Below are 144,179 nucleotides of genomic sequence, written 5' to 3'. Positions count from 1 at the left end.
AGATCCCTTCTGGGGACCAATTTGACAAGGGCAATGACAGTCAACTGTTTATTTCCTTTTATGTATTAATTTGATTCTTTCTATGTTGTGTCTTTCTTTCTTCTGCTTTTCAAAATCTATTGTTTGATTTTCTCTAAGGATAACTATGTAATGAGTTCATGCAAATATCGTTTTAAAATTACTACATTTTTGGTGAACAAATACAGAACCAGAAACTCAGGGGAAAAAATCTATTGTATATTCTTTTTTGATGTGGGTATGAAACTTTTTGTTCTTTTAACATCTGAAATATTATAGGTGCTATTTACAATTCTGTACTTAACAATTCCACTTCTGCAAAATAATTCTTTAAGAGTCATTTACAATTCTTCCTATAAACAAAATCATGACATTTAATTATCAGAAGTCTATCTGATGAAGCATGGCTTAACTCAGTACCCACTCCTGAGGGTGTTTAGGCTTGAACGTTGGATTTATTGTGGCATGGTTCCCTGATCACTATCAACAGGAACGTACGCAATTTTACTTTAAAATGTTTTCAAATGACTTTAAAAATCTGGTTATATTTAAAGAGAAATATGGGATCGTTCATAAAAGAAACGAACACTGTCAGGTTATAAGGTGCTGGACAGATGAAAACAATATCCACCGCAACTGATAAAAATCATAGCATGGGAGGATTTTTGGCCTGAGGATTTAACCAAGATGATTATATAACGTGAGGAAGAAGAAATAAAAAAGACTAGAAACAACAAGAAGATATTTTGAAAACTGCCTCAACTTGTATACTTCATACTTGCTTGAGACAAGTAAACTTCATTCTCCTGTGGTTCCCAGAAATACGTCACACTATGAGAAAATGTGCAAGGAAGTTTAACTTGCTCAAAATTCAATTTTAAAAAATTATTTATATTTGTTACACGGTGGGGAGCACAATATATATTTCTTGAATGAAATGGTTTTTTTTTAGGGAATGAAGTTACTGCTGGTGCTATTTTTTCCCATATTTCTACCAGCACCAGGCAAATCACTTTAGTGGGACTAGGGCTGAGCACTCTTGTGCTGGAGGCCTCTCGACACAGGATGAGATCGTCAGCAGAAGGAGTTACAGCAGGCTGTCCTTCTAGGTGCTTTGTCTTGTCGCTCACCACCTTGAGAATTCACTGTGAAGAGATCTGAAACTTCCATAAACCCCAAGTTTACCCTAATTTCATTGTTAAAGTTGAACAGGGTGGAGGGTGTTCTCTGGGACCTGGATAAACTGGTTACAGACATGATTACTATTGGGTTCCTGTGGGCTTGGCTAAGCCACTCTCAAATCTTTGGGTGCAAAATAGCCTTGGTCTCAGAGATACAGATGGCTCCAGGGCTCCCTCAGGTCAGGAAATAACAGGGGAGTTTGGGGTGTGACAACTGTGGGTTAAGGGAATATTTCTTATGTCAAGGAGTTTTTTTTAAGGCAATTGTATGACTTCTCTTTATAAAAGGAAGGAAGACAAGAGAATTACACATATCTCACAAGGACTGGCTGATGATAATTTCATATATTTTAGAAATGCTTCAGAAAGTGTCTGATTTCTGTATAGATTACATAATGTTCACAGAAATCGAATTATAATGATGTACACCTGAAATTTATATAATGTTATAAACCACTGTTACCAAAAAAAAAGTGTCTAAGATGGAAGATGTCCAGCTGCAAGATTTTTTTGTTATTGTTATTAATAGCTAATATTTTAATGAATAAAAGAATTTTAAAAATGGGCTTTAAAAGGAAAACATACCTCTATTATAATGTTTTATAAAAGAGGGATGGAAGTATAATACCTGGATTAGGCCCTTGGCTTTGCAAATGATCGGAAAAATAGTGAAAATAATATTATCCTGAAGAATAATGGGTTTTATACAAAAAAAAATTACTGGGGAAATAACAGTAGCACAGAACTTCCATATTTCATCCATAAAACCCTTTTGTTCTGTGCAAACAGCTGGACTTTCATTCGTTTGCAGATCTTGACTAGAAAGTGTTTATTATGCAATTAATTAAGGATGACAGGGTTTCTAAAAATTCAACTGAGGTGTCTTAGATTTCGTTATGACATACAACTATCTACTGGGGCTTTGGGGGGAAAAAAAAAGGAGGAGGATTGGCAATAGATGTTAGCTCAGAGCCGGTCTTCCTCAGCAAAAAGAGGAGGATTAGCATGGATGTTAGCTCAGGACTGATCTTCCTCACAAAAAAAAAAAAAAGATTTCATTAACTAAGGCAAATAGTTATTGAATGTTCATCATGTGCTGGGAGTTTGTTAGCTGCGGAGGACTCACAGACAAATATGATATTGTCTTTGCTTGAGAGCAGCACTCCACTGACTGCAGAGCTCGTCAAAGAATACACGGTGCCTGGAAGACCTATGTGAACAAAGTGCCTATGAAACAAAATCTTTGGTTTTTCTATAATAAACATTTAATTTTAAATTCTAAAAGAGAAATCAATACTCCTTTACAAAAACAGTATTTTCCCTCCATAGACAAAACATTCCTATTCTGGAATTATGGTAGGTCTGGAAGAAGAGGTCTTGGTGATAGGGACCTAGAAAATCCATGTTTTGGGAGGGGCAGCATAGCAAGTAGGCATGTGCAACTTCCAGATGTCTTGGCGGGCCTAGCAGTCCTCAAATATTTTGAGAGCTATGAGGCGAAGGAGATTAGTCTTCCTCTGTTGTTCAGAGGTCAGAATTACGAAGTTAGGAGTGAACATCTCTATATGATGGTTTTTCCAGATAAGTGTTAGAGTTTCCAACATTGGTACTGGCTTTCTCCTTGTCCCAGGAGTTCATGCAGAAGCTGAGTACCCATATTTCAGGGTAGAAAGATAGGTTTCCAAACAAGGAAAGTCGCGTTTGATGGGCTGTCAGATACCTTCCTCCCCGAATAGTTTTTCATTCCAGATCTTTGGATCAGGATGAGGGTTGTGTGTCATGAGCTGAAGTGCTACTGAGGAGAAGCTACTGGGAGAAGTTACTCAGTTGTCAACTATCTATGGCAGTAGGTATTGTTAATTTGGTTTTCACAGATACTCTATTTCCCTAGATACCTTACAAAATTAGATAAATCAAAGCAATGAAATAATGACATTGTGTATTAAAAGAAGCCTTTAAAACACTTTTATCACAGACCAAAAAGGTTAAAATTCATACCTTGTTTCTAATTAAAGAGTAGGGAGAAGGTTTCTTAGAAAATGGGATGACCAGGTAGTAATACATTCTCTTATGAATGAAAATCAAATCACCACAGTGATCAGATCATAAACATCTCAGGATGTCCTGGGGAGGTTTGATAAAATGAATTATTATAGCCTAATTGACATCACATATGGAGAGATAATATGAAAATTTTGTAATCAGATGTTTCAAAAAATTTTAAAGGAGTTACAAATAAAGTGTTTTTCAGATACAAAATGAATTTTTGAATCTAGATAAGTCAGAATGTATATACTTTGTGCAAAATTAAATGTTCATTTTTGTGGTGTGAGATCAGCAATATTGCACCCTTAGTAAATATAACTAATAGAACTGAAGAATGAGAACAGTCCTAAATGAGATATTTTCCCCTCAGATACAATGTAATCAGATTCCCCCATGTGTGTGTGTTATTGCACTTGCCAGCCCACTCCACAGCCCACAGTGGGTTCTCAGAGAAAGAAAGTTAATATTAAATGAAAACATTTGCTCTTTCTATACTTAAGACTTTCATTTAGTCTCTTGGGAAAGTATAAATTTTTTCTAGATCTCCTGATAGGCTGATCTACCAATCTATGCTCAACCTACTTCAATTCTTTTAATCATTTGGTTTGGAGGTGCGTTGTTGACAAAAAGGTAGGTATTTTATGCCAAGTGCACTTTCCTTTCCTATAACTAAAGAATAAAACAAAATTAACAGTGCCTGGGAAGTGAGTCTATCTGAAAACCAAACAGCCCTGTTACTTCTGTGGCTCTTGAGAATCAAAAACCCAATTTGATGGATGGGCATCTTAGTCCTTTGTTCTTAGTGACTCAGGGATCACTCTGGCATTTTGGAGCTGGAGGGAATCATGGAGATCATACAGACCAGTGGTTCCCCAAACTGGCTCTGTTTCTGAAAATTTCTTTTCAAAATTCCTATTACTGAGCTCAGTTCGGATCTAGCAGAGTAGAGTTCCTGGGCTTGGGACTGGCAGTCGCCCCTGGTGATTCTGGTTTGGGGACCAGTGAACCGGTCTTACATCTTCACAGGGGTCTAGAGAGACTTATATGTCATGAGTAAATTTAGATTTAGTTGAATTAAATGACTTGTCTGTGGGTTGGTTAGTGACAGAACCCATAAGTCCTTGATTCTAGTTTTTTCTTTTTTTTGTGAGGAAGATCAGCCCTGAGCTAACATCCATGCTAATCCTCCTCTTTTTGCTGAGGAAGACCTGCTCTGAGCTAACATCTATTGCCAATCCTCCTCCTTTACTTTCCCCAAAGCCCCAGTAGATAGTATGTCATAGTTGCACATCCTTCCAGCTGCTGTACGTGGGACGCGGCCTCAGCATGGCCGTAGAAGCGGTGCGTCGGTGCACGCCCAGGATCTGAACCCGGGCCGCCAGCAGTGGAGCGCGCGCACTTAACTGCTAAGCCATGGCGCGGGCCCTGATTCCAGTTTTATTTTCACACCACCACCTGCTGCTATGGCCAGCATCATTAGAAAGCACATAGTTTGTATCCATTTGTGCATAAGAATTGCCCAGAGGTACCCCACCTCCCCGACCTTTGGGCTTTCTAACTATACACCTTTCTCCAATCATATCCCTCAACATTTTAAGTATCTCCTTGACAGAGTTCCCTGAACTTGGTCTTCTCTTTGGCTGTTTAACTCAGTCTTCTCTTAGGGCTTCCAAAGGCCATTCATCTGTTTTCTCTCATTTTTCTGCCAAGACTGTCAATCATGGTAGGGCTGGCCATTACACTGTCTCACCACCTTCCATCTGCTCCTGTCTTCTAGTCTGGTGAGGGTTAGGTCCCCTGTATTCATCTTCCCAGTGGTTTCTCTTTTCCCTTGTTATTTCCATGTCTTGATATGTTTGCTTTGAGCTTTGAGATATTTCTTCCACTTGATTTGCAATCTGCTAACTTCATTCTCCATAGGGACCTTCTTCTCCTTCAATTCATCTACTGACCATTTTAGTCCTCAAAGGTTTAGTCCTCATATATATATGTTTCCTATAAGGAATTGGCTCATGTGATTATGGAGGCTGAGAAGTCCAAGATCTGCAGCTGGCAAGCTGGAGACCCAGGCGAGCAGATGGAATACTTCCAGTCTGAGTGTGAAGGTCTGGTCACCAGGAGAGCCGATGTGTAAGTTCCAGTTCAAGACTGAAGACAGGAGAAGACTGATGTCCCAGCTTGAAAGTAGTCAGGCAGAGAGAAAGAATTCTTTTCTGTTTAGCCTTTTATCCTATTCAGGCCTTCAATGGATTGGATGAGGCCCAGGCACATTGGGGAGGGCCATCTGCTTTACTCAGTCTACCAATTCAAATGTTAATCTCATCCAGAAACACCCTCATAGGCACATCCTGAAAGAATGTTTAACCAAATATCTGGGTAGCCCACGGCCCAGTCCAGTTAACCATAAAATTAACCATTCCAGTTAAACATAAAATTAACCAATTAACCACCCCTTGCAACTTGGCATCCCATCACATCTCCTTAATCCAGACTCAGTCTCCAAACAAAGACAATAAAAGATCATAATTCCACCGAACATGATACAACTATACTGCGTACCCCTGGAAACACACTAGCTGCTTTCTCAGAAGAGGTAGCCCTGCCTGTCACTTCACTAAAGATGAAAATAGAATTTTTGAACACAGAATTAGATTCTTTCACCATAGTGTAGTGCCAGTGAAGATATGCTGTTAGTGTTCACTGTAAATACGGTGATTATATAGTTTGCTCCGTCAACATGCCTTCCGTCAAATACAGGATGTCACGCTTTAGCTGTTCTGTAACGTATCCCAATTAATTACCGACTTTTACAATCCCCTGACCACTATGATTCCTTCTGCCGTTGTGGAGACCCCGCCAACTGACTGCGACAGCCTTGGGAGAGTGTGCGTGCAGCAGCAGGGTGGCCTCTGCTCCGCGAGCGGGGCGTCGTGAGGAGCAGCATCAGTGGCAGTTCTGGTGGAATCTCGGGCCCGCGGCTCTTGGCCCGCAGAGTCGGTGAGAGTACTGCAGGGACTGGATCCCTGCTCAATGAGAGTGCCACTCAGAAAGGGGGGCCCCGGACCCTGGGTCCACCTCAGGCCCGCGTTGCTCCGTTAGTCCTTCTGACACGTTTGCAACCAATGTCCTGTTACAATTCCGCTTTAACATTTTTGTTACTAATCGCTTCATTTGAAATAACTGTAAAACTTTCTCTTTCCCTGGCCAGAAACTGAAATATTCAGATAATGAAACCTCTAGAAAAAGAGTCTTGTTTATAATGAGGATGACTGTGTGAGGAAAAACAGAAGAATCTTCGCAAGTTCATTAAACAGAGCTGTGGGTCTTTAAAGCCAGGCTCAATAGAAATCCCCCTAGGAGCTGGTTCTTTTCTCTGTGGTCCAGTTTAAGGTAAACTCACCTGGTAGAGGCAGGTGTACTGTTTTTAGGGTCTGATTTCTTCATGTTGCATCTCTTCTTTCTGTCGCCTTTCCCCGTTTGGTAACCACCCTGTCTCTCACGGAAGCCGTTCAGGGCGAGATCTCTGGCTAGCTGACAGCTTGCACCCCAACAAAAGAGTGAAATAGCAGCACACTACGTCAGTCATTTACACTCATGATGTGACTGACTAACATAGCATGACTTTCAGTGCATGGTTATCTCCACCAGATATTTCCTTTCTAAGCATTTAATCCCTAATTTGGAATTAAAGCCTTTTCCCATTAAAGGCGTTTCAGTCATCAGTAAGATATTTTCATGGTGCACATTCCAGTGGATGCTGTGGTGCTATAATACTAGCAGAGCCAGCTCTGAGGTTAACCCTGATGAGCTATCAGTAACGTAACTGCTTTTGTGTGGGTGCCCCCCGACGCCCCAGAGAAGACTGGGAGACCTGAAAGGTGAGAATGGTGCCCTTTCTTTAATCATTCATTCATTGATTCATTTACTCATGGGAAACAAATATTTATTGATTATCATGTATAGCAGGTACCGTGCTAGGCCCTTTGGAGACAATCGTGATTAAAACTAAACAAATGACACAGTGTATCAGTCAGGAACGCAGCTGATCTGCCACTATGGAGCTGTGGGAGCTTTAGCAAATGAGCTCGAGCCTCGGTTTCCCCACCTACAGTGTGGGGAGCATTATGGCACCTACTGCATGAGGTGCCTGGTTCTCAACAAACCCTCCAACTGCTGGGGCAGAGCATTTTATATCTCTTTATCCCCTGCCTTGTCTCAACACAGAACCGCCTAGTAAGCCCTGAACTGAACACAGTTCCTTCCTTTCTCTCTCTTGGATTCGGAGTGTCTAGATGCTTCTTTGTATTTTTCAGATACAGAGATTTCTGAGCTTCTGGATGCATTTTGTATTTCTCATATATTTGAGATTTTATGCCAACCTATTTACTATTTTTCTAACATAAAGATCCTTGTCCTCATATTTTAGACCTCATTCCTATGCCTTCTGTGTTATTTCTACCTCTGAAAATGAAGTTTCTCACAAAGCTGTGTTGAACACATTCTCTTTACTAATAAAGATATTCCTGTATAAAAATCAGTTTGCCAAGATAATAAGGTACTGGTTAATAATCAGAGAATTTTCCTAAAAAAGTCATTTTTGACATGTTCCAATATAAAAGAAAGGCTAAAACAGCAATTATATCTGGTATAAACTCAAATTTCTGCCTTATCATGCAATTTAGCACATTCTTGGATTTAATATGGGATTGCCAAGTAGGATCTGGGAAAATATTGGTGGCAGTTGTATATTCAAAGCTTCCCAAAAGAGCCTTAAAATAGTAAAAGAGTGGACTAAAGTTAGACTGCTACTGGGAATATCTATATAACACTACTCATTTTCTAAATTAAAATAAATGTTCCTTCTATAATATAGGCCATGGTTATGGATTTTTATAGATATTTGACTTCACTTTAATTTGCCAAAATATACTCTATTACTCCATATTGGGATCTGTGTTTTCAGGCTGTTGTAGTGAGAGCGTCCCTGAAAGCAGAGTCTGAGAGAAAGCAGAGTCTGTGTTCAGGGGGTTTATGTGGGAAGTGAGGTGGGAAAGGAGGGAAGGCCCAGGCGATCATCTTCCCTGAGTCAGCTCCGCTGTGATGCTTGAGGTGCCCCCAGGGCCTTCTGGCAACACGTAGGATGCTTATCGGAATTTCTGCTCAAGGGAGGAATGGAGAAATATTTGTCCACCCCAGCCCCCACGGGGGTGGGGGTGGGGGGCTGCCCATGGGGTGTTGACTCCCCTGCAGGTTCCTCCTGAGCATGTGTGGGGCTGACACCACCCCAGACACGGGGTGCATGCTGGAGGAGAGGTGCTGTTAGATGGGAGGGGGCAGAGCCTCAGAGGACCTATCCCCGTGGCTGTGCTGTACTCAGAGGAGGCGGTGCTGTACCAGAGTCCAACATGGGCTACCAGCAGTTAGCTGAGAAAAAAATTTAGATCCAATAGGACAAAAATTATTCATAAGGAAAATGATCCCATTTGAAGATTGTGTGCTTTCCTTGACTGCTAATATCTATATTTCCACACTTGATATAAATACAACTTATCTGAGTTGGAGAGATCATTGAGTTACTTAATTAAAGATAATAAATCTGATGTCTTAACACTAGGTAGGGTGATTAATTCTGTGTTCCTGAATCTAGACTCATTTGAAACACACCCCTGGGACACTTTATTCTTGCATTTAGAAATTATGAACTCAATGAACCTAATATTTTTCTGATAATGGGTATATAATACATTAAGCCTTGCTTGCTTTAAGCAGATGTTCTTCTTAATTGCAATTAGGATGGGGAAAATGTCCTTTGTTACGGTCCATCTTTATTTTCAGGATTCCTTACAGTTTAGCTTAATAATTATAGGGTCATTGAAGCAATATGAATACAAAATCCTCACAAATTTGAACAGAATAATTATAAAAATGAAAAGAGGAGTGAAAATTGGAATGAAAGGATATGGTAAGAAAGGAAAATGAGCGTTTCTCAAGGTACATATAAAGGGTAGATTTGGAGGAAAGGAGCCAGGAAGAACCTTTGCATCGACACATCAGGAAAGATACTTGGTGTTGCTTTGACTTTTATGCCATTCAAAGCCCTCAATGGCTTCCTGTTGTTTTTAAGAACAAGCTCAAAGCAAGTCATTCAAGGACCTCCACGAGCCCACCCCAGTCTACCTTTTCAAACCCTTTTCCCAGAACTCACTCTCAGGAACGCTCTCCAATGCACCTGATCTGAGCACTCTGCGAGTATTAACTCCTCTAATCTGCATGAATGTCTGTGAGGCACTGAGCGCACAGGTAGGTGATCTCCCAGACCATCAGCTGGGAGGCCGTGGAGCCGGGACTCAAACCCAGTCTGGCTCCTGTGTCCCGGCTCCACGCCACCACGTCCCCAGCTGCCTGACTGCGCTCCGAGCTTGCCTTGGAAGTATGCACTACAGCGTTGCTTTCCCTCACGCAGAATGTGTTCCTTCCTCCTTTCTACCTTCAAATCCCACTGTCCTTTATGGCTGAAACCAAGCTCTGCTCTCCTCCAGAAAGCCTCCCACGGCTGTCCTGGTCCCAGTCATCTCTTCTTCCTCGGGTTTCTAGAGCACGTTTAGTGGGCAGAGTTCATTTAGCACCTGTCACCTACTGCCTTCATGGAAAATTATCTGTATGTTTGCACATGTGCACATTTCTCCCTAATCTAGACATACGCTCATTGTACGTAGCTTCCACCTGTGGCAGAGCTGAAGATCAGGAGACCAGAACCCCAGAGCGGACCCCAGAGGGACTTTGGTGTGGTCACCTCTTTGGTCTCCTGTAGCACCTACTGCCACCTATGCTTTGTGCGTAGTTAGTGCTCAGTATTCATTGACTTGCATTAAAGTTGAAGACTGTGATGATTCGGGGTGCCATGGTTCTATTTCTATTATTTATTAAAATGGAAGTTTAATATACATTCCATATTCAAAATAAAAGCAGATTGGCAATTTTAATACCAGCTATGACAGGTAATTTAAAAGTGCTAGGAACTGCAGTGTGGTGTGGAAATGTTCCCCCGTTCTTTTACCTGTAGAAATGGCACTCTCGCAGCAGGTGACCAGTGGCCACCATAATAGTATTAATTATAAGTATGTGGGCATAAGTATAAAAAAAACACATATAGATTCTCACACATGAACTTCCAGTGATTTTTCAGAGGGGAAAGTGGAGAGAGTTGAAATAATCAAAGATGGCATCTCGTGCCCATTTCCTGCCTGGTACTCTTGGTCCAGAAGCCAAAAATGCGTCTGTCCAGAACCTGGCACATTGGTGGGTCCAGTTTGCTTCTCTTTGCTCTTGGCATCAGCATTTCCAGGGTAAGGGAAGGCAGGTGACATTGGGTAGGTGGCAGCAGATTTTGGAGGACGATTTCCTCACATGGAATTATGGTCTGAATCTCAGCCTCTTCTTGTGTTTATGAAGCTTAAATGTATTTTTTGAGCCCCATCTGTTGAGAAGAACAACAGAATTAATAGCGCCAGATTCTTCCCTGCCTGAGAGAGACCACAGCACATGTTCCATACCCTTTGCCTCTGACTTGCATTCCCTTTCTCCTTCGCTGGAAAGCCTCCTGGGCAGACCTGCTCAGGCACCTGTCAGACCCAGCCAACCACAGGACCCTGTGGAGGGGCCACAGTCAACTACCATTTTGCTAAGAAACGGCTCTCCCTGTGGTCATCTGCAGCCCTCACTAATACGTGGTACAGACTCCTTTCCTCAGCTGATCTTTGATTATATCCCTTTTCATCTACCTCTGAATAGTTTCTTGAAAATTATATCATCTCTTAGAAAAAATAAACACCCCTGAACACAGAGTCTGAGCTTCCTAACTTTTTCCACACTCTCTCCTACGGAGAGAACAACCTTGCAGGTATGTGAGATGGAACATACTTTATTCCCAACTCTAAATTTCAAGTACCATCAATGGAGTACGAGAATTGTTTACTAGCTTTCCACACATTTGTTAACTTGTAGGAAATTAAGTTATCTTGAAAGCTTTTTTTAATTTTTGGTCAGGATGCTTTTTTTTGGTGAAGTGCTGACCTTTGGAAAGAGTGATGCTCAGCCATCCTGACAAAAGGGGCAACCAGGAGGGCATTTTCCACTTGTTCCCACTAGGTGTGTATGAGGGGGGGAGCTGGGAATTTATTCCATGACTTCCCTTTGTTATTTACAATTATAATTCTTTATTCTATGTAAAATTTAACTCTATATAAAGAAAATGTCCAGGTGATTATAGGCATACCTATTAAAAAACGGAGACTAATCCCGTAATCCAGGGCTTTCCACACTTTACTGTTGATGAGACTCACCTGGGATCTTGTTACAATGTGGATGTGGCGTCGGTGGGTCCAATGTGCAGCCTGCGAGTCTGCATTTCTAACATATTCCAGATGATGCTGAGGCTGCTGGCCCCTGGCTCTACGCCTTGAGTGGTAAGGAAAAGCCACACGTAAGCCACCCTAATTCTTTACTTTTTAAAGAACTTCATCTTTATGGCAGCATTTGTGCTTTTTCAGCCCATCCAGGGTGAGCTTTGCAGAGGTGATAACAGTCCGCCTTCCCCGGGGTCAGTGTGAGCCCCAGTGACACAAGCCCTCGCTGCTCAAAGTATGACCTGCGAACCAGCGGCAGCAGCAGAGCCACATGGGAGCTTGACAGAGATGCAGAGTTTCCACCCACCCAGCTCGGGGGACGCATCTGCATTTTAACAAGATGCCGGGAGACTGTGCACGTTCAAGTTTGGGAAGCACGGATCTGACCTAGACGGAGTAACTGGGGCAGAGTAAGTGCTCAACAGATACTCGCCATTACCCTTTGAGTTCTTCAAACCATATGAGTTGTTTATGTTTTTGTCCATTTTGCAGATGAGAAGACTGTCACCGTAACAGGGTGAGGACTCTAATCTAGATCTTTTGATTCCAAAGCCTGTGCCTAATACTACCCAGTCTTTTCCCTAAACATGAGTGCATTTCTTGAATAGTGAAGGCCTAGGGGTCTCTCACCTCATCTTCATCCCTCAGGTGCTCAGGCACCTCATGAAAACCCAACATGCTCCAAACAGGGTTCCCTTCCTGAACTCTGTCTCCCTCTTCCCCAGTCAGAGCACCACCTGTTCCTTGTCCAGTAGGGTTCAGTGGAAGGCCGACTGTGTCCTATGTTAACCTCCCCAGACGTATTTGCTTTATGCAGGGTTTTTTGAATGTAATCTTTTTGCTCGAAAGAAGTAGTCCTGTGGGGGACTTTGTAGGATTGGAGAGGGTATATTTTAGGACATGGCTGTGGAATGTGAGTGTGTGTGTGTGTGTGTGTGTGTGGTGGCAGCTGGGGAGATCTCTCCTGGCATCCCTGAATCCCTGAACTCTTGGCAGACACCTGCTCCATTCACATGAAAGGCTGGCCTTGGGTGACACTCAGGAAGTCCAGATGTTTGGAGAGAAGAAGTTTCTATCAAAATCAAGTCACCAGTGAAAGTGGGCAGGCCTGGAGAAGCAAGAGGGTCAGGAGGTCAGGACTGTGGCTCTAGGTCTGACCACCAGTCTCCAGGGCACTGGGGCCAGAGGCGCAGGTGAGCAGTTACAGCGTGAAGACCACTGCCTCACCCTGATTCTGCCGTTTTCTAATTTAAGTTGGGCTTTTGTTTCTGATTTTCTTTCAAGTTTGTAGAAACAGACGAATAGGCTGTAGGCTTACAGGGACAGATTTAACCATGTCTCTTGATCTTAATTGCTTTACGTCTAAACGTGAGGTGCTTTTCACTGTGCTCCCGTTTCGCACCTCACGGGCGCTGATTGATTAGGTTTCTTTTTGCATTTTCGCTAATAGGATTGAATGGGCTTGCTGATTCTCATTAGGGCTGTTTTGACTTGATAGCTTCATTTAAAATGGGTTTTTTCTAATTTAAAATTTCTGTTTATTTTATGGTTTGTCTCTTGGATCAAGACCACTTCCCAGATCACGAATTCAGAACTCTGGAGGAAAGCAGGTTAGGTCTCCAACTCTTTCCATTCCTCTGTTTGTTTGTGTTGTGACTTATATTTTGATTTCTCTACTTAGAGTTTCTAAGTGTGTCTTGGTATCGGGGATAGCCTAACGTTGTAGAGGAAGATAACATTTTGCAGGTGCATTTGGACAGGTGTGAAGTATGAAAAATAGTTTGCTACCTCCATCTTAGATCAACTTGGAACGATATTTATTTAGGACTAAAATATAATAGAGAAAGCCTGCTACTGGTGAATGTGAGAGACTCAGGCAAATCTGGTAGTTCAGATCAAGCTGTTCTGGCTCCAATGACTTTTTGTGAACAGGGATTTACTAGGCCACCATAATGACGAACTGGAGAGAGCCATTTCCTGTTTGGAGTGCATTCAAATTCTGCATCAAGGGACTCAAAGGTTGAACTTTCTTCCCCTGACATCTCTCCTGCCCCAGCCCCACCAGCACCTGTTCTCCTACATACATACATAGACATACTCATATACTGCTTTGCCTTTCTACAAATTGTTTTATAGATAGTTTGAATTTGGAAATCTATGGCAATTACTTTAATGGCACAGCACATTGCACCTATCATATAGTGAAACATGAAAGTCATGGTCTGTTACGTGGCACCAACATCACACAGTATACACATTTACTGTGTGTGTATGTGTATGTGTTTATTTGTGGTGGGGTGACTTCAATGCATAAACTCAGATGAGCAAGAAATGTAACTTTATACTACTCTCTAACTCAATCTTTTGATTTTGAGCTTCTGGTCTGCTGGGGGTGGGCAGAAAAGTCTTGCCATCAGCTCTTCCTGGAGTTCTCTCCGCACTCTCTGTCTTCCTGGTGTTGTTCCACAACTCCAAGATTGTACTCAGTTTCAAGGTGTTGAGGCGGTAGAGGGAGGATGATCACTGGTCCCCGTATTGCCACTGTAGGATTCAGAGTCCTGGTGCCCCTGGCTTCTTTAGATCTGACTTACCCTTGCTGTGCCATTCTTAGGGCATAGAAATCTCCCCTGGTGTGTCTGTGGTCGTGTCTTCCTAGATATACAATACAGCTCATATCTCTGGGGTCTGTCTTCCCTGGCGTGTCTGTGGTCCTGTCTTTCTAGAGATACAACACAGCTCATATCTCTGGGGTCTGTCTTCCCTGGTGTGTCTGTGGTCCTGTCTTCCTAGATATACAATACAGCTCATATCTCTGGGGTCTGTCTCCCCTGGTGTGTCTGTGGTCCTGTCTTCCTAGAGATACAATACAGCTCATATCTCTGGGGTCTGTCTTCCCTGGCGTGTCTGTGGTCCAGTCTTTCTAGAGATACAACACAGCTCATATCTCTGGGGTCTGTCTTCCCTGGTGTGTCTGTGGTCCTGTCTTCCTAGAGATACAACACAACTCCTATCTCTGGGGTCTGTCTTGCCTGGTGTGTCTGTGGTCCTCTCTTCCTAGGTATACAATACAGCTCATATCTCTGGGGTCTGTCTTCCCTGGCATGTCTGTGGTCCTGTCTTTCTAGAGATACAACACAGCTCATATCTCTGGGGTCTGTCTTCCCTGGTGTGTCTGTGGTCCTGTCTTCCTAGATATACACCACAGCTCATATCTCTGGAGTCTGGCCATCTCTTTTTGTCCAGGAGCACCCCACTCTCTGTTTTCTTTTTTCCTCCTTCTAACCTTGAGAAATTCTCTCCTGGTCTTAGACAAATCCATCTTTCTTCATATATATGCCTCTCAGTCCTCTCCTCTTAGGCTTTTGGGAACTAAAGCTGGGATTTCTGCTGGACAGCCCATTCAGGCCCACCCCCCAGGCACTGAACATGCACCTGAATGGGAGGGTCAGGGAGCTCGGGGAAAGAGGTGGGTACAGAGGATTCTGGAATAGAGGGTTAACGTGTCACGTACTACCTCTGTACAATACTAGGGTCTAGTCATGTGTTTCATTCTGCAAGAACTATTCCAGAACCCTGCTGATGGCCCTTCCTTCAAGCTGTGGAGTCTGCAAGCAAGGAGGAACCAAGTGTTCATCCACTCTTTGTCACTTATCAAATAGGCTCTTTGGTAGAAGAGACACAAATTGTGAGCTGTGGAGTGAAATCACTTTTCTATTATAAGTTTCTAAGGACAATTAATTTTAGGTGGCTGGCAAATATACTGTGAAAAGAAGTGTTAAGTAGCTATGTGAAGACAATTTTTTTTCTCCTAATGAGGCACTTAAAATCTTACCTCTTAAGTATGCTCCTTGATTAATGTGAATTCTATCTGCAGCATGACAAATATTTTTCAAAAACAAAGAATTTTCATGGAGGGAAATCAAATCAGAAGTAAATGGGTGGGTGTGAAATCCTTTCATTGCTACAATAATAGGATAATTTATGTACTATCTCGAGCATCCAAATCTTTTAATGGCTTTTTTGAAATATAAAAGACTGAAAAAAATCAGTTATGCCTGTTCCCTCCTTCACTGAGTGTTTATTTGAAAAACTCCTTTTTCAGTTAATGTTCTCTTGAAAAATAATAGCAGCCCTGTCTGGAATGGAGAGAATTGAATTCTTAGTGGTTTTCTTTTCAGAAATTCTATGGTAGTTTTGAGGGCAATGTTTTCCCAGTGATAAAGTTAATCCCTGTTTCTTCTAGTATTCTGGTAATAGTTTATGAAAGTATGTCCCACTTCAGAGTTTTAGCACTTCTTCACATCTGATGCTCAGACTTGCACCAGATTTCATTTTCCCTCTTAATGAACCAGGCCCACCTCCCCTCTGCTCTGCATCCATGGCGGCCTTGCAGAGCAGAGCTTCTCAGACAACCTGTGGTGGAGGACGAGTGTCTACATCTGAACTCTCGATTCCTGCACTGATTTTCTCACAGATGAGCGCTGGTGCTCGGCCCACACTTGGGGGTTCTGCGGTCCTGTCCACTATCTCTGCCCCCCATGCCATCCTGGACACCTTCCTAAAATACTTCTTTCCGAAATGAAACCCCTACTCACCATCCCGGAGCCCCAGACCCTGCGACATCTGACAAGACTCGTCCTGTGTCCTGGCAGGCCCCTCAGCCTCCTCTTCCCGGACAGCAATTCTCAGCACCCAGACAGATGGAAAATTATTCCACTACACTCCGCCACATTCATTTCCGGGTGGCCTCATTTCCGGGTGGCCTATCACATACCGGACCACAAACACTGCTCTCTAATTGCCTTATTTTTTTCAAATGGATTGCTTATTTTATTTAATGAGTAACTAATGAATTTGGTGGGCAAGAAACATGGGGTGTTTCCAATCAAGGGACAAGGGGGCAAGGGGCAAGTCACCATGTTACGAGGGACGGGGTGGTGGTGTAAGGAGGGATGGGAGGGACAGGAGTTCTTAACCTTGGGTCTTTAGGACTGCCTGGGTGAGAGTCTGGGGAGAGTTTACCCCTGATTTGAAGAGGTGTGTGTGTGTGTGTGTGTGTGCACGCACCTGCACGTGTGCGGAGCATTTATGGAGAAGAGGACTACAACTTGTGTATGATCTTTTTTTTTTTTTTTTTTGCTGAGGAAGATTTGCCCTGAGATAACATGTGCTGTCAATCTTCCTCTTTTTGTATGTGAGCTGCCACCGCATCATGTCCACTTACAGACGAGTGGCATATGTCCATGCCCGGGAATTGAACCTGAGCCACCAAAGCGGAGCACACTGAACTTAACACTAGGCCACCGGGGCTGGCCAGTGTATTATCTTTTTTTAATTGTGTTTTTTATTGAGATAATTGTAGACACATCTCGCTGTAAGCAATAATACAAAGAGACCCCATATCCACTTTATGCAGCTTCCTCCTTGGTCACATCTTGCAGAGCTACACTCCAGTGTCACAACCAGGATATCGACTCCAGTGTCACAACCAGGCTATTGATCGACACTGATTCTAACCACTGGTCTTATGCAGATTTCCAGAGTCTTATGTGTGCTCATGTTTACGTGTATATTTAGTTCTGTGCAAGTGTGTCAAGTGTGTAGGTTTGTGTACCCACGATCACAGCCAGAATACAGGCCAGTCCCATCGCCACAAGGACCTGTCCTCTTGCCCTTTTATCACCACACTGATTCCATTCCTCCAGCCCTACCCTGCTCCTAAGCCCTGGCAGCTGCTGATCTGCCCTCCATTTCTAAATTTTGTCATTTCAAAAATGTCACATAAATGGATGTGCACAGTATGTAACCTTTTGGGATTGGCTTTTTCTTTTTTCCTATGAGGAAGATTCAGACTGAGCTAACATCTGTGCCACTCTTCCTCTATTTTGTATGTGGGTCACTGCCACAGCATGGCCGCCGAGGAGTGGTGTAGGTCTATGCCGGGGAACTGAACCCGGGCCCGCCAAAGCAGAGCATGCTGAACTTAACACTAGGCCACAGGGCCAGCCCTGGGATTGGCTTTTTTCACTCAGCATAAGTCTCTGGAGAGTTATCCTAGTTGTTGTGTATATCAATAGTTCCTCTTTATTGCTATGTAGTATTCCCTGGTACAGATGAATCAGTGTTTGTTTAATCGTTCACCCATTGAAGGATATCTGGGCTGATTCCAGTTCTCGGCTACTAAAAATAAAGCTGCTATGAGAATTCATGTGCAAGTTTTTGTGTGAACATAAGTTTTTATTTCTCTGGGATAATGCCCAAGAGTGCAAGTGCTGGGTCATATGGTAGTTGTATGTTTGTTCAATCTTTTAAACTCATTATTTAAAGTTGTTTTCCTACACTACATAATTGTGTTATGACACAAAGTCCACTTGCGGGAGCACTTATGGCTCTGATATTAATCCCTGAATAAAACCTTCTTACTTTTCTTAGTCTTTATGCCTCTTTCAAAATAACATTAAAACTTATATCTCATTTTATACTTACAGCAGGTCTGTAAGCTCAGTGGCATTTTGCAGGAAGCCGAGACACAGAGACATTAAGTAACTTGGGTCATATAGAGAATTAACAGCATAGTCTGAAGAAAATCCCAAAACCCCTAAAGTAGAATTTTTAAAACTATATGTGGTGACACATTAATGGGTCATGAAATCAACTAGGTCAGTTACAACCAGAATGTTTTTTATAAAAAAAGATACTAGACTAGAATACAAAATATCATAATGTATTGCACATGGTAAGAGTATGTATTATGTAATACATATGTATGTCTGTGTGTGCATGTATATATATGCATATATATGTATATAAAATTGGGTGATGGTTAAAAATGCTAGAAAACTCTATCCTTACATCTTGGCTCTTCCCATTAAAACCTCCATGTAATTACCTTGTATTTTCCCTGTTCCTAACAAGGACTCACAATACTCCAACTAGAATAGAGGTTTGATTAATAATTCTTGGTTAATATTGGTATAAAGTAAGTTTGAACAGAGATCTTCTTTTACCTGATAGGAATTTGTCAAAATGTTACTTGTCACTTTATGGAACTTTATTTTCTTTACCACTTGAGACAGACCTCATACACAACCCCTCCCAGATTACAGGAAAAAAAGGAACACTCCCTTTGATATCATTTGGTAAAATTAGCTTAATTTTGATAACAAAACATTGCAAGGACAGTACAAGAAATTAGAAGGTAGAGGACCTCCCTCAGGTCACACATTTGGAAACAGCTGGAGCCAAGACCCAACTCCAGATTTTCTGACGCCCAATAATAATGTGCTTTCCTTGGGTGTGTTCAAAGCAGCACATGGTGGTTAGGTTTATTTTGTTATACCAGACTGTATACGCTGGGGCTTTCATACAGAGACTGTTTAACTAAGAAGACTAGGGAAGATAGACCCACTGTCTGCACATACTGGAAGGGCTGTCGTGCTAGGAAAGGGAGAGATGTTTCTATCTGACAACTCAAGGCAGAATTAGGATCAAAGTTTGGGAGTTAGAAGGAGGGAAACTTGTTCTCCCCAAGGAAAGCATTTCTAAGTAAACTTGCTCAGGACTGAAAGAACTGCCTAACGTGCTCTTGAACTATCCAAATGAAGAAGTGTTCATTCACCTATCAGAGAACCATCCATTCTAACTGCTGGAGACAGAATTCTTTGATTGGACCAAATGTTCTTCAAAGTCTTTTCCAAATCCAAGTTCTAGGAATCTAGCGCTAAATGACTTTCTCCCCTGTTAATCATTTATCTCTGAAAATTCTGCCCACATACCATATTTCCTTGCAATCTGTTTAGAATTAAAGAAATTTTTTCTAATAAAAACCTTAACTGCCATGATTTTATCTCAAGTAGACATAATTTATCCCAAACTGAGCTTAACGAATATGCATTTTTTTCTCATAGTATTTTGAATTGGGTCATAAATTAACTCATATTGTGGAATGGAGCAGAATGGGATGGAATGTGAAATTCAATGTTATCAATGTGAAATAGAGACCCGCCTGATCATAATCCTCAAGAAGTAGGTAGGGGCATATTACTCAATTGGAAATTCTAACAGAGAGGGGAAAAGTGATTTGCTCAGGGTCACAGAGCTAATAAGTGATCACACAGCTAATATATGGTTGTATAGCTAATGAGTCCTGGACCTGTTAATGTTTTTTGGTGACTCCTTGAATAAATATTAAGGTTTCCATGGGAGAATATGCATGAAGAGAAATTTTTGACTTCTAACAAGGGCATTTTTGAGAGGTTATGAGTCCAACTTGAGTGAGTTATTTATTACTTATACAATAAAACTTACTCTCCTACTTTGCTTACTGATATATTGTTAAAAAAAAAAATAGAAGGTGCTCCCCACTTCCGTGGTGTTTCTTTTTCTCAGGAACAAAAAGGAGGTTGCTTTATAGATAGACACATCCATTCTGAAAGCAAAACATTCTAAATCATAAGATTTTACCTTATGTTCTTACATTTCAAACCCCTTTACAAAAGATATTGAAGTTCATGTCAAGTGCTGTCAGGAAGAAAGGTGAGCGTAGCTAAGATGTTGAAGTAATTCGATCCCTACCTTTTCACACTGTATTGTCAACTAGGCAGCAATGCTGGTGTTTCTTGCGCTCTCATATGAGTTCCACTTTACTTTGTATTTGAGATCAAATTCCGGTCTGCTGCACCAGAGAAAAGAGTGGATGTCGGCTCTGACCTCTGATGGATGTTATTCATAACATCTCTGGGCCTAGACTAATAATGGGAGGTTTGGTTAGTTTTGGATTTAGAAAATTCTAGAGATTTGATTTGAAAAGGCATGGAATGGAGAGACTAGGGAGTTGGTAATGTGAGAGTGAGAGAGATGCTGCACTTGAAGGTGATGATCTGACAGAGAGACGGTTGTCCAGGTTAGGGTGAGAACTGTATTTTCTGCCCTTGGACTTCTCATCTCCGCTGCTTGCTGAATGGCCCCTTGCACATTTAAACATGTGCACAAGTGAAGAGGAAGATGGCATGGAGGAGAGGCCAACCTGAAAATCAAGCCTCTGCTGCTGCAGTTTGAGCCTGTCTTCCTAGGAAACTACGCTGAAAGCATAGCAGGTCTGGGCCTCTGCAGACTCCTTCCAAACCTACAGAGCATGCAGAGGAATTTCCAGAAACTGTTCCTTGGGGCTTAAGTCTGTGAGAGGTTTAAGAAATCCCATATGTTGCCAGCAACCCCAAGAAGCTACTTAGACAGACTCCAATTGACATAATATCTTGAGAACTAAGTTTAAGAGATCAACGCTGAGGGGGCTGGCGGAAGCCTTTCGCTCCTAGGTTTGCAGCAAGTGTGTACACTAGGACCACAAAGAGGAGAGCGAGTTCTGTTGTTTGGGTGGAGAGTAGCTTAGCTCCTCTCTCTCCTTACCCCTCCAGGCAAAGCCTGAGCATCAATTTCCACATCCTTCTCTTTAGTGGACAAATTTTGGTGTTTAAAGACAGAGCAAAAGTAGATGCTTATGTTAAAAGATTTGTCTTTACCCAGAAATTTTATACAATTTCTAAAAGTTCCATTTAATTTTTAAACATTCTTGATCATTTTATAGTCTCTTCTTTACTCTATTCTATTCATTTATATAAATTGAATTATTTTTTAAAAATTGCAGATTCACATGCAGTTGTAGGAAATAATACAGAGAGATCACCAGCTTCCTCCAATGATAACACCTTGCAAAACCATAGTACAACCTCACAATAGGATATTGACACTGATCCCGTGACAATACAGAGCGTTTCTAACACCACAAAGATTGCTCGTGTCGCCCTTTATAGCTACGCCCACTTCCTTCCCACCTCGTCTCCTCCCTGGCCGCTGGAAGACACTACTCTGTCCTCCATGTCTGCAATTTTTGTCATTTTCAAGAATTTTATATAAATGGAATCATACGTCATGTAACCTTTGGGGTTGGCTTTTTCACTCTAATTCTCCGGGAATTCATCCAGGTTTTTTCGTGTATCAACAGTTCACTCCTTTCTGTGGCTGAGTGGGACTCCATGATACAGATGCTCCATAGTTTGTTTAAGCATCACCTGTGGAAGGACATCTGGACTGACTCCAGGTTTTGGCCATCATGAATAAATCTGCTGTGAACATTCATGGGCAAGCTTTGTATGAACTAAGTGGTGTCTTCTCTTTCTGTCACTCTTAGTATAGGTTTGTCAATTTTATTGATTTTTTCCAAGCTCTTTGATTCATTTACTTTCTCTATTGCATCTCTGTTTTCAATGTCAGTGATTTCTGCTTTTACCTTTGTTATTTCCTTCCTTCTGCTTGATTCGGGTTTATTTTGCTTTCTTTTTTTTCTAGGTGCTGCAGGCGGAAGCTTAAATGATTGATTTGAGGCTTTTGTTCTTTTCAATATTTTTCACTTAGTGCTATAAATTTCTCTTTCAGAACCACTTTAGCAATTCCCCACAAATCTTGATATGTTGTATTTTTATTCGATGAATTAAAAAAAATCCCTTGAGACTTCTTTTACCCATGGGTTATTTAAAAATGTGTTGTTTAGTTTCCAAGTGGAAATTTTCTTAGAGATTTTATTATTTTTCTCTTATTGATTTCCAGATTGATTCCATTGTGGTTGAAGAACACACTCTGTATGATTTCAATTATTTTGAATTTGTTGAGTTTTTTTTATGGACGAGGATATGGTTTATATTAACATATGTTCTGTGGGCACTTGAAAATATTGTGTATTCTGCTGTTGGTGGGTGGAGTGTTCTATAAATGTTGATTAGATTGTGTTGTAGGATGATGTTGAATTTTCTATATCCTTCTGATTTTTGGTCTAGTTATTCTATTAATTGTTGAGAGGGATGCTGAGGTCTCCTGCTATAATTGCAGATTATCTATGTCTCCTTTAGTTGATCAGGTTTTCTCCACATATTTTTCCATTTTTTTTTATTTGGTGCATACACATTTAAGATTTTTATGTCTTCTTGGTTGATTGAACTCTTTTATCATTATATCATTTCCCGCTCTGTCTCTGGTAATTTTCTTTACTCTGATGTCTTCTTTATCTGATACTAATAAAGCTACTTCTGCTTTCCTTGATTAAGGTTTGTATGATATATATTTTCCCATTTATTTTTTTTACTTTCAACCTGCCTACACTGTTATATTTGAAGTACATTTCATGTAGACTGCACATAGTTGAGTCGTGTTTTTAAATCCACTCTGCCAATTTCTGTCTTAATTGGTCTATTTAGATCATTTATATTTAATATAACGATTGATATGTTAGGATTTGTCATTTTATTGTTTTTTTCTATTTGTTTTCTCTGTTTTTCATTTCTCTGCATTATTTCCCCCTCTTTCCTGTGGGTTATTTGAACATAATTTAGAATTCCATTCAGATTTATCCAGTGTTTTTGAATATCTCTCTGTATAGCCTTTTTAGTACTTGCTCTAGGTACTATATTTTATATATAAAATTGTCACAGTCTACTGGTATCATCATTTTACTAGTTCAAGTGAAAGACAGAAATCTAACCTCCATTTACATCCCTTTACCCTCCCCAATTTATAATAAAATTGTCTTATGTATTTCTCTACATACATTTAGAATCACACCAGAAAGTGTTATAATTTTTGCTTCAACTGTCAAACGTAATTTGAAAACTTAAGAGGTGATGGAAAGTTTGTTGTTTTTTCCATATTTTTGTTTACTATATTCTTTTCTCCTTCCTGATATTTCAAGCTTCCTTCTTTTATCATTTCTTTTCTGTTTAGAGAATTTCTTTAGCTTTTCTTATAGGGTGGGTCTGCTGGTGACAAATCCTCTTAGTTTTCCTTTGTTTGAGAGTGTCTTGATTTCTTCTTCATTACCAAAGATATTTTATATTCCCTGGGTATAGGATCTGGGTTGACAGTGCCTCTCTTTCACTATTAGAAAAATGCTGTTCCACTTTCTTTTGGCCTCCGTGATTTCTGATGAGAAATCTGCTGTCATTCTAATGGTTTCTCCTCTGTAGGTAGATGTGATTTTTCTCTGGCTGCTTTCAAAATGTTTTCTCTGTTTTTAGTTTTTAGAAGTTTAATTTTGATGTGCCTTGGCATGGAATTCTTTTGGTTTATCCCCTTCAATCTGTAGGTTTATGTCTCCTGCCGTTTTCACCCATTATTTCTTTGTGTACTTTTTCAGCATCACCCTTTTTCTTCTCTTATTCCAAGACTCAGATGACGTGAATGGTAGATTTATTGTTAACTCCCACAGGTCTGTGAGGCGCTGTTCATCATTTTTGCAGTCTATTTTTTCCCCTTTTGTTTAGATTGGGTAATTTCTATTGTTCTATTTCCCAGTTCACTGACTTTTTTCCTTTGCTCCTTTCATTCTGCTGTTGATCCCAACCACTGAGCTTTTTATTATTCTATTTTAAAATTCCCAGTTGGCTCTTCTTTATATCTTCTATTTCTTTGCTAGACTTTCTTTTACTTTGCTGAGGCATTCTATTTTTTTCATTTGTTCAAAGGGTGTTTGCATTTGCTCATTGAAACATCTTTATGATGGCTGCTTTAAAATCTTTTCCAGATAATTCTAACATCTCTGTCATCTCAGTGTTGGCATCTATCAACTGTTTTTTCATTTTCCATTTTCAGTTTGAGATCCTGGGTCTTGGTATGATGAGTAATTTTCAATTGAAATCTGGACATTTTAGTATTATAAGACTTTGGATCCTATTTAAACATTCTATTTGAGTAGGGGAAGGGAGGAATGCTGCCTTGTTAGTGACAGGTGGAAGTAGAAGTCTGGGTTCTCCACTCAGCTTCCTTTGACACTATATGGGGCTTCTCATTACTGCTGGGAGTGAGTGGGAGTTCCGGCTTGCCACATGATCTTCGCTGACACAATAGTGGTGGTGGCCTCATTACCACTGGACAATGGTGACAATCTTGACTCTCCATTAGGCCTTTTCTGACACTGCCCCAGTGGGGAGTCAGAATGGCATTTGTTACTGCTGAGAGTGGACTGAAGTCTAGGATCCCCACAGGGTTTCCACTGATACCATAGGTGGGGAAATTGTCACTGGCTAGCTGGGATGAAAGTCCTGGCTCCCTACATAGCCGTCCCTGACACTACCTCAGTGGGGTGTTTGGGTGTCTCCTAACAGCAGTGGAAAGGTAGAAGTCTAGGCTCCCCACTTGGCCTTTGCTGGTGTGGGGGCCACTTAATTTTCCTAGAGTGTTTAGAGAGAAGTTATTGTATAAAAGTTTTTGTCTTTCTAGGCTGTTCCTTTACTGTCTTTTTGCTAGAGAGACCAGACCACCCGATACCCATTGATGCCTCTGGGTTGCCAGATTCTTTAGCTCCAAATCTGGGATAAATGAGGCAAAAAGAAAACCCGGGGGGGGTTACCACCTATCATTCCTTAGATCCTGAGTTTCCTAGACAGTCTACCTTCTTCTCTCCACTTTTCACAGTCTTCTTATGTTTGTATTACATAATGGTCAGGGTTTTAGTTGTAATTAATGGAAAGAATAGGGGAAACTATGTCAATTCCATTTTCCTGGAAGCAGAAGGCCATTCTTTTATGTTTTCTAAAAAATATTACTTACATAATTGTTTAATAATTTTATCTTATAAATATTGTATTTAAAATTCTTGGAGGCCTAAATCTTTTTTCCCTGATGACTTTAACTCATGGGCATTTGTTTCCTTATGTTTGGTGATCCTCATTTGAGCTCTAGGACTGAAGATGTTTTTCTCTTTGGAAGATTTTCTTTTGCTTCTGCTAAGGTGCCAAGATATGCTACTTGGGATCACTTTAGCATCTTCACCCAGTCCATAGTGTAATTCAGTTTAATTTAGTTTCAGGTTCAGCTTGTCCTCATTGCCTCTGTCTCAAGGCTTAGTCTCCTGATTGCAGTACTGATATAGGCATTTTTCCTTATGTTCATTTTATATACAAACATATATAAAACCCCGCCTTCCTTTCTGGCGTGTATCTAAGTGTGTGTGTGGACATGTGCGTATGGATCAGTGCTCAAGTTTAGTTTATGGGTTCTTTTTAGAGGTTGGGAACTCCCTTGAGGGTTTCCTTCCTTTCTATGAGCTTGGAAATTCCATAAAATTATGTTTTATGGAATCCAGCACTTTTGTAGAAAAAGAATTGTCCTGCCAGAAGCTGAAACAATTTCTTTTTTTCTCCCTTTTCCAAACACTAAAAAACAACCTTACTCAAATTAATTCTTGAAAGTCAATTGAGAACACCTCACAATATTAGAGCGGCTTTTCTCCAACTATATTCTGTGGAAATTTAATATCACGTGACATATGGTAATAGGTTTTCCTCAAAAAAATGTTTCTTGGTAAACAAATGTGGGGAAATCACATACACCATATCTACTACTGCTCCTAGGAATACACAGTGCATATTATCATGTTAAAGTTTCTGAGAATTTGTGCAGTAAATAAAGCTTCTAAATTGTGATTAACTCTGCATTCCCAAACTTTTTTGAATGTGGAACCCCACATCTTATTCATTTATTTATTTACTTTTAGGAGTATCTAGTCACATCTCACGGGCACTAGGGTTCTGTGGAACTCTAGCTTGGTTAATGCTGAATTAAAGTCTGCTAAGAAGCAGTCCATTTGGAATTAGAGGACGTGGTTCCGGTCCTGGCTTTGTCAACTGTAGGTCACTGGATGAGCGCATGACCTGTTTGAAGCTCCTTTATAAAGAGGTTGAAGGAAATGATTCCTAGAATGTTTTCCAGGTCTACCATTCTCTTCTCTCAGTCAGTAGAGTCAGCAGTGCTTCCTTGCATGTTGTAAGGATGAGTGCCTTGGAATAGTATCAGAAAGGTGTGTTCACTGCTTCCCAGGCTTACACGGCTCCTTGCCTCCCCAGCCCTCCCCACTCATGCTCCTCACTGCAGAGAACCTGCCTTTCTTGGAATTTCCAGAGCCACCACCCCTTTGAACTCGGGTTGAATATTTCTATCAGAGCTTGGTTTTGTTTTTCCAGTCACTATCACAGGCCAATGATGTAACTGAAGTGAGAAGAACCCACCAGTCTCTGGGCCTTCTCTGCCTCTGTTCATAAGACAGACAGACCGACCTGGAGCAACGGGGATTCATTTAGTTCTTGTTCTATTTTCCTGGATTTATTGGCTTGAAGTGAAAAGAGCACTGAATCTGGAGCCAGAAGACTGGGTTTGAGGGCCGGCTGAACAATCTCAAGTCCCCATTCTAGCCTATCTGAGACTCAGTTTCCTCTCTCTACAACAGTGGTGATGCTAGCTGCCCCGTCACTACAGAGCTCCAGTGTGGATCCAGGGTGATAATAAATAGGAAATTGCCCCGTGTACTGCAAAAGCTTTGTGAATGAAAGGTGTTGTGGAGGCCGAATAAGGAGTTTTGAAATTGAGGTTACTTGCAGTTCACAGAGCAGTAGGTTGAAACAATAACTAGAGGCGCCCACGCTGAGGCTATTTACAAAAAAAAATTTTCAGGAGATAACAAAGTTTAAATATTTGATCCCACACCTTGTCTCTGCCTTCTCTCTCTTGTTCTCTTTTTACATAGGAAGGGAAAACATAGGAAGTTAATTAAAAAAAAAAAACAGTCATGGGGCTTTCCAGGTAAAGATTAAAGAAAAGATGGGACCGATTTAGGTCAAGACATATTCATAAACCAAAGTTTATTTTCAGTCAAAAATCCTCTTAGTTTTATTTAACTCAGAAAAATGAGAGCTGATGACCTAGAAGTGAAGTGAAAATTTGTATATCCTCCTACTTAGTCTCATAAGTCATTCAGTTCTAAATCCTCTGCGGATTCATATAATCCTTTGCCAATGAATTAATGAATAATATTCTTTAAAGTGGGTTCCTTTGAGAATGGATTTTTGTGTATATAGCTTATTAAATCTTTGTTAATGTCTATGATTTTTCCATATTAATGAAAGTGCAAAATTTATGCCCTTAAAATGTGGAGGAAAAGTTACAAGATTATTGTTTCAATATTGAACGCTCTTTCTTGCAAAATGTCCGTGCTACAATATTCTTTCTTATGAAAATAATGAGTGATACAAATCGACTCCATTAAGCTGTTAGGAATATGACTTGGTGGCCAAAGCAGCCTTTGAAACCCTCATAATTGTCACTGCTTTATAACATTCTCTCCATTTTGAGAAATAGGACCAAAGCAAAATAAAATACCCTAACAGGACTGAGCCACAGCCTGGAGCAGTTCACATCGATGTGATCTAAAATGACAGGTGAAAGTCTGATGGATGGGGCTACAGTCTGCACACGAGCAGACTGTGCGTGTGCGATGCACTCAGTGTCACTGTGGCACAGGCTATACAGCATCAGGACGAGGATGGGCGTGTCCTCTTCCCATCCCACGGCCCATTTCTGCCCTGGGCTCCCAGGTATTTTGGCTTAATATTCCAGATTCTTTGAGGATGCAGCTTCAGTGCCAAAAGTTTGATCTGGAAGAGTCATGGTAGAAAATAGCTAAGAAACATCTTCCCTCTGCCTCAAATGTCCCATTTCCTCCCTTTGCCTGCCTAATTCTCAGTTAACTTTCTTGGTCTTGGCTTAGGTGTCGCCTACAATGGAAAGCATTTCTAGACTCTGTGGCCTGACTCAGGGCCCCTTTTCTGTGCTCCGAGGGTGCCCTGTCACCCTACATAGTTCTTATATGAGGCTGTTCAATTTCCCTACTTGTCCTTCCCAACTCCCACCCAAACACACCTGCACTGTGCAGTAGAACTGTCTGCAGAGATGGAAATGCTCTGATCTGTGCTGTCCAATGTGGTAGCCACAGTCACATGTGGCTATCAAGCACTCAAATATGACTAGTGTAACTGAGAAACTGAATTTTAAATTTTATTTAATTATTCATATTTATTTAAATTATTTAAATTTAGTTTATTATAAAGTATATATAAATTATGAAGTACTTTATTTAAATTGTTTATTAAAATTATTTAAATTTAAATTCAAATAGCCACATGGTGGCTTTTGGCTGCCATATTGGACAGCACAGCAATAGACTGTAAGGTTCTCGAGAGTAGGGACTGCGTCTTCTTTACTTTGATATTTCTAGCACCAGAAGACAGACTCCAGCACTTTCTACGCCCTCAAGGAGTACTTGCTGACATCGGAATGAATGTCAGTGTCCTGTCCTTGTTTTTCTATCATCACATTGTGGGTGATAGCGGAGACTCAGAAGACTGACATTGGAAGTTATTAACATTTATGCCAAGGGCGCTTAATCTCTCTGTGTCTCAATTTCCTCATCTTTAAAATGAGGTGTCAACAGTACCTACCTCTTAGGGTTGTAATGAGCATTAAATGAATTAATACATTTATTAACTCATTAATGTAATAAATGCATTTATTAGGGCTGAGTGCAATGGTTGGCAGATAGTAAGTTCTATATATACCAGCTATTAGTCTATCAATTTTTCAGTGTTGTCTTTTACTGAGAGAATGAATGAGAGAGAGAGAGAAAAAGAAGAAAATGAGGGAAAAAATAGTACTTTGGTAGAAAGTATTGAATTTTGTGAAGATCATTTGAACTAAACATTTCAGGGTTCTTTATGCATACATTATTTTATCTGAGATTTTTAACCATCAAAAGGGCTCCTGTTCTAATGTGTCCCATATGGGACAGACTACGGTGCATGGTTGAGACAGCACAATAAACAATGGCAATAAAATGGAGCAATTTTAGAATATAGATGGAGTGACAGTTTTTAAGACAACAACCTTACTATCATTTATAATATAAATTAAATTTAAAGCAATGGTAGCAAAATATGTCTTATAAAGAATGTCAGTAAGGATGCTGTCAGGAATGACTTTATCCAAGAGTAGTCTTCCATTGCTGTCACTCTGAGCCAGCATGGTTGATAACCAGCCTGGATGTCTCCTATGCAATGACAAAATAAATCACATTTTTCTTTCCTGGTTCGACATCTTTTTCAATACACGGTTGATGACTGAAATTAAAAAATGTCTTAACCTGAAAATGATTTCCTTCTTTAAATTCAGATTGTTATTTTGATTTATTGATATGTCTATGTCCATTCAGGTGAGGGGAATCAGATGGTGGCTCTTGGCTTTGGATAACTCAGGCCATGCCCTCCCCATTTTGGGTGAAACTTAGAGTATTACTCTCCATTCTTTAGAATAAGAACTCTAAATCTCTGAGAGATGCCATTCATAGTAACAAAGCCAAATGGTTCATAGTAAGTAACAGAACTGGAAGTAGAGCCTGGGTTAAGTGATTCCTAGTTTAGTGAGTTTCCAATGAGTGTTGAGTTTAGAAGACACTGGAAGAAAAGAAAGAAGGGACAGAGAGAAGAATGTATGGCAGGATCTCCTTATTTCAGTGGAATTTAGCCTTTTATTAATCACAGTGAAAATCTGGTATGAGCTACTGACCCTCTCCCCAGAAGAATGCACATAAAATTTTTTTGCTGACAGTTTTGGATAACAAAAGTCCCTGAAATTCACTGATGGACCCCTATTTAAAAATGCTTAGTGTGGAAAGAGTCTAGTTTCACTTTAAGGAGTTATAAATAATACCTCAAAATTTCTGCACACATAGTAATTGATGTTCTGAAACATCTGTTGGAAAAAGGCACACTCTCATGGGATGAGAATAGATTCTGAATAGGTTTTATCATTCTCTATTATTGAAAACAATAATTGTAGATTGTGTAGCTAAATCCTACTTTCATATTTGATGTGGTCATAATGACAGTCTATGAAGTTAGTGTAAAGTCTTTTTTCTTTAATAAGGAAACATTATAACATGTTCCTTCCAACCAATAACCTTGGAAGTCAGGTAATGTTACCAGTTATTACCAAGGTGTATATATTTCAAAGGCATTTGCTTCCTGGGAAGTAAAATATTCTAATTTCAAGAAATAAAAGTAGAAGATATATTAGTTATTTGGTGCTTTCAAGTTTATAAAATTGTACTAGAAAAAAAACAAGACAAGAGAATATTTGAGATGCTTTTAATAATGCTGGTATTTTAAGAATTTAAATAAGTTGCTAAAAAGAATAAAGAAATTGTGTTAGGTAACCAGAGATCTCTTTAAACATGGACATTAACGTTAAACATGCAATATATTAACCGCAAGTTGCTGGTGGGGACAGTATAAAAATTTAAAGAGACATTATGAAGGTTTTATTTCTGGTTTACGACCTCGTTTTTATTTCTCATTGGGAAAATGTGAAACCACTTCTCATAACAGTAATTTTAAATTGTGTAACTGAAGAATGAAACAGTCATAGGGAAATCATAGTGAAGAAATATGTGTCTTCAATACCTTTTTAGAAAATACAGTAAGCTATGTATTTATTTATTTCATAAATAAACGTATTTATTTATTTATTTATTTATTTATTTATTTATTTCATTTCCTCCAAAACATAGGAAATAGCTCCAGGACAATTTGGATACAATTTATCTCATCTGTCGTTGGAGGTGATTTCTGTTCATTTTAACAGTACTGTTAGGGTCTTAACGAAGAATTTCATTTTCATAATAGACTCAGACTATCTTTCCTTGAAGGACAAGCCATTTTCAAGCTGAGGGGGACAGACTGAACATTCATGGACCTTCTCTCCCAAGTACATCCTGCAGCAGTATAGTGCAGCAACACTGTTGCCCTTCCTTAGAAACAAAATCAGTAACCGGACTTGTCTATTATCTCTAAACAAGGCCACACTCTGGCTACCTCTGATCATGGTCTAATTCTCTTTCTACATCCTGATTTGATCCTAAGCAAACAACCTCATAAAACAGATGGACTCTCATGTGAAAATATCTGGTAGGGCTTTAATTGTAGTGGTTTTATTTTTGCAAAAGAATAAGAGGAAGCCACATTTTGTTACACTGTTTGTCTCAGAGCCTAATACAGTCAGTGCAATTACCAGCTCAATTCAGCACCTGTTTGTTGAGCACTTTTTATACGACAGGCTGTGTGCTGGTGAGGGGGATACCAAGATGATTAAGACTCAACGTCTTCCCTCAGGAACCTTACAGATGAGGGGCAGGAACTGATTCATTAGGACATGATTTCGATACAATACAGTCAATGCTTTGAGAGGTATGTGCACAGATTATAACGAATACAAGAAGGCACCGAGTGCAGCCTGAAGGGACAGGACTGCTTGTCAGTCAAAGACAAGGATGCAGTGGGGTGTGTGAGGGTGTCAGAAGCATAAGGGCCAGCGTGGGCCTAAGCATGGGCTAGAAACAGTACAGTATGATGGGAGCTGCAGGAATAAGGAAGAGCTATGTGGCTAGAGAGAGGAGCAGCATCCATATCCCATTCCAAAGAGGACTCATGTGCCATGCCAAGTAGGGAGCCTGGACTTTATTCCATGTCATTATCTGTTCATAAGAAAGAAACATGAAGGAGAGCTCTGAGGCAGGATTAGGGATTTGGAGGTCATCAACATGTAGGTAGAAACTATAAATGGATGCGACCCGTCACGGAGGGTCTGAAAAGAGCAGACTGAAGAGAGAACCATGGAGAACTCTAACACTTAAGACAGTCCTTGGAGAAAGACGAGAAGGAAAGCCTGGGAAGTAAGAGGACAACAGGACAGCATCATGTCATAGAGGCTGTGAAGAGCACCAGAAAATCCAGTGAGATCAAAGCCAGAAACTGTATCCAACCATTAGGAGACAATAGTGGGTTAGTTTAAAACTCTGGGGGTTAGAGGTAGCAAGAGCTACGGTGCCGGAAGTTGAGAATTGAACGGGAGTGAAGTGTAGTCAACTCTCACAAGAGACTTGGATGAGCAGGAATGCAGAAGGCTGCACCCGGGAGCTTTTGGTTTTCTCTGAAGGAGAGTCCCGAGCATATTTAAGGCAATTTAGAATTTGTGTTCATATCGTTGAATACTTTACAAGAACAACCAGAAGAAGGTGGCCTAGAGATGTTAAATCTGAAAAATTATTCTAAGCCAAGCCTCCTTTATAAAAGTTCAGAAAACCTAATTCTACGTAAAAATGAGCAACAGAAAAGGATAGACTTCAAATCACATTGAAATTTATTATTGGATAAAAAGAAAGAATCAGGAGTAGAATCTCTACGGATAATGAAGGCAACCTCTGATCATGGTCTAATTCTCTTTCTGTCAGTGTCTGTGAGAATATGTCAGACATATTCTCACAAAAATGAAAACTATAAGTTAATATTTCAAAATAAGCTAAAACATAAAAGATAGGAAAGATAAATCAGAATGAAGAAAACTCAGTAATAAAGTGGTAGAACTCAAGTAAGAATTAGAACATAAAAGAAAAAATCATTTCAGAAATTAAGACTAACGAAGGATAACACAGGAGCAAATAGAACAAGTAATGCCTCATAATAAATGGAAGAGGAAAAGGAGGAAAAATTTAAAGATAAAAAAATAAATAAATAAAGATGCCAGGGGCTGGGAGGGCACTTGGGAGTTATTGTTTGATGGAGACAGAGTTTCAGTTTTGCAAGATGAAAAGAGTTCTGGAGAGGGATGGTGGTGATGGCTGCACAGCAACGCGAATGTACATAATGCTACTGAACGGTACACTGAAAAATGGTTAAGATGGTAAGTTTTATGTTATGTCTGTTTTACCACAATAAAAAAAATTGAAAGGAAAAAAAAGAAATGAAGAGATGAAAAGTATCAGCAAGAGTGATACATTCAGAAGATCCAACATGTGTATATATATATACACATATATATGTGTATATATGTAATATTATACATACATACATATATTTATACTCCAAGAATAAAAAAATCACAAAAAGTTAGAAGTACTTAATCATAATTTTATAATTCAAGAAAATATTCATTAAATAAAAAATATTTGAAATTATATCTGGAAGGAGCACACTATATACCTGAGAAAACTGACCCAGAACAAATATCCAAACAGTAGACCAAGTGACTATGAGGGAAAGGAAAGGAGATTGTCATTAGGCTTTTCAATAACAGCGCCTTCTCCCGAAGAAAACAAAGTAACATACTTAAGATGCTGAAGGAAAGAAACTGTGAGCCAAGGATTTCATAGTCAACCAAACTGACTTTTATGTATAAAGGCAGCAAACTGCTGTCGACACTGGAGAACTTGGGGAGTATTGTTTCCATGAGCCTTTCCTTAAGAATGGCTCTGTGCTCTGACAGTATAGATATAGTGCGCTTCTTAACAATGAGGAGAGAATGGGAATAGCATATGAAAAGCATTTACAACAGGTTTTCAGTAATTATACTCATAGTAGTTTTGATATTGTTATTCTGAGAATATTTTATGTGACATGGGAAAAACATTCATTCATCCCCTTGTCCTTGAGATCCAGGATTCTTGCCGTGGACATAAGGAGATTTAGATGAAAGAGATGAGAGTTTGAGCACGTGCAATTTGGACTGGAAGTATCAGTGTGAACATGAGGCACTTTGTCTTTAAAGAAATCCAAGTGCATATCTATGTCTACAGTTGTATATATTATGTAACTATATGTTTGTCATATAAGCAATTATTTACATATTGTATTGTACATACAATTATACGGAACTATTATGGATATAATGGACCAAGCCAGGAAAGAGGTATATATCCCATAGGGAATAATGACAGACACGGTCACCTCTATCACTGGATAGTATTGGTGGCCCTTCCTTCTAAGTTTCTGAGTTCCCTCCTTGTTCCCTCAGCCCTGGGGATTTGAGCTGCTTTCTGAAGTTGCCACCTTTGTACACTTTAGAGTTCTCTTCTACACCTTTAGTAGTTAACCATCTTCACCTAGTTACCATGTTTACCTAGTTAACAATTCTTTATATTAAATTTTCCCGGCTCAAATGACTGGTGTGTTTTCTGTCCGCTGGCTGGACACTGGCTGATGCGGACAGTGTACGTGAGACTGCGGGACAGACTCGGACACCGGCGTGCACTGATGTGAACTGCCGAAGGCCGCTGAGGATGCTAATGATGTCCTTAAAACACTGTGTCAGCAAGTTCAATGTGGCTGACTTATGTAGGAGAGGGAAAGCCAGGAGGTAAGACAGGCCTACGAGAGATAAAAAGAGTGGTTCAGAGTGTTGCCAGAGGAGATGAAAAGGAGAGGAGAGCTGAGAAACGTTAAGGAAAGAATTAAGAGGATTTAGGGCTGCTGAGAGAGAAGCAAAGGAGATGCTGATAATTTCAAGCCATAGAATTTCAACATAGCGGAAACGTTGATAATTTTAAGCCAAAGATACTGATAAGGACATCTGGAGAAGAAGCTGGTGTTGGGAGGAAGGTGGAGATTTGGGTCTTAGACATTTTGGGTTTTAAATGAAAATGAGGTATTGGGGTGAAAATGCCTGAGAGATGTTTGAGTGTGAGGGTCTGGAGCCCTGGGAGAGGCCGTCGACACAGCCTCGTGGTAAGTCAGGACTAATTCTTCCTTCACTCCTTGGAGGCACCTTCGGTCGGGGTCTGCTGTGTGCTGGGCGTTGGGACTTAGAGTTGGCTCAGCGCATACATGGTCTCTGCCTCAGGGCGCACGCAGTGGAGTGGGATGTGTCATAACTGGAAGACATCCTGCACGTCGTCCTCTCTAACATCCTCAGCTGACACGGAGGTCCTGAGGGCCTAACTGGCTGCCCAAAGTTTCTCGCATTTAGTAGCACGGTTAGAAATTGCATTCAGACTTTCTAAAATGCTTTCATTTTACCACACCAGGCTGCCTCTCCAGACACATTAGGCCCTTAATGCCCTCCTTCCTACTCCCCCTAATTGAGATGAAACCACAGCTCTCAATTGAGATGACTGCTGCATCCGGGGAGGAGCTTCTCTTTCCATGGGAATTTAACTTTTAACAGACATCAAAACCGTACTCCACAGGATGGCGCTGGGGGGTGGAACTTCAGAAGCCAGCCAGGTCCTGACAGGCCTGAAGCTGTACCTCACAAGAAAGTGTCTACCTTCTCCAGGGTTGAGCCCTGTCTGCCTTCATTGGCATTCTCTTGGGTTTAAACCGAATAAAAGCGAATTTGTCAAATGGAGAAGTGCCCCAGTACATCAGGATAAATTCCAACTCAAACTCTCCTTTCACTCGTGAAAAGCTACAATTTTGCTGACAAGGAAATGAGACACCAGTGTGTTTGTGATTATCCGGCCAACTAAAGGTTTTCTTATTTTATCAGATGTTGAAAAAGTAATGAAAGGGAATAGAAAATACATTGGTGTGCTTGGAGGTAGACAGTCCAAATCCTCTTTCTTCGGTTGCATAAGAACACAGTATTGGAATGAGACAGCCTGGTCCAGATCTTGGTCCCACCCACTAGCTTTGTGACCTTGGGAAAGTCACCCCACCTCTCTGTGCCTTAGTCCCCTCAGCAGTGAAACATGGATGTATAACATTGAGTACTTCTTGTGGTTGTTGTGAATATATCTATAGTGCTTAGAATGGTCTCTGGTCCCTAGTAAACGCTATGTGAGTGTTCGTGTGATTACTATTGCACAGTTGATTGTATCCCACATGCAGACTCATCGATGAGGCCCGATTTGCTCTTCTGGGCCATGGGTGAGGGGTTGCAGAGGAGATGGCCCTCCTCTCAAGGAATTTCACTTTATCTGGACGGACAAGGCTTATGTCTAGCAGGAGATCACCACCAGGGAGCAGAGGTAAAAATTTCACCTGCTCAGTCAAGTCAGTGTTTGCTGGGAGTGTGGGAGGTGGGTGGGCGTTAATGGTTGGGATGACCTAGGACTAGTCAGTCAGGAAGCAGGTATATGTACACAGGGGGCAGGTAAAGAGTGCAGAGAGAGTGAGCAGTGAGGAAGGGGCTTGGGCTATGCACCAAAAGCGCTTTGAGAAAGAAAAGAGAAGGCCCGTGGGGAAGGTGGGAAATGTATGAGCAATGGAAGGGAACTAAAAAGACCAGTCCCTAAATCTCTCTGGACACGATGCCATGCATCTGGGAAGAATAACCGAGTTCTCAGGCCTAGGTAGTAAGTGAAGTGATGGTACCACTTACCAAAATAGCCAGACCAGGAGGCAGAAGCTGGCTTTTGAGACAACAACACATGTTACTGCTTCCCAGGTTTGGTGTTGGGAGGGCTGGATGAGACACCACGTGTAAATCACTTAGCACAGTGCCTGGCACAGTCAGCGCTCTGTCTGTGCTAGCTACATCACCTCTGTGCTCTGGAGCGGACGCTGCAGTAATTCAAGTGGGATGCTAAGAAATGATGGTCATGCGGCATGCAGAAATGTGCATATTTTCTAGCTTTTGTTTCCACACTTGGGTCTTTTTTCCTGAAATAAACAGAATATATGTTTATAGCTGCAGGATTTAACTTGAATTTTCACCATGATTTTATCTGTGGCTGGAAAAACTGGGATAATAGACCATAAGCGAGGACTTTCAAGTGGCCTTAGGGAGGCAAATTAGCCAGCATTCTGTCACTTTTTCCTGATTACAGGTCTCCCTTAGAGTCATTTTTTTCCACCTCAAATACAGGAAAAGGAAAATCTTGACAGCCTTTGGTTCAGAAACAGTTGATGGTATTGTTATTAACAAGCACATTCATTATGTGCTATAAATCTTGCTGGAGTGCTGTTGTCATTTAGAGAGCCAGGTGGGGGAACCACCGTGGAGGCCTGGTTGCATTAGAATCCTGAGTATACAGTGCAATGAGTTTAATTTGAGAAAAATAAATTTAATAATTTGTTGACTTTTGTCTCCTTTCTAGACTCACTCTTTTGCATTTTACTTAAAAAAACATTTACTGAAGTGCTGCATGAGCATTGAAAGCAAGCATTGTAACTCAAGCTTCACACCGCTGACTGCAAAACTAGAAGCTGTGGTGGGGAAGATGAGCTGTAAAGGGGCAGGCAATTAATGCTATTTGTTTTAAGAAGTTTTCATTGAGAGCTGATTTCCTTTTTAGAAACAGTACATCAGCTGTGTGTTTGTCTTTTTTTCGCTGTCAAACTGAGATCGTAGGCTCAAGAATACTAGAGCCAAGGGATGGCTTGCAGTGGTCTAGTGCAACCCCACACTTTATAGATGAGGACATTGGGGGGTTATAAGGCCTGTTCAAGGTCACAGCAGAGCCCAGAATCAGGACCAGAACCTGGATCCTGCTACCTGCTTGCTTGCTATCTCCCCCCTGCCTCCCTCTCTGATGCCACTGAATGCTCGTTACTGGTAACCAGGTGAGGATGCTTTAAAGCGTTAAAGGATTTCAGAATTGGAAAGGGCCTTTGAGAGTATCAGCCTCAGCCCTGTGAAGATCTGGGACTTGCTGAAGGTCAGGGATAAGGGTGAGAGAGGAGAGCCTGGACCCCGCTCCCCTGACCCAAATCCTGGACCGTTTGCATTTCTTTAAACCACTCCAGATCCAGAGGACTGATGATTTGGAGAGTCCCTGTCAAAGTAACTGTGACAGGGCCCATCTTCCCTGAGAACTGTGTGCTTTGTGCACACACGCCACTCCTCCCGGCCCAGAGGTCTCCGGTGCAGACAAGAGGGCCCGTGGCAGACGGTCCACAGCTCTTCTAGCCCAAACATACGGCACCGGATACAGTGCATGACTGAATTCCCTAGATTCCTTCCTTAAACCTTTTGCTGCAACCAGTCCAGTTGTTTCTCTTTCAAACAATCCGTGACAGTTCCTGCCTCTGCACCTTTGCAAAGCCGTTCTCTTTTCCTAGAACATGCTTTTGCCTCCTCTCATTTTATTCAGTTATGCTCTCTCTGGAATGTGAGTGCCAGGGGAGCACAGACCGTCTCTTTTGTTCACTGCTGGAGTCCTCCACTTGGAACAGAGGCTGGCACATAGTAGGCCCTCAGTAAATATTTGCTAAAAGATGAATCCAAATGATGACAGGTGCTGCCTGGTTCCCATCTTCTGAAGCCTTATTAAACCACACGAGGGTCGTTGGTCCTTACCTGGGGGCTCAATCCCATCTTAGACTCTGCTCAGTTCTGACCCAGACAGAAGAGTCATCAGGGCTTTTGCCAGGAAAAGATAGAACTTGGCACCGAGTCAGTTTTGCTCCTTGGGCTGTCTGGGGTCTTGGCTCTGGACCTTGGTTCTCCCTTGTTGTGGCCTCCAGAGTGCATCCTCCTCTGGTGACGAGGCCAGCACCCTCCTCACCAAGCAACTGTTTGGTGCACCTCATTTAACTTTGTGTTAGAAAGGTCATGCCATGCTTCTGGATATCAAATTCTGCTTGCCAGGCTGACTGTCCTTCTGGTAGCTGCCACTAATTCTGTCCCCACAGTGCCTGCCCTACCGCTACCCCTACCTCCTCATCTGCAAAATGGGGGAGGAAGGCAGGCCACAACAGTATTTTGTCTTGTACGGTTGTGATGAGGACTGGATTAGAAGTAAATGTAGACAGTAGGTTTGTAGCCCAGAGTTACTGGGTTCCCTTGCCTGCCTCAGCTCTCCAAACTGCTTTGTCCCATGAGCTCCCAGAACACTTATTCTCCACACCAGTCACTTTGGATTTAAAGGTACTATATTGCAACTGTAATTTCCATTTTTAGATCCATACTTTCCACCTCCAGCCTTATCGTCAGTTCCTTTAGGTGAAAATCTGTGTCTGGTACGACCTTGTGTCTCCCAAGCCTAGCCCAGTGCCCTGCATATACTAGATACACAGTAAATGCTTATTTTTGTTGCTAGTATGAATAACGACCTCATTTATTCTAGAAATCAAACAAACTCTGATGAGTTTGCTCACCTGGAGTGCATTTCCCTTGTTGATAGTGCATTGGCAAGGACAAATGCCAAGGCAGACAAAAACGCTGATTAACCATCCTAGGGATTATGCAGGTGGCAGCTGTCCTGGGATGATGTTCCTTGTTAATGACCTTCTTAGACTCACTCGCAGCAGTGGTGAGAAATAACAATGGTCATGCTAAAAATCTGCTTTCTGATTAGCTCAGGAAAAATGATGGCATCTGGGACTCTGCCAGTTGGAAACTAAGGAACTCTCTCCACAGTATTTCAGAATACCGCCTCATTTGTAATGGCGGGCTCTTTTCCTCACTGGATGGTTTCACATTTGGGCATTTAATAGATTGATAATTTTCCTGAAAACATACACTTTGACTTTACCTACAGTCGACCAGTAATAGAATGAAAGCTGCTACAAGTGTCATCAATAAGTTCAATAATGTCACATCAACTTTCTTGGAGAAAGGAATTTAACAGAATCTACAGTTTGATACCCTGGAGTGGTTTTTTAGAAAAAGGCTATTTGGGCTCTGAGTTGAAAAGCAACTGGCATTTGTGCTCCGACACTGTAACCTATCTGCAGTGAAAGGACTGTAAAAGAGGAGGTAATTAAACCAGTGGAGCTATTATGGGATGCTCGGGGATTTAGATTGGAGGCCGCAGGTAGAGGCTGTGAGTAGGCCCGGGACTTGGAGGGAGGAGAGCTGGGGTCCAACCCTCCACCTTCCTAAACTGCGAAGGTGGCATTTTCTCTTTCTTCTATAAAATGGGGAAAAATCTGTTTTCCTGTCCTGCTGTCCAACAGAAGGTTGTTGTAAAGATCATATGTGGTAATATCGGTGAAAAATCTTTATGAGCTTAAATGTGCGGAGTAAGTGTAAGGCAAAGAAGATGATTTTGTTGACCACAGACCCCTTCTGGACCTGGTGTTCCCAGGGCCTGGCATGGCGGCCTGGACAGAGCAGGCAGAGGGTGGAGGGTGTACCGTGCTGATGGCTGCCATCGTTTAACTCCAGACTGGCTGATCTGAAGGAGGGTAGGACATTGTTATGGGGTAAGCCTCGCTTTCCCTTAGATTGAATTCACAAATTCTGGTCTAGGGGCCTAGAGGCTTTTGTTCCAGATCTTGAGGAAAGGGTCCAGAGGAAACATGGCTAGGGGCAAGACTTCTCCTATCTGAGTCTCTCCTCAAGAGAGGAAGTCTCTAGACACGCTAAGAAACAAATGCTTGTTTTTCTATGGGTCAGTCTTCTTTTGGAAGGAGAAGACTGAGAAAAATGGACTTAAAATTACAAAAGAGAAATTGTTTGGCAAAGAGGGGAGAAGGTGATTTTTCTTGAGGAAAGAAAAGTGACAGTAGAGAGAGCAGGAGGAGTTTTATGTCTGCTTCAGAGTTGGAGGTAACACAGCCCATGACCAGCAGAGGCCTGGGTAGACTTCTGGATATTTTTAAGAAAAAGAGAGGTAATTACCTTTCTGAGATGACTTAAGGGCATTTCTTTTCAAGGCCTCTTCGATTTCTTTCCTGAGTCTATAAACTTTGTGAGGGAAAATAGAAATGTATATCTACTTCAAGAATAATGTGACAAGAAAATAGATCGGATCAAGATGGCGGAGTAGGAAGGACCTTAGCTCGCCTCCTCCCATGGACACACCAAAACCACAACACACGTAGAACAGCTATCACCGAGAACGACCTGAAGACAAGCAGAAAAGACTCTCCACAACTGAAGGTGTGAAGAAAAAGCCACATCGAGATGGGCAGGAGGAGCAGAATCGTAGTGTAGTCAGGACCCACACCCCTGGCACAGCGACCCACAAGTAGGAGGGATGTCACAATCACAGAGGTCCTCCCGACGAGTGAGGAGCTGAGCCCCACACTGGGCTCCCCAGCTTGTGGGATGTGCATGGGGAAGATGAGCCTCTGTAAAGTCTGGCTTTGAGGACCAGCGGGGCTCATACTGGGAGAGTGGGGCCCTGCAGGAAACCGAGACTGTGCTCTTGAAAGCTGTGCACAAACTCACTCACTTCACGTCCCAGCACAGAGGCAGCAGTCTACAAAGTGCTTGAGTTAGATGTGAAAGAGATTCATGGACTAATTTTAGGGCATGTGCCGGAGGAGTGGGGATCCGTTGGAACTTTCTCTGGGGAAGAAGAGCTGGTGGGCGCCATTTTTTTTTACTCTCCTTCTCCCTAGCTGGCCCAGCCCCAGTGGGCACCATTTCTGACACTCTCCAACTACCTTTCTAGCATCACTTCCCCTGCCTAGTCTTTTCCCTGTGGACTCAATGTGGCCAACGCCCCTCCAAAATGGCTCCTGCCCCACCCTAGCCAGTAGGTAGCCCTGGAGCCCCTCCAAAGTAGCTCACACCCCAGGGAGCCAGTCCCACATATCGGCACACCTGCAGCAATCGCGGCCCAGGCACAGCAGGAGGGCACACGCAGCCTACATAGGGGACACACATAGAGCACCTGGCTCTGGTGACCAGAGAGACTGTGTTACTAGGCCCCACAAGACACCTTCTACATAAGGCCACCCCTTCAAGACCAGGACACATAACTGATCTACATAATACATGAAACGAACACAGATAGTTAGGCAAAATAAGGAGACAAAGGAATATGTTCCAAACGCAAGAACGAGACAAAAATCTCAGCAAAAAGAACTAAATGAAATGGAGACAAGCAATATACCAGACAAAGAGTTCAAAGTAATGGTCATAAAGATGCTCATCACACTCAGGAGAAGAATGGATGAACACAGTGAGAACTTCAAAAGAGACAGAAAATATAGAAAAGAACCAATCAGAGCTGAAGAATACAATAACTGAAATGAAAAGTACACCAGAGGGAATCAATAGCAGATTAGATGATGCAGAAGAACAAATCAACCACCTAGAAGACAGGGTAGTGGAAATCACCCAACTGAAACAGCAAGAAGAAAAAAGAATAAAAAACTGAGGATGGCTTAAGGCGCCTATAGGACAACATCAAGTGTACTAACAGTCACATTATAGGGGTCCCAGAAGAAGAAGAAGAGAGAGACAGAGACAGAAAACCTATTAAAAAAATAATTGCTGAAAATTTCCCCAACCTGATGAAGGAAACAGACATCCGGGGCAGGAAGAACAGAGAGTCCCAAACAAGAAGAACTCACACTAAGAAGAACTTCTTCAAGAAGAAACCCACAGTAAGACACATTAAAATTAAAATGTCAAAAATTAAAGACAAAGAGAGAATCTAAAGGCAGCAGGAGAAAAACAACTAGTTATGTGCAAGGGAACCCCCACAAGACTATCAGCTGACTCTTCAGCAGGAACTTTGCAGGGCAGAAGGGCATGGCATGATATACTCAAAGCGCTGAAAGCAAAAAACTCACATCCAAGAATTTTCTACCTGACAATGTTACCGTTCAGAATTGAAGGAGACATAAAGAGTTTCCCAGACAAGCAAAAGCTAAAGGAGTTCATCACACTAAACCGGCTTTACAAGAAATGTTAAAGGTCCTTCTTTAAACAGAAAAGAAAAGGCCATAACCAGAAATAATAAAATTAGGAAAAAAATCTCCCTGGTCATGGCAAATATATGGTAAAGGTAGTGGATCAACCACCTATGTAGCTAGTCAAGATTAAAAGACAAAAATAGTAAAATTATCTTTATCTATAATAATTAGTTAAGAGATACACAAAATAAAAAGATGTAAAATGTGATGTCAAAAACATAACACATGGGGCCAGCTCTGTGGCCTAGTGGTTAAGCTTGGCATGCTCTGCTTTAGCTGCCCGGGTTCGGTTCCCGGGCGCAGACATATACCACTCGTCAGTGGCTATGTTGTGGCAGTGACCCACGTACAAGATAGAGGAAGATTGGCAACAGATGTTAGCTCAGAGTGAATCTTCCTCAGCAAAAAACCCCCCCAAACCCATAAAACATGGCTGGGAGGGTAAAAATGTAGTGCTTTTAGAATGCGCTTGAATTTAAGTGACCATCAACTGAAAATAGACTACTATATACATAGGTTGTTATATATGAAGCTCCTGGTAACCACACACCAAAAACCTACAATAGATAAACAAAAAATAAAGAGAAAAGAATACAAACAACACTAAAGAAAGTCATCAAATCACAAGGGAAGAGAACAAAAAACGAAGAGAGGAACAGAGAAGAACTACAAAAGCATCCAGACAACAATTAACAAATTGGCAATAAGTGCATATCTGTCAATAATTACTTTAAATGTAAATAGACTAAATGCTCTAATTGAAAGACAAAGGGTGGCTGAATGGATTAAAAAACAAGACCCAGCTATATGCTGCCTACAAGAGACTCACTTCATATCTAAAGACACACACAGACTGAAAATGAAGAGATGGAAAAAGATATTCCATGCAAATGGAAATGAAAGGAAAGCTGGGGTAACAATATTTATATCAGACAAAATAGACTTTAAAACAAAAACTGTAACAAGAGACAAAGAAGGGCATTATATACTGATAAAGGGGGTCAATCCAATAAGAGGATATAACACTTGTAAATATTTATGCACCCAACATAGGAATACCTAAATATATAAGCAAATGTTAACAGACATAGAGGGAGAAATTGATAGTAATACAATAGTAGTAGGGGACTTGAACACCCCATTTACCTTAATGGATAGATCATCCAGACAGAAAAAGAGTAAGGAAACATTGACCTTAAATGACACATTAAGCCAGATGAACTTAATAGATATATACAGAACATTCCATCCCCAAACAGAAGAATGTACATTCTTTTCAAGTGCACATGAAACATTCTCTTGGATAGATCACATATTAGATCACAAAACACGTCTCAATAAATTTAAGTAGATTGAAATCATATCAAGCATCTTTTCCAATCACAATGGTATGAAACTAGAAATCAATTACAAGAAGAAAACTGGAAAAAAACATAAACATGTGGAGGCTAAACAACATGCTACTAAACAACCAATGGGTCAACAAAGAAATCAAAAAGGAAATCAAAAAAATACCCTGAGACAAATGAAAATGGAGACACAATGTTCCAAAATCTGTGGGACACAGCAGAAGCAGTTCTAAGAGGGAATTCCATAGCGATACAGGCCTATCTCAGGCAACAAGAAAAATTTCAAACACTCTAACCTTATATCTAAAGGAACTAGAAAAAGAACAAAGCCCAGAGTTCGAAGAAGAAAAGAAATAGTAAAGATCAGAGCAGAAATAAATGAAATAGAGAAAAAAGTAGAAAAGAATAATGAAACCAAGAGCTGGTTCTTTGAAAAGAGAAACAAAATTGATATATCTTCAGCCAGACTCAAGAAAACAAGAGAGACGGCCCAAATAAATGAAACCAGAAATGAAAGAGGAAATGTTACAACTGACACCACAGAAATACAAAGGATCATAAGAGACTACCACAAATAATTATACACCAACAAATTGGACTACCTAGGAGAAATGGATAAATTCCTAGATACATACTATCTTCTAAAACTGAATCAGACAGAAATAGAAAATCTGAACAGACCAATTACTAGTAGTGAAATTGAATCAGTAATCAAAAACTCCCATCAAAGAGAAGTCCAGGACCAGATGGCTTCACAGCTGAAGTCTACCAAACATTTACAGAAGAGTTAATACCTATTCTTCTCACACTATTCCAGAAAATTAAAGAGGAAGGAATGCTTCCAAGCTCATTCTATGAAGCCAGCATTACCCTGATACCAAAACCAGACAAAGACACTACAAAAAAAGAAAATTACAGGCCAATGTCCCTGATGAATGTAGATGCAAAAATCCTCAAAAAAATATTAGCAAACTGAATTCAACAATAATTAAAAGGATCACACACCATGATCAAGGGGGATTTATCCACTTAGTGCAAGGGATGCAAAAATGGTTCAATACAATGGTGCAACTCAATAATGAGGTACACGGCATCAATAAAATGAAGGAGAAAAGTATATGATCATCTTGATAGCGGCAGGAAAAGCATTTGACAAAATTCAACATCTGTTTATGATAAAAACTCTCAAAAAAGTGAGTACAGAGGGAACGTATATCAACATAATAAAGGCCATACATGACAAACCCACAGCTAACATCCCACACAACAGTGAAAAGCTGAGAGCATTTCCTCTAAGGAACAAGACAAGGATGCCCACTCTCACTGCTTTTATTCAATATAGTATTGGAAGTCCTAGCCATAGCAATCAAAAAAGAAAGAGAAATAAAAGGCATTCAAATTGTAAAGGAAGAAGTAAAACTGTCACTATTTGCAGACAACATAATTTTATATATAGAAAACACTAAAGACTCCACCAAAAAAATATTAGAACTAATAAATGAATGCAGTAAAGTTGCAGGGTACAAGATCAATATACAGAAATCTGTTGTGCTTCTATACACTAATAATGAAAAACCAGAAAGAGACATTAAGAAAACAATCTCACTTACAATTGCATCAAAAATAATAAAATATCTAGGAATAAATTTAAGCAAGGAGGTGAAAGACACGTACTCTGAAAACTATAAGCCACTGACGAAAACAACTGAAGATGACACAAATAAATGGAAAGATATACTGTGCTTATGGATTGGAAGAATTAATATTGTTAAAGTGTCCATACAACTCAAAGCATTCCACAGATTCAATGCAATCTCTATCAAAATAGCAATGACATTTTTCACAGAACTAGAACAAATAATCTTAAAATTTGTGTGGAACCACAAAAGACCTCGAATAGTCAAAGCAATCTTGAGAAAGAAGAAAAAAACTGGAGGTATCACACTTCCTGATTTCAAACTATACTACAAAGCTACAGTAATCAAAACTGTATGGCACAAAAACAGACACATAGATAAATGGAACAGAATACAGAGCCCAGAAATAAATCCATGCTTATATGGTCAATTAATCCACGACAAAGGAGGCAATAATATACAATGGGGAAAAAAACAGTCTCTTCAATAAATGCTGTTGGGAAAACTGGACAGCTACATGCAATAGAATGAAACTGGACCACTTTCTTACACCATATACAAAATTAAACTCAAAATGGATTAAAGACTTAAATGTAAAACCTGAAACCGTAAAACTCCTAGAAGAAAGTCAGCTCTCTGACATTGGTCTTAGCAATATTTTTTTGGATCTGTCTCCTCAGGCAAAGGCAACAAAAACAAAAATAAACAAATGAGACTACACTTTTGCACAGAGAAGGAAACCATCAATAAAATGAAAAGACAACCTACTGAATGTGAGAAGATATTTGCAAATGACATATCAGGTAAGGGGTTAATATCCAAAATATATAAGGAAGTCATACAACTCAATATAACAAAACCAAACAATTCGATTAAAAAATAGACAGAGGACCTGAATAGACAGTTTCCCAAAGAAGACGTACAGATGGCCAGCTAACACATGAAAAGATGTTCAAAATCGCTAATCATCAGGGAAATACAAATCAAAATCACGGGATTTCACCTCACACCTGTCAGGATGGCTATTATCAAAAGATAACAAATAACAAGTGTTGGTGAGGATGTGGAGAAAAGGGAACCCTCGTGCACTGTTGGTGGGAGTGTAAACTGGTGCAACCACTATGGAAAACAGTATGGAGGTTCCTCAAAAAACTGAATATAGAACTACAATACAGTCCAGCAATTCCACTTCTGAGTATTTATCCAAAGAAAATGAAAACACTAATTCAAAAAGGTATATGCACATATGTTCACCGCAGCATTATTGACAATAGGCAAGACCTGGAAACAACCTAAGTGTCCATTGATTGATGAATGGATAGAGAAGATGTGGTGTATATATATACAGTGGAACACTATGCATCCATAAAAAGTGGGAAATCTTGCCATTTGTGACAACATGGATGGACCTTGAGGGTATTATGCTAAGTGAAATAAGCCAGACAAAGATAAATACCATATGATTTCACTTACATGTGGAACCTAAAACCAAAACAAACAGGCAAACAAAACAAAATAGGAATAGAGTCATACGTAGAAAGAACAAACTGGTGGTCACCAGAGGAGTGGGGGAATGGGAAAAATAAGTGAAGGGGATTAAGAGGTACAAACTTCCAGTTATAAAATAAATAAGTCATGAAGATGTAATGGGGAACATACTCAATAATATTTTAATAACTTTGTATGGTGACAGAGGGTTACTAGACTTGTTGTGGTGATCATTTTGTAATGTATATAAATGTTGAATCACTATGTTGTACACCTGAAACTAATATAATATTGTATGTCAACTATACTTCAATAAAAAATAAATAAAAAAATAAAAAATAAGAAAAGAATAACGTGACAAGCTATCTTTTACAGTGAATTCTTGCTTTTTAGGACTTTTTATTTTTTAGTACTGAGAATTCTAAGAAACGAGGAAGAATATTGAAATTTCAAAGCAAGACGTCGTGAAACACATTAGTAACTAATTTGTTAAGCATGTCCTATAGTTTCCATCAGGCTGGTTGTCTTAAGTGTTAACTTATAGAAATGTAGCCCCCAAATACTATCTCTAAAGAGGATGGGAATCATGAAAAGCCAAAAGCCAAATATCTCTGAGAGATAGATAATTTCAAAATTGAAGTGATCCATTGTCCAAATTCCCAGGGGCTCAGAGACAAATTGCCAACATCAGATTGTCCACCTTTCTCCAAGAGAAAGTATGACAGTAGCAATAGAGTTCAAAGAAGATATATGAATAACTGACCCAAACAATAGCTTCAGAGGGTCTCCAAAGAGGCTTCCTTAGGCAGAGATGCCTGTAACACTTTTCCAGAAAAATTCATCTTTCTCAATGGTGCTAATAACATTAAGGCTTTAAGAAGTACTTTCTGTCTTTTTAACTTTGGGGCAAAACTGTTTCTTGCCACTTATCCAGATGCAAGAAACTGTTCATGCTAGGTGATCCATTAATCCCTCAATTAGACCTATAAATGAAGTGGTTTATAGAGAAAAGAATTAAAGAATTTACAATCTTTGTCAAAAACTCAAAATAACTGCTGTTATGTCTCTGTTTCAAATAAAGATTCATAGGCAGATCTAAAGAGTAATGATTTTTAAATTAAAATGTTTTATGAAATTTTCAAGTAGAGAAATAAAGCTAGAGGATCAGGCTCTGTCTCTGAAGAAAAAAAGGATGAGGTGGGAAGTAGAATAGAAAAGCCAAGCAGGAAAGAAGAAAAATATTTTGAGTTGCGCCCTCTAAAAAATATTTACAGAGTATAGTAAACTATTTAATTCCAACTTTTTATTACTAAGAGAATGGTTCCCTAAGCAAATTAATAGCAAAAATAAGATTCCAGGCAGGATCCAGAACTTAATTATGAGAATAAGTCATGCTTGTCCTTAACAGCACAGTTTGCAAACCAAAAATGTCTCACTTGATGCTTAAGTGTTGACAACAAAAGCGCTAGGAACAATCCTGCTTGACTATGCCTTGGAAAATCATCAGTTGGGGTTAAATGTTAATAACAACAATCATAGACTTTTAGAGAGTGGGGACTATTAGAGAAAATCTGAGTTGATTCCACCTCTCAATGTATATATGAGAAAACGGAGTCCCTCACAGATGGGATGTTTGGTTCAAGATCACAGCTAGTTGGTTAAAAGAATTTTAAATTTTAGGATCATGTCTTAAAATTTGCTGTTCAGATTTCTTTTCTCTACCATAATGCTTTACTTAGTCATAGAATCATAGAATTTCACTCAGATTGGGAAGAGGCATTAAAATTCAGCTTTTTGGTAACCTTTTCATTGAAGCATAACATATACACTGAAAAGTGCACATCATAAGTGTACAGTAAACACCTCCACCCCAGCAGAGAAATAAAACATTATCCAAACCCCAGAAGATCTCTTGGGGCCCTTCAGGTCAAGGCCCACCCCACCCCCCAGGGTCAGATATTTCTACACCCAATTGAAGAATGAGCAAACTGAGGTCCCCTTAGGTAAATGATTTTATTTGCCCAAAAGCAAATTATTAGCAAGAACATGAAACACAGTCTTGTGCCAGTGACTTCAGTATTCTTCCATTAATTTAATTCCGTTTAATTTAACCAACAGTATAGAGCTCAGCGCGATGTAAAACTGCAGTGAGTCCCCCAAATGTTTGTTAAATGAATTAATGAAATCATTCCTGAAGTTCCTCCTGTTTCATACCTTATTTCTGTATCCTCTGTGTGTTTTCTTGGTCTCTCACTCACATCACAAGGTCTCATCATGCCTCGTTGGTGATTCTGGGCTGCCTGAGTATCTCTGAGTGAGGCACTATGATTAAACTGTGTGCATGGATGGTGTTGCCCTTTGGAGGGCTTTTCTCTAGGGGAATTGAACGTAAGCCCCTTTCACTGGGTGGACTCCCATGTCTGCATTTGAAGAACTTTTCCCTGGGTTATTTATTTTGATGGAAAAGAATTCTTCAGTTGCCTAGGGGAACAGGAAGACTGCTAGTATTTTAGAAGCAGTATGGAAGAAGGAGTTTTGCGACCCACTTCTCATGCAGACTTTCACTAAATCCCATTTTCATTTCTACAAGCCCATTCCCATTCTCCTCTGGGGATGACTAAAAGTCGATCTGCTTTTTATTGTCGCCAAGCAATAGCAATTCTAAATAATGGCAGTAATAAAATGCTCTTCTACCCTTAAATATTAAGTTGGTCTGATTCTAAACAATTGTTGTGATTGCTATTATTGAGATTTAGTTTACATACCACAAAAGTCACCTACTTGAAGTGTACACTTGACGAATGCTGGTGACTGTGCTCAAGCCACAGAGCAGCTGCATCACTGTAAAGGTTGTCCTGCCCTCCTCTGCAGCTGATCCCCTGCTCAAGCTTCCAGTCACAGCCACCACTGGCCTGCTTTCTATCACCATGCGTTTCATAATGGAATCAAATGGTACGTAGTCTTTTGTGTTTGTTTTCGGTAACTTAAGGTATTTTTGAGATTCATCCATTTTGTTATGTGTTTTAGTATTTTATTCCTGAGCAGTATTCCACTATATGGATATATCACAATTTGTTTATCCATTCACATGTTGGTGAACATTTGAGTTGTTTCCAATTTTTGGCAATCATGGATAATGCTGCTGCGAATGTTTGGTACATGTCTTCATGTGGACACACATTTTCGTTTCTTTTGGATAAATGCCTAAAAGTAGGATTTATGGAACCTATGTTTAACTTTGTGAGATACTGCTATACCTGCTTCCAAAGCTGCTATCCCATTCTGCATTCCCCCAGCAATGGGTGAGAGCTGTCACTGCACCACGTTGTCAACGCTTGGTACTGTCAGCATTTTAAATTGAAGCTATTTTAGAGGTGTGCATTGTTACCTCAGCATGGTTTAATTTCATTTCCCTGGTGACCTGTGACATTGAGAACCTTTTCCTGTTCTTATTCACCATTTGTTTATCTTCTTTTGTAGAGTGTCTGTTCAAGTCTTTTTTTTTTCCTATTAATGGGCTGTTATATTGAGTTGAAAAGTTCTTTTTATAGTTTGGATACAAGCCTTTGTCAGAGGTATTTTGGATATATTTTTTCCTAGTCTAGACTTACCTTTTTTGTTTCCCTCAATTGTGTCTTTCTAAGAATAAAAGCTTTTAATTTTGATGAAATACTTATCAGTTTTTTCTTTTATACCATGTCCTATTTAAGAAATCTTTGACCCAGGTCACAAAGATTTTCTTCTAAATGTTTTACAGTTTTACTTCTTATGTTTAGGTCTATGATCCATTATGAGTTAATTTTTATGTATGGCGTGAATATGGATGAAGGCTAATTTTTTTGTACAGATATCCAGCTGTTCCAGCACAATTTAAGACTCCTTTTTCCCACGGAACTACCTTGGCTTGGGAAAAGAGTTAGCATATTCCAGGAGGAGAAAAAAGGTCAGTGTGGCCTGGACATAGTGAGAGAGAAGCAGAGCGTTGTGTGATGATGTTGGAGAGAAAGGCAGGGGCCAACCCTGGGTCTAATGGGCCTTGATAAGAAATTTGCGCTTTGTTCTGAAAGCAATATAATTGCTAGAAGTGTTTTCAGCAGAGTCGCTGGATGATCTGATTTATATTTAAAAAGATAATTCTTCATCTGTTTGCACCAATCCAGGGGAACCACCCTGAAGACGGCCACTACCGACCGTGCGACAGTGAGCTGAGTTTGACAGGGTTTTGTTGCTTATGCGGTGGGGCAAAATCTGACCCACAGCTCGGCAGTTCTTCAACTGCCAACCTCACGTTCGCCTTTCCCTCCTTGCAGGAATCTGCGTAAAACCAGAGCTGATGCACTTTTTTGGACGCTAGCTTATATGCTGCCACTGCCAGAACTCTTTGCCAGGGGTGTTAAAAATGCTGCCCAGTGCTCTATGTCCTTTTGGCTTCTCTTCTTTTCGCTATTTCTCTATTGCCAAGATAAACACTGTGCTAACGCCAACAGGAAAAAGCTTAAGAAGACTTTTTAGTTGTTAGAGACGGCATACCCCTTGGTGATTATTACCAGCTTCATTGGAAGTACATGAAATTAACTAAACATGAGGAATCTGGGATAGCATTTTTATAATAAAGAAAATTTATAGTGCATTGTGATCATCCACTGAACTTGAAAATGATTAAATTAGCTTAAATAAAAAGACTTTGATACAGAAAAATTTTCTTCTATATTAGAGTAGGATATAAAAGAAATTGTAGAGCTCTCTAATAATAGAATGGGCTTGTTTTGGCAAAATTTTGTTGAAGAATGGTTGACTAAGTTATATCTAGATTATCTTTTCAGCTCAATTCCAAAAGGCTTTTTATTTAAATATGTATTTGTGCTTAAACTATAGTAGTTTTAGTAGATGTTTTAACTTTCAGAACATTATATACATTGAAGCTAAGAGATGAGGAAATGAAAGTTAATCAAGTTGTATAAATAGATTATTATCAGATTTTCTTCCACTGAATGAGTTGTATATGATTAATATCACCTGTATGGCTGATCAGTTCTACAGATAAGTCTCAAAATTTGCATCATAACTATATAATTTCTCTAAAATTCTGCAAACGTTGGCTAGGAGGAGAGACAATTTATTAAGTACAATGTTGGTACCAATCTTAATAATCTAGACATTCCTTAATTGTACTTTCTTGATATTACCTGACAATAATCCAAATTTCATTTTAAAGATTATATTTAGGCTTTTAAATATAGAATTTAGTTTTAGTCTTATAAAGTTTTAACATTTATTAAAATAGCTTTGCTAGAATGGAGTTGGGAAATACTTTAATTTAAAGAGATGTAGAGAAACTTCCACTTCTGTTGGACTAGATATTGTGAGAAGCCTCCCACTAATAACATCTAGAAATTATGAGATGAATATCTTCAAAACAAAGAGAAAACTGAAACGGGAGTTCTGAGCTGGCACCGCAGCCCTGGTCTCCCTGGAGTGTCTACACTACCAGGAACAGAAACCAGGGTTTGGATAGCCTCAGAAAGGAACGGGAGAGAAGACCTTTTGTCTAGCAAAACAGGCAAAGAACTAAGACTCGCGCATAAAGCTAGGATGCTGAAAGGGCTATACCTCAGTGAAAGGTTGAGCTAGGAAAAAAATCCATATTTTGGTGAAAGGATTCAAAAGGAAACTTTTAAAATCTTAGTCCTTGCCTTCAGGTGGGGGAAAATGTCTCCCCTGAAAATGAATTACAAGCCTATCTGTACATGAGCTCAGGGTTTGAATTTACAACACCTGCTCAGTTTCAGAAACATCATGCTAACAATTTAATTTAAAGTACTTCTGGGAGGGAGTGCACCAGATTGGCAGAGCTCCTGCCGGAAGCATAACATATTCCTTTGGTGAAAGGAATTCTCAACTTGTTTCCTTCAAATTAAGGTCAGCCAAATAGGAGCTCACACACACAAGGAAACAAGCCACAATGAGTAGAGTCAACAAATAGCAAATAGTTAATTAGATAGACTTGACCTAGGACCCAACACAGGACATGAGATGTTGAAATTACCTAATGCAGGATATAAAATAAGTATGCTTAAAATATTTCAGTAAATAAAAAAAGAATATTGTAAATATAACCAAAGACTAAGACTAAGAGAATATTTTAACAATTATGTAAGTTTGGAAAGGAACTAAACAGAATTTAAGGAAATAAAATGTATTTATTTACATTAAAACTCTGGGGATGGGTTAAACATTAGACCAGACACAACTGAAGAGAAATTAATAAACTGGAGAAGAGATCTGAAGAATTATTCAGAATTTAGCACAGAGAGATTACAACAATATGGAGAACAGGTTAAGAGATACAGAAGACAGAATGAAAAGGTCTAACACATGCCTAATCGGAGTTCCAGAATAAAAGAGTAGTGAGAAGAGGGAGAGAAAATATTAATATTTTTTTAAATGAGAACGTTCCATAATTGAAAAAAGACACAAATTCTTAGATTTAGGAAAACAACAAATCCCAAGCAGAATAAATGAAAACTAATCTTAACCCTGTCACATTGTACTCAAAGTGAAACCATCAATGACAAGAGAAGATTAAGAGCAATTTGTTAGAACAGACAACCTACCTACAAATAAAAATTAGATGGATGTCACAGCAGCAAGAATGGGAGCTGGAGAGAATAGAAACACCTCTTCAATGTGCTGAGAGAAAATAAAAGTTAATCTAAAATTGGAAACAGTTTAACTATCTTTCAATAATGAGGATAAAATAAAGACATTTCCAGGCAAACACAAATTAAAGGAGTTAACTGCTCATTTCACTAAAGGAATTTCAGAAGGATGTACTCAAGACAGAAGTAAAATGATCCCAGATGGAAGGTCTAAAATTCAAGAAAGAATGGTATACAAAAAATTGGTAAATATGCGGGTAAATATACCAAGATGGACTGTATTAAAAAAAGTAATAACATTTATTTTGGGGTAAATGTATAAAAATTTCATAGAAATAACTTTTAAAATGAGAGGGGTGTTGTTATGTGTTGAATTGTATCCCCTTAAAAAAGATATGTTGGAGTCCTAAGCCACAATATCTCAGAATGTCACTTTATTTGGAGATAGGGTCTTTAGAGAGGTGAATAAGCTAACGCAAAGTTATTGGGTGGGCCCTAATCCAATGTGACTGGTAAAAAGGAGAAATTTAGACACAAACAGCACACAGGAAGAAAACCATGTGAAGATGGTTCACTTCTACAAGACAAGAGACGCCAAAGGTTGCCAGCAAACCATCAGAGGAATGAGAGGCACGAACAGGTTCTTCCTCACAGCCCTTAGAAGGAACCGATCCTACTGACACCTTGATCTCCGACTTATAGCCACCAGAACTGAGACAAGAAAATTCTGTTGTATAAGTCACCCAGTTTGTGGTACTTTGTTATAGCTGCCCTAGCAAACTAATACAGAAGTGTTCAGAGTAAAATTTCCAATGTGATGAGAGTTCTGATATCTTTATATTATTTGCAAAGATAGGACTATATATTTTAGGCAAACTATGTATGTTAAAATTTTTCTTAGAAGTCACTAAAAAATGGAAATATAATATATATCTCTCTCTTACCACAAGAGAGAATAAACGGAATAAAAAATGAATTTCTATTGGAAATAAGGCTGATTCCACACCTGGGACAGGAAATGTACAAGATGATCCTGGAACATCTTCATACCAGAAAGCAAGGAAGCTCCCAAAGACTACTAACAAAGGACTCCTAAACTAACCCGATTAGGCTGTGCTGGCCAAAGATGGGAAAGTTTATGCATCAACAAAGATGATAACTGCAATGGATTGAAACATATCAAAAAGATTTAAATTTAGAAGTTCAAAATGATACTAATTATTTATGATTTATAGAAATAAATAAATAAACTCATTGGTTACCTTTGGAGGGTGTGAGAAAACGATCTCATCTTGGAAACTAATAAAAAAAGAAAACAAAATCAAGAATTAATCCTGTATTTCCCAAAACATTTCCTGAGTCCTCAGACTATGCAAATATTTGTTATGAGAATTTCCCTTTACAGACTTATTCCAGAAAATACTGTAGATATTTAAAAAATTCAAATATCACCATTTTAAAAACTCCTAGTGAATTAGTGGACCTGGGTAATGACCACCAATGGCAGAGAACACCATAAAAGAGAGAGGTGTCAAACGTTATATATGTCCTGGTAGAAACACAATACACCACCTATGTGATAGCCTTGCCAGAAAAACCCAAAAAACACACAAAAAAACTGAACCTAACTCGGTCAAGGCTTTAGGCCTAGTTAAAATTTTTAGGAAATAGAAGGAGGAGTATGTCAAACAACACCATTGAGTGCCATAGCAAAAACCAGATCACTGGAAACTGTAGGACAGATGACCTAGCCTGTTCAATACGTTAAATTAAAGTAAATGTTCAATACGTTGCATAAAATTAAAATTAGATGCAATAAGTAAAATTTAAAAATAAATAAATAAAAATAAAATAAAAAAATAAAAATATAAAGTAAAATAAATAAAATAAAACAAATTAAAATGAAAAAATTAAAACAAGATAAATAAAAAAATAAAATAAAATGAAAATAAATGGAAGGACAATATACAGAGTAAGAGACTTAGGAGACATACCAACCAAGAAGTAGAAAACTTATTTGGATATTTTTTTAAAGTAAAAAAAATGTATAAAATCATCAGGGAAATAGGAACAGTGACTGGATATTTTGTGATATTAAATATTCCTTTTTAATTTTTAAAGATGCAATAATGGTGTTGTGGTTCTGTTAAAAGAAGAGCACCTTAAAATGATCTGGACAGGGTGGTGGTGGAGATGGGGCTGCCTGGGGGAAATGAGTAAAGGTCTAGATAGAGCATAATTGGCCATGTACTGGCAATTATTAAAGCTGGGTGATGGGTGCATTGGGTTAATTATATTACTCTCTCCAGTTTTATACATGTTTGAAAATTTTGTGATAAAAAAATTAAAAGTAAAACAATAACAATCCCTACTTCACAGGGTGATAGAGTCAAAATTAATTACTGTATTTACTAGCAGAGAGGTCCCATGTATTCATACTCAATTTTTTAAAAGCCATAATCAATTACAAACAAGGGAGAAAAGAAGGAAAAAATGTAGAAAATTCAGGGAAACACAGCACAAAATGACAGAAAATTTCGAACTTATTAATAAAGCCAATTTTAAAATTTATATGGAAGAGTAAAGAGCCCAAGAGCACATAGGCAATTTAAAAAAGAAGAGGAAGAAAAAAGAGAAAGTACTCTACCAATTACGGAGACTTTTAATGAAATTCACATTAAGACAGTATGGAATTGGTGCAGGGACAGACAAAACAGCAGAATAGACTAGAGTGAAGAAACAGACCCATATATCTTACTTGATGTATGATAAAGATGTCTTGTAGATCAGTGAGGAAATGATGGACTATTCCATAAAGAATGGGCTAGTTAGGGAATTACCAATTTGGAAAAATAAAATAAAATCAGATCCCTATTTCATATAAAAAATATTATTAAAAAAACCATATAAAAAATAAACACCAACTAGATTAAAGACCTGAAAGGAATATCATATCATGTCATGTCATGTCAAGTAACGTAACATAACATATACATTATGAACTCTGGGTAGGAAAGGATTTCTTAAACAAGACCTAAAAGGTAACAAACCAAAAAGGAGAAAGATTGATTAGATTTAAAAATTGTGTCTTTTACCAAAGTAAAAAGAGATTATATTTACAACATATATGACTGATAATTGAATCAATAAAATGGATAACTCAATCAATTAAAAAAAGACCAATTACTGTTGGCAAAAAAAAGACAAAACTAAATGGCCAATAACCTCAAGAATAATTCAGCAAACTCAACATAAAATGATGAGATACCATTCACACGTGTCAAATTAACAAAAATTAGAAAGGGTTGCAATTCCAACTGTCAGCGAGGAGGGTGAACAACAGTGACCAGCAAATCTACCTCTAGACGTACCCCCATGTACAAAACTCCCTCACGTGTACACAACAGACGCACACAAAGATGTTCATAGCATCACGGTTTATGAGAACACAGTATTGGAATCAAATGTCCATCTTAAGCAAAACTGATAAAGAAAAATAGAGAAAATCACACAGTAGACTATAGTACTTTCAAGCAATCAAAATTAACTATAGTCACAAATATCAACACGGATGAATCTCATAATATTGAAGAAAGAAACCAAATCACAGATTAAAGAAACATCATGATAACATTTATATGAAGTTTAAGCACGTCCATAAATATATATAACAAAATTACAAAGAAATGCACTGGAATGCTAAATATAAAATTTAAAATAGTAGCTATGGGTTGGGGAGAAGTGAGTTTGTTCTTAACAGGCTATAAATGGGTTAGCAATATTTTATTTCTTAATCTGGATGGTGGGTACCTGGGTATTTATTATATTACAGAGCATTTACATAATATAACTTTTATTAATTATTAAAAATTAATTTAAAAGGTATTAAAATCAGTAACTTATTAACAATAAAATATTAATAAAAACAGATAGAAAAATATAAATTCATTCATTGAATTTCTTAAAACTCCCAGGCACTGCTAGGCACTGGAAAGGAGCATCATGTTGAACAAGAAAGACACAATCCGTAGTTTTCCAGACCTGGAGACCCGTCTAGGAAGACAGACATTAAATGGTTACCACCATTCTAGACGATTTACGGTTCTGAAACACATGATTTTTTATGAATTCTTGCTTTCTCCTGACCATCTTCCACCATGAGGTCTCCTTGACCACAGTTTTCCCTGCTGTCCCCTGCAGGACTGATCCCTCCTTCCTCTCTCAGATCGCTGTGCTCTCCTTTGTCACTTCTGAACTGCAATGATCAGTTTACCATTTGTCCCTACCAGAAGTCTGTGACCTCCTTGAAAACAGGGACCACTTTCCATCTATCCACCATCGTGGCCCATGACAAACGTTGAAAAGCTGTGTTGGCGTGTGGAAAGTGAAGTGCTGAGGAAGTTAAGTAGATAAACACAAGGTTAGGGTGAAAGCAACATACCAAGTCTTTTGCCTCAAAAATTAAAACATTATTGGGCAAAAATTTATTTTAGCATAGCAAACATAAACACAATGATACCATTAAACCACTAACGGTTTTTTAAGTTATAACAAAAAACCCTATTTTATTTTATTCTGTTCTCTTTTTGGAGTTTTTTTTGTTGAAACATTGACTTTCCCCTATGCATGGAACTTCTTTTACATGTCATCAAAATAAATAGGTAAATTTAATGGAGACTTCAGGAAATTTTGATGAAAACCTTCCCATTTAAAGATATTTTTTCTATATTTAATTTATGCAGAATTTTGTTCATTATTGACCCATTGCCTGGAAAAATACTTTTCCTTTATATCAGTAAGAAAAACATTAGGGGGCTGGCCCAGTGGCTTAGCGGTTAAGTGCACTCGCTCCGCTTCTGGTGGCCCGGGTTCGGATCCCGGGCCCGCACCGACGCACTGCTTCTCCAGCCATGCTGAGGCCGCATCCCACATACAGCAACTAGAAGGATGTGCAACTATGACATACAACTATCTACTGGGGCTTTGGGGTGAAAAAAAAGGAGGAGGATTGGCAATAGATGTGAGCTCAGAGCCAGTCTTCCTCAGCAAAAAGAGGAGGATTAGCACGGATGTTAGCTCAGGGCTGATCTCCTTCACAAAAAAAAAAAAAAAAAAAGAAAAACATTAGGGTTTTTTAGCTAGTGTTTTGAATTGTTACACAGTAAGAACTTATCTTTGAGTTGCTTTATATGTGTAAGTATTGATATCTTGCTATAGCGTAATTTGTTTTACTATAAATTTGATTACTACTTTGGATAATGTGCTACCTTGGTGTAACATAACTTTTTTCAAACTACTCCCAAGGATTAAATCTTATTAAATAAAATTTTTGAGAAAATCTATTAAGTTATTCTGCAGTCCCTGTGATTAAAAAGATCCTGATATGTTATTATTTATGTTAAATTGTATGCAATAGCAACTTGAAATTGGGATGACAGCCTTGATATTAAATGTATTTGGCCAGAACATATTATAAAAGATACATTCTCTGCTGCCCTGTGACTAAAAATTTTTTCAAGGTTTCCCACACCAAATAATCTCCTATCACATACACATTTAAGAAGAGAGTGAATCAAATACCTTAAAATCATAAAAACACAGATTAATTTAGTTTTCCATTATCCTACCAGTAACTGGAATCTGGCTTCTGACCTAAGACTTCCTCTCACAAGGGCATATCCCATTTCTGTTCCCAGGACCTCCACGGCTTTTATTAGAAAACCTCAACAACACAGAGAAAGGAAGACAGCAATTTGGTGCATGTAACTCAAAGGAATTTCTCCAAGACTTCTTTCATGTAATATCAGAAAGTTCCTTTGATTTCTACCTTAAAAGAAAATTGGACCTTAAATTTAACTCCACAGAAACACATCTTTTGGACTAGCACAAATAAAACAGGTTTCCTGCCTGGGGACACTTGCCTATTGCTCTAGCAGACTGCACCTACTATCCTACGGAAAATGGAACATCGCTACATTTATCTGTCTCAAAAACTGCCCTACAAAGGATGCCTACTCTCTCCACGGTTATTTCATGTTGAATTGGGAGTATTGGACAATGCGTTCAGACATGACAAAAGTAGTAGAGGCATGAGAATTAGGAAAAATAAAGAAATAAAACTATCCTTATTTGCAATTGATGAGATAGTATTCTTGGAACGCTTGAGAGAATCAATAATAAAATTAACACGTACATAAGTTCTGTGATGTGACAGGATACAATTTTGCCATACAAAAATAAATAACATCATACAAATAAACAATAACCAATTAGAAGACATAATGAAAGAAAGACTCCATTTATGACCACATAAAATACTTAAGCATAAACTTAAAAATAAATGTGCAAGATCTATATGAGGAAAACTTTAAAATACACTTAAAAGGCACAAAAGCCGATTTTAATAAAGGGAAAGATAGTCTTCATTCTTGGATAGAATGACTTGATGTTAAAGAGTTGATTTTCCCCAAGTTAATGTATAAAGTAAATGTGATCCAATAAAATCTATGTTTTATTTCTAGAACTAGGTAAATTGATTTTAGGGTTCATATTGAAAAATAAACATACAAGAGAAGCTAGGAAAATTCCAAAGAAGAAGAGTAATTATTTTTCCCAACTATTAATCACATACATGCTTCTGTAATTAAAACAGAGGGTACTAATGTGTGAAGAGACATCAGTAAAATGAATAGCACAGCAATTCCAGACATAGACCAAAATACATACAAAAACTTAATATATGGTAAAGGTGGCATCTGAAAACATTAGTAAAAGCATGGGCTTCTTAATAAATGATGTTGGAACAAGTGGAAGGCCACCTGTACTTCCCGTCACATACCAGAATAAAGTCAAAATGGGCAGAGACCTAAAGTAAAATATGAAACCATGCGAGGACTAGAAGAAGAGAGCTGGTGAAGGTTTTAATAACTTATGGGTAAGTTATGACTTGAATTCCAAATACAATAAAAGATTGATACATTCAAGTACATAAAAAAAACTTTTGAATGACCAAAAACACCATAAACAAAAGCAAATGAGAAATGGCAGATGAGGAGAAAATATTTGCTACATTATCGTGGATAAAGGACTAATATCTCTAATATATAAACATTGCTTAAAATAAATTTTTAAAAAGACCTACAATCCAATACAAAATGAGCAAAAGACATGAACAATCAGTTAATGGAAAAAAGATATACAAGAAGGCCCTCAACATATAAAAAGTTTCATAACTTCTCTCATAATAAGAGAAATGCAAATTGAAACTACATTGAGATACTATTTCTCACCTCCTAGAAGGATAAGAATTCAAAAGCTCAGTAACATATTTTGTATACAGGGCTATGAGAAACAGGTTCCCAAAGATTAATGGCAATTCAAAATGCTTCAGATTCTATGGAAGGGATTTGGGTATTATCTAGCAAAACGACATACGCCTATACCCTTGACACAACAGCAATTCCCTGTTGAAGGGATTTAACCTGAAGATACACAAATGTGAGGAAAAAAACAAAATATGCACAAGGTTATTCATTGAAACACTATTTTTAATAGCAAACTACTGGAAACAACCCAAATGTCCAACAACAGGAAACTGATGGAATCAATTATGGTGCATTTACACATGGAATACTATTCACTGTAGAAAATGATGGAGCAAGCGCTCTATGAATTGATAGGAAGCAATCTCCAGGATGCATTGTAATTTAGAAAAAAACCACCCAAGTATATATGGTGTACTATCCTCTGTTTAAGAAAAAATGAGACTATATACACACATTTTTATATAGATATAGAGAGATGGGGTGTGTGTGTGTGTATTGCAAAATAGAAATAACAGGAAGGATAAATCAAAAACTAATAAAATTCTTTACCCACAGAAGGTAGACGAGAATGGAGCGGAAGGGCTAGTATTGGGCGCGAGCCTCCTCAGAATATATAGTTTCAACTTTTGAACAGTATAAATGTTTTATTTTCAGAAATAAAATTAAATTAAAAAGAATGAAAAAAAGATAACCCTACAACTGGATATAAGTGGAAACAAATGAATCTAACTGTATATCAAATTAATGATATAATCATACAAAAACGAAATTCATTCAAGTAAATTTTGAACATAGTCCCCTTAGTGTATATCATTAATAGGTTTTTTTTTTAAGTACAAGAAAAAGTGCAAAGAAATTTTGAACTTTATTGTTGATTTTGTTGTTGATATTGGTATTGATGTAGTAATACTGGACCTATTTTGTATATATTATAGAAAAGAGAAAATTAGTGAATATGTTGATGCTGTTGGGAACCAATGTTTTCACTGGGAGAGAAAGGAGATACTAATCTGGAATGGGTGAAAGTGTTGGATTTGAACTGTAGCTATTGGTATAAACTTATGTGTATATGTTTCTTAGCTCTGCCCACTGAATGGGTTTAGAACGATATCTCACTGGCAATCAGCACAACCACCACCCTGATCTCAGTTTCTAAAGGAATCAGGGAGGCTCCTTGCAGAAATGCCTGGTTCTGAGAAGGGATCAGGAAAGTGAAAGGTGAGCCTGGGACTTTTTTTGCCAGAAGTATGGGGACATGTCAAAAGGGTCCAAGATCTGTCTTAACAGAATCCCACTTGCCATGTTTGGGAATTTGAGCATCAAAAAGAATAATGTAGGTAATGGATTACAACATAGTGAACAAAAGAAGAACCCATAAATCCATAGTGATGCTCACAAAAAGGCAGAAGGGTATGAAAAGTACTTCTTTATAAAAGAAGGCCAGCTAAGGAATGTAGAAATAATAATAGCGTCGGAAATTTCCATTTTTCAAACACCAATAATTTCTACAGGCAAAACCCATCAATGGATGGAAAAACTATTGAGTTAAAAGTATGGGGCGTAGAATATCCACACGGACTCCTGAAGAATTTTTCCACAGATTCCCTATTAATTTCAAAATGTAAAAGATTCCTTTACAACGTGGAGATCTGGGGAACACCACCATAACCAAGTGATCAATCTTAGCATTATCAGTAATGGAACAAACCAGCACCTGTGCCTCCTGATGTGAAGCAGTGGGAGGTGCACCTATGTAGTATTCTTGCCCAAAATGTGTAACACTAATTCAATCATAAAGAAACAATCTAAAATTTATGACACTATATAAGACAATTGGCCTGAACTGTTAAAAAAAAAGTCAATATCATAAAGGGCAAAAAAATAGTGAGGGACGATATTCTAGACAAAAGGAAACTAAGGAGAAATGAACACTACTGCAATGAGTGATTCTTGATTAGATCCTGGAAAAGTAAGATGGATGTAAGAGACATTTGTGAATAACTGAAGACATGTGAATACAGATTTCAAATCTGATGGTATTACTGGGTCAGTGTGAACTTCCTTGTGCGTGATAATCTAATGGTACTGTGGTTGGGAAGATGCTGTGATATGAAGGGAGACGTCTTTGTGACACATGCTCAAGTGCCCAGTTCTGAAGTGTCTCAATGCCTGTAACTTATTCCTAGATGTTTCTGCAAGCACTGAGGGGTTGGGGAGAGGGAGGGGCGGAAATACAGAGAACAAACGAAACAGTGAACAGGACAAAACGTTAACTGGTGCGTCTAGGACAAGAGTATATGGATATTTATTGTACTAGGCTTTAAACATTTTTTGTTGTTTTGACTTTTTTTTTTCCCTGATGAGAAAGATTGGCCCCGGGCTAACATCCATGCCCATCTTCCTCTACTTTATATGTGGGATGCCACCACAGCATGGCTTGATAAGTAGTGCATGGGTCCGCGCTGGGATCTGAACCTGTGAACCCCGGGCCGCTGAAGTGGAGCACTCAAACTTAACCACTACACCGCTGGGCCAGCCCCTTTATTTTGACTTTTTTTTAAATAAAAAATTGAGGAAAAACAAATCAGACTGCAAAAATAATATTTTTTTCTGAGCATGTTTCTACCCTGTTGAGCATCCTAAGACAATTTCACATTGTTTTCAAGTAGTATATGGCAACTTTCCCTTAGAGACTGCAATCAGATTGGCCCCATCTCAAGTCACAGGAGTGGAAATTTATATTCTCATTTTTCTGTTTCATTTTCTCAATCCTTCACCTCCCCCTTCATCCACAGTGACATCCTCTTTAACATCAAATGCCCAGTTCTAGATAAGGAGAAAAATTATGTGATAGAATTTCCCTAAAGTCACAGAGGCTTCCTTTCTTGCCATGCCTCCTGAAAGGTTTAATGTCTTCAAGAAGACTGTGGAAAAGACAATAAGTGACTCTTAGATTGGGACCATATTTTTGAGTGGGTCCAGCTCTTCTCAGTGCCTTAAAACAAAATATCTGTATTTGGAGACTTTTACTTGTAATACAACCAGGGATTGAAATATCCTGTCTCTTTGACACACATTGTTTCTTACCCTTTGGTTTCCATTAAAGATGACTAGATTAGTAGTTTGCACTTCAGGAAATCAGGAGCTGCTCCATGGTAATTTATGATCTCTGGACAGCTTATTTCCCTAAACTTATTTCTTTAGGGTTTTTCCTTAAGTGCACTCATCACTCCTCCAAATGGCAAATATATGACTCACAGTATCAAAACCTATCTAAGCCTATGTATCTTACGACCAGGGCCAAATTCACGTGTGGAGAGCAGAGAGCCATCGTTTTCTAATTAGTGACCACTAGCCTGGCTGAGACAGACCACCCTTCAAATTTTTTTCCTTTACCAGTCTTCTGAGAATCAATTCTGATCACCTTCCTTGTGAGAAATTAGACAAAATTCAAAGCATCATTACCTTGGAACAATGTTTTTGTTCTGTTAAAACTCAGAGCTTCCATTTTTGTAGATAACATACAGTCTCAAAGCATGGTGGAGGATGGGGGAAAGTCTCCCCTATTCTCCCTTTTAATTCTTGTCTTTTTGCCCAAGCTTGGGCCTAACTCAAATTAGAATGTCTGTCAAGCCTCGTGGAGCTGTGTGGTCACCAAGGGGACCCAGGGTTTCTGGAGCCTGAAGGTTATATGATTTTCCTGACTCATTTTAAGAAAAATAGTAAAAAGTTATGAATAGAAAGTCAGGTACAAATATGAATGTTTGTTTATAATGAGAAAGAAGTCACATCTAAGTATAACTTTTAAGAGCTAATACCACAAACAGAAAAATCCTGGAAATAATATATCTTTTATATTAATCAACTGCCTAATACATATTTTTATTTTTTGACTGTAATCTCTTGATCATCTTTTCATGAGACATCAATTCTGTAATATTTTTATAAAGAAAATAGAAAGGTCATTCAGTCTTTCATCAACCACCACTGATCGGAATTTATAGAATTCACGTTTTCAGAAACTTTCTGCTACCACAACTTGCTACTGGTAATCTCATGAAATTTTAGGATTGTTTTCAAAGTTGGAAAAATCTCTACAAGTTTCTTTCATATGTGAAGTGTAAGGTTTCAGGTCATCATTGAGCCGACAGGCGCTGATATTTGGTTAGGCGGGAACTTCTGTTTTGATTGAGAGTTAATAAAAGCCAAACCCTCACTCACATTTTATGCAACCGATTATTGGAGAATCTTGCACAGACTAACTTATATTTCCAGATATTTCGAACTTCCTTTCTCGTTCAGTACCCACATATTCTGGGACTGGACTAGGAGTTGTGGGCACCTTTGTGTAACATGCTGGGTGAACTGTGGCAGGAAACGGTAGGAGTTGTTCTGGAAGCAAATCCTACGCAGGGTAGCTAGCGGTACGTGCCTATGCACGGAGTTGACTGAACCGTGTAAGAATATTCCCCTGAACCCAACACCCCACAGTTGCTCCAGGACCGCCTGCCAGGAGGGCAAGCATGATGGAGGACAAGTTGCAGTAGAAAATGACAATAGTGTTAACCAATTACAATAAAAATATATTACTTTTGCAAAATTTTCTGAAGCGTATAGCCATGTGACCATATTAGTAGGGATTAATCCTCACTCGTTTCATGGAAATCCATCTCTGGCAGTTACGATACAAAGCTGTCTCTTTCCAAGTCTTCAGTGGAACCTGCTGAAGAGTCAGGGACACAAGGGCCTGCTTTGTGGCCTCCTCATCCCCTCCATGCCTCGCACATCTGAGTAAGAGTAAGAGGAAAAGATAGTTTTACTCTTCTGTTAGTGCATCTCTAAGTTTGCCCACATGCAGAGAGGTAGGGATGAATGAAACTAGCAAGCTTTTTTGGGTACATAGTGATTATATAGCCTAACAGAATATTGTTCAAAAACTTTTAATTACAGAATCACTTGTGTGCCTCATAATTGTAGAGAAAAATACTTCAAAGAACGTTTTCAACAGTAATGAAGGTTTAGGGGCTGGCCCTGTGGTGTAGTGGTTAAGTTCATGCACTCTGCTTCGGTGGCCTGGGGTTCTCTGGTTCAGATCCTGGGCGCGCACCTGCGCACCGCTCAACAAGCCATGCTGAGGCGGCGTCCCACATAGAGCAACTAAAAGAATGTACAGCTATGGCATACAACTATCTCCTGGGGGCTTTGGGGAGAAAAAAGGAAAGAAAAAAAAGGAGGAAGATTGGCAACAGATGTTAGCTCAGGGCTAATCTTCCTTAAAAAAAAAGGGTAACACAGGTTTAGTATTCAACTGAAAATTTATTAGGTAGAAGGGACTACTGATAATCTCAAAGGAAAATGGAAAGGATTAAATATAATATCCACAAAGGCAAAACAATATTAGTATAATACTACAAAACCCAGCAGAAATATTTGTAAAAAATAAAGGTAAATGCCACTCTGAGCATTTTCTCTCCTCCTAGGGAAGAAGTTATTTACGTAGAGTAGAAAATCTGATGGGTTATTTCCTTTATGAAGGAGGGGGCAGGTGGCTACTTGTTGGTGTGTGAAAAACAAGTAGAATCATTTGGACATAATTTGAAAAAAATTAATCACAGAACAAAAATTCAAGTGGGGAATAATTTTACCCTCTTCCTGAAAATATTTCTATATAGAAATTTAGGAAGATATTGGAATCAGGGGAGACAAAATACGTATCTAAGAAATCATCATTCCCAACAAAAAAGAGATGAATTATTTGGTAATACAGACAATGAAAAGATTCTTATCTTTCAAAATATGTTCAATATCGTTTTCTTCTTCACCTGTGATTTTAAAAATGATTTACACACAAGTCTTCCAAAGCACAGCACGCACCACATTGCAAACATTCTCCCATCACAGCCCGAGAAGCCCACCAAGACCCATTTTCTGCTTGACTTCAGAGTCTAAAAAACAAGCCCTTTTGATTTTGTTTTTATGCAGGGTGTATTTGTGTATGAGCTTTCATACCAATAGATTGAGAATCTGAAATCTTATGTTTTATTTCTACTTCTGTCACCAAGTAGTTCTTTCATTTTAGAAAATTACTTAAACTGAGCCTCAGTTTTCTTATCTGTTTAATGAGGATTAGAGTATGTAAAATCTAAGATTTCTTTAAATTCCAACATTCAATAAGTCCCTGTATGTCTGACCAAATATTAGTACTCTTTTACTCAGGGAAATGGATGAAACAGAGTTTAGGCTACTGAAAAATGAAAATAATAAAATAAAATTGATTAAGATTACTGATCTAATAACTAAAGTAACTAGGTAGTGAGTATTAATGGCCCTGAGATTATTTTAGGCTTCCGTCCAATGCTGTGAAAGCCTGTCTATTTGCTGACAAATCCCAAATTTATACACCCAGCGTGGACTTATCTGAGCTCCAACTTGGGTAAGCCACTGACTACACAGTTATTACTTGTATGTTTCTCAGGTATTCAAATTTAGGCCAGAAAAGGCAAACTCTCGACCCTGCCTCTGTCTCTCCCAACTGGAAATAACCTATTCCATTCTCTCTCTTCTACGGCCTCTGTGCTCCCAGCAGTTGAGACACCTCAGCATCGTCCTAGATTCCTCTTCTGCTCACCACCAACGTTCTAGCCAACTCGTCCTGTTATTTTCCCTCCAACTTACGTCATGAATCAGGCCTCTTCTCCTCATTTCCAGTGTACACATCCTGGCCCACGCCACTGCATTTTCTCACTCAGACTTTTTGTGAGTTTAGTGGCCTCCCCCTGCTTCCACTTTTATCCCTTTATAGCCAGTTACGCCCCCCGGTCTTCAGAGTGCACAAAAAAGCTGTCATTGTGGTAAAAGTGGTATAAAGATGTAAACTATTCAAGGAACACAGACAGGTACAAAGAGCATGTAAAAGGTCCTCTCAAATCTCACCATTTGGAAATACTAGATGAATATTATTGTAAACATCTCTTCATACATTTCTTTAGATAGGTGAGTAGACTGCAGAAATTGTTCTACAAAAAGAGATACTATTTAATATGATTCTGTTTTTCTATTTTTAAAACTCTGAATTGATTAGTCACGATTTCTGGATCACCCATTTTAAACCAGGTCTGTTGACTTCCGGCCATGGTAAACGAGGATTCAGCCCACTCACACTGCCCTAAACTCCCCTCTCTCTCCTGCCACAGGAATATTTCACTGCTCTTCGCTCCTCTTTGGTCACTTTTGTACCCCCAATAACATAAACTTTCCCTTTGTCTCTGTTCCAACAGTGATAGACAGTCTACCCTGAGTCCCTCCCTTGTAGGGGAGGCCCTCACCCCCTCACCCCTTCCAGTCTCTTTGTTTCTATGTTCATATTGGCAAGACTGAAAAATTGCCTTCTGTTCCATAACCACAGGTAAGTTTTCCCTGCTTTGCCTTTGTTTAGATTTTCAAAGTTGAAAAATCAACAAGCGTTGCTTTACATGGTCGTACATAGATGTGGGTCATCACTGATCACATGGTCACACGTACCTCTGGTGTGCAGGGCCCCTCCCCTTCAAATTTTTAATCGCCTGTCTTTTCTTCTTTAGCCAATCCTTAGGTTTGTTCTTCAGTTCCAAGGACACTACCAAGTCTTTGGAATATTCTCCACACACCTTTTTTTGACCAGGACCTACTCCGGGACTGATTCTGTTGCCCAGCAGTCGTCTTAGCTCTTCCCTTCATTACTGTCCCAGGTTAGACTGTTCCCTACATCCTGTGACTGTCTCGTTCTTAGTTACTTGTTTCCTCTGACTCATCCTAAGGAACCTCATAAAGAAGGATGCATGGGAGGTAAATTTTGAAAATACTTTTATTCTATCACCATACTTGATTAATAATTTGGCTAGATAAAGACTTTTAAGTTCAGTATCAGTTTTCATCAGAATTTTGGGGCGATGCTTCTTACATGCTAGCAGTCAGTGTTGCTATCTTTTCTCTCTGAAAACTTCCAAGATCTCCTCTTTAACCCTCAAGTGTGTCCTCATGTCTCTCCATCTTAGGTTTAGATATGGATGTTTACTGCACTTGGGCTGGACATTTCCTGGGTCCTTCCAAACTGAATGCCTGTTTCTATTCTCAGCTGTGGGATGTTCCTATTATTTCTTTGATATTTTTCTTCTCCCTAATTTGTTTTCAATAGTCATATACTAATTTTCTAAGTGTTCTTTACGGCTATTTCACTTTCCTTTTTTGTAGATCCTATTCTTGCTATATGCCTGTAACATCTCCTAGCAAATCTTTAGTATAATAATTAGAATATTTTAAGAGTTCTTTTCCATTGCTTAAATTGTCTTTCATTCTCTGGGGTATTTTATCATGTTTCTCTTGGTCTTATTCTTTAACTGATTTCCCTCACCTGTCAGATAATCCACAGCTGTTCACTGCTTTAGAATAATGACGGTGGACTGGAAATTGTGTGTAAGTGGCTTCCCTAAAGGCGAATGGGTGGTGATCTGGCCCTGACGCTGAACAGCCTCTAAATGAGAGGATACAACAGGTTTTATCCAAAGCGCCAACATCTCTACTTTGGGTTCTCAGATTATTTCATTTCTTTGGAAAAGAACTGTCTTGTCTAGTTTTGATTTGCTTCTGGTCTAAGAGTAGGTGTGGGATATGGGGTGGCTACTTCATCTTTATGTTTTTAATTAATTCTTTTTATTTTTTATGAGCCCTAGGTCTCTATAACCGCCCCCACCCCCTCCATACTTGGTTTCTTCTTGTCCAGAGCTCTTCGGACACTTCCACTCCGCCGTCTGCTATTTGGATTTCCAGAAACTTACTGAACTCTTTTGTCAACTACTGGTCCTTACCTTGTTCTCTTTGATCTTTTTTATACTTTTACCAGCACTTTAATCCGGTCTTGGGAGAGTTAGTTGATCAACACATGTGCTCAGTCTGTCATCTTGAACCACCATCAGAATCTACATTGTTTTTAATAAGAAACAATCAATTTTACTTGACATTAAGACACTGAAGTTAAACATTTTAAAGTTTTATGACATTTGTATTATGTTTTGTACCCGTAGTTCTCACTGCTGTTCTTAGTTCTGTGTTTAAATGGATTTAATGCTCATCACCATTTTTGTTTTTACTGCATCTTCATTCCTAAGTTCTAAATTTTGATCCCCTCTTGTATGGATTTTATTTCAAGAATTTATCAAAAATACTTTCTAAGTGCTATATTCCCTGAGTTCTTTCATGTTAGAGCAGACTATGTGTCTATTGCCTTTCAACCTGAAGAACCACGTGGCTGATTAGAAAATGCTTGGGTCACACTTTCACGTAATGCTGTGACATTGCTGTCTCCCAGCATTCAACATGGCAGGAGTCACCATTGACTGTGGTGTGTCTATTCATTTCTTGATTGGCTAGATTCCGTCACTGAGTCATTTTTTCTCCCTCAAGAAAGCTAATATGGCTAATTATAGCAGGTATTTTATTCTTTCACATTCGAGAATATCTGTTTGTGGTCTTTTTACTTGAATGGAATCTTGGCTAGATGCAATATTTTTGGATCACATTTCTTTTCCTTTCGAGTTTAGTAGACATTGCTCCATTGTTCTCTAGCCTGGAATATTACTCTGGAGAAGACTAAGGCCAGTCTGCTTTTGTTCCAATTATAAGACACTTACTATTTGTCTCTGGATGCTTGAAGAATTTTTTCTTATCCTCGAAATTCAATAATAACAAGAATATGATTTAGAATTGATAGTGTTAAATATATTTGTCTTAGAATATGATATAAACTTTTGAGTTGCAGAATCTGTTATTCCTGTATTTCAGGATTATTTTTCTATTTTCTATTGGAATACCTTTCCTGATTCACTTATGAGTTCTTTAACTCAGGGACAGCTCATCCTTCTGGAATGTTATCTGTGTCACTCCTCCAAAGCTATTATCTTCTCTCTATTTCCATTAATCATTTTATCTTTTTCCTTTGACTTTACTGTGCTTATCTCAAGACTTTCCTCTATGTAAGTAATTCATTTTTTAGCCCTGTCCATTCTAGTCCTTTCTGTATGTAATTTGTTTATTAGTTCTGTGATGGTGTTATGTTAGATTCAATTTGTTTCCTTATATTTTCAATTTCCATTTTTATTTCATTCTGTGTTATCCTCTTACATTTAAGCGTTTATTTTATTCAACTCATGTTCTTAATAAGCTTTCCCATAGTATGGAGCACTGGTGAGGCGTTTCCCTGTGTTCTTGAGACTCTGGTTGCTATAGGTTTTCTTTCATTCTCATTTTTTGTTCTGTTTGCATAGTTCTCATGTTATTCTATTTTCATCTTGTTCACATGTCCAATGAGTCCTGTTTGTAGATTTTGTTTTTGTTCTGGTATAGTCTGAGCGAATTCTTCTTAAGTCTCTTCCCATATTCTCTGAGTCTGAGGGTCTTTCCCTGCAAGATACAGCTTGAGAGCTTGTTACTGAATTCCACTCACTCCTCAGTAGCCTGAGGATTTGGAGGTCTGGAGTTTTTGGAGATGGCTAAGAAAGAGAGAGAGCTAAGTTGGGATGGGTACAGTCTGGTTGTTCAAATATTCTGTATTCTTGCTTGCTTTTTCTATTCGATCTCTTTGTTTCTTATTGAAGTGATGGACATCTCCTACTATAGTTCTAGATCTGTCGAGTTTACTTTGTAATCCTGTCAGTTTGCTCTAACATAATGTTATATTACTAGGTGCAAAATTACTTTATTGTCTTGGGGATTCTTTTATTTTCTTTTTTCTTATTTTGCAGGGAAAGATTCACCCTGGGCTAACATCTATTGCCAATCTTCCTTTTTTTTTGTTTTTCCCTCCCCAAAGCCCCAGTACATGGTGGTATGTCCTAGTTGTAAGTCCTTCTAGTTCTACATGAGCCACCACAGCATGGCAACTGACAGACGGGTGGTGGTGTGGTTCTGAGACCAGGAAACAAACCCAGGCCACTGAAGCAGTGAGAATGCTGAACTTTAACCCCTAGGCCATGAGGCCTGGCTCTATTTTCTATTTTTTCTAATACATCTTACTATAAAACCTATTTAGTTTTTCAAAACTTTATATCCAAATTTTCTTTTTGGTTTGATGTTAGGCGTGCCTTTTATAAGCAGCATATAGCTAACTTTATATTATTGTGGTCTCTTTTAATAGGTGAGTTTTATCTATCCACATTCACTCTGATATCTTACTCATTTGAGCTCATTTCTACCACCTCCTTTTGTGTTTTCCGCTTACCATACATTTTCTGTGCTTTCTCTCCTACCTTCTGTTGGATTGATAAATGGTTCTGTATTTTTCTTTTTCTTCTTCCTTTCTCCCTGCTCCTGCAGCCCCAATCCTTCTGCTCTGCCTCCTCTTGATTCATCTAGTGGTTTGGAAGATATCAAGGTTATTTCTATATGGGTTACCTAAAGTTTGCCTTTTTTCCCGCTTTGTGTATAGCAAATATACAGAAATGGGCTTATTTATATGCATAAGTGTATACTTTAATGAATTTAACTTTATCAAAAAACAAAATGGTCATACGTTTCCATTCTGTTCCATGTGTCTATTCTTGTGCTGCTACCCAACTGTCTCAGCTACCGTAGCTTTGCAATACATCTTCATAACTCTCAGAGCAAGTTCTCCAACTTTGTTATTCCCCAAAATTGTCTTGTTTAGTCTTCGTCTTTCACATTTCCATACACAGATAAATTAGATTCTATTTGTTAACTTCCACCAAAATAGTTGAAAGTTTACGACATACAAGCTTAAATTAATTATAAGTAAAATTAACCAATTATAAATAAACTATAGTTTTTTTCTAAAAATATCTGAAGCTATCTAGCATTTTTACTCTCCCCACAGCTCTTTTCTCTTCAAATATTACTTCTTTGAGATTCTCTCTATTCCTTCCTCTTGGCAGTCTTATTTGTCGTTCAGTCTGTCCTATATATTTCTTAACACTAGGTGACCATATGACTTATGGTCTAAATTAGGACGTATTTGGGAGTTAAAAGGAGTGCCACTAGTAATTACATCAGGACAACAAATGTAAACTGGAACTCTCCCAGGCATTTTGGGGTATATGGTCTCCCTACTTAACATTCTTTCCTATTTTATTCCCTGTGCTGTGATCGGGTGAATCTCCAGTAATGTTTTCCAATCTATTTTCTCTTTCATTGTCTCGGTTACAAACTTTACGCCATCTTTTGAATTTTTATTTCAATCAATAGATTTTTAATTTCCAAGATGTCTAGTTTTCTGCTTTTTATTTACCTGACTTTTTTCATTTGTCTGCTTTTCCATATTTCTTCCTTAAAAAAAATCATTTTTTTTTCATTTTTCTCCTGAAGTATTCAAAGCATACTTATTCTAAAGTTTTGTCTAGACAGTTCCATAAAATTTCACCTGGAATAAAATTATGTTGCAATTGTTGATTTTTGGCTGGATCACTTTCAGAGCATTAGAATGCTCCACGTGCTTTGAAATTTTGTGTTGCAGCCTCATTTTGAATGAGATTTTTTTCACCCTTCTTCTTTTTCTTCACACTTCTCTGTCTAGTGGGTTAGCAGCTTTGTTTTCTCAAATTCCTGAACCCGCCTCCAAACCAGATACTGTATGGCTTACTGTTCGGATGCTGTACGCGGAACAACCGCCCTGGCCTCAGGGGGCTGTGACGTCAGTCCCAGGCCAGGGGCACTTGCAGTTCTTCAGGTGCAAGTGTGTTTGCCCTCTTGCTTCTGAAGTAGTCTACAAAGCCCTCGCCCCTGGCAGTCGGTTGCTGCAGACTTCCAGCCTCCTTTCACCACAAGGAGCCCCGCCCAGCCCGTTTTCAAACCTGGCTGCAGTCTTGCGATTTCCATGGAACACCTTCAACTTTCCTTCCTGACTCCCCAGCTGCCGCTGCCTGCGGCAGGCTGGAGCCCAGCCGGGCTGCGGCCTGTGCGTTTCTCTTCTGTTTCTGGTGCAGAAGGATGCTTAATAGGTTTTGAACTCAGACACGTACTTTGGGTTTTTCCTTTTATATTTTTATATACTTTTGCTATGTATTGGACCAGAAGAGGTATACCAAAGCATGAACTAACTGTTCTACTTTGACCAGAATACATAAAACATTAAAATGAAGAAATAAATTGTATTTTTCTTAGGCTAAAACAGGTGATTGTAAAATATCCAGATTTACCAAATTTGGAGGACAGAGACAGATTCTTTGTACCAGTCTCTGAAACATTTTGGTAAACGTACGATAGTGGCAGTACTAATGGGATGAACAGGATGTTTGTCCACAGGATCATTTAAGATATTTTTTGCCAATGTGCAATTATTTCTTTCCTAAATTACATCATAAGGAAATCTTTTCTATGATTTTTTGGTGCTATATGACATGTGACTTGGCTGTTTTGAAACTGGACATATTTTACTCAGTTAAAAAAAACAAAAAATTAAAGTTTTCATGTGAAAGTAATTATGTAATCTGCAAAACAAAAAAAAAAGAGAGAGAAGAAAGAAAAGCACATTCACTCCAGCAGTTTGCATAGTGCCTGGCCCTTGGTAAACATTTGTAGAAGAAATGGATGGATACATGTCACGTCGCTGCTGGCCAGCACAGCTGGGGTCCAGGGAATGGGGGGAGCGTCTTGTGGATAGGACAGGGAAAAGGACAGCCTCGGGGCTCACAGAGAGAAGGTGATGGATCAGGTGGGAGTGAAAAGTGAAGGACAGAGTCAGTGTAATTGTCAGGGTGTTTGTTGTCTTATAACCTGGTTGTAAAAACAGTGATTTTTTGATTTTGACATTTTTATGTGGTTGTGAGTTTTCTGAGTCACGTTAAAACCATGATGTCAACTCAGCCATGTCTAAGTGTCTTGCTTCTCTTTTTGAGCCTATTTTACTGAGCTCTGCTTGTCACTCCGAGATGAGGAGAGACGGGCCACAGTGTGAGGCTATATATGGATATCCTGCACTCCTGTGACGGGAACACATTCACAGGAAAGATGTGCATGAGTCACCCCTGGTGCCGTCCCTGACTGTGGATCCTAAAGAGAAGGTCCATTCAAGGCTGTTCTGGAATGGGCGGTTAGCAGTTTCCAGCAACACAGCTTTACCAGTCCTTATCCTACCCAAGCCCTAGAGGAGGAATGGGAATAAAGCTGGATCTTAAGGAATTAGCCAGACAGAATGAGCATGACTGAGTCACTGTAACTGCAGCTCCTCTGCTCCCGTCTCAGCCCCTGTCCATCAGACCACGGCCCCTCCTTTTCTAAATTGCTGTGTAGGAAGCAAGGACCTCTCTCTGAGTTGCTTATTCCTAACACTCGCTCACAAGAGAAGAGCTGTTCAATAACTACTGACTCAACTGCTTTATAACATTGAAGGAAACACAATTTAGCAATAGGGTGTGTGACGTGTTTTGATGAGCAGGTCTCGCTCGGCAGTGCAGTTTTCGCTGAGTCACTCTATCCTCTGAGCCACAGCATACTCTGTGCTGAACATGAATATATTTCCTTTAGCTCTTCTTCATAGGCTGATGCTTGCTCTCAGTTTATCATTAGCCAAAGACTATTGATAGTAAACAGAACTTTGAGAAATTTCCTGAAGAGGTGGGGAAATCAGCTCCAGGAGGTTCAAATGACTCCCACTTCTTAGACGGGTTCCTAAGGACTGGAAATCTGATATAACATTGTGAGAAGAGGGGCCAAGACTAACCAATTAGAATTAAATATTGAACAAGAAACACAGGGAGGGGAGTTTCGACACAAGTCCTCATTCGTTGGCTTTGTTGCTGTAGTATTAACCTTGGAAAGAGTCAGAGTTCTTTAATTTCCATGTCATTGAAGAGGAGCCAGGGCAATGGTCTGTTCTTCCCTGTGATTCACAGATTGTCTCAACAGAGAGGGAGGGAGCTTATGTTTAGCCCTTGTGAATGGGATTTTCCTTACCTTGTCTTATTTTATCCTCATATCAATTTTATCTCCCTTTTATACATACAGAAATTATAGATGGGAGGCAAATAACTTGGCCAAGGTCATCGGCTTTAAGGGAGAGAGCTAGGACTGAAACTCTGGAAGGTCACATAGCATCACGGCTGGTGGACCGCAGAACACAGAGTCACTGGCTAGTGCCCCGAGGAACTCAAGGGTGGGTTTGGAAGCATTTAACTGTTTTTCCAAGTTGTTTTTTTATGTTAAGGAGACACAACCAGCAACTACCCTGAAGCTAACCAAGTCTCCCTGCAAGAGCTACACCCATGACCTTGCCTTATGTTTAACTCGAAGATCTCTTCAGGAGGAGATTAAGCCTCATTACCATAATCTGCAGTGTACCTGCCTCTCCCTTTTGAATATTCACTCCCCAGCCAAAATAAAAGTTCCTGCTTCCCTTTGTTTTCGGACGCCATGACTTTGGAAATGATTCCTCATGGCCTCCTATTTGCCGAAAATACACTTTACTTTGTGAGACAACTTCCACTGGTGTAGAGTCTTATTTAACTCACCAGGAGGCGAGCTGATTTGGTTCAGTATCACCAGCTCTCAGTTTAGTCACCTAATTCTGTAAGACTTTGTCAAGTTGCTTCACCTTCTTGTGCCTCAGCTAACTCAGTGTTAAATTGGGAATAATAATCACACCTCCTCCTAAGGCTATGCTATGAGTTATTGAAGTAAGCATGCACAGCAGAGTTTCACACACAGGCATTTGTTATTGGTGGGAGTATAAATTGGTGTTCCCTCTTTGGAAGGCACTTTGGTAATTACTTAAATGTGACATTTAATATATCAGTATTATTATAATTGTGAATATTTGTGACATAATTGAAAAATATATGGAAAAATTAAAAAATTTAAACTGAAAAAATTTAAAATGTGCGTCTCCTTTGACACAGCAATTGTGATTTCAGAATTTATCCTCCAGATATACTCACACATGTGCACAAAAGTATTAATACATGATGTTCACTTCAGCACTGTTAACAGTAGCGAAGACTGGGTACACAAGTAGAAGCATGGATGGGAAATAGGTCAAAGAAATTAAGATGCATAGAATGCACTCTGTGAACTCCAAGATATATTGCTAATTGAGAGAGAAGGCGGCATGGGATACCATCTGTACAATTCTGTCGTTGGACTTAAATGTGTGTGGGTATAATACAAATATCAACACTTGTGTGTGCATTAAGTATGTCTTGAGCTATACACAAGGAGCTATTTACCACTGGTAGCCTTTGGAGAAGGAGGTTGGAGACTTTGGGATTGGGATTGAGAGGAGAATTACTTTTCATTGTATATTTGTCTTCATTTAATTTTTTATGCAAACTTTTTTTTTTTCCAATTAAAAGGAACCAATTAAAAAATACTACAGTAGCCAGCCTGGAGGTGTAGCAGTTAAGTTGATGCGCTCTGCTTCAGCAGTCTGGGGTTCACTGGTTCGGATCCCCGGTGTGGACCTACACACTGCTCATCAAGCCGTGCTGAGGTGGCGTCCCACATAGAGCAACTAGAAGGATGTACAACTGTGACATACAACTATCTACTGTGGCTTTGGGGAGAAAAAAGGAAAAAAGGAGGAAGATTGGCAACAGGTGTCAGTTCAGGGCCAATCTTCCTCAGGAAAAAAAATACTACAATATTTCATTACTGAACTAAGGAGAATTGCTAGCTACTCATATGCAGGTGGACTGAGTTAATCCCTCAATCCTGGTAGGCAGGACCGTTTTTTTTTGCTGAGGAAGATTGGCCCTGAGCTAACATCTGTGCCAATATTCCTCCATTCTGTATGTGGGTCACTGCCACAGCATGGCTTGACCAGTGGTGTAGGTCTGCACCCAGGATCTGAACCCATGAACCTGGGCCACTGAAGCAGAGCACACAGAACTTTAACTACTCGACTATGGGGCCAGTCCTAGCAGGACCCTTTTTGCACAGTCTGGGGGCTTGTGAGAATTGGGCTGCCCCTGGCAGGGCACCTTGTAGTCACTTCTGAGATCCAGAGGACTCCTCTGAGTGTGAAAGAAAGACTTGGACTCACTACGCTTTTGTCAGTAGCATAATTAGAATGTAAAACAAACAACTGGAATGCATTTCTGTCTTTCTTTCACATCCTATGACTTTCCTCTTTAGATTCTACTATTTCTTCAGCTCATCTCTGGCAGTTTAGGCTGACATAAAAAAATACTATAGACTGGGTGGTGTAAACAACAGGAATTTTTCTCTCACAGTTCTGGAGGCTGGGAGGTCCAAGGTTAAGGTGCTGGCCCATTCAGTTCCCTGAATTCCCAGTGAGGGCCCTTTTCCTGGCTTGCAGACAGCCGCCTTCTCCCTGTGTCTTCACATAGAGGGGGTGGAGGAGGAAGCAAGCTCTCTGGTGTCTCTTCTTATAAGGGCACTAATCCCATCAAGGGGCCCCACCCTCATGACCTCGTCTAAACCTAATTAGCTGCCAAAAGCCACATCTCCAAATACCATCACACTGTGGGTTAGGGCTTCAAGATATGAATTCGGGGAGACACAGTTCTGTCCATAGCACATCTCTAACTTTAATTTGAGCTAAAATATTGGTTAAGCTTATTAAATTTTATAATAGGATATTAACTGTAACACTGGCTTGTTAGTTTCTAAAATTCATGAAATTTCCTTAATTAGCCATACAGAATGCCTGCACTCAGGTCAACCGCCTAGAGTACATCATCTTAAACACCCTGCTTAAATGATGCATGTTGAAAGTCTGACAGAAAGGCAGTTAGGGAAGACTGTCTTGGGTTATGCAGGCATCACTACTCCGTACACTCCAAATTCTCTTCCTAACATCATTTCCTCACAAAAGATCTTCCCTGATACTAGATACAGGAGGACACCCTTAAACTCTTGACAGTAGTGTTAATTTTCTTTTTAGCATCTATCACAATTTGTAATTATTTTATTTTTATATCTTTTTTTACTTTATTTTCTGACTCCTCTACCAAACTGTAAGCTCCGTGAAGGCAGGGCCGTGACTATTGTGTTCACAGTGTGTCCCAGCACCCAGCACAAACACCTGTTAAATGTGAACCGATGTCCTTGGATCAAGGCAGATTACAAGAAGGCTACACATTTGGACAATGACATCTTGGTTGCTGCTCTTGTAGAACTGTCTCTCAGTTGCTGGACATGGGTTTTTATCTTAGGTTGCTCTCAAAACGAGTCATGCAAATTTATCTATTTGGTGTGAAGCCAATATTGAGGTTACTATTGATTATATCTTATTCCCTCTACGGCCACACAAGAGCTATGTCTCTAACCAGGAAAATTTCATCCCTCAAATATCTGTAGGTAATTATTTCAGCTAATGATATTTAATGAATGTTTCCTAATTTGTAACGTTTCCCTCTTCACCACAGCTAGGAGGACGCTCCAGGTTTTACGCTCAAACAGATCCACCCTCTTGACCTTTACGGCTGGCATATGGTTCCCCCTCTCTTCTGGTTCTACTTTATGAATCTTACTGTAAATATCTCCTCCTTCTCTTTGTGAATAATCCATCTCAAATACTTTCTAGATAAAATAAAATGTAAGTACATTAAATTGATGAGAATGAATTCTATTTTTCTATCTGTGTTATTGTTTTTCCATTTCACTAGGCCTTTACTGCTAAGATTTGAGTCCATGACATATTTTGGGTTTTGGCTCAATTCTATCACCATCTGGTCTCTCTCTGTCCTTAATCTTTTCCCTGTTTTCTCCCGTTCCCTCCCACCACAATGCTGTCACCAAAGACATCTTTCTTTCCCGTCAGCTCCTGCTGATCACACGCTGCCCCATGCGACCGGGCGGGGTGCCATCACAGTGGCTTCTTCTGCTTGTGCCTAGCTTTGCTGTCTCTTCTTCGTCCTACTTACAGCAACCTGTGGCTTCATCGTCTCTTCTTTGTTTTACAACACCTCTAATGCTCCCGTAACACACTCTTCTACTAATGCAAAATCCCATGTCATTTGTTTCCCCTTTAATAATTCTTGAAATCCATTTACTGATAAAAATCTTTTTAAGCCTCGGAAATAATACTCATCTACCACTACCCAGATTTTATGAAGTTATAGATTAGAATATAGTTATAGGGGCCGGCCCCGTGGCTTAGTGGTTAAGTGCACACGCTCCACTACTGGCAGCCCGGGTTCGGATCCCAGGCGCACACGGATTCACCGCTTGTCCAGCCATGCTGAAGCAGCATCCCACATACAGCAACTAGAAGGGTGTGCAGCTATGACATACAACTATCTACTGGGGCTTTGGGGAGAAAAAGGGAAAAAAAGGAGGAGGATGGGCAATAGATGTTAGCTCAGGGCCAGTCTTCCTCACACACACACAAAAAGAATATAATTATAGTTCTTTATTTTATTAATTGTATTGCCGAATAGTTCGACGTAACTGTCAATAAAGCATTAGCAGCAGTCTCTTAGCCCCCTGTGCCCCAACCAAGAACATGGTTAAATAATTTAATACCTATGTGTATTTTCCCCAAAGTCCTTTCAGGATGATGTAATGTAATAAATTTAGCAGGAGACAAAATCAGGATGGTGAGAGACAACTAGAAAACTGTAAAAACATGGCATCAATTTGGCAACTGATTACTTTTTTGTTGAGTGGAGGATGATAAGTGAAGAACCAAATCCGAGAAGAACTAAGTCTGAAACTTCGACGTTAAGTTTCCACAAATGTGCAGGAATTAATATGAATTATAAATGGGCATAGTGTTCTAAATTTATTGCTTAGAACAGAACATAGCAGGTACTAAATCGAACTGAAGAATGAAACTAAAGGAGACATCATAGGAAAATAAAGTGGAGTCTTGTAAAATTTAAGACCCCGTTTTTCATATAAATTGTTTAGTACAAGTTGTTTGACCAGGAGGGTGGAAGAAAATTGTGAGTCTCTTTACTTCAGACGTGGTTGTTTTCACGGACATGCTTCCGCCTGGTAATAAATCAGCTTGGGAACCTTTTACATAAAGAGATGTCCCTATAAATTAGCTCTTACATTTTATCTTAAGTAGTATCATCATAAAATATTTAATCAAGACACTAAAACTGTCAAAGTAGGTGGATAATTTGAGACCTGGTGTTTAAAAAAATCCAATTTTTTCATGTTGGGATTCTTCCTTGTATATAAATTTTGATCTGTGAATTTATCAGAACTTGACACAGTATTAATCAATAGATAATTTGTTCACAAATTATAACTATCACAAATGCTTGGCAATCACAGATGGTAATCAAATACTTTGGTTAGAAACTAACAAAGCAGACTACATTTAAAGAAAAGAACACACCTAAATGCTCTGTCTTATTTTGTTCTGCCAGACACACACGAAGTATTCTTACCGTGCAGCTGTTTTTTTTTCACTCTTATCTTTCCATATATTTCTTAATTATATTACAAATGTTAACAATTATAATAATAATGCTAATTAGACTTCACATACAAGACTGAATTTGATCTTGGCCACACCCTTATCAGGCAGGGGGAGGAGACAGATAAAGACACTGAAGTCTCGATGGGTCACTGGGCGCCCTTCTGTCCGGGCTTTTACCCTTCAGAAGGCAGCAGGAGCTCCTCTCGAGGTTATGCCAGGATCACCCTCTTGCTGCCTCTCCTGCGTGGCAGGTCCTTGTTTTCATCTTCCCTGGCTCTTTGATCCTCAGGCTGCAGAGTCACCGGTCGCTGGCTTCAGGCTCTTCTGCCTTGGTGAGGGCTCAGCTGTGCTTTTCTGCCTTTGACCTTCTAAGTTCCTGTCTGCTCTTTGCCTCCATGCAGCCACAGAGGCCATGAGAGCCGCTTCCTGCCATCCGCCCCAGTCCCTCAAGCCTATGGGCCAGCTCCGTCCAGCCTCCACCTCGAGAGAGAGATCAGATACTCAGCTGGCGAGCAGTGAAGTCCAGACGATAGCTCAAGTGAAAGCCCTTTTAGAAAATGACATTCAAATTGTTGAAAATGACAACCATCATAAATTCTTGACTATTATGAGTCATTACCAGACTGGCTACATTGATCAAAAAAACAATTATTATGAAGGCAAATCTTTGAATTCCTCTTACTTTTTAAAACTGAGATAATAAATTCCCCAGGTATAGACTTCAAACAACATCTGTGGACTTAATTAAAGACATGCTTCAAGGATGAATTCTTTTCCTACACTTGGTTGTCTTTTCGACAGATGATACATCCAAACAACAGGCAGGGAGCAGGTGTGTGGTGGTCTGAGTCTTAGCTGGCATTTGGCAAAACTCTGACTACAGAGTGAAGCCATTTGAGACATTGTCTGTGAGATTGATGATGTTAACGCACTTTAAAATTGTCCTTGACAAGTTATATAAAATGCACAATTCTTCTCCAAAGACACATCACAAATTGCAGCAAAATGTAACACATAATACACCTTTTCTCAGGGGCAAGGATCTCATTAGTTCAGTGAGGCACTTTCAGATTGAGTTAAGACAGGTTCTGAAATAATTCTACTAAAATACGTCATTGTAAACAGTTCACAGGGTCAAGTGAAAAGAGAAGCATGGATGAACAGAGAGGGCGCTATTTAAACAACACATAACCTTTTCCTGGTGTACAATTCCCCCTTCCATGTGGAGTGGGGACCTGGTGTGTTGCAGAAGCAGGTCCCAGGGGCTGTGAGAAGATCATGGATAATAAACCCGAATCCAGAGTGCCAGGCCAACATGCTGACCTGGGCTTCTTAAGCAGAGTGCATCTGCCTCGTGCACATGAAGAAACCAGAGGCACATCTTCCTAGATGGATTGGGTCAAGTTCTTCACCTCCTTGGCCCCCAAAGATTGATCATTTAAAATACTATTTTATATTAAAACAGATATATGATGAAGTATAATTTTAAATTCCCATAGGTTTTAAAATGAAGACAAGAATTCAAAGAAATCTTGTGCTTGTAGTAATTGGCCACCCCTCCAACTAATGGTATGTATCTACCTGCCTTTGACTGAAAGATACTTATATGGACATGTTGAAAAAGAATGGAAAGATACCAAGAAAGTGTATATCTGTATGGAGTCAGAATGCACAGGCAAAGCACAACCTCAGGAAGCCTGGAGCAACTCCAAAGACCCAGGCTGAAATCCACGAAGGCTGAAGAAATTTCCTTTCCTCGTTCCCTCCTTGCCTCCTTTCTTTCCATAAAACTAAAGCAGAAAATCAGGGTTCAGAGAGATTTTTTAGGACCAGTAAATCAAATCTTATTACATCAAAATTCTACAAGAGTCTTGAAAAGTGTTTTGCAAATGTTTTGTGGAATACTTTCAATGACAGAAAACTCATTACTTTGTAAGGAAGCTCTTTCTACCTTCCAAGAATGTGAATTGGTTAGGAGGTGCTGGCTTGGTATAAATACTAGTTTCTAAGCTCAGACAGTAAGAAGGAAAGTTGGCCTTAGAAGTCCATTTATCCTGACTTTTCATTCAGCATTCTTTTCATGAAAAGAAATGTATTTAGTGGAAATACTTGATTATGAATTGGTCTAAAGGAAACTGACTTGGCAGAACTCTGGAAGCGAAGTCCTAATTTAAGCCAGGGGAGAAAGAACAAATGACGTCACAGGAAGCTGTGAAATCTAACTCAGAAGAGAAGTAGCAGAGCTACCGACCACCTCCTAAGACCAGGCAGGAAGTTCTCACTCCACTTTTGGGTCACAGGGCTTGTTTACCAAAGAATATTTACTCCTTTGTTCCTTATCCTCCTCTCCTGGGTTCCAGAGTTTTTACGTGGCCCAGACATACACTATTACCACAGGGGGAAAAATATTTAAAAGCTATTGTCCTATTTTTGAATCAACAAAATTAAAGAATCTATAATAAATCACAACTGATTCTAGAATTCTACAAAAAAATCACATTGATTCTGTAATTACCCTCAGTTCTAGAGAGTCAAATACACGTCACTTTCAAAAACAAAAATCTTAGGACATTATTTTGAAGTGATAAAAGCATTTCACTTGTAACTAAGCAATTGCTTTTTCTCTCTTATCAAGTACAGAGCTTCTGTAAAGATTTTATTTGTATTTTGTACATTCTTTTCACAATACCCACCACTATAGGATATCATCACCACTCCCCTTTAATGCCATATTAACTGAAAATCTATAAAAAGCATAGGCTATGTATGAAAGCCAGCCATATCTGGGGATCCACGCCTGACGTTCAGCTCCTGCTCACCAGCCCCTAAAGTGAAGGCTTATAGTGGACGTGCCCAGTCCACCAACGTGCATGGAGTTCTGTCAACATCTTCTCATGTGAGAGACCTATGAAGAAAATCATCCTATTCCTACAATAGCAGAAGAAACTCTAGTGACTCGAACTTTTATTAAGCATGACTGGACATTCAAGGACAATGAGGCATGTGAGAAATACCAGCAGCATTAAAAAGAATAAGCAAGGCCAACATATAGAAAAACTGACTTGAGGAACTAGAGATAATAATCTGAGCCATAAATTCTTCCAAGTTTACATACAATAAGTTCAATCATTATAACAGGCCTTATGAGGCAGGTACTGTATACCCCATTTTATAGATGAAGACATTAAGGCACAGTCCACCCCTCTCCCTCTGGCACATTCACAGGCCCAGCCCCACACGCAGGGGACCATCTCGGTTCTGTAGTGCCCCCTACACAAACGCCTAGGCCCGCCTGCCCAGAGTGGCCTCAGCGATTCTAAGAGAAAAGGTGTTTGTGGCACAGAATGATGGCTGTTCTAGTACTTCAGATAGAATTCAACTTTTTCAGCTTCAAAACTGGAAGCAGAAAGCTGTTTGGACTAAGAAGGCAAAGATCATATATATAGCAGAAAAAATTAAAAACCAAGTTATTAACACAACCAAAAAAAAAAAGAAAAGACTTCAGAATTGAGCATCGTGTGGTGGAATAGTCAGAAAATAAATTATCAGCAGGAAAACAGAGCAAAAATCCAGCAGCAATTGGCCAAAATACACAACGATGGAAAGAGATGTCAGCATCAATGAAAAGAAGTGACACTCACATCTAACTTTGTTGAAAAACTCAGAGAAATAATGGAAACAATTGAAAATGCAAGAACACTTTCAAATAAGAGCAGAGGTTGATATGTGAAGAGCTTATTAAAGAAGAGAAAACAACTAATAATGAGTCAAGTGCCATATCCAGAAAAACTGACACGTGGGCTTTGAGTCGCTGAGAAGCACAAGGAGCGTTCAGAGCAACGTCAAGTGAAGTTCCTGCAGACACAGTGCCACATGCACTCTTCCAGAAGAAATGGCAGATTCTGGAAAATTCTTTCGGCAAACGGGGGTGGGGACGGCAAAGGCACTGGGTGACTATGATCACCAGACTTTTGTAGAGGTGAGAAACAAACATAAACAGATGCCAACATTTATGGGAGAAATTCTAGAACATCAACCTGGAAGAATACAGAATGAAGTGCAACGGCAGGAGAAACTGTATAAAATTTCTGACTCTAGAAGAAAGGAAAAAAGTCTACTCAGAATTGGAAAACTAAAAGCAGCAAAAAAGGAGGAAATTTTCAAGTTAAAGACAGAGGATATGCCCAGCCTTCTTCGCAATAAATAAGATGATGATCAAAAGTAAAAAAAGAGGAACAAAGAAGAAACAGACTGCCAGTTGAAGCTTGGGAAAACCAGAAAGTATACAAATGTCAATCAAATACGTTTCTTATATTTAAAAGAAGAGGAAGAGAAAAAGTAGCAGAAAGAGCACCAATGCCAGTTTAAACTAAAATTACTATTATAAAGTTATACCCAGGAGAAGAAAACATAGGAAGAATGTTTGAGGCTTGAAAAGGAGATAAGAGAAAAGGCAGAAAAGAAGGAGAAAAGGAAAACTGCTGCTGATAAAATTTCCAGGTTTCAAGAAAGAGATTTACATAAACTTGAATTGCAAATGCTAAACAGATAAGCAAAGGAAGATGAAAAGGCAGAAAAACAAAGAAGACTGGAAAAATTAGAAGAGTGAAAACGGTCGTAGAGATCACTGTAGGCTTTACAAACTTACCAAAGGTTGGAAAGAACGGACCAAAGATAGAGGACCATCAAGTTCTGGGCCACTTGTTCAAATTCCATGTGGGGATACTCCAACCTGGAGACCAGAGAATGGAGAAGAACAAGAGATAATGAAACTGGTATTGTCAGCATACTCAGTTGTGGGAAATACAGTGACTAACTATGTTTTTAAATATCACCAGGCTAATCAATTAATTGGTTATTAATTGTACTGCATGTGAATTGACAGGTGTGAAGTTCCACACTGATGTTGCTGATAGCATTTCCTATTTATACTAAGAGGACATTAGTGTATATGTTGTCTTGTTACTGATGTAAAAGCTATTGAAATAAGACTATGTCAGAAACATTATTTCATTTAGTGCACAGAACATTTAGATGATCTTTTCATGGCATAACAAAATTAATTGGGACAATTTTAGAGCGCCACCTTTTAAGCCAAAAATTTGCAACTTTTAGAACTTGGAGGTAAGTTAGCTTGAGAAACAAAAATGTGTTTTTTTTTAGAGTTATAAAATATGTTAATGCTTTTTCCAAGTTTAACAAATTGATAGTTTGGCAATTACTGCATTTTTGTATCATAAGCATTTTGTATTTGTTTCAGGCACAAAAAAGAAAAGAAAAAAAATGAAAAAGAAAAGAAACTAAAACACAGATGAGCTACCCAAGGACATGGAGCTGTAACACAGCCGGGATTTGCAGCAGGCCGGCGGCTCTGGGGTCACCTTCCCACACTGTATGGACTTCCTCCACAGCAGGAGACGGCAGAAATCTAGTGCACATTCCCACGGACGCTGAGGAAGTGTATAGCCTTGAAACAAGAACAGGATGCTCTGAGAAAGGAACAAACCCCAGGTGTTAAAAACGTGCCTGAGCGAAATGAAACAGGACAATTTCCCAGAGCTCTGTCAAGGGCTTAACATGTGCTGGGAAAATGTATGCAAAAGACCATTCCCTAGACATACCAGCACAGAATTTCAAATCACCAAAAAAAGAAAGGAGTATGAGAGCTTCAACTGAAGAAAATAATATTTCATTTACAAAGGAGCAAGAATCCGTCTGGCATCAGCAACCCTGGAGGCCTGAAGACATGGTAGCAATGTCTTCAGAGATTGTAACCAGTTGGATTCCCAGCCAAGCATGAAAGCAAAACAAAACAAAAAATCCAGACAGGCAGGATTCAGATAGTTTATCCCCATACACATCTTTTTAAAGGAAGTTACCTGAGAGTGTACCCCAGGAAAACGAAGACATATCCAAGAAACAGGAAGACAGGCTCGGGAGACAGTGATCTCAACTTGGAAGGGCAAGAACGAGACGTCGAAGGATAACAGGGATGCAGAAGACTAAAGACAAAACTGGCCAGATGGGAACAGGAGAATGGAGGTCTGGGTGAGGGGAGCCGCATGGACTAGTACGATGTAGAGTCTGAAAACGTGAAGGAGATGATCAGACAAATGATGCAAGAAATCCAAAAAGCAATTCAAAATTTTAGGCGAAAGTATGTAAGAAAGTCATTATTTAGAAATGAAGGAAATTGTAATGTTGCATAATTTTAAATAATTGGGGGAGTATAAGAAAAGTTCATCTGATTGACCTTGATGCTTGGGATTGTCCAGCAGTGGCACAGGAGGCGTACAATTGGAGAAAGAAGTGTAATTCCAGACCACTATTTGGCTCAACTGTGAACAATATTTACAGAGTAATAGTGACATAATGCTGATTGTTGGTCTCCATATTTTAGCATGAATCTGTATATGAAGCAAGAAAGATCTGGTTAGCATGGAAGCTTAAAAGTGTAACTATCAAGTCCAAGAGTAGGTGGTGCAAGAGAGGAGGTGGAAGGGGCAGGGATATGACTGTTCACATTGTTATCTTACAGAATGAGGAGGTAAGAAATACTGCTGAAGGTTGGTTGAAAAAAATTAGAGATTTAATTCTTGTTGTTTAAAGTTGCAAAGATAACCAATAGCAAAAAAAAAAAAGACAAAAATGGTAGATACTAAAAGGTGAAGAGGAGAAGACGGGGATGGGTGTTGTGAATCTATTTTCACTTTTTACATTGGAAATCAGTAGACATCATCTAAATGTGATAACTCATGCAACAGAAATATAATACTGTAACAGCTAGATCTTAAGTTAACATAAGGGAAGTCATCTTAGAGAAAGGAAGCAATGCTATAACTATATATCACCCTGACTCACTAGTCTCTGTGAATACATTCTAGTCTGCACGTAGCCTACATGATTAAGCCCTCTCACTTTTGCAAAATACATGATCTGCTAGTTCTATGACTCTTGCTTACATATATCCCTGTTATTGTCTGTAAAAAGACAATACCTTTGTTCTCTGAGTCCCCCAAAAACATGATGACCTCCAGAAAGAAAAATTCTGCATTGGTATCCATCAGGAAGGACAGAAGAAAGAGATAATGAGGCGCCTTAAAGTCTGTCACACCAGATGTTTGACATTCCTAACCCCCTTCCCTGCCCATTTCCCCTATATAACTGCCTCAAGATTCTGTATGATTTTAAGATGGCTCTTTAGGACACTAGTCCACCATCTTCCGATTATGCTAGCTAAACTTTCCTTTCTCAACAACCGGCTCATTTGCAATTGATCAGCACCAGATTACAGTGAGCAGAACAAGCCCCTTTTCACTTGGTTACAATACTACTATTTAGATTCATGGAGATAACCAACATAAATAAAGAGGGTGCTTCTGATCTGTGGGGCTCTGAGTGAGGAAGAGTTGTGCAGGGGAGCACAGAGTTTTCTTCATAAACTCTCTGAACTCTGATTTATTTCATGTGCATGTCTCAATTTTATAAAAGTAAATACAAAATTATTTTAAAAGCTATCAGTGTAGAGATGGCAAATTAAACCACAAGAATCAATTAAATTTCTTTGAGGTAGAGAGAATCCCGAGGCCCGTCCAAGTTAAAAGGCAGGCAGGGCAGTAAGGACACAGTGGAGGCACAACAAGGGAAGCCGGGAGCAGAAGAGGAAGGTGTGACGAGGAAGCTGGGGGAGAGGGTGAGCCCCCCGTGAAATGCTGCCGAGGTCAAGCCACATAAGGACCAGAGTGTCCATTGGGTTTGGCGACATGGAGAAGATTGATGGGAGCTGTAACCAGAGAACAAGGTGCTGACAAGGAAGGTGAGGCACAGCCTCAACAGGTTTATGTGACGCAGAAGTTCTAGGGGAAGGGGTGGGAAGTAGCAAGTTAGCCACCCAATAGTGCCGCCAGATCGAAGAACCATTTTGTAGTTGTCTGGTGTAGAGAGGGAGGGACATGTGCAAATGCCGATGGGAAGGTGGCAGTGGAGAGGGCGGGGCTGGAGACGAAAGGATGCGGGAGGGTGGACTCCAGACCAGTGGAGGGGGGAGGGGTTCCACGGGAGAGGGCACTTCCTCCTCTGCAGCAGGAGGGAGGAGGGGCAGTTGATGCAATTACAGCAGATGTGCGGCAGACGGGAATTTGGGGAAGTTCCGTCTGACAGTTTCTAACTCCTCTGTGAGGGAAGAGGCCCGCCGAGTCTGCTGGAAGAGAAGGAGCAGTGGACTAGAACTCAGTTCATTGTGTGATGTTTTCCAGCACTCAGCAATCTAGGGCAGAGGCAAGGCAGGTGGAGAGGTGGGTTCATCCAAGATTGGGGTTTCCCAGGTGGGTTCGAAAGATGACTAGGTATTTTCTAGGAGCACAAGGAGAGGAAAGCAGAGGCAGGCTACTTAGTCAAAAGCTACTTCTGCACGTAGGGAAAAGAATTTCAAATATGTAATAAACAAAATTTTTTCTTTTAATGCAAAGCAGGAGACGAGAAGTTTGTAAGATGCAATTCGAATAACCAGCCCAACCCAAATAATGTTTACATTCAGGATTTATTAACCTAACTCAAGCTAGAGTAAAGCCCTGAATGCCCCTTCTGCAGCTGGGGCAATTGAGAATTCCAGAATGTAGGGGTTCTCTCCTACTCAAACTCTGTCTTAGTGGGCAATACAAAAGCATCCTAGAGAAATAGGCCCAGACATCAAATAGATGGGCCCACTTGGTAAAGAAGCCTCAGGTTTAGATGCCAGTTCAGGCAGGGAAACATTTGACTGGGGACTGCCATGGAACTGCTCCATCGTGATGTGAAAGGTGTGTGAGAACCTGGTGATTCTGGAGAAGGATTATCCTGGAGGCAGCCAACTGGACACTGTGCATCCCTGGCCTCAGCTCTGCTCAGCCTTTCTGGAATAGTCTGTTGGCAGCTCGAGTCCCTTCCACAGGCATTGGTGGGACTTGGATGATGGTGCTGGCTCAGAAGAGAGCCCTGCGAGGTGATGGTGAATTTCCATCCAAAGTCATGATCGTTTTGCAATGACTCCAAGAGCTGCTTTTGACTCAGGTCCTCTAAGTAGGTCTGGCAGTCAGAATTCTGTGGACTGGAAACAAAGAGCTACTCATACAGGGGTATGTTGGGGGATACAGGGCACTTCTGACAGAGATTGAGATGTGCAGTGATGGCCGATGCTGCTGTATGCCCCATGAAATAGTCCCGCCAAAGTCTGTTAGTAGAGACGAGTTCCAGCCTCTTCTCTTTGTTGGCTGCTGTTGCCTGCAAGCTTGGGAACAGCATTTTAGCAAAACGCTGACACTTTTGTACTAGAGGTGAGGCTGAGAGGAGGCGGGGAGGGGCCTGTGTCTGAGTGACCTGCCTGACAGAACTTCCAGAGGGCAGGGTGTGACAGCTTTCACTTTGTGCTTGGTGGGTAGTAGGATGACTGCTTGGTAACGACCGTCTCATCGCTCCTTTGTGCTCCCAGCGACATACAGAGATACACCTTCCTTTGTTTGCTCTTTTGTTCCTTTATTCACTCGAACATTTGTTTAGGATTTTTATGTGCCTTGCGCGGTGGTAGAAACCAGAGATGGGAAATCTAATGAAGACAAGCGCCTTATTCATGAGGCCTCAGGGTCTGTTTCCTTTCTCCTGAACCCCCACAGCACTTTATCTTGGTCTCCTCTGAGACTTTCATCTCCCTTCACTTTGAACTATAGTTGTTTATTTAATTGTCATCTCTTCTCATAGGCTTTTGACCAGAATTTGCGAAATTGCTGTGGTGGGTACTTTGACCTGCAGATGTGTTTTTCCTTTTCCCTCACACAGAAATTAAACAAAAACCAAAACAATCTAGAATCAGTTACCACATATAAAATTTAGAAGACTTCACATAAAAATTTGGATTTCTGACTTCTCTTAAAATATCAGAAGATCTGCAACACTGGGTGCACCCACCTGGGGCCGAGGAGAGCACTTTCCAGTACACCCCAGTCCCCGCCCAGTGGCTTTGCCCACCTGTGGAGCCTTTTTTGCCTCTGGAAATCTTGAGACTATTAGGAGAATATGATTGCAGGTTAAGTGTGAGTCAGTAATAACTTGGACTGCTCCAAGTGGTGGCTGGGAAAACGTAAGAAAGGAAGATCACAGGAAAGAGTATAAAGGTGAGATTTAGTGACCAATCCAGCATAGCTTGACAGGAATCAGAGTTGTGACCCTAAGTGGCTAGGGCAGTGGCGGTGTTCACAGAGGTGTGGCTGGTAGCCAGTCAGGTGCCCTTGACCAGACGGTTCATACGTCCCCCAGCTGTTTTGAGGGGTGGCTGGTAATTACTCACAGTTGCCCCTTTCTCCAGAAAATTGCCATCCACTGAAAGAATGGGACATAAACACTGAGGTTGCACACACTGCTCTCTGGGGAGGTGGCAGCCCACGGTCAATGATTATTGACATGGGCATACAAAAGGCCATCCTTCTTGTCTTCAGGTGGGTCAACTCAGTGTACAGTTGATGCTCCAGAGCTCCCGCGGACCAGGCTAAAGCCAGACCCCAACTGGGCCCACACCTAGTTTAGCTCATTCTCCTGCCCCATCTTGCTTACCTGACTCCTTTGATCCTGAGAGCACTTCTTCAACAAATCACGAACACCAGCATCTCCATAAATCGTGTATTTCTTGGGAACCCAGCCTTAGATAGTGCTTACAACAGAATTAGGTCGTTTAAAACTTGGGAAATGGCTGATGGTGGGGAGATAAGATCCAGGCGCGCCTCTCTGTAGGGATTCTTTCATAATCACGATTTCATCCCTAGCTCAGCAGCACAGGGCCTGGCATACATAAAGTGTGCAGCAAATGTTAATTGTATGTCAAATGAGTTTGGTATGGAGTCTGCTGAGTTTGAGGAAACAGCAGGACATCCCACATGAGATACAGAAAGTGGGCACAGGATAGTGGTTGTGGCTGGATATGTAGGTCCTTTACAGGGAAAGAAGCAATTCCAGAAAGAGGCAGTAATTAGTGTCAAGGGCAAATAAAACCTTGATTCTTTTCAATATAAAGCAGCGGCATTTGTCTTTAGCTCAATTAACACATAACTCCAATTAGTCTGGATCAATGATTTACAATCCTTTGGTAATGTTGAGACAAAATTCCAATTAGTGAGTTTTGCTCATTGCTAGTAAGTCAGTCTAGTGGAAAAGATTAGCATTCGATGGGGAGGTATTGATGGATTTTATGTCTTCTGTGTTTTATTGCCAAATAATTGAGTGAGCCACCTGAGAATCTTTTAGAACAAAGGAGTGTGCAAAATAAATAAAATAATCATGTGTTTATTGTACTTACACTTAAGAAGAGATTTATGCCTCTCTTTGTTAAATTGATTACATTTTTTTTAAAACAGAAATTAAAAAAAGCAGACAAAAGGATTCAGTTCTCCCAAAAGTCACCCTATCTTTTCAAATGCAGGTCTCCGGTATCCCAAGGAAGGTGGTTTTGAATGCTCTACATGTTGGTTGTCTAATTTCATCCCAGAAGCAGTAATTATAGCTCTTTATAACATGCTAAATAATTCCTCCCCTACTGGATGTTTACGCCTTTCAAATATTTATAGACTGTCATCATTCCTTAGTCATCTCTTTGGAAAGTTGAACAGATTTTGTTCCTATTTATTTTTCATAAATCAATTTCCTCAATACGAAGCTGTTTTTCCTCATTCTCCGTTCACTCTGTCTCTGTCTTTCTGGTACAGTGCTAATCAAAGGTGAGTGAGATATTTCAGGCACAATTTATCTTAAGGTTGTTTGAGAGGATTTGAAATTTCCTCACCTGGATTAGAGTTCCTGAGTTGTATATAGCTCAGAACAGTGCTGACTTTGTCAGTGTTTTTACCATTTTACTTTGAAAATTCATAACTAATTTCCCATGTAATGGCATTCAAAAATCTCTATGTCATTGTTTCTTCTCTGATCATGGAATATGCAGGCATTAAATGAGTTCAGAATATATTTCTGTAACTTGCTTCTGATTATGCAATATTGAATCACATTTCCAGCTTCTTTATATCCATAAACTATTATTATTTCTCAGTGTCCTCCTGAATCAGTAATATTTGAAAACTTAAAAATATTACTTTCATTCTAGATGTTCAAAAAGATATTAAATTCTTTCTTGCAACTGCATTTTAGTCTTTCGACATAAATATTTCTTTCCAACAATGTTTCAGTTGACCTGGCTGCACCATTATTATGACAATTTATTAGGACAATTCCTTTTACTTATTGTTTCATGGGCATCTCACTGATGGGTTACTGTATGTCTACTCTGTCCAGTCAGCAAAACAGAAACCACTCTAGGTGTTTCGAATGGAGGGGCATTTCATACAAGGAATTGGTTTCAAGAGTGTTGGAAGACCCGATGGGGCAAAAGGCAGACGGTGGGGTCACAAAGGGTCAGTGACTGCAGCAAGTCCCTACCAGCCCCGCTGGAGGAATACAGGGAGGACGCTGTGTTGGCAGACCCAGGAGGCCGCTCACAGTGGACACTGCTGGAGGCCAGAAGCCACGCCACTGCCAAACTCGTGTCATCCCTGCTGCAGCTGCTGGAAGCTTTGTGGCGGCATTTTGCTTCTGGAACTGGACTGTGTTGGACTGCCAGCCACAGTCCACAAGGCCAGAAGGCCGCTGAAGCCTGAGGCTGCCCTCTGCTTTCGGAAACAGAAATTTTTAAAATTTTCCTTTCCTTCAGCTCTCCAGTCTCCTGCCAGTGACTCTTTTTGGAAGAACCTGTTCAGAAGTCATCTGGCTGAGAAAGCTGGGAAGTTTAATTTTCAGTGTTTCAGCCCCAGAATATGGAAAGGTAGAAAGGAAGCCAAGAGAAAAATGGGCAAATGGGTGTCACACACCCCTATCCCACTAAGTCTCCGGCATAATTCCAATTCTCTACTTTGTCCACTCGCAAAATAATGATAGCAGGTTAAGTTTAAATGTTAATGTAAATTAAACTTTATAACCTGGTAAAAGTAGTTTTAACATATACAAAATTTCTGGATATTTCTCTAGATCATTATTTCCTACACTGTATTTTAGAGTATAGAAAGGGTCTATTGGTGAAATGGGTTTGGGAAACTCTGCACTTTATAACCCTCTCTTGGAATTTCACACTTCATATTAGCACATTAAAGGCTCTGAGAAATTCATTAGTCTCGAATCAAATTTGACATTTTTGCCTTTGCAATTGGTATGTATTAGTGAAAAAAATGGCCACAGTCCCTGCCACCTGGAGTTTATGAGGAAGAGGCAGGGAATCAAGTGAGCAGAGAAATGTGCGTGTGTATGTGAGTGTGATTTAGGTAAGTGTTGTGAATGAAACAAACAGGCTGCAGTGATAGAAAACATTGTAAAGGGGGACGGACCTCATTCGATAGCTTGGTCAGGGGCAGACTCTTCGAGGAAGAGACATTTAAGCTGAGCACCTTAAAGAGCAGATGGAATCAGCCACACACATGGTACTCTAACACTGGCCACTCAGTAGCCCACAGATCAGTCTCGTCAGCAAACTGTTCTTGAGCTGTAATGAGATCTGTTCAGAAATTGAGAATCAGCATTTGAAACATTTATAGTAATGTGATGACTACCTTTATGTCTGTTAAATCTAAAAATAAAACATATTTCTTTAAACATTTTTTCTTGTAGTTGATTTTTACTGTATTTTACAAAGTATAATTCCATGATAAATTGAGGGAAAAAAAGATCTGATCCCTTACCGCAGATAATTTGAGAAGCTCTGCTCTAGCAGAAGTTAACTAGTCACAAAAGCTCTGAGGACGTGAAGAGGCAGCTGAGTTTGAGGAACTGACAGGAGGCTCGTGACGGGGAGCGCAGTTGTGTGCAGAGCTTTGAGGACCAAAAAATAAAGTGACGGGATTATATTCTAAGTACAATGGGAAGCTACTGAAGACTTTTCAACAACTTAGACACGTGATATGAGTTAGACTTTTAAAATAATCATTCTAACTGCTTTATGAAGAATCAGATGAAATGAAATAAAGAGTGTAAAGGATGAACAGCTTTCAAAAGTTTCGGGGAGAGATGAAGATGGCTTAGATGACAGAGTGATGGTCGGGAGCAGGTTAACTGGGGAGAATTGGAAGGGCGTTGGCACAGGGCTTCCTGATGAGTTGGAGGCAAATGGGGAGAAAGGGATGGGCAGGGGGAAACAGGAAGATGTCCAAGTTCCTGTGAGGAGAAGTGAAGGCTTGATACATACATTCAAGGATCATCAGTGTTGAGTTTTCATAGCCATAGGGATTAGATGATGTTGAGGAGAATGAAAGGAAGGAGTGGAGGGCCCAGGATTGACCCCTGAAGAGAATCCTTGGACTTTCCAAGGCCCTGGGGAACCCGGCCTGAAGAGATCTAATTACCTCAAGGGCATGTTGATTCCTAGACACTCAGGTTTGTGTCTGGAGATGTCTAACCTTAAATTCAATTCAGTAATTCACTGAGTGCCTGTACTATCTAAGAGATCATGGAGAATGCTGTAGAAGATGAGAGTCAAGCAAGACCTTTAAGAGTCTGCTATCTGGAAGGGCATCTGAGATGTAGACGAAAGTACAAGACAAATCTGATCAGTGCTACAAGAGAATTACAAAGCGAATTGGGATCTGCAAAGGGAAAACTGGAAAGCTTCGTGAGGAGGTGGCATTGAGCTGGTCTTAAAGGAGGGTGCATCAATTTGATTCAACAAAAAATAGATAATACGTATGTATGTGTACATATACAAGTACATGTGTATACATGATATATATCATATTAACCCCATAAAAACACACAATTTATATTTATTTCTATATCTTTATTGGTCTGCCTGTGTGTGTGTGTGTGTGTGTGTGTGTATATATATATATATATATATATATGTATGTCAAAAGCTATGAGTTCATAATTCCAATTCAATTCCAATCCAGTACCACAGGGTTCATTGCTTCTCTGATAGTTAGAAACCTGGCTCTCAGAATTTACAATATATTTACTTTCTTGTTCAATTCTAGTGTGTATACACAAGTAGGTTCCGAATTTCCCACTCATATCTCTGTGAGAAACACATTTACTAACCAGAATATAGTATGTCTGTACCATCATTTTTTCTTTAGCCTTAATGGTATTTGATCAAAATACTGATTTCTAGAGTGACTTAGGTGGGTTCTCTTCCCCACCTGTGTTGTGTGGTGGTGTTGTTGGGGTAACGTTAGGTTACTGCATTTGTTAGAGCACGTACTCCATTTTGGGGTACTCCACACCCTGGTATGTTTTTGGGTAATCTACCTAGAGTACAATCCACTTGAGGTGGTGTATAACTCTCTGGGTTGTGACAGATGCTTGGAGCCGTGTGTCCACCACTACAGTCATGCTAGGGAGCAGGTCTATCTCTCCCAAAGTTCCCTGGTGCTGCCCTGTGTGGGCAGCCACTCCCCCCAACTCCAGTCCCTGCCAACCACACATCTGTTTTCTACCCCTGTTTTGGCCTTTTCCAGAAAGTTATATCAATGGGATCACATGATATATGGCTTTTTGGGTCTGGTTACTTTCACTTGGCAAAATCCACTTGAGATTCATCAACGTTGTTGCAAGTATCAGTAGTTCAGTCCTCCTTATAGCTGAACAGTGTTCCATTGAGTGGCTGTGCTGTGCTTTGTTCATCTGCTCGCTGGCTGAAAAGTATTTGGGTTGTTTCCAGTCTGGGGTGACTATGAAAAGATAGGATAAACATTCATGTGTAGGTTTTTGTGTGAACACAAGTTTTCAATCCTCTTGGGTAAATACCTAGGAGATTTCAAACTTTTTTCCTCTGTGTTTCAGTTTGGGTAATTTCTATCGACCAGTCACCAAGTTCACCGATTCTTTGTCAAGTCTGTTGCTGCGGCTTTCATTTCTTGCATTTCAGTTTGATTGATTCTTCTTATAGTTTCCGTCCCTCTGCTGCGATTACCCACCTGATCTTGCCTGTTGTGCTCCTTGTCCACTAGAGCTTTATCACGTCACTCGGAGTTGTTTTAGGCTCCCTGTCAGGCAGTTCCGACATCTCGGCCATATCGGAGTCTGGTTCTGTCGATTGCTGTATTTTTGACAGTGTGTTGTCTTTTCTCACCTTTTCATATGCCTCGTAATTTTTTGTTGAAAGCCAGACACCTTGTTTAGGACAGTAGAGATGAGGAAAATAGCTTTTATGCCTGGAAATGCATAAACCCGTGCTTCTGCTAGAATTGCAGTGTTTGAGTTTGATTAGGAGTTGGGCTGAGTCTGCAATTCCCTCCCTCCGTGTCACCCTCAGTGCACCAGGGGCATCTGATTCCTCCACTGAACCTGTGTTTCAGCTGGCGGCGGGTTTGCTGGCAGTTTTTTCTCAACGTCAGCTCCACCCTCAGCTTTAGGGCTTCCCTTTGCACTGCCACTCTGAGCAGGTCTGTTTCCACACTCTGGGCCCCCTCCCAGCAATACCCACGGCCACTTGTCACTTGTCACTCAGCCGTGGGCCCGGTGGTGGGAGGGGGAGCTCTGTTGTCACAGCCTCAGTCTTTGGCAGGCCCTGTGCCCAGGGGTGTGGCCTTCTCTGTGCTCCTGTCCCTCCCTCCGCTGTGGTGGTGGTAGATCACCCAAGAGCATTCCAGAGCCTCAGCCAGGGTTAGGGTGACCACTTCCTCCCAGCTGGCAGGGACTTCCCCAGTTTTTGCACTGCAAGTCCCACGTCCGTCCTAGGCAAACTGGAACTAGGGGTGGAGGATTGTTTTCTGTTCCCTTTCTCAGCTGCAAGGGGTTTTCACAACGTTTGTGACCCGCCTCCCTCACAGCTGAAGGCTCTTGTTCCCTAGGGGAGATAAAGGAGAAAGGTCCTCTTGGGGGTTTCCTACCCCTGCAGCAGAGGCTGCTATTCCGCTCTTCAGGCCTCCAAGACTAGGGGTGCTCTCTCAGGGCACTAGATGTGGGGTTCACGGAGAAGAGCCAGCAAGAGGGTGCAAACTCTCCTGTACCCGCAGCTCCCAGGGGTGCCACATCCATCTGCCAGCCACACTCAGCCTCCGCCAATCTGTTGACTATGTGGGCTGAATTCTCCCACAAGTGGCTGGTTGTGTCTGCCCTAGGTAAGCAAGTGGCCGTATCTTGTCTCTCCCTGCAGATGCCTGTCAGTACTTAAGATTTTGGTCTAGTTGGTTATCCTATGACCTCAGCTCTCTGACGGGTTCAAGGAAACTGATGAACTCACAGTCAGTTTGACAGTTTTTGTCATGCGTGATGAAGTGACATTCTTTTAAGCTTTCTACATCCCTAAGCCAAATCTTTGATTTTTAAAATTTGTACTACTAAAAAAAAAATTTGAACTGCACAAACACACACACACACACACACTATACATTCAGTTCTCAGCTGCCCTAGGTTGGTGAGTATACTCATCACTGGCCTGTATTAGTCGAATGTCCAGGTTAGAGCAGGCAGGTTTGGTTGTAGTTTCAATGGACTATCCTGAAAATGTGTCATTTCCACGTCTCTTTTACACGCAGTACAGGAATATTGTGGAAGTCTCTTTGGCATCTAGAATGTCAGGCACCATCTTGACATTCTATCTCCCTGCACATCAGGCCTTCTCTTTTCTTCACAAGTTGAATTCGTATTGTTTACTTAGCTTTATTTTTGCTGCAGTAGATTAATTCAAATGTATTCAACAAATACATGTTGAATGTCTTACAGAGAGTAGGTAAGGCATATTAGAAATATAAAGTGTACATTGAGTTTTTATGGAAAATGCCAATATCTTATCAGTTTGGGGCTCAAGGTTGTTTTTAAGGTGATGTTTTGTGGTTTTCCACTCTGTACAAGTTTCTGTGTTGGGAAGACTTGTATAAGCAGATTCATAGAAATCCCCTGCTAGCTGTATCACCTGGCATTTCTTCACAATGGTATATAGTCAAACGTCACTAAATGATGGGGACACATTCTGAGAAATGCAACATTAGGCAATTTTGTCCTTGTGCGAACAACATAGAGTGTACTTACACAAAGCTAGATGGTATAGCCTACCACACACCTAGCCTGTATGGTATAGCCTATTGCTCCTAGGCTACAAACCTGCACAGCATGTTACTGTACTGAACACTGTTGGAGGCAGTTGTAACACAATGGTAAGTATTTGTCTGTGTAAAAATATCTAAACATAGAAAAGGTACAGTAAAAATGCGGTGTAAGAGATAAAAAATGGTGCACCTGTACAGGGCACTGACCACGAATGGAGCCTGCAGGACTGGAAGCAGCTCTGGGGGAGTCAGTGAGTGATGGTGAGTGAATGTGAAGACCTAGGACATGACTGTGCACTGCTGCAGACTTTATAACACTGTATGCTTAGGCTACACTAAATCTATAAAAAGTATTTTTCTTTCTACACTAATAAATTAACCTTAGCTTATTGTAACATTGTAAAGTTTACTTTATAAAGTTTTTATTTTTTTTAAGCTTTTGACCTTGTATAGCTGTACAAAAATATTTTCTTTCTTTATGTCCTTATTCTATAAGATTTTTCTATTTTTAAAATTTTTATTTTATTTTTTTACTTTTTAAACTTTTTAATTAAAAACTAAGACACAAACACACACATTAGCCTAGGCCTACACAGGGTCAGGATCATCAGTATCACTGTCTTCCACCTCCACACCTTGTCCCACTGAAGGTCTTCAGGGGCAATAACACACATGGAGCTGTCATCTCCTAGGATAACAATGCCGCCTTCTAGAATACCTCTTGAAGGACTTGCCTGAGGCTCTTCTTGAGGAGGTGTCAATCTTTTCAGAAATGTATCCATGGTGGTTTGCTTGGTTTGTTTCTTTTTTACATCATAGATTTGCCTGTAAGCAGATAATGAACCATACACATTCCTCTCTATTTTGGTGTTGGGGTCCATTTCAAACTTTTTAAGGAGCTTGTTGAGGTCTGCAAAAGCTTCAGGTAAACCCTTCACTGAATTTTCTTGGTGGTTCTTCTTCTTTTTCTTCTCCTCCAGTCTCCTTTTCTCTTGCCTCTTCTTCAGCTATGCATTCCTGTTCTAGTTCCAACAACTCCTCATTAGTCACTTCCTCAGGAACCACCTCTAAGCGCTCCTCAGTGTCATCCTCATCCACACCTAGGTTAAAGTTCTTTGCCATCTCAGCCACAGCCTGGTTGATTTTTGCATTCTCCTCATCCTCGACAAATCCTTTGAAGCCATGGATGAACTTCTTGAGTATCTTCTTCCAGATGCCATTCATACACTCCTTGGTGACATCACCCCAAATCCAAACAAGGTTCTTGATGCAGTCACAGGTGTTGGAATCCTTCCAACCAGTGTCTTCCTCACTTGCAGCAATAGCCTGGCAAAGGTCCTCCTCAGGTAGTAGGCCTTAAAATCTGCTGACTCCTTGATCCATTGGTTGGATCAAAGAGGTGGTGTTTGGAGGGAGAAAGACCACTTTGATGTTGGGATGAAGATCACAAATAAAAGGAGGATGTCCAGGAGCATTATCAACAATAAGCAAAATCTTGAAAGTTATGTTATTCTCCAAACAGTACGTCTCCATTTCGCTGGCAGAGCAATTCAGGAGGCATCTTGGAAGAGGAGCTGGGTCCCCCCTGACTTCTTACTGCTCCTGTGGACACTGGCAGTGTGTGCTTACTAATATGCTTCAAGGCCCTGGGGTTCTCACTGTGCCAGATCACAAAGGGTTTCAATTTGTAGCCTGCAACATTGCTTCCGAGCAAGACAGTTATGCTGATCTTAAAAGTCTTGAAACCTGGCATTGACTTGGCCTTGTTATGGATGAAAGTCCTCTCAGGCATCCATTTCCAGAATCGGGAGCTTTCATCCATATTGAATATTTTCTCTGGCAAGTAATTTTCCTCTACAATCAGCTTATCTAGAGCTTCCAAAAATTCTTCAGCTGCCTTCGCATCACCACTCGCAGACTCAGCACTTTCACATTATATAATGAATAATGATTCTTGAATCATTTAATCGTAGTCAGATCCAGCCTTTTCTTTCAACATCACACACAAATTTTCACTTCGGCTGTGATCATTATGGTGCTGAGAGGGATATGCTTCTGTGTCTGGTCTTTAATCCAGGTCATTAAAAGTGTCTCCATGTCTCATATAGGCCCTTCTCAAATATTTTTAGTCTTGTTGCCTTCAGTGAAGCAGATCCTTTAACAGCTTCTATCACTTTGGTCATGTTCTTCAAGATCATAGCTATGGTGGAATGGGACACGCCTGACTGGTGAGCAGTAACCATCACTGATTTTCCACCTTTGTAGTCCTAATCACTTTTAATTTTGTTTCCATGTCAATCACTCAACATGGCCTCTTACTGGAAACATTACCAGTAGCTTTTGTACATTGAGGAGCCATGATGAACAAAACAACATGAGGTTAAACCAAGCACAGGAGAAGATGATACAGTCAAGAGACACAGTAAACACGAGACGTGTGAGGCTGCTGCTGGCATAACATGACATACTGTTTTACGTAACTTCTTTTTAATAAGTAAAAAAGGTACACTCTAAAATAATGATAAAAAGTACAGTAGAGTAAATATATAAACTGGTACCATAGTCATTTATTACCATTATCAAGTATTACATACCGTACAGGCAGACCTCAGAGACATTGCGGGTTCGGTTCTAGGCCACCACAATAAAGCAAATATTGCAATAAAGCAAGTCACATGAATTTTTTGGTTTTCCAGTGCATATAAAAGTGATGTTTGGATCAACCCTGACGGCCTAGTGGTTAAAGTTTGGCGCACTCAGCTTCGGCAGCCCAGGTTTGGTTCCTGGGCACAGAACCACACCACTCCTCTGTCAGTGGCCATGCTGTGACAGAAACTCACCTAAAAAAAAAAGAGGAAGGTTGGCAACAGATGTTAGGTCAGGGTGACTCTTCCCCAGCGAAAAAAAAAGTTACCTTTACACTATACTGTAGTCTATGAAGTGTGTAATAGCATTATGTCTTAAAAAAACAATGTACATACCTTAATTAAAAAATACTTTATTGCTAACCACCATCTGAGCCTTCAGAAAATTGTAATTTTTTTGCTGCTGGAGAGTCTTGTAAAACACATAATATCTGCAAAGTTCAATAAAACGAAGGGCAATAAAATGAGATATGCCTGTACATATGCTTGTGCAGTAGGCTTGTTTACACCAGCATCGCCAGAAACACATGAGTAATGCATTGCACTACAACGTTATGACAACTACAGTGTCACTAAGCCATAGGAACGTTTTCAGCTCCATTATAATCTTATGGGACCACCATCATATATGTGGTCCGTCGTTGACTGAAACAACGTTATGCAGCACATGGCTGTATTCTCAAATATGTACGGGTTCTCTTTACAATCTCTATCCTCATTGAATGTTTAACATAACATTTTAAACTAACTAATATGATGGTCATTATACTTACAATTGATATTTTAATTCATAGCTATTATAATCATTATCATAATTATTATTTTATTACCTAGTATTATGCATATTTTTCTGTCTCATAATTATCTTTAACTCATAAATATTACAAATATCATTTGTTGTATTTTTGTAGCTATGCAAAAAAATGTTTATGGAACATGGGTAACTCTTTTGTACCCCTTACCTTAATATCAAAGGCACTCAATATATTTACAAAGAAAATATCATTTAAAAAGAGCACTATAGCATTTTTAATTGCTATAAGTATAATTTTTATTAAATACATTCGTTAGCATTAGTTTCATGGTTGTTTTTAATAGCAAAACATTCTAAGCAACGTAAATAACAATAGAGATGGTTCTAGAATTATATATAGCCACTTAATTCAAGTTTTTATCACTATTAAAATTTTGTTAAATTAACATAATTTAACATTATGTTAAAAAAATAACATTTTTTTGCTATACAATTCAATGTGTTATAATGCATGTATAGATAGATTCACATAATCATGAACACAATTAGGATACAGGACAGTTCCATGACCACCAAGATTTCCCTAGCACCATCTCTGTTTACTCACCACTCCCCACACCCTAACCCCTGCAACCACTCTTCTGTTTCTCCTCCCTATAGTTTTCCTATAGTTTTGCCTTTTCCAAGTGTCATTTCAATGGAGTCACATAATATGTAACATTTTAAGACTAGCTCCTTTCACTCAGTTCACTGCCTGTGAGATCCATCCATGTTATTTGTGTATCAAGACTTTGTTTCTTTTTATTCCTGAAAAGTATTCCATTGTATGGATGTACCACATCTTGCTTATCCATTTACCTATGAATGGGCATTTAGATTGTTTCCAAATTTTGCTAATTATGCATGAAGTTGCTATAATCATTTATGTACAGGTTTTTTTCTGTAAACATAAGTTTTTAGTTCTCTAGGTTAAATGGGATTGCTGGGTCATATGGTAAGTGTATTTTTAACTTTATAAGAAACTGCCAACCTGTTCCAGAGTGTCTGTACCATTTTGGATTCCCATCAGCAATACGTGAGCATTCCAGTTGCTCTGCATCCTTGTCAGCACTTGGTATTGTCAGTAGGGTGTTTTTTTTTTTTTTTTTTTTTTGCCATTCTCATAGGTAGATGGTGGTATCTTATTGTAATTGTAACTTATATTTCCGTGAATGGCTAATGACGTGGAGCATCTTTTCATGTGCTTATTTGTCATTTAGCCATCTGTATATTTCCTCTGGTGAAGTGTCTATTCAAATATTTTGCCCATTTGAAAAATTGTGTTGTTTGTTTTCTTATTGTTGAGTCTTGAGAGTTCTTTGTATATTCTGGATACAAGTCCTTTTTTTGGAAATGTAATTTACTAATATATTTTTCCCAATCTGTAGCTTGGCTCTTTTCATTCTCTTAGCAGTATCATTTGCAGAGCAAAAGTTTTAAATTTTTATAAAAACCAATTTAAGACTTTTAAAAAAGCTTTATGGGTTGTGCTTTTAGTTTCATATGTACAAATTCTTTGCTTAACCCAAGGTGTCCATGAGAAGACAAACATACCGAGAGTAGGCATCATAAGCTTAAATGAGAGAGAAAGACAGACCAGTGAAGTCAAGCTCCCATCTTAACAAGATGGGGCACATTAAGGTGTTGAGCAGGGAATGAAGGGATATTCTAGATGGACCTTTATGGACGATTGGTCTGGCAGTGATGTACTACATGGATTGGAAGAAGGGGAGTGGATAGAGTTATAAAGAACACCTGGGAGACTATTGACATATCTAGGTTTGCAATGCAAAGGGCTTAAACCAGCATTGTGACAATATGCCATGGAAACATAAAGGAACAGATGATAGGACAACTATTTTAAAGAAAAAAATTAACCCAATATTGAAGATTTACCAATATGAGAAATAAACAAGAAGAGTTAATCAAGGGTGATACTAAGATATTTAACTTGGCTGATTAAGAGAATGGCAGGGGAGTTGGGAAAGCTCCTGGTTTCAGAACAGAGAAAGATCAAGAGTTTATCTCAGGATGTCTTGAATAGGGTTTATGGATCATTTGTCTTTGTATCCCAAACCCTAGCACAGCACCTGATACTCAACGCAAGTTCTTCAAATAAATAGCATTGAGACTTTGAGATGGCAGGAAGTATCCCAGAAGAATTTATGCAGTGATCATTCAAAGGTACAGAAGTATAGGGTGGCTCTAAAGTCTGGAAACTTTTAGCAAATATGCATAAGAAGTCGTTTAAAATATTGTTACAACAATACAATGACGTTACATGATGTGTTCAATGTATTGCTCCTCCTGAGCAATGCATATTCAATGCAAAATCAAAATGAATGTTGTACAAAATGCAGCATTTCCATCAATTCCTGCACATACACGTGATGCATTTCCTCAGAAAATTTGTCTCTGATTTTTGCTGATAAGCCTTTAACTTACCCAAAAAGAAGCATTCAAGAGAGTTCAACTTGTGAAAAAATACAATAACAAGATTCATTTCCAGACTTTTGGCCAACAGTAGAACCCCCCATGAGAGGACAAGGCTGAAGATATAGAATGGGGGCCATCATCAGAGAGGTTACATTTTTAGAGTGGATATTGGGATAACTGATGGATTTCCTTGGGGAGTCAATACAGAGAGAGAAAAGAGCAGGTAGTCAAGGAAATGAAAAGAGAACCAGGGAAAGATCTGGAGGTGACATGAGGAGACCCAGGAGAGAGTGGGATCCTCACAGCAGTGGAGCAAGGGCTTTAAAGGTGGAGTAGGTCACCAAGTGGTAAATACGGTGAGCAGAGTGACGTGCCACAGAGATTATGAAGCTTATGAAATAACTTCTAGCACTTTCAGTAGAGTCGTGGGGAACGGAATACACTTGTGGAGGGAATGAACGATGAGGAAGTGGAAACATATAGAACGTTTGTCATTTGTAGAAGTTTGTAGTGAGTGGAAGGGAAAAATTGAAAAGTAGCTATAGGAGCATCCAGGCAAGTTTACTTTTTTTAAGCTAGGGAAGGGGTGTGTGTGTGTGTGTGTGTGTGTGTGTGTGTGTGTGTGTGTGTGTGTGTCTGAAGGTAGAGCCAGTAAAGAAGGGGGGCTTGACAGTGTTGGGAAAAGGAGTAGGTATTAAGACGAGGACCCTTAGGACTTGGCTGGAAGGAGATTGGGAAATTCTGTTTTCTCCCTCAGTCTTCACCCTTATCTTTCTCCTCGGGATGTGTAAGCCAGCTGCCTGACTGCTAGAGCATTTGTATGTTTCTGGAAGACTGCTAAGATACTCTGGGACACAACTGACTTCATGAGGGTATTAACGCTTCTGGATCAGTTTCCTCTATTGAATTTATCCGGTTTAGCTTCTTCTCACCTTAAAATATCTCCTCTAATAATCTCAATCATCATCAATTAACATTCATTGAGAAACTCCCTCAGTATTTGGTATTATGCAAATTGCAGATGGATTGGTTTCCACTATAACTGCCCAGGAATGGCATTTTTACTCATTAAAGCAGGACCTTGACGATGCCTTCTTGGCAATTATCCATATAGATTTCCACACTTCTCAAGTGTAAGCCCAGAAACCCACTACACTCAGAGTTTTTGTTCCTTCTATTTTACAAAATATAAAAGAAGAAATTAAAGAGAAAAGTTTCCATTTAAATGGATTACTAGATGCAATGTTATATGAATAGAAAGGCTGGTCAGAACCAATGATTCATGCAATTACTTCGGGAGGAAAAATGAGAAGATGATTTAATAATTATTTTAAAGTTAAAAAAATACATTTATTTTCTTATACTTGGCAGTTGTGGCTCATGTGCCTGGGACCAGACGGGGCTCTCTGTCTGTGACCTCCCAATGATTTCTGAATGATCATACCTATAGCATAGACACAATTAAAAGTTTGTCTCATTGATTCTTAAGGAAATGTTAATTTTTGTTACACAGTTGAAACTCAAAACCAAAATCACCTCTTTCTATGTTTTCATAACCCCAAAGATAGCTAAAGATTCCATATCATTAAAATCACTGAGTGAATGTGTTGCAGTTGAAATCTACGGACTGCTAAGAGCTACCAGTGATAAGCTAATCCATAAGTTATCTTTGTATTAACAGTCTGTTAGTTAACAAACTTTTGATGAAAGTAACAGATATCAGTTTAAAGGAACATACAGCTACTAGGTCAGGTTCTTTGTTCATTCACCTAATTATTCATTAGAAAGCATTTAAAAGTACCTACAATGCATTACCTACTATAGAAGGCTCTGAGGAAGAAAAATATCAACCCCGTTGCAATTTGCTAATTTTTATTAGAAATAATAACCTGGGGTAACAATGGAGTGTCTTCAAGAATTTGGAAATGGAGTTTTCCTCTGAGAACTAAATCCTGATTCAGCACTAAATGGACTCGGACGGAAATGAGCAGTCTCCAGGAGAGAGAGAGTGGCCCCAAGACTTCCAAGGCAGCCTGGCCATGATCGAGGCATTCACACACATGAGGGGGCTGCCAGTCAGCCTGTCAGCAGCTGAAGATGAAATAGTCACAGCCAGTTTTCCTGCAGCCATGGCCCCCAGCCCCTAGGGCTCCTCTTCTCTCCCAGCCGCCCTGGAACTCCCCACAGCCCAGCAGCTGGCAGAGCAAGGAGCTTCCAGCCCTGCAGCCCTCCTGCTGGCATTCCACTTGGCTGGAGCCCATGTTGTATGGGGTCTTAAAGATTTGGAATATCCTCCCTGAAGAATCCACTCATCAACAGTTTGATCATTGATGGATTCTCAGAGGAGATGGCGTCTAAGAGGCACAGTGTGCCTCACAGCACAGTGCCTGGGGTGACGCTCCCCATCACAGACAGAGGAAGCTGCAGCATTGGGACTTGAAGAGCTTTAGACGTTTAACAGGAACATATAGTGTTCCCTGTTCTGAGTTCATGTTCATTGTCTTAGTTTGTGCTGCTGTGACACTAATACCATAGGATGGGCAGCTTAAACAACCAACATTTATTTCTCACCCTTCTGGAGACCAAGAAGTCCAAGATCAGGCTGCCGGCAGATTCAAGATCTGGTGAGGGCCTGCTTCCTGGTCCACAGCTGCCACCGTCTCACTGTGTCCTCCCACGACGGATTGGGTGAGAGAGCTCTCTGGGGTCCTTTTATAAGGCACTAATCCCATTCATGAGTGCTCCACCCTCATGACCTAATCACCTCCCAAAGGCCCCACTCCCTAATACCATCACATTAGGGGCTAGGACTTCAACATATGAATTTTGGGGGACACTCCCCAAGCCTGACGGGCAGACGCTGGTATGCACTAGGAGTTGTCAGTACAGTTCATTGTGAATTAAGAATTGGTATTCGGGTTTTATGGACTAGTGTCTTGAGAGCTCTGTTAATATGAGTGAATATCCTCAAGGCATACTAACTCAGTGACACTAACAAGTTAGAGATCCTGAGCCTGTGTGGCTGTGGGCAGCTTCCCTGCCTTGCAGAATTCCCATGGCAAATGTCACCCAGGAAGTTCTCGTGGGAAGAGCCTGCCAGCCTTTCCAATGATCCCAGTCTGCTCACCATCCAAGAAGTGAGCAGCACAGTGATGGAACCAGCAGAGCGGATGGAACAAAGGGTACTGTACAGGCAAGAAGGAGAACCAAGCTCCCGGCCTTTCTCTCTCCTTCTCTCTACCACTAACATGCTTGAAAGAAATATATATATATTCTACATCAGCAGCCGCGACTTCCTCTTTCTATTCTAATTTTTTAACTATTTTCACCATTCTACGGAAACTGCTCTCACTAAGATCACGATATGCCAAATTCGATTACTTAGTTTTAGCTTTCTCTCCAATGTGTTAGCTCCTCAGCTTTTGTTATCGACCTTGACAGTAGGGTTGGGTCTTGTGTACCATATTTTCACCAGTGTCCATCACAGATCACAGTGACTGGTTCCTAGGAAGCACTAACTACATTTTTATTGAAAGAACGAATAACTCTTTTGACTGACAAAGGAGGGCAAATCATTCCCTCTTTCTGTGCTCTCAGAGCCTTTTGTTATCAGATATCGTATCATTGTTTATATTTACTCATCTGTGTTCCCAAGGGATTGAGAGCAACAACTGTGTCTTGTACATCTTTTTCCAATCAGAAATAATGGAAATAGAGTTGCTTTTGATAAAAGAGGGCAATTTTTAATAACACTATTTTTTTTCTCCATAGGTCTTAAATTCCTGGGAGCTGCTGAGAAGTTAACTCCTGAGGTTGGATAAAATGGCCTTTGAGTTACCTTTTCCTTTTATTTGCAAGGCTCTCAAAGGAAATTATATAACAATAAACCTTCTTTCTTAAAGCCCCTAAAACACAATTAACTATAAAAAACAATTTAAGATATGTCACATGCGTCTTGGGTTCTACCCAAAAAAGTTTAGTTCCTGAAGCACCAGCTCCTTCTTACAATGGCTCACCCTTCAAGGACATAGTTGAAACCACGATGAGCTTGAAAACAGTTACATTGGAGCAAGGCTGTAGTAACTGTATAGCTTAGGGTAGATTCTGGATACAGGGAGTCAGAAGTAACACTTTACAATAGGCCATTGTGATAGTAGTTCTCCTCGTTCCATAATTATTTATATTATTGTTAAATTCAATATTCTTTGAAGATATAATAGATGCATAACGATTAGAGCTAACATATATTGATAAGTAAATATGTGCCTGGCACTGGGTAAGTGTTGAATTTTTTATCTGAAGCAAAGACATACTTTTTTTAGTGTTAATGCAGAAATGTTGAATACTCTCAAAGGTAGGGATAATGGAAAAATTTAGGTTTTTAGATAGGGTAATTCCTGAGTACAGAACCTAGAGATTAGAGACCTCCAGAAGCAACTTTGTTAAATACATGGACTGGACACAATGTGATCAATTATTGCTCTTAACTTTTTAAAATTATTACTTAAAGTTGTAATACTTCATGTAAAATTATGTTCTTTAGAAAATATGTTGCACAATTTGGCACAAAATCTATAGCCCTATAAAAAATTGATACATTTACCAAAAGGTAGTGGGAAAGGTAAGGATTTAACTGCAGCAGTTGTATGCACAAACACATATAGGCTTACACAGATCCTTGTCACGGTTCCAACATCTATTGCGTATAACAAACTACTGCAAAATTTAGTCACTTAAACGAGACCTTTTACGGTATTTCACTATTTTGAGGGTGATGAATTTGAGCAGGCCTCTGCTGAGCGGTTCCTTTGTTCCACATGGCATCAATGAAGGTCACTGAGAGGTATTCAGCTGGCGGATGGGCTGGTCTGGAGGATCCAATAAAAACCGGCAGGATTCAGTGGGGGATGCTGGCAGGCAGGGCTCAGCGGGGATTGTGACCAGAAGACATACACGGTAGCCTTTCCAGCATGGCAGTCTCAAGGGAGCTGAACATCTTACACAGCAGCTCAGGGCTACCAGAGAGAATGTTCCAAGAGACCACAGTAGAAGATGCAAGATTCCTTTTAGCTTAACCTTGAAAAGTCCAGATACTCTATTTTTGAAAATCCTCTATATTCTATTTTCCAAAGCAAGCCACCGAAGTCAGCCTGGATTCAAAGGGTAGGGTATTGGACTCTGCATCTCAATGAGGGGAGACCAAAGAGTATGAGGGTGACTTTAATCTTTACACACACAGACCAGCTGAGGAGCGCCGGGCCACAGCAGCCACCTCTAGACCTTCTGCGTCTGGAATGCTATGGCTGGACGGACAGCATTTACCTCTGCATGGCTTCTGGTCCTCCGCCCCTGGAAGATGAACCCAAATCTCCACACATGAGGAGATGGATTCATGTGCTCTGCTGCTGCCCCATTTTTTCTTCACTAAGCCATTAGGACCAAAACGTCTTTTTGTGTGTCTAGTATCTACTACTTACTAGTTTTAGAGTTTTTCCCAGGCATGGATCATAGAAGGTCAGAGCTGCAAGGGACCTACCAGAGATACAGTCTGGTCCTACTTCATAGATGAGGAAAATTAGATCTAAAGTAGCTATTCACCTGTCCAAGGTTCAGAAACTGATGAGGGACAGAGCGCAGCTGGGACCTCCTGCTGCCACACTTGAGACAGGGGATCCCGATTATCTGTGGGATGGGTGTCCTGTTCACCTGATTCTTCACCTAGAAGCAGTCCATCGGCCTTGATTAAGGCTCCTATTTCATCAGGAAACATTTAAATGAAACTATTTCAACGACACCAATGAATCTTCTATATCCAGCCTATTTTCTCAGTCCATATTCGACGGCGGTTCTACCACGTGCGGGCACATACACACACTGCCCTCCAGAGGCCTTCCCTCGAGCTAGAAGGTGGGAGCAGAGATGACACTAGTCACCTTTCCCCGGCCCGCTTATCCCATCACGCTCTTCTGAGAACTTCTATAACCCTCTTCCCTCCTTTCTTTTCCGGAACAGAAGTGGGTGTTGGTAAAAGTATCCACGGATCAGCGGCCAAGTCCAGTCGTTACCGCTCCGTTTGCTCATCGGAGGAGGTGGCGGACAGCTCTGACTTCGTCTAGTCCACGGGGACTCGAGGTCTGCCCCAGATGCGGTCGTGGTAGCGTGGATTTTCTGTGGTGCCAGGTCACCATTAGCTTTTGTCTTCTGCTGAGGCTAATTTCTCTTCCTCCTGGACCAGCCGGAGAGGGGGTGGGGTGGACAGGACTCACCTGCGGACAGTGCCATCTCCTCGGACACCACGTCCACCCCAGCCCGCTGCTCCTAGGCCCGGCTGGAGCACTTTTCCAAGCAGGTCGTCTCTGCCTAGGGAGGGGGTGGATGGAGAGGAGGTGGGGGGTGGAGCAGATGGGGGGAGGGGTGGAGGGGGAGGGGGTGGAGGTGGTGGGGCTGGAGGAGATGGGGGAGGGGGTGGAGGCGGAGGGGGTGGAGAGGGAGGGGGTGGAGATGGGGGGTGGGGGTGGAGGTGGTGGGGCTGGAGGAGATGGGGGAGCGGGTAGAGGGGGAGGGGGTGGAGGGGGAGGGGTGGAGGAGATGGGGAGGGGGTGGAGGTGGTGGGGCTGGAGGAGATGGGGGAGGGGGTGGAGGGGGAGGGGGTGAGGGGGTGGGGCTGGAGATGGGGGAGGGGGTGGAGGTGGTGGGGCTGGAGGAGATGGGGGAGGGGGTGGAGAGGGAGGGGGTGGAGGAGATGGGGGAGGGGGTGGAGGTGGTGGGGCTGGAGGAGATGGGGGAGGGGGTGGAGGAGATGGGGGAGGGGTGGAAGGGGTGGGGGTGGAGGGGTGGGGGTGGAGATGGGAGTGCAGGGGCAGGAAGGTGCAGGGGGCGGGCGGGCACGCAGCCGACCCCGGCCCACCCGAGGGGACGGCAGAGCCGAGCGCAGGCAGGCCTTCCGGGGGAAGTGGGAGGCGAGGTGCGCCCGGGCCAGGGTGCGGGGGGCTGTCCCCGGGGCCCGGCCGCCGCCGCTCCCGCCCGCGGGGAGGAGAGGAACCAGATGGGCGGGTTCACGCGGCGGCGGCGGCGGCGGCGGTCCCGGGGCCGCGGCTCCTCCCCGCGAGCGAGCCTGTCTGCCGCGCCCCGCGCCCTGGCCGCGGCCATGCCCGGGCCCTAGCCCCCGCGCCCGCGCCCCGCGCCCGCGCCCCGCCTCGCCAATGGGCAACCTGCTCGGCGGGGGCAGCTTCCGCGAGCCCAGCACCGTGGAGGACTGCGACTCCACCTGGCAGACGGACTCGGAGCCCGAGCCCGAGCCCGAGCCCGAGGAGCCGGGGCCCGGCGGCGGGGAGGGCCCGGGGCAGGAGCCCGAGCAGCCGGAGCAGCCCCCGGAGCGAGCCGGCGGGCGGCCCCGCGCCAGCCCCGCGCCGGACGAGGACGCCGAGGCGGCGGGCGCCGAGCAGGTACGCGGCCCCGCGGTGGCCTCGGGCCGGGGCGCCCCTGTCCCGGGCGCCCCCCTGCCCCCGCACCCTCTGTCCCTGGCTACCCCTGTCCCCGGTGCCTCGTCCTCCGCGCCCCCCTATCCCCCACGCCCCCCTGTCCCCGGCGCCCCCGGTCCCCCTCACCCCCTGTCCCTGGCGCCGGGAGGAGGGACGCGCCCGGGGAGAGGAGCCCGCGCCGAGCGACCCCCGCGCGCAGGGGCCGGGGCGCCGGGCGGCTGCTCGTCCTCTGCGGCCGGACCCTCCGCGCCGGCGACCGTCCCGCTGCCCCGCGGCGCGGGGGCCTCCCCTGCCGGCCCGGGGCCTGACCGCAGCCCCACAAGGAAGTCCCTCAAGGCAGAACCCAACTTGAATGGGTGTTTTCTTTACCTCCGCAGCGCAGCTGGGTGATGCGAAGGTGGGGTGGGAGGATCCTGTCTAAAAATAGAGGATTGTGAAAGCCGGTCTAGTGCGTGTCGTTGGTAACAATTACCAGAATACGGTGGGACTGCAACTCAGCGCTCGCCCCTCCAGTGGGTCCACAGCCATTAGACGTGTAGAAGGTCCCCATCCAAAGTTAAACCACAGTTCTTACCTCAAGTAAGGCCTTTCAACCGAGGAGTTCGGGCACTCTTCAGAAATCTTATTTCACCTAGAAGACTTGTTGATCAAACTGTGCTTAAATTATTTGCCTAATACAATTTGGAGGAGAGATTAGTAAAGAGATAAATATCCCTTTTAACCTTTGATGGACTGAAAGTAATTCAGAAAACTTTAAAAAAGAGGAGGTGTGTAGCCAGCCTCTGAAGAAACATGCGTCGTGGGGGTCCTGAAGGTTTGCGGTTGGGCGTGGGCCTGCCCTGCACCAGCTCCGGGGACGAGAGTAGAAATGGAGCCAAAGTCTAGTGCGACCGCGGGGCTCTGTGCTAGCGTGGACGAGTCACCACCTGAGTGTCACAGCCGGTCCTGTACATCTTGAGGATCGTCCCTGTTTAGGTCAGGAAGAAACCAAGTTTTCACGCAGGCTCTATGCTAAAAGTGTTATTTCAACCCACTGCAATTTTGTGGGTAGGGTGCTGTTTTTAATCCCCATTTTAGAGAAAACCGAGGCTTAGCGAGCAGGGGAAGCCTGCCGGAGAGCCAGGGAGAGAAGGATGCAAACCCAGTGTGTCTGTGCCCTGGTCAGAGCCTTCAGCCTGTTGCAAGTGTGAATATCCCACTGCCCCTTGTGTCTTGTTTTGTGGCTCCCTCATTTTCCATTGTGAGTTCAACCCCAGGAAAATATGAGACGCTGTATTCCTGTGTTTCTCCCTTCCATCTGCCTCCCAATTAAGTAACCTTCTAGAGAAGCTTGGGATGTCAAAAAACACCGGCTCAGATTCAGTCCAACTGACTAGGTCCATCTGTGTAAAATAATTTGATAATTAATGTTGCAGTCAGTTAATGGAAACCACAGTAAATGGCAGACCACACCAACCCTCCTTCTTCCCCTTTGAGGTTTAATTTTTCTTGTTAGTATCACTATCTAACTTCTAAAAAGAAATCTACTTTTTAATTTTGCTTTTTGACCGTCAACCCCAATTGTTCACTATTCCCCACAGTCATTTGCAAGTAGTCCTGGAAGCTGCCTTCTAAGTACATGCCAGACTGGCTGCCTCTTGCCTCCCCCATTGCTGTAATCCTAGTCAGGGGAAGATCTGACAAATGGTGGTGCCATTAACCAAGATGGGGAAGTCTAGGGAGAAAGCAGCATCAGAGTTAAATCAAGAATTCTTTTGAGTTAGATATCCTATTAGACATCCAAGTGGAGTTGTTGAGTAGTTCATTGTATCTATGAATGGAGCCTCAGTCCAGGACTGGAGTCATCAACATGTAAGACTGGGGTATTTAAAGTCATAGGAAGATATGTGGTCATCAAGGAGTGAGTGATGAGGAATGAGGAGCAGGCCCTGGGCACTCCTCCGTTTAGAGCGTGTGGAGAGGAGGAGGAGTCAAAGAGGAGGCTGACAAGGGGCGGCCAATGAGACAGGAAGAAAACCCGGAGAGGCGTGGCGTCTGACAGTGGTTCAGGAAGGAGGGCGGCCTTGAATGGCCCAGTGCTGCTGGGAGGTCGGCTGAGTTCAACGCTGAGAAACGGTTTGCTCAGATGGGGACTTGTCGGTGACATTCACAAGAGCCATTCTGATGGAACGCTGAGGATGAAAGCCTGATGGGAGTGGGTCGTGGGAGACTGGAAGAAGATGAGAAGGAGGCAGGGCGTGTGACAACTCTTTGGTGAAGTTTTACTAGAAAAGAGAGCAGAGCTGTGGAGCTGTAATTGAGGGGGGATGTGGGGCAAGGAAGGTTGTGCGTGTTTATTGTAAGATTAGAGATACTAAAGCATGTTTGTTTGCTGAGGGATTGATCCAGAAGAGAGGGAAATTTTGATGATAGAACAATAGAACAATGATGGAACAATATGTTAAGAAACAAAATCCTTGGCTGAGCAGGTGAAAGGGGACAGGATACAGAGTCCAAAGGAGCAGAAGTGAGAGGAGCAGCGACGAATGCTGGTAGGTTGGTACGTTTAGAGGTTGGAGGATGCAGCTGTTCTCATGATAATCCTGGGAAATAGGTAGGGCATGAGTCATTATCTTCATTTCACAGATGATAAAACTAAGATCCAGTTAAGTGATTTGCTTAAGTCTTCACAAATAAGTAGCAGAGTTAAGACTCAGCACAAGTCTCCGGACTCCAAGTCTTGGGCTGTTGACGTTATACCTGAGTTCCTATGATGATCCTTCCCTGTTAGTGGGGCTTAAATTGCTTCTTCCAGGTTAGCTGGACTTGGAGCCCAGAGCCTGGGATTCTAGTGCCTGCCTGTCACTGCCTCTGGGGATTGTTCAGCTTCTCTAAGGCCAGGCTGCCTTGTTTCCAAGGTGGGAACACTAATAACTGCCAGCCAGGTGTGCTGTAAGAATCGAGTGAAATAATAGACGTGTAAGTGCTTTATAAATGGAAAAGTGCTTTCTATACAAATGTAGGATGATGATTCATATGGTTGTAGCTCAGGCTAAATAGATTCAGAAATTTGCTAGGCAGAGCTATTTGGAAACGTGTGGCAAGGGCCAGAATTCAAGCTTTTCCTTGCTTATGTAACATGACAGAGTAGCTAATGCTAAACAAACATGAGAGAATTTGGTGTTAAACTATCTTTGTACTCGTAGTAATAGTGAGATTCACACCATTTTGAAAATGTGCGAAAATTGTTTAGAGGATGGCAGTCTGTCAACACAGATGGGGGTGGGGAATGATGAAGAAAGGATTCGGGGCGAAGTCCTTAATGGATATTCAGATCTGAACTTAGTCTTCTGTTTCCTCATCGTCGTCAGTCTCACTGTCCTTCTGCATGACACTGGACACGAGGCTTTCTTATACGTTATAATAGTACACGTAGTTAGAGAACCTCAACTGATTATATTGACTCGTGTCTTATGCTTTCAAGATTACTTCATGGTGGTGGGAATTTTGCTTAGAATTTAAATTGTATGAATAAACTACCACATATAAGTTACTGCATTCTGAAATCCATTCCATTTGAGAGCTTTTATTGCTTTGTGTGTATATATGTTAAATTTACTCATTTATATCACGTTGTATTATCACTGAATTAACAGAAGATTATTCATGCCTTTGTGTACTTATTATGGTGTATAAAGGATGGATTCTAGAAAGCTATTTTGTTTGTTTTAAAAGCCCCTTTTCTTTTCATGAATATTATTTGCCTTTTGAGTACAGCTAAATGTTGCAAAATTAATGACAATTTTCTTTGTAGAATTGATTTATCTTAACACTTTTTTAGTATTATGTAAAGAATTGTAAAATTAATTTTGTCATAGAATCATTTGTGTAACCCCTGGTAAAATATAAGTCTTGAATTCATTTTGTGTTCTATTTCTGGTGGATATTGGTCCATAACATTTGGCTTCTATTGGCTTTTCATGAATAATAAGGTTTTTTATTTAGTAAAACACCTTAGGACACATGTTATTGAGTTCAAATCAGGAAAATAGAATGCCAACAAATGTTGCTAGTAAGCATTATTAAAAGGACATTTTAATATTTTCATTAATCTGAACAGCTTGACACTTTTCAGGCTTTCTTTATGAATGTTCATTATTTTAAGTGTTCTGGAAATTTCTCAGTGAAGTTATCTTGCTTTAACATGTAAATGGAATTTCATTTTTTATTTTAGGGTGGTGATTGCACTGAAGCAACTGCCAAACCAAAGAGAAGTTTCTATGCTGCCAGGGATTTGTACAAATACCGACACCAGTACCCAGTAAGAGTACGGGATGTTTTTTCTAAGATGGACAATATTTCCCTCCTGTTTTTCTTATTTTGTGGTGCCGGTGAGCAAACACGCAGGAGGGGTCCTTATGCCTTTTTGATGTGTCCGTATGCTGGGGATTTATTTATTTTTTTTCTTTAGCAGAACTTCAAGGATATCCGATATCAAAATGACTTGAGCAATCTTCGTTTTTACAAGAATAAAATTCCATTTAAGCCAGATGGTAAGTAATCCACTACTTTGGTAAAAAGCAAACTTTAAATAATAACATATACTTAGTTATTCTTTGTTTATTCTGTGGTCAGTACATCCTTAATGTGTTTGTTCATTGATGGGCTTTGCTCTGCTGTGCAGTCTGATGTGTCCCCAAAGTCTAGACCCAAGAGTTGTGAGCATCCACTTGGCAGATTCTGGAGGAATAATTGCGGATCAGCAACACCTTCCTGTGTACAGTGGCTTTTATCTGAAAGGTAGTGGGGGCCATTTTTGTGAGAAGAAAAGAGATTTATAGAACCATGGAGTATTAGGTTATGAAGGAACGCTAGAGGAAATCAAGTTCACCTTCCTCATTTTAAGATGGGGTCACTGGGTCTTAAAGCTTGAATGCATGACTGGTGGGTCACTCGATTGTGGAGTTGGGTCTAGCTTCCACACTTCAGTGTTCTTTCCGCTGTGCCATACCCCCAAATTGTTGAGAACATAATCGAAAAGCGATGTTTATGTTAGAATTATCTTCCCTGTTGATTCTCAGATTCAGGGGTCGGGGAGCTATAGCAGCCCCAGTTCAGTGTTCCGTGTCCTGGGAAGGGAACTGCAGCTACAGCAGGTCTCCCTTCAACTCTGCCAAATACACTGCGCATCCTTCACAGCCCATGCTCATTGTTCTCAGAGGATCTTTTCTAAACTTAGCGTGAGAGGATGCAGCCTCCATGGTCAGATGCATATTTCCCTGAGGTACCATGCTGTGAGTGATTCATGATGGGCATCCTAATTTATCCAGGTCAAGCCAGCAAAGCTGGCTTCTCTCCATAGAGCCCTTAATCTCCATGAGGTGACCAGATGGCCCTGACTCCTGCTCTTTGCTTTCAGTGGAAACTGAGCCACATCCACAGCAATGTGAGTCAGGGAATGAGGATCTTGGGTTGTAAAGCTTTCCAAGTGGCAGGACCTTGCATTCTTGGGTGAACTGACCAGAGGAAGGTCAGTGGAGTGTTGGAAGGAGGAACTCCCCGTACCCTGCACTGAGAGGCGCGCCAGCTGGGAGTTAGGACTTAAGAACGTTGCTGAAATGCCAGATCCACTTGTCTTTAGTTAATTTTCTGGTGTCCCAAAAGTTTGCTCTGATTTGGAAGGGAACCTCTGGATAAAAATGCTTTGTAGTATTTAGTAGTGATAGCAACGGACTGCTTTATTTGTTAACTGAAATAATGTTAATTAAATTATTAGTTTTTTTAGGACTTGGGGCGAGAAAACCTTTTGAAGAAATGCAATGATAGATTGTTAATTTGACTCTGATTTGAATTTAATAAAATTTACCTAAAGTAATGCCTTTAAATATTAAAAACACTGAACATAGAGATATGACAGTATTTAACTGAATTATTTTTGTATTTCTAACAGTGAATTTATTTTTGAGGTAGTAATTTAAAGTAATAACTTCAAGCAATGTGTTAATTTTTTTGTAATCTTTATCACAAAATTTATTTTGAAATCTTGTAAATTTGGTGGGGGTCAGAAGTTTAACCTAAGGTCACATAAAACATTGTTTTAGTTTATTATGTAAATTACATCAACCCACACACTTTCATCCCCCATATGTGTATACACACATACACACTTGCCTGTCTGTTACAACCACTGGACTCTCTTGTTTAGTGTGAAGTACACAAATGAATGTGCCTGTGTTTCCATAAAACCTGATTTACAAGACAGATGGGGGACTGTAGTTTGCCAGCCTCTGCTTTAGAGTAACGCTGTCCAGCAGAACTTTCTGCAGTTTGAGGTGCCATTAATTTCTTAAAAATTAGGCTTATCACATTAACTATGCCTCATAAATTCATTCATATGTATGAGTCTATGGCATAGGGTATTCGCCTTCTAAAAGCATTACTCTTGGGTGCTGTTATTAAATTTTAAAAAGTTTTAATATAAAACTTAAGTGATTAAATCTTAAAATGCCTTCAGCAATGTTTTAAATGTCTGGGTCGTTTCTGAATGTTTCTGTTTAGGTGTTCACATTGAAGAAGTTCTGAGCAAGTGGAAGGGAGACTACGAGAGGCTGGAACACAACCACACCTACATCCAATGGTCAGTTGCGTGCCGCCTGTCGCGAACCGTGTCCGTTTCACCACGTGTGCCTTCCAGACACGTTCATGTACAAATGTTGTTTCTAAAACAGGCTTTTCCCCCTGAGAGAACAAGGCTTGAACTTTTATGCTAAAGAGCTAACTACATATGAAATTGAGGTAATGCAAGCTTGTTTCATTTTATGCGCGATGACCAAATCATGTTGCTGTTTTATTGTCCTGGTAGCTACTGAATCATTTCAGCTGATTTTTTTTTCATTAGGAATTCAAAAAAACAAAAGAAGCAATTAGAAGATTCCTCCTGGCTTATAAAATGATGTTAGAATTTTTTGGAATGAAACTGACTGATAAAACTGGAAACGTTGCTCGGGCTGCTAACTGGCAGGAGAGGTTTCAGCATCTGAATGAGTAAGTACGGCGCCCTCGGGCACCAGGGGCCGGCGTGTTCTTTTCCCCTGCTTGGGGTTCTCTGTGGAACGTAGGAACAGCTAGCAGATGGGCCAGGAGTTTGAATTCAGAAGCGGCTCTGAAATGCATTTTATTCTCTGTTCTGTATTCTAAAACAAAACAAAACAACACCAAAAGAGAATGGAATTCCAGGTAGAACTACTGGAATTCCATTCTCTTTTCCATCCAAACAGCCCAGAGCTGTTTCTCCTGAAACCTCCCCACTGCCCACAGCCGGTGTGGCCTCTCCCTCGTTATGCCACGTTTCTTGGCGTTTCTGGTTGTCGCTTGCATACAGTTTTCCATATCCCCTCTGCCAGGTTGTGAGCTTCTTGTGGCCCAGTCTGTTTCTGACATCCTCAGGCCTGGTGCCGTTTTAGATTAAATCCGTGAATTAAGCCTATGACATATAAAAATCATTTGATAAGACTGAGATGTGTCCATACATTTTACTAAAAATGAGGGAAAATTACAATCTTCACTATTTAGGTCAAAAACAAAAGCCCATTTTTGGTTAACAAATCCCAAAACCTGTGAAGAAAATTTTAATATAGTTTATTGGAATTGATTTGCTGTATTCTTTTGCTTGGATATTTATAATTTTCGTTGATACTTATACGCAAAGTTTATTTTTCTCATTCTTTTCTTCACATGCAAACTGGCTTTTTCTTTTTAATTATAGGGTGACTCCTGAGTGCTGGACTATAAACCAACAGCTTTAAAGCATTTTTTAGCACATTATAATTAGCTGAACTAGGCAAGTACTAAGAGAAAAAACATTAAAACTACCTAAGAAATTTTTCTTTGCCCAAAACAAATCAGAATTTTGTGCATCAATTAACTAAGTGTTTTGACTCTTTCTAGAATTTTCATCTTGCTTGGTCAAATGAGTATAAGGATGACTGAACTTTCCTTTTACTTTATTGGTTGTAATCAACACTATTAAGATGGTAGCTTGAACTGAAACACTGAAGATATGGGCAGAAAACTTTATGACCCTGACTGTAGACCCATTAACTCGTAACTCAAGTTAAATCTGCTTTATGTAAAGCTGCACTTACGGCAGAATTGTGCACGCTCTGCCTGAGCAATGCAGGCAGCTGTCTCTGGACAGAGTTTGCAAGTTTGTTGTGTGATACTGTGGAAGAAAGCTGTGGGCAAGCCGCCTGTTGCAGGATGAAGGATGGCCAAAGTCAATCTCTGGAGAGGATCTGACAGTCCCTCATCTTCCATGTACTCATGGCTATTATTTTAGAGAATCTCCACTCCCAGCTTGTTATTTTGGTTAGAATAGCAATCTTGTTTAGTAAATGTTTGTTGAATGAATAAATGATAAACAAAATATGTTGGTCAGCTTAAATCCTCCTTGGGGTTCTGTCATCAGATCCTGTAACTAGTGGCTGGGAACAGAGCGCTTCTGAGGCTTTAATTAAATGACCTCCTGGCTTGGGTCAGGAGAGGGAGCCTGAACTGACCTGCAGGCCTCAATCCTTGGCCGCATCCCCCTCCGTTTCTTCCTGCCACCCATTGTTTCCCTTTTTCCTTTCCCTGGGTATTGCATAGAGCTTTTCCAGCTGTGAATTAACTGCCTTAGAATCTTCCAGAAAACAAATTTCCTTTCTGATTTAGTTGCCAAAAAATAATATTGATTAGCTTTGAACAAATTATAGGGGATTATATGAAAACTTCTATTCCATTCTCTTTTTTCCTTTGGGCTCTTTTCTGATTTATCCTTAAATGTCACAACTTATCTGTGTGTTAATCTGTATGATATCGTGAGTTGTTTGGAGTCTGCCGGGAATGCCGTGTGTTGACAGCAGCCCAGCAGACACACATACTGAGTGGAAGTGCGGTGAAAACGTTCAGTGAACAGTGAGGTGACTTGGGCGGTGAGAGCCCGGCACACAGACCAGGCTCTGAGAGGTGGTTCCGGGTTCCTCTGTGGTCTGCTTGGCTTATGGAGCCGTGTGTTAGACCCGGATCCCCTCCGCTTTTTCTCCTCCGTCTGCTGGTTCCTGCCCCTTCTGTGTCGTCTCTTCACTACCTTGTCTCCCTGACAGTTTCAGCTCGTCTCTCTGTCTGCGAGCCCCAGAGGCTGCTCGCGTCAGGAGGGGCTCAGCTGCGCTTCCCTCTTCCCCGTCGTCTCTATTTGTGACGTTTATTTCAAATCACATTGAAATATCCAATTTCTCTCTTTATAATTTTGTTCCAGAATCCTGATCTTCATTCTCTTCAACCCAAGTTTTTGTCCTTTTCTACTGTTAGGTAAATATTTTTAATTGGAGAATGTGTAGATACAGATAAATGTGTACAGAAATTTTAACTTGGCCCTTCTTCTTGGGATGGATATGTGAAATTGAGCTGGTTGCAAATATAGTAGATTTTCTTGTATCATATAACTCTTCCTTGAGATTAGAAAAGATTTTCCACACATCTCTTTCTCATAGCCTTACAAAGCAGCTGTTTCCCGGTTTTGTCACTGAGTTTTTAGAGTATGCACACTGCGTGCGAAACTGACAACCACATAGGCGGGCTGTTAGTGGCACACTGTCTTAACTTCACCCAACTTTGTATTGTCTCAGAAGACTTTTGCTTTCTAACTATTAAAAAATACAGATTCATAAGACTGAAACAGATAATCTGTGCTGTGTTCTACCCTTTGGCTTTCAAAGAGTTGAATATTAAGATACCACTTTTTTGGTAAACGTCCAGAAGGATGGAGATGATATAAACCACTGGACTGTTCTTTTCCAAGGTTTGCTTAGCCTGAATCAGTAAGGGTTTTGTTTTGTCCAAACACTTATTAAAATATAAGACCATGGAACCACCCCCTTCCATCCCTCAAATAATTCAGCATCCTTCTCCACCCTGCCCAGGTGATTTCCCAGTTGTCCCTAAGTGGAGGACTTCAGGCACCTTTGGAGGCCAGGGCAGGTGTGCAATGTGTGTATAAAGTTCAGTGTCCAAGGTGTGACATGGGTTTTAGGAAGTTAGAAATAAGTGATGGTGATGGTTTTGTGGCAATTTTGGGTAAATAAAACTGGTGATGATGCACATGAATATATGTCGCTGAAGATTCCTTTAACGTGCGGCCAGGAATGTGTCATAAGGTAACTGTTGTGCTGAGTGAGGGAGATTGTGAATTGTGAAGAATAGGTTTGTAAAGCATTCATTTGATAATGGCCTTAGTTTTGGGACAGAGAAGAAAGATGTTAGTGCAGTCTGGGGAAAAAGGCATTTTTGGAGTCAATGCCATTAGAAGTAAGATTGACAACTCTCTGATAGGGAAAGAGGAGGAGAGAGAGGCCAGGGGTGGGAGAGAATTGGTTATTAAGTTGGGATTGGTACAAATATTGTGGTCCTTAATACTGAATCTTTAGTAACAATAACATTATTAATGTCAAATAGTATCTAATACTCACTGAGTTCCACATGCCCTGCATATTTATCAACTCATTTGATTCTTACAATGGTCCAGTGAGGTGTGGGACAATTTTCCTATTTTACGGTTAAGGATACTGAGCTTAGAGAGGTGCCATATCTTCACATGTGTAAGTGCAGAGCCGGGGGTGGACTCAGCCCTGACTCTGAAGCCTATGCTCTTAACTATTAAACTGTGCTCTGCTAAATGAGTCAGTCTTGCATCCTTTGTCAGAATTGTTCTAGCAAGGTGAGGTGTTTTTGCTACTTTCCTATGACTTGGCTAATGTGGTCGACTTTGCTCCTCAGCTGATAGCTAACGCTGTGTTTGTGATCCGCACTGGTTCCCTGGGACAGGTACCGCACATCAGTGTTGTTGCCAATAAACACTCTCTTAGAGCACTCATCCTCAGTGTATTTAATAAACAACAATTCAACATCAGTGGAAATAAATTTTAAATTCAGATATTTTTCAAATATGAAGAACTGAAGAAACAAGGGGAATTTATATTGTACGCTTAAGTTTTACACAGATTGGCATTACACTGAGGTATAAAGGTAATACCTTCTCATTTATTCTTAATGGCAGCTAATAAGACTTTTATAAAGTCATTACAAGGCTTCTGTCCATGGCATACAGTTCCGTAAAAAATATTTTTCCGATAGTGTTCATCCCCTGCTTTCCTCCACCTGATTTCTTCTCCCTCACTTTATTCAATCCTCTCTTTCAGGTCCCAGCACAACTATTTAAGAATCACCCGTATTCTTAAAAGCCTTGGTGAGCTTGGATATGAAAGTTTTAAATCTCCTCTTGTAAAATTTATTCTTCAGGAGGCACTTGTGGAAAATACTATTCCCAATATTAAGCAGAGTGCTCTGGAGTATTTTGTTTATACCATCAGAGACAGAAGAGAAAGGAGGAAGCTCCTGCGGTTCGCCCAGAAGCATTACAGGCCTTCGGAGAATTTTATCTGGGGACCACCCAGGAAGGAGCCCTTGGAGGGAGGCAAAGCCCAGAAACCGGCCGCCCCTCCCGCCTCCGGTCAGAACAGCCAGACCCCTGTGCACAAGAAATCCAAGGACTCCAGAAATTCCTCCTCAGCTGTTCAAGTCAATAGCAAAATAGCCGAGGAAAGAAAGGTGGCACCTCCAGAGCCTGGAGACGAGACAGACGGGCCCGGCTCAGAGCCCGGCGGTGGGGACGCCCAGCCAGGAAACACAGAGAAGGATGAGAACCCTGAGAACTCAAGTTCTCCACCAGAAAAAACAGTTAACAAACCTGCAGAGGAGAAGGAGAGTGCATCTCCCGCCGAAAAAGATTCAGAAGGTGAAAATGATAGCACAGATTGTGAAAATCCTGGAAATACAGGTTCCTGTGATGCGGTAGCCTTACAGTGAATTGTCAGAAAACCCACACACCAGTTTAGGTAAGGGAGGAAAAAACTATGAACAGTTTATCCTGAGGAACAGAGATGAGGTCACGTTTCAAGTTTCAGCCATCTCTCTGTGATTTCTGTTGTAAGCATTTTGTTGTTATTTGCTTTTATTTTGATGACAATTTAATATTTAATATGAAGTTTTAAGACAAGACCCAATGAATGAATGTACTCTGTAACGCTTTTGGGATGTGAGTTTTTAAATTCTGTACACAATAATGATTTTGAATGTATCTGGAAATGATCGTGTAGTATTTGATATATCCAATTCTTCTGAGAGATTACAGTCCACGTAAAGACGGTCAAGAGGATAATTGCATTGTGTGGCCACACTGTTACCCGATTTATGGATTAATTTTTTTAAGTTGGAAGAAAGAATTTGGTCTTCTCAAATGTATTCAGAAAGTAATGTTTGTTTCATCACAACCCCTCAGCATGTTTGTTTTTAAATTCTGACGAGATGATGTTCTTGGGGAGCTGAGATCTCCCCAGCCTGTCTGCCAGCCACTGACTTTTCCTCTTTCCCTCTCCGCACGTGCCCTCCTTCTGCCGTCTTTGTTAGCTGGCACGTGCATTTCTAGTGTCCATGTGGATCATCTCCTGTATTGAAATTTAAATGGAATGGAGGTGGATTTTCAACTGCATGATTTTAAGAGTTTGCTTTGTCTAAAATGATAAAAATGTTTTTTCTATATTAAGTGCTTAAAAACAAATTTTGATGCAAAAGTCCAAGAGAAGACTTTTGCTTTCTGTGGCTGTTCTATATAAATTTGGTGCTTGTTTCTGAATGCAAATGACCATGAAGAATTAAAACATAAGAAAGGAAAATAAAACGCATGCCTCTAGCACTGGAAACCAGTCAGTGGTTTCTAAAACCGTGAATATCTCAGTGTTACGTGGACTATGAAATTAATAATATTGCTTAGTCCACAGTGTATCTTTTTTTAAAAAAAATACAATTTGATGCATCTCTAAGTTGTCAAACTTTGAAATTGAGAACAGATTTGAAATTACATATATTGAGTATTAGTAAGCACTTAATCTGTTAATATTGGTTAAGAGCAAGTAATTTTATTCTGTATAATGTAATATTATTACTCATTATTATTACACATCAGAAAACAATCAGAAACATTGTGATGAGAACTTCAAAGCATATGCACAAATATAGTTAAAGAAATTAATTGAAGAAAATTTCACTTTATTTCATTTGGAAAGAAATTGGCTTTTGTATGTCTCTGAGGCTTTTATGAAAAGTTCTATTCACTTTAACCCCCAGAGAATTTTTACTAGTTCCTATTTTTTAATCACATCACATCATCTTCTATTACTGTTATCGATCAGAGGATTTTCAGCAGAGGATTTCTAGAAAATAAACACACCGATAATATGTCTTTATAAATATGATTTTATTGCTTTAAAGTTTACGTGAACCATCACAGTTGCTCAAACCTGACTTTTTAGTATGAATGTTAGTAACACTCATGTTGTATGTCATATTCCAATAAATACATTATAGAATATTTTCTTTTGGTTCCCGTAATATGCCAATTTTTGCTTCCCACTGTTTTGTGAAGTGAGCATTGGGATTTGGGGAAACAATTCTGCTTTTGTGTTTTGGTTTCTTTTGTCCATGTACCCGCTAGTGCCCCCAAAAAACTCAGTAAACATTTCCACAGGGCTAGGGGATGAGAGGAGGTTTTCACATTAGGCCGAATTGTAGGAATACAATTAATTCAAAATATCCTACCAATTTTGCATACATGATAAAGTATTCAGACTGCTTTCTAAGTGCAAAATATTAAAAATTAATGGCCAGATGTTAAAATGTTAATAAACAGTGGACAGATACTAAAATAAAAGGATATACTCTGAATTACTTAGAAATTGTAGTATATCAGACCCCTCAGAAGTAAAGCATTTCATTCAACAATTTAACTTTTACTTATTTATTTATTTATTTTTTAAAGTTTTTATTTTTTTTTGTGAGGAAGATCAGCCCTGAGCTAACATCCGTGCTAATCCTCCTCTTTTTGCTGAGGAAGACCGGCTCTGAGCTAACATCTATTGCCAATCCTCCTCCTTTTTTTTTTTCCCCAAAGCCCCAGTAGATAGTTGTATGTCACAGTTGCACATCCTTCTAGTTGCTGTATGTGGAACGTGGCCTCAGCATGGCCGGAGAAGCAGTGCGTTGGTGCCGCGCCCGGGATCCGAACCCTGGCCGCTAGTAGCGGAGCGCGTGTACTTGACCGCTAAGCCATGGGGCCGGCCCCAACAATTTAACTTTTAGAATGTTATGCCTAATTATGGCTTTGATTACCTTGTGCCATTTAATTTGAGAATATTTGGTCTCAAGGGAAAAACTGCCTGCTTCCATTTAAAACAGTGGCCTTTTTCCACCGTGTTGTTTTTTAAATGCATATTCACATGTAACAGTATGTTTCCTACATGTAAATAACTTATGAGAGAATTGTTCAGTGGAGAAAAAGTGAGAGGACGTCATTCCTTTTGCAGATAAAAATTATGTGTTTAGATTTTTTTTCTATTAAGAATACTTTGTACATTTAATAGTTTTTTAAATAAGATCCATCAATATGTATCTGTGTGTGTCTTAGATATGAAACAGTCCCCCAGGTTTGACTCTAATGTTTTGTATTTTTAAAAATTACCATATGCTTGCAGAAATTTACTGAGGAGCTGTTATAAAAATGTGGTGAAGCATGGCCAAATAGCTAGAAACATTATTGAATCTTTGCAAATATATAGACTTTATTGTGCCATGGACTGTGAGAATACTAAATATTGGCTGCTGATAAAATACTATCTTGCATTTCACAGCAAATAGATGTTATACTGCTGGGCTAGTCTAGTGCATTTCTAATGTTTTGTGCTTTCATATCTCTCAGGAGATAATATATGTGAAAATATTTTGAAATACTGTAAAGTGATATATAATTATATATATATTTCTGTACAGTAGAGAAAAAATTTATAACATTAAGAATATTGTGCCATACACTTTCACACTCAATCTCATAGGAAACTGAAAATAATCATGATAGAAGTGAAAATATGTCTGCTTTCTCTAAATCAAGTCTAAGTTCTCAGTTCGCAAGTTATTTTGTATAGTTTTATCTTGAATTTAGGTTTTGGGACTACTTTTTTCAGCTTCAAGGATGAAAACTTACTACTCAGGAGTTATGAGAGAAGTTGTACAATTTTGTGCTAAAAAATATAAACATGAAAATGCCCTTAACACCTATCATAGTCATTATATTTCATATTTTGTCATATAAAATGACCTATTCTGCTTCTAGCTTTTATACTTTACATGAAAGTGTGAACTGGGGAGAAAGGATAAACAGTGCAGTGTTACATGTGAGTTACTCTTTAGAAATCATTTTACTAAGTAACTTTCCATGTCAAGTGGTCAAAAAATTGGTTGAAATGATGGGTAGAGAATATTTGGTTAATTGTTTAAAGTAAAATTTCCCAAGTTTATGGTAGAGTTATGGTTGAGTTTATAATCCACTGAGTGACTAAATCAAGCAGGTTCTTGGTCTTTCCATAATGGATGCTCTTCTACAAGCTTTATTTTCTTAGCTGAGAAAAGAATGTTCTTGATCTTGCTCGACTGTAGTTACATCTGCAGGTCTTTCGTGTCTATTTGGGGGTGAGTAGGGATCCTTTGTTACAGGAATAGTTTTGAAGATTTCTCTTTTGTTTCCCACTTAGCAAGTTCCTCTTTCTCTTTTGGAGTATATGTGTTAAATATAGGGTAGGCTGGCATTAGACGTGCTAGAATCATTTCACATGTAGATGCAGTTATAGAGAAGGATGTAGGGTATAGAAAATTAGGTGTATGTATAAAATGACTTCTTTCAACTTTGAATTCTGTGCTATTATATGGACAGATTTGTGTGGTAATCTCTAGGGTGACAGTGAGTCCCACCCTGCCTTCCTTCCTATTCTTGTCATTCAGTCCACCCAGCAGATGGTGTTCGAGCACAGACTGTGTTTTTAGAAATCCACTATTACTGGAGTTAATAATAACATAGTTGTAAATATGAATGCCTGGAGGTGTCTAGATGTGCCTTAACTCATGTAAATTGTTTTCATTCAGAAGTTTAAATTTTTATTCCATTGTAAAATCTTGCCATAAGGAACTTTCCAAACCATGGATATCGGTTATTTTAATGAAATTTACTTGGCTCCTTTTTCATTGTGGAGAAATTTCCATTTGTGACAATAGCATCAGTTCATATGGAAGTGTACTCGCCACAATGTTCACCGGTATGTTATATTTGACAAAATATAACAAAAAAACAAAATATAAACAAAAAATGTTTAGAGTAAGAAAGATTATGTTGTTTGTTACATTTATTTATGCTTTTACTTAATTTTGCTACATGCTATAATTTTCAACTTAAACATTTTTCAGTTGCTACAGGTAATATTTCTCTGTGTTTTACTTCTTGTTCTTAGATGTAGATGGATGCAGAAAATGGAATTCTATTAGAGAAATTATTTAAAAGGTTAATTCCAGCAGATGGCTGAAGGAATATGAAATTAACTAGAAAAACTTTTATGCAGTAGTCTTATTAGAAACATTGAAAAAGCACTGTTGTTGCCTTTTTTCCTAGATTAGAGACAATGTTGTCATCTTTTACTTTTTTCCTGTTCTGTTGAGAAGCTTATTGTTTTAGTTATTTGTGGGAAATAGTTTCTTAATATGTTTATTTTCTTGAATTAAAGTTTTTATCTGGAGGATACAATTAAGTACTTTGTTTAATTGTCCAGACTCTGCCTGGAAGTAGAGTTCAGAGACTGAGAGGTGACTGACGATCAGTGGGCATCCCGGTGAAGTGGAGCCAACGCTGGCCTCCAACTTCTCCAGTAGCGTGATGGGTCCTCAGAGCCTCCTCTGGATGATGTGCGTTGGGCCCCATGATCTCTGAATTCTGGGCAAGGTGGGCCACCTTGGACTCCATACACCATTTTAATGGGTATCAATTTTCATAAAATATGTGTTATAATTTATTTGCCACCATTTTGTAATTGTTAAGGAAATTGTGAGCAATTGGGCACCTGCTATGTCAATTATAGCTGTATCTTTATAACTGTCTTGGGGAAACATATTGAAATACCAATCTCCCACCCCCAGTTCTTCAATCAAAAATTCTTTTAGGTTGTTCTTTCATAGGTATATGTACAAAAGTCTTTGCATAAAATGATTCGGCATACTTTAAAAATGAAGTAAAAGAGAAAAGGCATCAATGCTCACTTGTTATGTGAAAAGTTTCTTTTAAGTCAGAGACCTTATGAAAATATATTTAAGCTATGAAATTTGTTTATCATATTTTCATATTTAAATTATAATGGAATTTGTGGAACAGTTTCCATTATCTCGAGAGATTAATTATATAATAAGCTGTGGTTAAGAAACATTCAAGTTCTGTACTCATTGGTCAAATGAGCATTTTTTTCAGTGCTGATGGAATTGGTTTCATGTGAAGGAAAGGAAAACCCAAGTGAAACAAAAGATTAGAAATAGTTAACAAGAAACTTACTACAGAAATAAAGATATAACCAATGATAAGTTTGTGCAAGTGGCAGTATTATTGAAGCAGGTAAGGAATGATCTACAAAAGCTTTATGGTGGGGACGTGCTTTAGGAATCAGCGCTGTGTTATTTGTGCCCAGATCAGGGATTGGTGTGGAAACCAATTAATGCTCTCATTTGAACCATGGATCCCATCTACGCCACAGTGAAACCTTCCGGTAGATAGATAGACGTCATCAGATGAGCAGATACCAAATTTAATTCCTTTGCTAGTGTGTCCCCGACAGTTGGTGGTTTTACTAACAAAAAGTTAAATTGAGGGACTGGCTGCAGATAAGATTTAGTGATAAGTTGTTTAGAAATAAAGTCACCACCTCCCATGTCATCAAGAGTTGACAGCATATTAATTGTGTGGCATTACAATCAAGGGAAACAAACAAGAGCAAAGTGTTAGGTTCTTTGGCAAGCATTTTTTTTCTTCTTATAAAAAGGATGTTTACTTGTTTCCTAAGTAAGATGTTGGCTCTTCTTTAGTGTTGCCTAAAGAGAGAGATGGCAGGCTGAGTGTACCCACTATTTCAGTGGGGAAACTCTTGTGTCCTTCATATTTTAAGCATTTCAGGAAGATGGGTATGATTCTTACAGAGATGTGTATTTTACCTCCCACGTGGGCTCTGATGCTCCTGGAACCGCGGACCTTCCCTGTGCTCGTCCTCCACCGCGGTGTGAATTACAGAATGCTGTGTGTGTCTGTCAGCACCAATACCATGTGTATGTGGTAGGAGTTGTAACCAGTTTCTGGATCTGTATGGTACTATGAAACACTTATTTTATAATTCTGTAACTGTATGGCAATGTTATGCCAAAAATGTATAAAGAGCAATAGTTACTGTTGCTTACTGCTGTATTTTAAAATATTGTTTCTTAAATAATATATTTAGAGTTCCTTTTGAGTAATTATTTTTAATAACTATTGCCAAATATACATCCTGTAAAATGAATAAAAGCCACTTCATCTTGGTTACTATTTTAGCATTGTGTTAGTGTAACGTTTTAGCATTATGTTGATTTTGCATGATTAAAATATTTTTAAAGAGCTGGAACAAATGACTTGCTGATTTCCTGTGATTAGCCCCTTTTTTTATGATTATAATTTGAGATTAACATTATTTCCTTTTATCCTCTAAAATAAATATTTTATTTTGAAGAGTGAAGTCTTATTTACATATGAAGTTATTTTATGTGAGATTTTGGAGGTCAGATCACGTGTGTAAATACTTGGATGACTATGGTTCTCTCTCTTTTTTACTTTAATGCAGAGTTTTAAAAGTATTTTTAATACATGAATGAAAAAGAATAACTAATGGAGATGACAGATTTTTTTCATTAATAGGGCTAGTCTTTTAAAAAAGTCAAATTATTGATGAGAAATGCAGTTGTGAGATGAAAGTGAAGAGGCTTCTGATATCATGGGACTGTGGATGAGGATGAGGAGAGCACATTTGAGCTTGGCTGCCTTGATCCGTGTGAGCAGGAAAAGAGGATGAGAGCACAAGAATAAATTGTGTGAGAGTCAGAATGAAATCACATTGTGCATAATTGAGAAATGGATATAGAGAGAGAAAAAACGACAGCCACAGCTGTGGGTGAGCATGAGTTCAACTGCAGCCTTTTGGATGAATTGTTTAGGAGAGAGAGGAATGCGCATGAACAATTATTGTCGTAAGGGAGAGTGGACACATTCTGGTCATAGAAAATAGCGAGGTTTTCTTTTCCCTACAGGTTGAATGTCTGAAGGCAACGTAAAATCTTAAGAGAATGGAGATTCTTAGAAGAGTGAAAAATGCAGGACTGAGTCTGCATTTCTTCAAGAAAGTAAAATTTAATATGGGAGAAAAGATTTATAACATGTTCCTTATTGTAAGCCTCAAGCGGATGCAAGCAGGAAGCTGGTGTTCCAGGGATGGCAGGAGGGCTCAGCCTGGCTCAAGTGGTGACGGGCAGTTTGGCTTCTTGTGGGTGATTTAGGCTCTGGCAGTGGTCACTGCTGAGGAGTTGGACTGATATGGTGGACATGTAAGGATTGTCCTGCCCTTGGGATTATCCCCATGAATACAGGACTCATTGGGAGAGTACTGTAAAATAGGATACTAAAGAAAGTGATCAGACAGCCAGCAACGGTTTGACTTTACTCAGGAAGACTCGGTTTATTTATTTATTTATTTATTTTAAAGGGAAAGCAGCCCCTGATATCCAGGAGCTGGCCTAGCCCTCACAGGTAGGCCTTGGCCCATGCCGTCTAGCTCTGTGACTTTATTTATTTATTTTTTAATTTTTATTTATTTATATATTTTTCCCCCAAAGCCCCAGTAGATAGTTGTATGTCATAGCTGCACATTCTTCTAGTTGCTGTATGTGGGACGCGGCCTCAGCATGGCCGGACAAGCAGTGCATCGGTTTGCGCCCAGGATCCGAACCCAGGCCGCCAGCAGCAGAGCGCGCGCACTTAACCGCTAAGCCACGGGGCCAGCCCAGACTCGGTTTATTAATTCTGCTATAGTGCTCCACACAGCAATTGGCTGTGTGGTTTGGGGCAGGTCATGTAAATTCTCAGGGTTTCTGGTGGCTCATTGGTAATAATACCTACTTTGTGAGTTTCTTGGAAGGATTAGATTGTAGGTGAAATGCTGGGGACATAGTCAAGACATTCTTAAAAGTATCCACTAGTGTTCTAGAAAAATGAGGAGGCGTTTGGTCACAACAGGTACTGTGTAGCGTTTATCTCAGTGGAAATCAATCTAATCTGTGTTTATCGGGTTTATAGATCGAAACAAACATCTTAAGCTTTACTTATAATTTTAATGTAGTTCTTACTAAAAAAAGCTACCAGGTGTGGAATTGATGATTTTATGTAGGACATGCTGATACTGATGGGATAAAAAATCCCCCTCACAGTGCTTGTAACGAATCTTGTTACTTCCTTCATAATTTTTGAACTGGTTTCCCTTTGTTACTTGATACATTCCTAGGTTCTTTACCCAACACACAAGAGCGGTCAAATAAAACTAGAACGCCAGGCTTATGGCAAGGAAAGAGTTTTCATTTTGGGTGACGTCAGCCGGAAGACGAGAGCTCTCAAATTTTTCCTGTCTTCCCAAAAGTTGGGAGGCAAGGGGTTTTAAAGGTTGTGAGGAATGTAGCTGCTTGTAGGGAGGGGAACCTGTGGCCTTGCTGGTCAGCACTTTCCCACCAGCTGGCGTTTGGCCTTGTGAGGCTGCCAGCAGGGAGGAGGATGGCAAGATAAGGGAATCCTTCGACTGTGGGTGTTCTTCGACTGTCTCTCTCTCCCTGGTGGATGGTAGATTCTGGTGCCAAGAAGCCAAGGAGTTGAGGTCTGAGAAGCTTTAGCTTCTTGATATCAGTTTCCCTGTATCAAACCTCAAGAACTGGTAATTAGCCAAAACACCAGCGTGAGCCCAGCTTGAGGCCACCTGGCTTTTAACAATTTGTAAAACAACCAATATCTACCTGTGAATGTAACTTAGAGAAACAGGGAATGAGGATGAGTGCTTTTGGTTTTTAACCCCATACATGCTGGGTTTAGTATAGGGGAACTGATATCAGGGCCGGTATCACCTTCTCTGCCAAGAAAGAGCTGGAGTATGAGGCAGCGCTGAAGATCAGGATCAGTTGATGCTAGTCTATTCTAAGACACTATCAGTATTGATTCTTATTGAAGCAGGAAATTTTAATTTCAAACTCTCCAAATTGTATTTACTTCATATCTCAGTGGGAAGCCACTTTAAAGTGAACACTATTTTAAAATGTGTATGTAATTAATTCTATGAAAATGGTGGCCTACCTGCCATTGTTTTTTTACAATCAGAACTTGGAGAATGAATAATCTGTGCTAAATAAATATTCATATTTTAAAATTCTAAATTGTAGGTGTCTTCACACTGTGAAATTAAAATGGGGTCACCAGAGGACTTGGGTCATTGTCTTGTTCAACCTTTATCCTTTCAAAATGCCACACACATACCATCAATAAGATATGAGATAAATCCTCATTGACGTAAACAGAAGTTGAAGGTTTTCATTTTCTCTAGCATTCATCTCACTTAGTTTCCCCCTGTTTTATCTGTTTCAATGTCCAGAAATGGGAGGGACATTATAGAGTTTTCTAGTTGGCAATGAGTGTGGATCCTGATTTATAGATGATGAAGACAGGTGACGTGACTTCCTCCCTCAATGCTGCAGGTGCCAGAGCCTGGTTGGAGCCCAAACCCCCGGCTCTCCATTCAGGGTGTCTGTACTGCATGGCCCCTTTAACTCGTGAACACCCTTTCCTTATTGGAATGGATTCAAAAGCCTCCGCCCAGATGGTGGGCTGACCTACACTGCAACACTAGTCCAAGACAGGAGTCCTCTCCATGAAGAGGCTTTCTCATGGCTCGGTGCCTTTGCACTGGCCAGTGTTGATGTTTAGCAGGTTCTGAGGCAGGTTCAAGCATTTCCATTTGGGAAAAACCCCACTGGGGCTCTGAAATGGACTTTGAATGCAGTCGTCTCTGACTGTGAGCCTTCCTGTGATGGCAGCTCATTTCCGTCTCCTCTCTGGGGTGACGTGGGGCAGGCTGCACTGCTCTCCCCGTCACGTTACTGAGCTCATTGAAGGGCATTGTCTGAGCCTCAACTGGGAACCAGGGAGCCATCTCTGAATTTTCATTTGTCAGCACATCCAATTTGACAACAGTTTCTGTTGATTCCACTTCTTGCATTTGTCTCCAATCCACCCCCTCAATTGCACCTCCATGGCCTTTTTCGATTGCAAAGACTCCTAATTTTCCCTCTGCCCTGAGAGAGAATGCAGCCTTCACAAGACGCCATGTATATCTATGTATCTTGAGTGCCTAACATAGGGTCCGGCACGTAATAAACACTCAATAAACTGTCATCAAATTAAAATGTTTAGCAGTGATATCTTGAAACAAGATGAATGAGTGTATAGACAGCTATTTCTGGATCCATTTCTAAAATAGGATGTCTTCCTCAAGACAAACAGCCTTCAAAATGAATTATTTGTATGACAGTACGAAGATTTATATGGAAACATTTCATGAGTATTTAATGCTTTGTTTGAAAAACCTAGATCATAGTTTCTTCCTGATTTCTTGGGTCACTTAGTAACAAATGTCATTAATTGGTTTTAAACCAATTTACCATAAGTTTCAAATTCGAGGTTAAAGGAAGGAAGGGAAGTACATGGTTCTACTCTTCCTGCTTGGTTTGAAATTTTAACTAAGATGAAGTAATTTTAAAGTCATATTCTGTGGATCAACAAAGGACCTGTTCTGGGCCTGGCTGCGAGTCATTGCGTGGAAACAAGCAAGTGCGAGCGTGGGACCGAGGTCTCGCTGCGGAGAGGTGTCTGGAGCACTGGGCAGAATAAAGGCCATCCCCGTGGCGGGTCACAGCACAGCTGATTTTTTTCCTTGGTTTTTATACTTTAGACCAAAATTATGATTGACAGTACAGGCCACACTTTAAGAAATGGCTTTTTCCCTTCATGTTTTGTTTTCAGATTGTATTGCTTCTTCCATGTGAGCTTTTCTTTCTCCTACATGTTGACAACCGAATGAAAGTAGAAACTCACTTTTCTTAAGGTTTCATTAAATGAAAACCCTATGGAAGTTTTCCTGGATGGCAGGAATTCCTGTGACCTTCATGAGCATTCTCTATGAGCAGCCCTAAAAAGGCTTGAGGGTGTTAGATAGTTAAAAAACACTGGAGCTTAAACTTGACTTCGTGAAAAGGGTGGTTCCTCATTTTGTTTGTCATTTTTTACCTTATTGTAATGAACTCAAGTTATAAAAGTGTGGTCAGGTCACAAAATCACTCACACTAAACTCAGACAGGTAAAGACAATGTGGCACCTGCTTCGTAACAGCTCGTCTGATCTTCCCCATGACCCCACCCTGCTGGTGGGTAGGGACGTCTTAAACTTGCCCATGGGAACCGTTTCTATCACTTCATGTTTATATTTCTCTTTTCGGTTTAAACATCCAAACTATTCAAAATTTGAATCAGGGCTGGAATAACAGCCTTTTGGCATGACCCTGTTTCTTTTAGTAAATTACTAGTCATTCGGATTTTATACCGCCCTCTCTTTTCTTGCCAATATGGCGTCTGGGGGCATTGAGGTGGTTTCATTGAAGGTTTGTGGCAGCAGAGGAGAACAAGTGAAAAGATCTGCGGGGTGTCCTCTGGGTGCTCTTTGGGCATAACTGTGGAGTGGCTGGGCTAGGCTGCTTCTGAATTAGTAACTGCTGATGTCCTACTGGCTGCATCTGGCTATTTGGACTTAAACCTGGTGGTGCCTATGATGGAGCTGATAGACTTCAGTCTTGAAGTTCCTACCAGGAGCAGCCGCATATTTAGACTCTAAGCCTCTGTAGGGTCATGGACAATGTGGGCTCTCCTGGCCCCTCAAGTACAACAGGAAACAGAAGTACTGACACATGCTCATTTCTCTATCCGCATCTGCGTTCATCTCATTTCTGTTGCTCCATGCCATGGTGGACGTGGCTGCTGGAGGAGCTTCAGCCCACATAGGTCACCCGGGAAAGTGTGACACCTGCCCTGGTGCCTTCCAGCTTCCCTATATGTCTGTGGATGTTTCTAAAGACTGGGATCTGAGTTGAAAATGTTGCTTACGTAGAAAGATCAGAAGAGAAAAGAATATTACTCTTATAATAACAGACACAAAGTATTATTTTTTGGTAGCATCTAGAGTTGGAATAGACTTTAGAAAGCGTGAACTCCAACATCTGCATTTACCAATTAAGAAACAGGTGTAAAGAGTTTCCTTCAATTTTGTGACAATTTGCTGCTTAGTTTAGCTGTACTCTAGACCTCCTCGTCCCCAGGTCTGTGCTCTTTCCATGATGCAATTTTGCCATTTCTTAAGAGCAAATTTCTGTGTAGTTTCCTAAATAGATGTGGGTGGGAAGCTCTGTTAAACTATACTCTAAAGTCTACCTTTTTATTCACTGTTTGGTCTGAATTAATTAAACAAATATTTTAGTTTTGGCGGCATCTGTGTGACAGAGAGAGACTTGGTTCTGTGATTTGATGCCACTTCTGCGATTCAGCCATGCGGCTGTGGGAGAGGTTGCTTGACACTCTACGAGCTCCGGTTTCTTTGCATGTAAAGTGGGAACAACGATACCACGCCCATGTCTGAAGCTTATAGAATTGCAATATTATTTCTGACCAGAGTGGTGAATATAACTGTTATTGTTGTTGGTATTTCTTGAATATTTGTGGTTTCTGAGTGTTTCTTTTAAAGCCCAAAATTTAAAAGAGAGGAGGAAGGAGGGAGGAAGAAAGCGGAGAAGGAAGAGACGCAGAGCCAGAGCTCTATGGGATAGTTTAGATCGCTCTTTGACTTTCCCTGAGTTTGTTTCCTGATTAGATTATAACACCTAATCCTTCTTTATCTAATTTGATGGTTATGAAAAAAATGGATATCAGAATTTTTCTTTCACAATGCACTCCTTTCACAAAAAGAAGCACTGTATAAGTTAATATATTAGCATTATATTTATCATATAATTATTGCAGGAATCTTGAATACTTTTTAAATTAAGGATAATCTATAAAATACTCAACAGGGAATTTGGCGAGAGAAATAATATTTAAGGTTCAGAAAGTTAGTTTCTCCTATATCATCAGTATTTTTGCGTGGAAAGCAACAAGATCAATGAGGTAGTTAGGTTTCCCAAAAGTGTTTTCAAGAGAATTTTGTCCGTCTAGATAAAACTCTGCTGATAAGCGTTCCTCTCTGCTCTTAATCTTCAGGCCTCCGACGATCACTCTCTAATTGCACAACTGCTATTGCTGATTCCAACTGCAGTGTGGGGATTCTGCTAAAAGAAATACCCAGCCCTAGGAAACACTGTTCACAGTGTCCATTAATGTGATAGATAATTTGTGAGTGGTGACTCCACGTAGGTCTGTAGATTGGGTAATCTGTAAGAGAGCTGCTCTCAACCTCAAAGACCCAGTGATCTTGGTGAGCACCGTCACTGTTGACCAGGGAGATTGTCCACATCTGCAGCCTCCCTTGTGTGTGTGTGTTGATATTCTTGCAAGTTGGGGTGGAGTGAGGTTTCATCAAGAGATATTTTTCCTAATATGGCAGGGAAATATAACTGGAAACGCTTTCAATTGAGAATTACCCCTCCCGCATTACCACCCCACCTCCAGTGCCATCAATTTGAAGAAATTGTTATTCTGGGAATTAAACTAATAAAACTAATAAATAATGGGTGAGATTGCTTTCTGCAGTAGTCAGCTTCTAAGACAGGCTGTCTGAAATACTTAGGGATAAATTTAACAAAATATGTGCAAGATCTGTACGTTGAAAACTACAAAAGATTGTTAAGAGAAATTTAAAAAGACAATAAAAAGAAAAGATACCATATTCTTGAACCAGAAAAGTCATATTGTTAAGATGTCAGTTCTCCCCCAATTGATCTATAGATTCAATGCAAGCTCAACCGAAGTCCTAGGACTTCTTTGTAGAAATTGGCAAACTTATTCTAATAGACATACAGAAATGTAAAAGACCTAGAATTGCCAAAATAATTCTTAAAAAGAAAAATAAATTTGGAGGACCTGAACTTCCTGATTTCAAGCCTTACTTCAGAGCTACATAATCAAGACAGCGTGGCCTTGGTGTAAGGATAAACAAATAGATCAACAGAGTGTGATAAAGAGTTGAGAAATAGACCAACACTTATAGAGTCAATTGACTTTTGACAAAGGTGTCTAGGTAATTTGGTGCAGAAAGGGTAGTACTGACAATAGATAGTGCTGGGACACTGGGATAGTCAAATAGAAAAAGAATGAGCCTTTATCCCTGCTCACACTGTACAAAGAAGTAAACTCAAAGTGGATCAAAGACCTAGAGTAAAATCTAAACATACAAAACTTCTAGAAGAAAACAGAAATTTTTCAAGATTTGGGGGTAGGCAAAGATTTTGTAGATAGAACATAACCCTATCCATAAAAATTGACAAATTGGACTTTCCTAAAATTAACAACTTCTGCTCTTTCAAAGATACTACTAAGAAACTGAAAAAGCAAGCCACAGATCAGAAGAAAATATCTGCAATGCACATATCTGAAAAAGGACTTACATCCGGAATATGTAAAGAACTCTCACAACTCAAAATAAAACAAACGATAATTTAAAAAGTAGGCAAAAGGTTTGAACAGATGCCTCGCAAAAATGTATATACAATGGCCAGTAAGGACATGAAAATAGGACATGAACATATCAGTAACCACTAGGGAGGTGTAAACTAGAGCCATAATGAGATACAACTACAAACTTACTGGAATGTTAAAATAAAAAAAAAATCGACCACATCAAGTGCTGAAAAGGATGTGGAGCAACTAGAACTCGCATATACTGCTGCTGGGAATGTGAAATACTAGAATTACTTTGGAAAACAGTTTGCCAGTTTCTTATAAAATTAAGCATATACTTCCATATGACTCAGGCTTAGGTATTTACCCAAGAGAAATGAGAACTTATGTCCACATAGAGACTGATACGCTATGTTCATGGCAGCTTTATTCATAATAGTTGCAAGCTGGAGACAACCCCAACGTCCATTTACAGATGAATGGAGAATCAGTTTGTGGAATATTCATACAGCTTATTCAGCAATAAAAAGGATAAACTACTAATACGTGTAATAGCATTGATGAATCTCCAGAACAGTCGAAGCAAATGAAGCCAGACACAAAAGAATACATGCTGCATGATTGTGTTTATATAGAACAGGCAAAAACGAAGCCATAGTGACAGAAGTCAGATTGGCAGTTGCCTGAAAAGGTGTTGGAGTTGATTGCAGGGTTATGAGGGCATTTGGGGAGGGCATTGACAGAAGCATTCTACACCTTAATTATGGTGATGATTATATGGGTATATACATCGCCAAAGCTCATCAAACTGTACACTTAAAATAGGTGCATTTTATTATCTGCAAAATATAGTTCGAGAAAGTAAAATAAATAAGGAAATGAAACAGACTGTCTTCTCAGTCAAAATCAGGAGAAGTAGAGCCTAGAAGGTCCACCTAACTTGGAATAAGTGTGAAGGACCTGGGAGGAGAGTCACACCCCCCAGATGCCTCAAACCTCGTCATCAGAGAAGCCAGCTCCTGCACCCTCCCCAGAGTTTCAGTCTTCTGCCTGAAGCTTACAAAATAGTTCAAAATCCTCATAAATATCAAATTAAGCAGTTAAAATTCAAATGCATTTCTATCAGTTATTTTTGTGTCATTTCAATTTCAAGTATTCTTTGTTCTGTCTATCACCTTAAGCGTTATATTTCCTGCTTCATCATTTCTCGATTGTGGCATCTCTAATGTAAGCAACTGGATCATGTTCAACATAGGAAAAATAATTTCTTGAATTTGTTCCTCACGGATAATTGCTTCCACATCTGTTGTTGTTCTGGCTTTCTAACTAGTTTCTAACTAGTCTCCCTACCCCTGATCCATTCTACAAACCACTATGTGAATACTCATTCAAAGTCTTTCCTAGATCAAATCCCCCCCCTCAGAACCCTTCACTTTGCATCCTAAATAACATCAGATTCCTCAGTCGTCCCAGTCCGGCTCCTTGCTGTCTTTCCTAACTCAGGTCCCACTAGTCCCCTCTGAATGACACATGTTCTGGCTAAAACTGACCACTGGTCCTTACTTCATTGTCTCCTTTCCTACCTCCACCCTTGGCTTCTGACCTCTTTCCAGGTGGGGTGCTCTGCCCTCCCTCTTTGCCTTTCCAGACCTCACCCATCTTCTATACCAGCGTGCCTGTCCCCTCCTCCACTGTCACCCACGCTGACGTGACCCCGCTCCTGAGCGCTCTCCTTTCCCGCGCAGTTGGTCCTGTGTCAGGTCATAAACTCCCAGGGGCTGGGGCTCAGTCTCTGCGGTCTGTGTTTCTCCCAGCAGTGGCTTTGAATCTAGTAGGAACAATACACAAATTGAGCGAACACTTAGGATGAATCACGCAGGTTCACATGGTTGAGAAGGAGACGCGTGAGGACCAGTCCTCTCTCTCCTTGTTCCTCGCTCTGTTACTCTTTACACCTCGGGTGTTGGGAACCTCTCCAGGACTTTGAACTGCGTCTCGGAGAAGGGCCGGAGAGCACCCCGCTGCGGACGTTGACACTGGATCCAGGGGGGAGCAGAGCTCGCCGCAGCGTCACCCCGGCAGCGCCTCTCCTCCTCTGATCCCGTGTGGGGGCAGGACGACCGGCCGGTACAGCCCCTCGGCAATGGTGACGCTGTGTTAGATCTCTTCACATGCACGTTTTCCGTTTCGTGGAGTCTGGTGGGAGGCTTCTAGCACGTTTTGTGCGTGGTCAGCGCTTCGTAAAGGGGTCTCCGACGTCTGTGTGTTGGAGGAATGCTTCAGTACACAGAGCGCTGGGTGGCGCTTTCTGAAGGCACCAGCTGACACCTGCGCGAGCCACGCCTCCTGCCTGGGCCCTGACGCCCGACGCTGTCGGAGAAGAGCCGGGCCGTTGCTGTCTTGGCCAACTTTTCACGTCGTTGCATGTCCAGTACAAACAGTCTTCCTCATACCTGCGCCAAATCGGACCGCGATGTTCTATCTGACGAGCAACACTAGAAAGCATACTGGCTTGGTTGTAGCAAAAACACATTTCTCCTGTGGATAAAAATGTGCCCATTTGCCTGTGACATGACACACACGTGGAGATAAGCTGCTTCACACCATCTCGGTTGAGGCAAGTGGACAAAACAAACACAGCGCGTGGTGGACACTGCTGGCTGTCCTCACAACCCATTCCCACTTTGTTTCCTTGGATGAGTTTGTAGCCGCACTATGGGTTGTTGTGTGGCTGTTGAACAAATGCTTGTTCAGCCAGATGCTCATTTCCCGGGCTCCATTCCACCACGGGAGGACTTGTGACCCAGGCCTCGCAGTAGATGGCCTGGGCCGGAAAAATGGGCGTGTGCTCCTTTCCTCTCACTGGCTGGAACGTGCATATGCCCACAGCCCAGGTGCCTCCACGCAGCAAGTGAACACGCGAGAGCAGAGGTGGGCGAACCCTCTGTGAAGGGCCAAAAGTAAATATTTTCAGCTCTGTGAGTGTACAGTCTGCCTTGTGGTGTGAAGGCACCCAAAGATGTTAGGTAAACAAACGGGCATGGTGTGTTCCAGTAAAACGTCACTTATGAAAACGGGGCAGGCGGACTCGGCCCACAGGGCTGCAGTCTTCTGATTCCTGTGGGGAAGAAACTGTGGGAAGGAAGGGGCTGAAATGACCAGCTGGAGCTCCCCCAGACCCTCGGGCCTGATTACTGGAGAGAACTAAGCTTCCTTTTCTGTAGGCTGCTGTGCTCCGGCCTCTGCTCTGCCATTGACCAGCCAGTGCACGTGAGCGGGCACCTTCCTCAGGTCCAGTTCCACGTCTGAGAACAGGAAGCCTCAGTCGGACTCCAGCCAATGGAGACAGACTCGTCCCCACGTCTTCCTTCCTCTCTCAAGAAGGCTCCAAGTTCTTCCTTCCTCTCTGCATTTTGTTTAAAGAAGATGCATTAGTTTTCTCAGGGGCCGTCTGTCTCTCTGGCCTATCGTCTTACACTTTCTTGAAATGGACACTGGTATTCCCAGGGTCTTTTTGACATCTCCTGGCTGCCGGGGAGCAGAGTTGTGTCTAGACACAATATGGAAAGGAGGTAAAATTTGGCGGGGGATTTGGGTCCTTCCTCCATCTCCCTCAGATGTCTCTTTATACCCTCATCTTGGAGAGTTGCTTTTTCTGGGCTATAAATTAAAGTGACAACTTGTAAAACTTACCATGTCCTTCTTCTGTTCCCATTTGTCTTATTTTCCTTTTTCCAATCATAAATTATATGTCCTTGAGAGAAAATTTGGAAAATATAGAAAATTTTAAAAGTTATGCACAGTACAATTCCCACACATAATCATGGCTAACAATTCTGGTGTATTTCTGTCTGTTTTTGGCTTGTATTTAGGCGTAGTTTAAGGAAACTCTTCAAAATCCCAAGGGATGAGATTCAGGAATTAGAGCAAGTAGAATCAGCCAGTTATTCCCCCCACCCCTGAAGGTCAAGGAGGGCTTGATGGAAGAAGTAGTACTGCAGTTTGGACTTAGAGTATAAATAGCATTTTGAAGGACAGAGAATAAGGAAAAGACACGCTATTATCAAAGAAAACCACAGAGGCATTAAAGTGCACAGGTGTCTGAATAACTTAATGGCTGACTGTGGTCTTGAGGAATCTATTAAATTTGTGCTCTGGTTTCCTTGTTTATGCACTGGTGATAGTCATATTTGCCTTTTTATCATTTTAGAAAATGGAATATGTTAAGATAGTCCATTTTCAAGTACTTTAAGCTCTTCAAAGCAATGGCACCTAAAAATCTACAGTATAATCGAGGTATCAGATTTTTGTCACTCTTACTATCTATTATGATGTTATTCACCATAATAAGATAAAA

At 40.4% G+C, this 144,179-nt stretch overlaps 1 protein-coding gene and 1 pseudogene across 5 annotated transcripts; both read left to right on the top strand.

The window, feature by feature from the left end:
- The first annotated feature begins 50,166 nt into the window (after positions 1-50,166).
- LOC131414220 (coiled-coil domain-containing protein 112-like) lies at positions 50,167-111,757 on the top strand (annotated as a pseudogene).
- A 961-nt stretch (positions 111,758-112,718) lies between these two features.
- On the top strand, positions 112,719-125,865 carry OGFRL1 (opioid growth factor receptor like 1). 5 transcript variants are annotated; one of them, XM_058554052.1, is made up of 7 exons: positions 112,719-113,086; positions 117,336-117,428; positions 117,576-117,654; positions 119,660-119,738; positions 119,830-119,896; positions 120,000-120,145; positions 124,336-125,865. In XM_058554052.1, the coding sequence occupies exons 1-7, from the start codon at positions 112,844-112,846 to the stop codon at positions 125,000-125,002; spliced, it is 1,374 nt and encodes a 457-aa protein (XP_058410035.1). In that variant the 5' UTR covers positions 112,719-112,843; the 3' UTR covers positions 125,003-125,865. The 5 variants fall into 5 exon arrangements, with proteins under 5 accessions (XP_058410035.1, XP_058410034.1, XP_058410036.1 ...); XM_058554051.1 differs by having other exon boundaries at positions 117,573-117,654; XM_058554053.1 differs by having other exon boundaries at positions 112,720-113,086; positions 117,336-117,422; positions 117,573-117,654.
- Positions 125,866-144,179: the final 18,314 nt, after the last annotated feature.

The sequence above is a fragment of the Diceros bicornis genome, chromosome 14 (assembly GCF_020826845.1).
Source record: "Diceros bicornis minor isolate mBicDic1 chromosome 14, mDicBic1.mat.cur, whole genome shotgun sequence".
NCBI lineage: Eukaryota > Metazoa > Chordata > Mammalia > Perissodactyla > Rhinocerotidae > Diceros > Diceros bicornis.
Note: the sequence above shows the minus strand (reverse complement) of the source record. Positions and strands in the feature narration are given on the sequence as shown.

Bases quoted from the DNA above. Each gene is read 5' to 3' on its own strand.
- OGFRL1 (XM_058554051.1), top strand. From the start codon at position 112,844: ATGGGCAACCTGCTCGGCGGGGGCAGCTTCCGCGAGCCCAGCACCGTG. The intron at 113,087-117,335 runs GTACGCGGCCCC...TTTTTATTTTAG, and splicing joins AGGCGGCGGGCGCCGAGCAG to GGTGGTGATTGCACTGAAGC. The intron at 117,429-117,572 runs GTACGGGATGTT...TTTTTTCTTTAG, and splicing joins GACACCAGTACCCAGTAAGA to CAGAACTTCAAGGATATCCG.